General features: G+C 49.4%; 1 protein-coding gene across 2 annotated transcripts; it reads left to right on the forward strand.

Moving 5' to 3' along the window:
• The first annotated feature begins 11,763 nt into the window (after window positions 1–11,763).
• On the forward strand, window positions 11,764–99,168 carry LOC144138563 (protein GPR107-like). 2 transcript variants are annotated; one of them, XM_077670913.1, is made up of 16 exons: window positions 11,764–11,915; window positions 17,041–17,145; window positions 17,921–17,971; window positions 27,320–27,408; window positions 28,303–28,466; window positions 32,309–32,535; window positions 45,796–45,903; window positions 57,084–57,217; window positions 58,511–58,586; window positions 69,295–69,368; window positions 70,623–70,740; window positions 71,617–71,747; window positions 76,222–76,315; window positions 86,817–86,864; window positions 87,849–88,003; window positions 98,203–99,168. In XM_077670913.1, exons 1-16 carry the CDS (start codon window positions 11,820–11,822, stop codon window positions 98,315–98,317), a joined length of 1,785 nt encoding a protein of 594 aa, XP_077527039.1. In that variant the 5' UTR covers window positions 11,764–11,819; the 3' UTR covers window positions 98,318–99,168. The 2 variants fall into 2 exon arrangements, with proteins under 2 accessions (XP_077527039.1, XP_077527048.1); XM_077670922.1 differs by lacking the exon at window positions 98,203–99,168 and having other exon boundaries at window positions 28,303–28,467; window positions 32,307–32,535; window positions 87,849–88,007.
• The last annotated feature ends 45,011 nt before the right edge of the window (window positions 99,169–144,179 follow it).

Here is a 144,179-nt window from a genome sequence, read left to right on the forward strand (position 1 = left end):
AAAGGAAGGCACTCGCCATTGTACCCAAAGGTAAACTCCCTACCGTGCTGTAACCGCGGCTCTACTTCACAAGAATACAGCGTTAAAACCGCCAAACTGCGCTACTCGCAAATTACACGCCTTACGACAGCTGAACGCAACCAAAACATGCACACACAAAAAGAAAACGAACTACAAGGGGTAGAACGACAGTACAGGTAAAACTAAAAATAATTCTTATCTGAGCGATCCCTACGCACCCAGAGAAAAACACGCTAACAACTAAGTGCGCGCCAAACAACACTGACCCGTTCTGTCTAGCACTGCACACTATTCAGCGCAAACACCCCTTTCCACGGCGGCACACACCGACCGTCGCACGGAAGGTGATTCCGTTTCATGCGCCACCAGCTGATTCTACACGAACCCTGGTTCGGCTCGCGGTGTCCTGTGCTCCCGGGAGAGAAGGAACACCCCACCCAGCGGTAACGCGTACGACGATGTCGCACCTGCGTCGCCACACCTGCCTCCGCCTTCCGCGTTCTTGGGCCCGTCGGAATCGCCCTACGCTCAAGACGCCGCGGGCCACCTGCACATTCATGCTTCGAGCACGGAAGCTCAACGATTATGCGCTCAGTTCCGCTGCCCTTACATGACCCCGGCGCTTCCTCTGCCTCCTCTGAGATGAGCATGCTTCCCGCAGCCTCGCTCGAGTTCTGCATTAGCTCATCCACGAGGGGCTCCTCGCGGTCGACCGCGGAATCTACGTCGGCGCATGGGGCGGTGCTACTCTCGACATTTTCCTGCGCGGCCACGGCAACACTGCCCGCCGCAACAGACAGAATTGCTGCAGCTAAGACATCTGTCTCACGAGATTCCACAATCTCATCTGTAGCAGTGGGAACGTTAACCTGTTGCCCAACAACTGGGGTGGCTTCGGCCACCTCCACTACATTCCCACTCTCCTTATCCCGTGGCGCTCGAAGCGCCCACGAGGGAACAAACCGTGAAAACATTGGCGTCCTCTTCGAGTTCACCGATCCTGCGGAGCTTCGCTTTCTCGTAAGCGATCTCCGCTCTCCCTTGGGCTAATTGAGCGCTAAGCTCTTCAGCTGTCCATTTGGACCAGCTACCCACGCCCCTGCTACCCGCCAGTCTTGCTTTTTCGAAAGTGTGGTGCGCATTTTTGAGAGCCAACTCCGCTCTCAACTCCTCAATCTCGAGCACAGTGGCACTAACCTTTCGGTCGGTGCCGCGACATCCCGTTAGCATAGTGGCCATGGTGAACCCGGAGAAAATAAATCAGGGCCCACCTGTGCTCGCTCCGGGCTCGGCCGGGTCGCAGTGTCGCTGATGCAGCAGCTCGTGGACCCGATGCGCCGCTCCCGCCGCTAGGATGGGGCCGTGCTCCCTGGGCCGGAGCCCACGAGGTCTTCAACTGAGGTTCGCCTCGTTCCACCGCGGCTTCCGCCGCCCTGGGCCGGAGCCCACGAGGCCTCCCGCTGAGGTGCCGCCTCGTTGAACCACGGCTTTCGCGCCCTAAGCCAGAGCCCACGAGGCCTCCCGCTGAGGTGTCGCCCCGTTGAACCTCGGCTTACGCCGCCCTGGGCCAGAGCCCACGAGGCCTCCCGCTGAGGTGTCGCCCCGTTGAACCGCGGCTTACGCCACCCTGAGCCGGAGCCCATTAGGCCTCCCGCTGAGGTGTCGCCCCGTTGAACCGCGGCTTACGCCGCCCTGGGCCGGAGCCCACGATGCCTCCCACTGAGGTGTCGCCACGTTGAACCGCGGCTTATGCCGCCCTGGGCCAGAGCCCACGAGGCCTCCCGCTGAGGTGTCGCCCCGTTGAACCGCGGCTTATGCCGCCCTGGGCTGGAGCCCACGAGGCCTCCCGCTGAGGTATCGCCCCGTTGCCGTTGAATCGCTGAGCCGGAACTCACGAGGCCTCCCGCTGAGGTGCCGCCCCGTCGATGCTTGGAGTTGGGCTCGTTGTTGGTCGGAGCCGAACCTTGCGTTGAAGGAGTCTCTCCGCAATGCCCCACCAGCTCCAGCCGATGGTCGTGGTCATCCTGCCGGCTGCGCCAGTTAAATTTCGCCTCTCCATCTTCTTGGCGAACTGATGGAGACGAAATAGTGATGTTCTTTTGATGCGCGAGCCGAGAGGACGATCTCGACTCGCTCCGATGACCGACGACCGATGCTTGGAGCGGGTGAGGGATGAAGACTGCCTTCCTTGCTGGATATTAGGTTTATTTACACTATTTACATTACTCCAACTTTACATCAGGTCAGAGTGACGGTTACATTGTCACTCTGACAGCAGCAGCCTGTTCGGCCGAGATCTATACTGAACTAGATCCCCTCTCGACCGACCCTCGACAAAACCCAACACTCCGGTTTTGATACCAAAAACCCCGCCTCCAAAAAGGGGGCGTTCAAGAAAGAGAGAAAAACCATTCAAACAATTAATAAAAACCATTGATTGGCCACAGGAACCGGCCAATCACACATGTGTCCCCACCTGCGGTCACGTGACCCAACCCTCTCTCTTATGCACTCATAGTGCGTTTCCCACGCACGCTGTTGCACCCGACAAGCAAATACAGGACATCTGCGGCCTAAAGCGGCCACCCCATTACGTTCAGCGGGCGGCATCTGCTCGAAAGCCAAGCCGAGGGCTTGGAGCGATCTTCGCGCGGCTGACCTCCCTCCGCGTCCTCGCCCTGGCGCCTTCTCTGCGCGCGCGCCGGGACAAAGAGGGAGTCGTTGCTAATCCCCTCCCAGACTAAAGGGGCGCCGCCGCCCGCCTGAACAGACCACGGGAAGAGACGCTGCCAGCCCAGGCGACCATCGTCGAGGCGAACGACCCGTCGACGAAGAGCGCCGGGCGCTGGCTTCGCAAATTCTCAGAAACTTACACCGCGCGCCTTTTCGACACTATGAGACACACCGTCATTCAGCTTCCAGTCAGCTTGTCATGCCGAATGACCCAGCCACCTCCGGCGCGACAGAGGTACTCAGGCTAAGCACCCCCCGTCCTTTGACACACAAAAGAACGGGCACAACACACGCTCTTCGCGGCTCCGAACTTGGCGTCCGTGTGGCTACATGAAAGGGACACAGGATCGTAGCTAACAGCGGAGGCGACGCGAATACATGGGCCACCGGCGGCCTTCATTAATTGTATGCGGAGCCCGAACTTAACAGCAAGTTCCAGCTTTCCTGAAAATATGCGCATAACTCTTGCCCCTTTATGTAGCGAAAAATGTGCTTTATGCCACTCCAGTGTTCTTCTGTTGGGTGCTCGTTGAACTGGCTCATGTATGCAGTGGCAAAAGCGATGTCCGGCCTTGTGCCTCCAGCAAGGTAAAGCAGCGCACCGACTGCTTGTCTCTACCTAATCTTTAGGTCTTCTCTCGGCGGGTTCCTGCTGTCTCCTTTTTCGTATTTGCTTCCCGGATCTAATGGAGATGACGCTGGCCTTGCATCTGTCATGCCAAACGTCTCCAAAATATCCTCTGCATAAGCCGTCTGATCAAGAGACAACTTCCTACTTCCTTCTTTCTCCAGTCACATGGAAAGGATGTGACTAGCCTCTCCCGGCTTGGCGTCAAATTTTCAACCCAACCGGATTTTGAAATCAGCGATTTCTGTCTCGCCTTTTGCGATGATGAGGAGGTCATCAACGTAGACTCCCACGATGAGCTCCTTTAATTCCTTGGCTGACATAAACACAGGGATCGGCTTTGGATCTTGTCATCCCTTCCGATATCAGGAGACTGTCCAAAGTGAGATTCCACTCTTTCCCCGACTGTCTTAGCCCATATAAACTCTCCTTCAAAAGGCAGACTTTGCCATCTTCACGGCCTCTTGAAGATTGTGGCTGTTCCATGTAGACGGCCTCTTTCAATGTTCCGTTCAGATATGCTGCAGTGATGTCAACCTGGTGGATTTTCAACTCCCTTTCGACGGCTATCGCCAGCAGCGTTCTGACGGACTTGAGCTTCACTACAGGAGAGAAGGTTTCTTTGAAATCAATTCCCTCCACCTGCGAGTATCCACATGCTACCAAGCGTGCCTTGTACCGCTCCAAGTCACCATTGGCGTCATACTTCTTACGGAATACCCACTTGCATTTCACGACTTGTCTTCCCTTTGGCACAAGCTCCCATGTTTCTGAAGCCTTCAGGCTGTCCAGTTCGCTCTTCATGGCTGCTTTCCACTCTTCCTTGTCTGGAGCAGCCAAAGCTTCCTGAAGCGTCTCTGGGTCTTTCAAACTGTGCCTGGCTACACAGCACCCGGGGCATTCTCTTGAACGTATTTCTTTGTTTGCAAGTCTCTCAGAGCGTCTCGGTGCCAGAGTAGTGCTACCTGTGGCGCTGGACGGCTGTTGCGTAGCTTGCTCGCTTTCGTCTGATGAAACGGCTGCACGGTCGTTTCGGTCATCGCTATCGCTATGGTCAGCACTATCAGCGTCCTGTGGGTCATCTGAGCTTGCTTCAACTTGAAACATTACTGGTTCATCAGTGCTGTCGCAAACCTTAGGGCCGGTGGTCGCAGCTTGTACATGCTTGCATGGGAAGTAATCCTCGTCAAAAGAGACGTCCCTGCTAACGAAGAAGTGGTCTTCTTCGAGATTCCACAGCTTGTAGTCTTTCACCCCTTCTGGCTAGCCGACCAGTACGCACTCCTCTGCTTTCGGATCCAATTTGCCCTTCTTCCGCAGCCTACCTCGCACGCTCCATGCTCTACATCCAAACACCCCGAGGCTGTCCAGCTTCACTTCCCCCCCTGTCCACAAAGCTTCCGGCGACTTTCCTTCAATCGCTTTGGATGGACATTTGTTTCTTACACCTACGGCTTGCAGTGACAACAGCGTCAGCCCAAAGCTCTTTGGGGACACCTGACTCAACGAGGAGGCACCTTGTCATGTCTAGCAATGTTTGATTCATCCTTTCAGCAACTCCATTCTGCTCAGGTGTGCCAGGATGGTTAGTTGGTGATTGATGCCGTGCTCAATCAAGTACTCCTTGAAGTCAGTGCTGGTGTACTCTCCCCCGTTGTCACTACGTAAAACCTTCACTTTTCTGTCGTGAAAGTTTTCCGCCATGCATCTGTACTCCTCGAACCTCTGAAGCACTTCACTTTTCGCCTTCATAGGATACACAACGGTGTACCGTGAGTAGTCATCAGTGAAGGTTACGAAATAACTCGAACCTCCTTTGGATGTCGGCATGATTTTACCGACGACATCTGAATGAATCAGCTCCAATGGCGCTTTGGCCCTTGTTGCTTCTCCCTTCGGGAAGCTGCTTCTTCTCAGCTTTCCTAGGCGACAAACGTCGCAATGATCCTCCATGTGATCTTTGCCGGTTCCGCAGAGGCTACGAACAGCATCCTGATGCAAATGGCCCAGCCGCCGATGCCCGAGAGATGTGTCCTTTGCTTTGGCGAGCCTCGACGACACCTCTGCTTCTTTCATGGTGTACAGCCTCCCTTGGTTCGTTGCAGTAAGGACTACTTCTCCGTTGTCTTTGGAAACGAAGGCTTTGCCGGCAGCAAACGTAACTTGCGACCCTCGCTCCTCAATCCTTCCAACCGATAGGAGGATCCCGTTCAAAGCAGGCACATAGAGGACATCTTCGAGCGTGATGTTTGTCTCACCGCACTGCTCAGACAGCTGAATCTCGACTCTTCCTTTCCCTTCGACTTTGATGGACTCCCTATTTGCGGTCTCCACTGCTGATTCGCATAGCATGAAGTCGGTGACCTTTGACCTTTGGGACGTCATGTGATCAGTAGCATCGCTGTCAAGGTGCCATACACCGGGGTGTGACGCTGCCTCGTCCTTCACACATAAAGCCATATGCGTTGCTATTTTTGTGTGTGGAAGACTTCTCTTCTTTTGCTGGTCCTTCTCTTTATCCGGAAACTGGTCGCACTCCCTCGCTATATGACCGATCTTGCCACAAGTAAAGCATCGCACCTTCTCCTTTTGGACACATGACGTCCGTTGGCGAATCTCGTCGTCTTTCTTATAAGCAGACTGATAGCTCATCTTCTCGTTTTGCTGCTTGCTGTCAGACGTGGAACAAATTCTGCTGACCAGCGCCCTATAGTCTGACTGCCGTCGTTGTCGACGCTCTCTTCATTGCGACGCAGCTTTCTTTTTTCTTCAATGAGCAGCCTCGTCTTCACTACCTTCGTGCTCAGATGCTCTTCGTCCTGCTCCAAATTGAGAATGAACGGTTCGTACGACGCTGGAAGCCCCATAAGCATCACCAAGGCGACTTCTCTGTCGGTGAGTGCATTTCCTGCACTTGACAGTTTTCTGTGCAGCTCCATGAGTCTTCCCAGGTAGCTCTGCATTGATTCTTCTTTCTTCATCCTTACGTTGAAGAAATCACGCATTAGCTGGAGTATATGCAGAAGTCCAAACTTCGAGTGCATCTCCTCAAGCGTCGTCCACGCTTCTCTCGCAGTTTTACTTTCGCCGATGTCATCCAGGTAATTGTCCTCAACGGCGAGGAATAGGAAGGTCAATGCTTTGTTGTCTACCTTCTTCTCTTTATCTGTCATTTCCTCAGAATAACCGGGTTAGATGGCGTCCCAGCATCCCTTCTGCAAGAGAGCGGCTCTTGCCCTTATAGACCAGGTATGGTAGTTGTCCGCCGCCAACTTTGGTAGCCTGAACTCGTCTGATGCTGTCATCTTGACGTTGAACTGAATGCCAAACAGAAATGGTCTTCCTCTAGTTCGGCAAACGCACAACCTCTACTTCTAATACTCTTCTTCTTTTTCACGCCACAACTGCAAAGCACAATGCGATGTCAGTCCCTTCTTCCCGACAGTTTCGTTTCTCCGCAGCCGCGTCGTTCCGTCACTTACTGTGACCGCCGCCTTGTATAAACACCGGCTTGAGTGGCATCAACGGTGAAACAGGTGTCGTATGACGTTTCGTCCTTCTAACGAAAATCACACGCCCTGTTTCACACTCTTCGTGATTAGGCACACACCGTTTGTCACTCACTTCGTCCCGACACTTTCACCACCCCACACGCTTGTCGCTGGGACTTCTTCCGTGGACTGTAGCACGTGAAGCAGAGAAATGGGTGTGGCTTGACTGTTCACGCTTCTTCATGGTCGAAACTTTCGCAGCTCATCACAAAGCAGTTTGTTGCAGTTCTTCGCCAACACTGGTCGATGCACCGTCCTGGGCCCATAACCTGTTAGTTTTTGTGGTGTGTGCCGCATGACCACAATGCGAAGGGCACAGAATGCGGCAGCTTCGCGAGGAGCCGAAAGAAACGACGAGCGGCTGTCAAGCTGCCATCTTCTTTATTGAAACGTAATACGTGCGAGCGCGCGGGAGTAAGACAATACGCTCGTACAAACGAAAAAAAAAAAAAAAAGCCACACAACCGCAGGACGCTGCGCGCACTCTGCGGTGAGTCACGGAGTCTCTTGAGCAGGCATGCGCGCTGCAGTGCACCTGGCACCATCCGGCGGCCGTTTATTACACAACTAACACATTCCGCGTTCATGTATGAGATGTGTTCACTTGAAAACGATTCTTCATAGCAGCTATAAATAAAAAAAATATCCAGCAAGAGTACATGCCAGCACAGTGTAACCGAATATGAGCGACGTCGGATCGCGGCTCATTGTGGCTTACTAAGACTATATTGTCTTCTGAAAAAAAAAAAGGAAATAAAAACAAAACGAAGTTTGTTTTCGTGCTATCTGCTATGTGATGAACTGCCCATGATTAATGATCCTATTTGGCCAAATGACCTGTGAACGTCCACGCGATACTACTCGCTCGCCCGAGTTAGCTTGGTGGTTAGGAAGCGGCGCAGTGACCTGGATGTGTGAACCAGACTGCAGGGGCAGCGATCACCATCCTATTCATCTCGACCTTTCTCCCGGTCGTAGGGATCGCCTTCGAAGACTGTGTCGGGTGGTGGACTGGGACGTCTATCGATCGGCGTCAGCTACGATGCTCTCCAGCCCCTTACCTGACCCGTGTCCCAGGCTCCGTGTGGCTTTGGATGCAGCAACCCGCACTACCTGGGTAGAGGAATCCCGGCCGGCTCCAGACCTGCAACTCTGCCGTCTGTGGGCCGCCCGCCGCCAAGCTGAACTTGCTTCAGTGAGGAACCCAACGTCAATCGACGCTCGGCTGAAGCTTCAATGCCTCACAGCAGCAGCACGTCGACATGAACGACGACTGACGCGCGGCCGCTGGCTAGACTGGTGCGCTTCGCTTGGCCCTTCGTCGTCGAATCTTCAGTCTGGCGAACATTTCGAGCAATGGAACGCGGTCAACGCCCTCCAGATCCAGCGGCTAGTGCACTACTAGCATCTGGGCAAGACCCATCCACTTTCACCTATACAGCCGCAAGTAGCTTCTTTCCCGCTTTTGACACCCCGTCAGCTCCCTTTACTGTGCAAAACTGCTTGCCGAATGGAGCCGGTTCGTTGCCTACGACTGGAGACATAGCAGGGATTGAAGCTCCTTTCGCAATGGCGGAACTCTTGGCCGCCATCGACCATGCCAAGCCCAGAACAGCACCGGGACCGGATGGCGTTCCTTACGAGCTCTTCAAGAACACTGAAGGTACCACCCTCGATGTATTACTTGAGGCTATAAACACAGCTTGGACTACAGCCATCATTCCGGATTCGTGGTGCCAAGCGGAAATTGTTGCAATTCCGAAGCAAGGCAAGACCCCAGACCAAATTTCTAACCTTCGGCCAATATCTCTTACATCGACGAGAGCGCATGCTAGCGACACGCCTTTCGTGGTGGCTGGAGCGGTATTTGTGGTACCACCCTGGTCAAATTGGATTCAGGCCACAATTGGGTGTTGAAGATGGACTCGAGCATTTCTCCTCTATGGTCCTTATAGGAGGTCGCTCTCGTCGGATTCGAACGGTCCTGGCGATGGATATCAAGAAAGCATACGACAACGTCAGCCGCGAAGCTATTGTTGCGTTCCTTGAGCGGCTCAAACTTCCAAGTCGTGTATGCACATTTGTGAACGCCTTTTTTCGGAACCGCACCTTCTCTGTTCGCTTGGCCGGAAAAGCTACAGGCCATTTCACCTCGTATCGGGGGGTTCCACAGGCCTCAGTGCTGGCGCCAATATTATTTAATATCGCGCGCCTTGCTTCCCTTAGCCTGGCAGTTGGCGGGAATTCCGGGCGCAAAGTACATAATGTACGCCGATGACATTACTGTATGGTCTGTGCACCCTGACATCGATGTACAAGAAAGAGCACTACAAACGGCGTTAAACACAACCAACTCCTGGTGCGCCAAGGTAGGGCTTGAACTTTCAAAAGAAAAAACGGCATATATGTCAGTGGCTAATAACAACGGGCGCCGCCGACTTGGGAACCGGCCTGTCCGGTTGTTTATTGACCAGCAACCACCACAAGAAGTTTTAAGTCTACGGGTGCTTGGCCTCGACGTTGCCTCGTCAGGATCTGCGGCTCCATGGGTGAAGGGGGCAAAGGAGAGTGCTGCACACACAATCCACCTGATACGCAGTATAGCAACGAAGGCTGGCGGTTCACGAACTATAGAATTGCTCGCCTCCTTGTGCAGTCTATTTTACAACCCCGACTCTTGCATCAGGCCCAGTTCCACCATCTCACGATGAGGGACTGGGATCGCCTCGAAGCAAGCAACCGAGATGCCATGCGGGCTGTTACTGGTCTGCCCCGAATGACCCCGGTACCAACTCTACAGACCGAGGCCCAGCTCAACACTATCGATGAGCTGGTACATCAACGCCGTTCTGCCCGCACCTGTAAGCTCTCGAACATCGGTGCAGCTGCTGCACTAGATGGGCTTTGTTGTAGCAGATACAACCGTGAAAGGGTCGGAACTCCCTCCATGGCAGCGAACACAGCTGACAGACAACAAACCCATCGGTCGTCTCCGTCGCCCAGTCCCTCGCAAGGCCACGGCACAGGTCTCTGGTCTTCATTGTACAGACACCGACGCAATCATTGCGTATGTAGATGTCAGCGCTAAAAGTGGCATGGTACACACCGCACTGGTTTATCCCCAGCTACCGGAAGTTGACCAAACCTGTTCATATGCCGCCAATCCACTACCACCCGTGTATCTTACTGAATTAGCTGCAATACATGATGGACTGGTCTCATTATTACCTTTTGTCAGGGCGGGGCCGTACTCACGACTAATCATCCGGACTGACTCTACGCAAGCCATACATGACACTCGTCGCGTGGCACAATCGACATCCTTCTCAGATTCCATTCATCGCTTGGCAAGAAGCACGGCGCTGCGGATACGCATCGAATGGGTGCCCCGTTCATCTGTGCCTGGCAATACGGAGGCAGACTCAGCTAGCCGCCCGAGCACAGTCATGCGGCCACTACTACCTTTCCCCGAAGATGCCCGCGGGCACCTGGAACGACAAAAGGAAAATCTTCGGCGCACCACACGAGCACTCATACCACCGTGTGGTTCAAACCTCCCTGGCGACTTAACTCGCCGAGAAAAGGTTGCGCTGCGGAGATTACGCGTTGAGGTGGCCCTTACGCCGTCCGTGACTGCCTACTGGCCATCGGAATACCACGGCCCATACGGATCCACCTGTCCATTCTGCACCACTGCCATTGGGGACGTGAATGTGCAGCACCTGCTCTGGGCCTACCTGGGATTGCATCAAGTTCGCCTGCGCAACCTTCGTGCAACCGGTCTCCACCCTGGCCGCCCTCCTGACCGGCAACGCTGGGTGCATGGACCGTGTCACCGAAAACTTTTGAACTTTATACACGAACTTCAAAACTGACGCTAAAACATCCTCAAGATTCCGCTATTTTCATCACTCACCTAAAAAGTGATCACTCGAAGGAATGACTTGGGTGCAGCTTGTCGGTGTTTCTACTTGGGACCGCATTGTCCGGGACCGTTTTGACCGGGACCATAATCCCTACACCCACTGAGAACGCGAGCGCTGAACTGTCTGCAAACTGCAGTGCATGACCCGTCTTCGTATATACGTATGCACCTTACCGACACGCCTGCTGTCAGCTCCAGCTGAGCCGCTCGATTCGCGGTCGAAATCGATAAGTCTAGGGCTTGGATCAGGCAGATTTCGGAAACGAGTGCCTTGTTTTTTTTCGTCCATCATTGCAGAGATCTGAGAACCCTAACACAACTCCAGGTCCGGGCCGAATGCCTCCGAAATGACTTGTAGGCTTGAAGTCACCTTCGAAACCACACACTCCGTGGCAGCGATCATACCTCAACGAGCAACATGCAGAAAAGACAGAAACGACTTTTAGAATGTGGCTCATGGTGGCCATGCGATACGTGTTTTCGCCCATTCCACGTCCCTGACGACCACGGCCGATTAGCACCGCTGGACAACTCGCGTGTGACTCTGGGCTTCGGCGATCTGCTGCTACCGCTGCACTCGTGCGGTACCCTCGGGCCAGAACGAACAGCGTCGCCGAAGAATCATGATTTTGATTTGTGTTCGAGCAACCCTTGATGCAGAACTTTGTTTACATGTCTTAAACATTTTGTTTGCTATGTGCGTCACCATGGCGTTTTGTAATGCGCGGGCACGCAAAAGCAAGCGAGGTTCCCGTTTCCGGAAAGCGAAATTAAACGCGTTGTTGAGGCTCTAAAAGTTTGAACAAAATTATGTGAGTTTTATTTTTTATGCGTGTTTTTTTATTTTTTAGTGAGCAGTGAAGCACGACATGCTCTGATGAAAGAGCCCTACTCGCTCTGCACTTGGCCGACTTGGCGAACACGCGAGTTCGCCTGGCAACCAGGGTCAGCAGGTGCCAAGATGGCTGGCCGCATATGCTCGTTCGCTGCGCTCGCGTTTTTTCTAATAGGTTTACTGCCCGTCAACGATGCTAGAAACCACCGGCTATCGCTTAAGGTCAGTGTCACGTTTTCTAAACCTCCAGAATCACTGGTGGCGCTATCCGCCTCGCTAGGAGGCTGAAAAAGGTTCACGGCGGGGGTGCCAACAGCCTCGCCTTCACAGTCGCTTTTGCTCATCCCTTGTCAGGTCTGCTGACTGTCATCTTCCTCTCTTGCTCTTGTTGTTGTTCTTATCGGAGCACCTGTAACAGCAGTGTGCGCTGCTGCGTCTCGCAAAGTCTGAAACCTAACGTCCGTTTAATTATTATGTACAGGCCTGTTCTAGTTTCAAAACAAGCTTGTGGATGCGCTGCAGCACCGCGTCCACAAGCTTTCCTGTTCACGCTTGTCATTTATCAGCCCCGTCAGTGAGATCTGAGCAATCCAGTCAACCTCATTCTTAAACCACAATGCGCAGAGAACAATATCTCGAGTAGTAACTATACGTGCCTCGAATACCGACATCGGGGGAAGCAGGTTAAGTGATAAACCAGATTGCGCCGTATGTCATTCGATCGGACATCACGCGCTGTGGGTCCCGTTGGCGGTATGACTCACCAAGCACGCCTTGAAAAATCAATCTGCGTCGTTCTGTTGTCGAAAAGTTTTCGAGAAAGCAAACTCCCTGGCGGCGTCCAGTGACTTATGCGTCCCTGGAAGGTCGCGTCGATTGGCGTCTGCGGCCCGCGTCTCGAAAGCGCCTTCTGTAACCACCGTGCGCCGACAAACTTGCTGCTTGCCTGCCTCACTGCACCGTTGCTTTGTCGGTAAACGCCACTTGCTAGGAATACCACCGTGTGCCGCCTGGCTGGGGCCGCTTTTTACCGTCAGCTCGTGCTGCACATGGCGTTTCGTAGCACATGACGAAACGTGTTAAAAGGTCAGTAATTGTAACAACCGTTCAGTGGCAAGGCACACGTAAGCATCTGCTGAGAAAGTGTCGTTGCCAAGTGCACCGTGTGGGCTTGGGAATCTTTGAAAACAACGTGTTTGGACTAGGAAAAAAAAAAGTGCAGAGAGGGAGAAAAAGCAAGTATACTTACACAAGCATTTTGTGTGTGTGGGGTGCAGTATTAAGAGCAACAGCCTTAATGTCAGGGCATGATTGTGGGTCATAAAGGAGCACCGTATTTCTTCTCTGGACAAGGCCTTGCAACTGAGAATGCAATTTTGTCACTCAAAAAGTTCAGTTCATAGGCCTTGATGGATACCATTTTATTGCTATACATTACAGTTTTCCAAGTTGCATTTTTACGCAGAGTCAGCATGCACTACTAACATTTAAGAACTTGACCTGGCCTCCCCCCCCCCCCCCCCATTTCTGTTTGATACAGTGGCTGCTAATTATGCTAGAGACATTTTCTTTCTTTCTTTTTTTTTTTTTTCAGTCAGCACGTGGAATTTCAGTGGCAGCATTTTGTGGGTTGGCGTCTTCGTTTTTTAGTGTACTTAGAATGAAATTGGGGAGAGAATATGAGGAAACTACATTTTTATTTTATTTTTTCCTTGAAGGCAATTTAATGAGTGCTAGTATTTAAATCAGACGAAGGCAGTAGTGGATATCTTTTTCTACTGACACCTAAGGTTAATTACCCAGGCTGGACAAATTCTGTGGTTAGAGCGCCTGTTACAGACCACCGGCTGGGAAGGGAAAGGCCGGCTGACGTCTTCCTTATGCCTTCCCCCAGGGGGCACCTTGTGGGTACACTTGGTGATGGGAGTGGGGACACCACGGGCACCGAGACCCCACACCCAATTTTTTACCCTTCGTGATGGTGGGGTTTACATAAATTGTGGAAGCCACGAATGGTGGCCTTTGGTGCCTTGGTTGACCATCGAGCAGGCAAGTAGCTCCGCCGAAATTTATGTAATAGTTGCAAAAGGTAGACGAGTGTGAACTGAGAGGTAACTCTATGCACGCAATGATGAGTCAGTTTCCATAAGGCAATCTGATACTGTTTTGAGAGGTCAACATTGTGGTTGCTCTGGCTGATGTTGCCCTGTTGATGCAGCGGTTGGATTTTTGTACCGTTGACATTGGGTACAAAGGTGACATGATGTTGAGTAGTTTTGCACGTTTGGTTAATGAAAGCAGGCATGGCGAAGGGTGTGTGCGAGCCCCATGGGGTGAGGGCCTGCGTCATCACGGATTTAATTGAGGGCAGAGCTGCAGGGGCTTTGTAGGATATGAGAGCCAACAGCAGAATAGTTTTTCTTGTAGGATTAGGATTAGGAAAAACTTTATTTGTGCCTGCAAAACGACTAAGCGCCGCGACGCGGGCCTGGCGTCGTCCTAGGGATTGCCGTTACTAGGCGCAGCGCCAACGCTTCCCGTCACCGGGTCGCCTGGTCTGTGCTTTTCGAGCGCACCCCGGACTTGCTGGACGGCCCAGAGTTGAGTGTCCTTGTCGCTACTGCGTGCAGCGTCCTGGAGCTGCGGCGGATAAGTTCTTGATTGAGCTTCGTTTGGAAACCGGGCACAGTCCCAGAAGATGTGCCACTGGTCTGCCGGACCCACACCACACACTTTACACACGTCCGTCGAATAAAGCTCTGGATGAAACCTGTGCAGCGTCGCCGGGGCGAGGATGGACCCGGTCTGGAGCTGTCGTAGTAGAACTGCTTCCTCCCGGCTCAGGCCCTGGTGGGGGGGTGGCATGACCCGTCGAGCCAGGCGGTAAGCCTTGGTGATCTCGTTGTAGCTCACGAGGCGATCTTTGTTCGCGAACCACCACGGACGGTCGGTCCCAAGGTTCTCGAGGATTTGGCGTCCCGTCTTAGTCATGGAGAGACGTTCCATCTGTGCCGCCAACTGCGCCTCCGTGATTTCTTCCAGGGTATTGTGCACTCCTAGCTGTAGTAAGCGCGCAGTGCTCGTGGTTTCCATAAGGCCCAGTGCCGATTTGTAAGCCTTACGTATGAGTGTATTGATCTTGGCCCGTTCCATGACCTTCCAGTTATGGTACGCGGCCACATACGTAATGTGGCTGATCACGAAGGACTGGACGAGTCTCACGAGGTTGTCCTCCTTCATGCCCGTTCTTCTCGAAGAAATGCGGCGAATGAGGCGAATTGCCTAAAATGAATTTTTGGGGAGACGAAAATGCTGGTAGGGCTGTATCCATTGGCTGAGGCAACAAATAGTTGTGAGCCCTTGTCTCGATGTTGTTTCCTCTTGAAAACGGCTGGGTCAGGGAGTGGTGTTGAGTGAGGTGAGGTACTCTTCAAAGTTGTCCGCATCACAGGCCATTGTTTCCAGTGGCAGCCGGGAAAGGCATATTCAGCATGGTATGGCCGATGGCCGGGAAAGGCAGTCAGTGTTGGCATGCTTGCCACCGCTTTTGTGGGACACAGTGATATTGTGTTCCTGTAGTTGGAGAGCCAAATGTGCTGGCTGGCCTCAAGGATCGTGAAGGTTGACGAGCCAGCAGAGTGAAGGGATGGCTATAAAGATAAGAGCAAAATTGCTGTGGGGCAGAAATGACCGCAAGGCACTTTTGCCTTCTGTGACCGCACAGTGGCCGCACTAGTGTAAAAAATGCTAGCAACAAGTGGACAGGCATGTAGGTTGGTAGGTGGGTGTGTGCGTGCATGCTTGTTTGTTTCTTTTGGGGGGGGGGAGGTTAAGGCTGCAGTGGTTTGAAAATATACATGTACTCAGTATTTGTCTACCTTCAAAAACATCGCTGCAAACTCTCTGTGGCAGTGACGAATCATCCACGTTTGCCTTCAACATCAGTCCTACTTGCCCCCGTTTAAATGATTGACGTCTGCCTCATCTAAATGATTGACAGTTGTGGAAAGCACTAGGTTATGGAACGTTGCTGAAAAAGTCGGGTTGTATGGGGGGGCTTCTGCACAGGCAGTATTTTCTCACAGAGTCCTCGTTTGAGCCCTAGAAAGACTGATTTTCAGCTGCCCAAACCGGCACTTTAACCCTTGTGCAGGTTTTGCTTATTCCACTGTCAGTGTCTGTCGAAGCGGGCAGGTTAGCGCTCTCATTCGCTCCTTGAAAAGTACTGTGAAATAAATTGAGCAGAGGCAAAGCACTAAGAGTAAAGCTGTGCAAGAGGTGTGTTTGGCTTGCTCTGAGCATCTTTTTGAAAGGCACATTGTAGCATTAAAGCTGTTGCAAACAGAATGAAATAGGGTAGATTAAAGATTTGAAATGTATTAGTTGGTTGGAGCATAATTGTGAATTGAGCCCTAGTGCTCTCACCCGCCAAGCAAAAAGTGCAGGTGCCACAAGCTGCAGTAAGGTGACAAAACAACATTTTGTGTTCGATCTTTTGCTAAGATTATATGTTAATCAATGTGCATGGCACATTTTTTTTTTTTCCCACCCTGCTCACAAAAACCGTGGCCTGAAAAACCCTGATGCTCTGGACATTACTAATGAAATTCGTAACATTTATAAGGGAAAAATGCTTTAAAAAAACTTGAAAAAGCTGGAGGAGTTACACAGTGCTTGCTAATAGGGTTGTTACTTTATAAAGGTGGTTGTTACTTTATTTTTCAACCATTATATTTTCTGCCCTGGAAGTTCTGCCAACGTGTTGCCCTCCCCCCCTTCCAGCCATAAACTGCACTTTTTCTGAAATATTTTGTAGGTAAGCTGCACTGTGCAGAAATTAGCTAGTGGTCGAATTTTTTGAATTTGTATTGGTTGAATGAATAAATTTAGGGCCTAAGCAAAAGTCTTGCCATCACTTTTATTGGATTTCGGTTATCTCTTTACTACAGTAATTTTTTTTACCATTTTGTTTCCACGGTTCTTGTTTTTGTGCTGTAATGTTTTCACTGTTAAGTATTTCTAATGTTTTTACTATAAATGCTTCCTTAGCAGTTTGGAAAGTGGGCTTTTAGTGGACCGCAGGGGTCGAGATCCTTGTCTGAGTTGTCCGTCTGCCTAAAGGGAAAGAGCTTCATTAATTGTGGCTGCTCTGTAATAAGGAAAGGGGCACTAAAAGCGTTCCCGTTCTTGCAACCATTTTTTAAGGTTTTTGCAAGTTCAGTTGTGAAATAGCACTGCATGCTGTCTGTTTATCTCGCTTTTCATGGCAAAGGGCATTTCTTTTGGAAATAAATGATGCACACTGCGTTGATCCTTGTTAATTCCCCCCCTTCTCTTCCTTTTGCAGGGCGAGCAGCGGCGGTACTTCAGCGTCACCACTTTTGGCTTCCTGGTCGGCGGGGAGCTCAACATTGAGGTCGAGGCACTGTCCTTTGCGCCGAGCACAAACCGGGTGGGTGCCGTCCTGTGTGTGTTCATTGTGGCTGGTACCTACTCGTAGGGTTCAAAGGACCAGCACTGCTGTCCTGTCAGGCCCTTGCTTGCAACGCGAGACTAGTCTGCTACCCCTAGCAGGAATTCTGTGGGTCAGTTTGTAAGCACTGTTATGTGGCTTGGCATATAAGGAGGCTGCAAACTCGCCTCTCTTGATGGTGTGTGGGCTTCTGGATAGAATGACTGACATTGAGAGGGCAGACGCCTGCAGGAAGGGCCATGCAAACACCTCAGGCGTAATCAGCATGTTGGCTGTGTCACTGGTCGTTGTTGGTACAGTTTTGTACTGTACCACAACGTAGGCATGGCGTTATGTGGTGTGGCGTCCATTTCGGTGTTCCCTACAGAAACAAAGTTTATCCTCCCTTTACCCCCCCCTCACTTGGCATGTGTGCAAGAATATCATTGAGTAAAGCAAGACATGCGGCATGGCATATGGTGCAGTAACCTTTGCACTTCTAAGTTTCTTGAAGTTGAGAACCCGAGTTTCTTGGTTATTGCTGCACTCCTGTACTGCGCCCGTTTCAAAGATTACAAAGGTTGGAAGTGTTGCAGTAACTGTGTTGTGCAACATTCAGTTCAGAGTGAAAAGGTGAGGAAAGAAAAGGCAGCTCATTAATTGCTGTATTCCTGATCGTGTGAATGCCAGCGGTGTTGTCAGTTGTATTGCTCGTGGTTTGTAAGTAAGCACACACATGCACACTAATGTCAGTGTCTTTCTCGTTCTCTATCAGGTTGGATTCAGCCTGACAAGGACACCAACTGACAGCGTCAACCCCTATCCCGTGAGTGTTCCCTTTGCATTTGGGTCCACCTGCCATTGTAGCTGGCTTAGGCTGTGCCTGCGGGTCGCAAGGCCGCAGGGATAGATCTTGACAGCCATGTCTGCATACAGGCCCAGTAGAAAATGCAAAAGTCTGTATTGGGTTTTGGTGCACGCTGAGAGCTCCAGGTTGCCTAGGTTAATCTACGGGCTTCCTCTATGGCCCCAGTTAAAAATTAGATTTCACGTTTCTAGTATAACGCCCACTCTAAATGAACTGCTCTTCCTTGACCAGGGGAGCAGCACATTTTTGTGGGTCTACACAAAACCACTACGTTGTCTTTTTGTGGATGACCATGCTTGAATTTTCTTTTTTTTTTTTTGTTTTTAACTGAAACATTCTTCAAAAGTGTTGACAAGTTGAAACATTGGAGGTTGTGGTTTTATGCATGTCCTGGGTTGTTGCACTGTGAGCTCTGTTTGTACTCGCTCATGTGCTTTTTTTTTTCTGTCTCTTGGACACAAAGGTCACACAAGGGTGACCTTTCAGTCTTTTCCCGTAGTAGATCTTTCTTTGTAGACATGGGCATAAATACGTGATCAAATCCAGCCATGGCGGCCGTTTTTCCGATGGGGGTGAAAAATGAAAATGCCCGTGGGTCACGGTTTCTTTAACTGTTAAAGATTCTTTTAATAGGTCAAAATGATTGTTCTCCACTACGGTATGTAGCTTGGGAGAGTTAAACCCTAGTTTCTATTGTGAGGCAGAGATGATGTGCTTTTTTGTGGTGACTAATAAGGTGCTATTGTTTTGATCATGTACTGGTGGTAAGTCCAGTTTGAAAAAACTCTTACAGCAACGTATTGAGGAATGACCATATAAAAGTTAGATACGAGCAGTCGCCTTAGCCTTGTGCTGATGTTTCAGCGAGGGAGCTTGTTTTCATTGGGGCCTCGTGAAGACAGATTTCCTTGTTAAAATGTCAGCACCAGGCTGAGGCTCCTACTTATGGTCAATGTCTGTCTTATCAGTCACTTTGCAGGAACAAAAGCTCAAAAGTGGATTTATTTAATTGCTGAAAAGGTGGGCAAAGTATTTCAACTAAAGCCAGTAGTTGGACTTCAACTGATGAACTGATACTGCTGGCTAACGTGACACTGTATGAAAAAAATAAAGGATGGAACACATGCTTGTTAGCCTGTGTTGCACCCTTTCTTTTCTTCATCCGTTGTCACCTTCGCTAGTGGTACGAGTTCATTGGTTAGTAACCAACTCGCCAAACTTTATACTTTAATCGTAGGACTTCATTTTCGTAGACAGTGATGGGGTGCATTATCGGAAATAACGATCTAAGTTCAAAATTTGGTTAATTTATGTTGATTTTCTATTGTAATTGTGCTGTTTATAAAGAAACAAAAGGCACATAATTTGAAGCAGTTTGCTTACCATGTGGCTCAAAATAGTATCCAAGCTAGTGGGTTTCATAACTCATGGTACGTAGGTTCGTTGTCTGAGTAAATGCGGTGTGACTGGGCCGTGCACCTTTTTTTATGAAGGCTGAACGGATGCATTCATGGCCAGGTGTGTGGGGAATATGCAGGTCTATTCTTCGCTTTTCTACTTTGGCGCAACATTAGGGAGCGAGTTCTATGCAGGGGTTGGTTATAAAGGTGAAAACATGGTACATATACATTTATATTGTAGTGCAGGTCTTGCAAATAGCACTCAGTAATGCCATTGCATTGTGCAAGGCGAGTGCCTCTTGTAGGACGGGCTCATCTCCAGCAATTTAGGTGCCTTGTTTTGGAACAAGAATTTTAGTTAAATTTTGCTCCTGATACGGCTTTGTTGTGTCGAGGTTCGTCTGTAACAGGAGGGGTGGTTGTCATTGGTGTTGTTTTCTGCCTCTTCCTTCTGGCCCTGGCTTCAGCCCAAGATCTGCTTTGTTCTTGCGTCTCGGTATTCACCTTGTTACTGGTGCCGGTCCCATTGTGTAAGGATGTGTATGCCATGCCACATTTTTCTTGAGAATTGAGCAAGCATGGTAATAAAATTTAAATTCCCGATCCAGAGTGATGCCAAGAAGTTTGGTCGCAAAAGTGCGTGACAGTTGGTTACTGATAGATAATAATCAGGCAAATGGTGATGTTGTTTAGAAGGAATGAGCATTAACGGTGTCTTTGCTACTTATCTATGACAGTTTATTCTTACACCAGTGAATAATGTTCCAAACATTAGCTTCTAGCTCATGCTTGAGTGCGGCTGTGGCCTCACAAGGCGTGTGCAGTTGCGCCATCAACGTATAAGCGAATGAGGCAGATTTCACACATGAACGACAAAAAGTTACAGACGGCGGCAGCATCCCAGCCTGGCGCCATTGTCTGCTCCGGTGCACGCCTCGCGCCTGGAGCAATGACTCGGGGGCTGGGCCGCCACTGTTCTGGCCAGCGCCACTCGCACGTGCAAGTAAAGGTTAGGGTCTGCAAGAACAGGGCTGTGTGCGGGACAAAGCCAGTGGAAACCCAATGCCAAATGGCATTCGCTACTTCGCCAGCATTGATGTCATGACTGCTGGTCTGTCTGATGTCCAAAATATGAAGAAAGGAAACCTCAACTGTGACTCTGGAAAACGAGAGGGAAAAAAAGCTGCTGCCTTGCGGATGTTAGACTTTATTCATGCTGGAAATGGGGCAAGGACGAACTTATTCCCCTTAAGTGTTGTCCTCCGTATGCCTATTGGTGCCTGTGGAAACCAAAGCTGGCCTGAGGTTTCAGGACCTGGTTTTCAACACTCTTTCACTGCCCTCCACTTAGGCACTTTGGCAAAATGTGCATCAGTTCATGCTGATCAGAGGCACACACTAAGGGTTCACTGGTCGTGTGCCAACGTCTGAAAGTCTTAAGCAGGAATTGAACGAGCGCGTCATAAAAGTTTTATGACTTTTTCACTTCAGGGCACATCGCTGTGCACACTGTTTTGTATGATTTGCCGTGTTTATTCTGAGGCTAGTCTTTCAGCTGCAGTCTTTTCTTACTTGCACCTGAAGGTGTCTGCTGAAAAGCAAGTAGGAACACATTGTTCGCCTTTTGTATTTCAATAGAGCATACTTGTGAGATGTTTTCAGTCACTGCTACACTTGTCTTGGCTAAACACGTGGAATTTAGCACCTAGTGCAAAACCCCCTATTTCTATGCACCCCTAATTTTTGTGAATTTTATGATTGAAGGAATTGGTGAAATTATAGGCATGTGGACATTTTATTAAAATTTCCACATGCCTATATTTTTGCCTATTTTAGTAAAAAATTTTACTGCGCAGTGCACTGGTTCTCAAGAAAAAACATGGCCGAGCGCAAATTTTACTGTATGCAGTATACACAGCATCGGTAGCATTGCCAACAACCATACCCCGCCGATCAGTTGTGGTTCTGGCTCATGGGGGCTTCCTGCGGTGTTCAGCAGTCCACAAGAATCCTCTCAGAAGGGGTGGGGTAGGGGTGGGGACTGTAGTAGTTCAGTGGCCACGCCAAGCGAAGTCCGTACGCAGTGCTTTGCTCAAGGTTGGATTTAGGAATGCTTTTATGGGGTAAAAAAAATTCACAGAAGCTTTTAACCAGTACACTTTGGGCAGCGTGGCAAATCTGAGGGTCTTGGTGGGGCACTGATGATCTTCTCTGAAAGACAATCCAAAGCGGGTGAGAATGCGCAGCAGCCATCTTTCAGGTCTTGGTACATCCTTCTGTCTGTTGGCTGCTTCTTTTCTAGTCAGGCAGATGTCTTTGCATTTTTTTGTTTTACACCTCCCATCAGAAGACAAAAAAAAAAAACCCTAAACAAAGCCCTTGGGTCTTCCTTGAAAGGGCACTTGTTGGAAGCTGCTCAGCTCCCATGCACACCTTTCGTAGATCTATCAAAAGTTGTCGTCTTTCGTGGCTGCTGGTTCATCTTCACACTGGTCTCGGGCCTTCCGGCCTTGCCGTTTCTGCACTGTTAAAATGAAGATAACAGCATCCTCTCCATTTGACCTCAGCCACGGCACAAAAAGTGCATGGTTTTTATTGTTCTATTGCAGCTGTAAACCCCGTCACTTATCTCTGCTCATCACATGCAGAGCACAGTGTTCCTCACGTTTAGGCATTGAGTGATTGCGGGTTTGAACGCTTCGAAGCTGCACCAGGGCTACAGTGTACTAGAAGTTGGAGGTGTGTCGTGCGGGGGAAAAACCAATGGAAAGTGCGGGTCCCTTTTGTAATAAAAAAAATTGTATGGAGCGCAGGCGTTCCCCAGAGAACTCCTGTTGCAGCCAGCGCCACCTATAAGTTTTTAAATGAAACTAAACGGGTATTTGACGGGTTTTATAAAACTTTAAATTGTGAAATAAACAAATAAGACTATTTACGGCAATAAATAAGTATTAATTTAACAAACAAAGCTTCTAAAACCAACTGGTAAAGCGGCCCCCAGGGGTGCTGCTTACAACAGGAGTTCCTCAGCAGAAATTTTCATCACAAATGGGACCCCCCGAATCGGCCCCGAACTACACGCCTCTCTCTTCTAGTACACTGTACCAGGGCTGTGAGGTGCGCTGTAATGGAGGGCTCCGGATTAATTTTGACCACCTGGGGATCTTTAATGTGTGTCGAAATCTTGATACACGGGCGTTTTCGCTTTTCAATTCCATCAGAAAAGTGGCCAGGATTGAACCCATGTCCTTGGGCTCCACAGCATAACACCTTGGCCACTGAGCCACTGCGGCGGGTCATGTTTAGGCATTGCTCACACGCCTGTCTGGTCACTGATTTCATTCGGTGGGAGGTCGCTTCAATGGGCAATCATTTGAGGAGTGATTTCAGAGTTTGCAGGGCATTGAATGAATGTCTGACGGGCTTTCATAACCCAGAGGGGGTCCCTCTCTTGGTTCCCTCCATTCAACATACCGTATTTTCCGGTCTGTAAGTCGCACCTTTGTATAAGTCGCACCCCCCTCAAAATGACAGTTTTTCCAAGAAAAACCGTATATAAGTTGCACCGTTGTATAAGACGCACCAGTATATAAGACGCACTTGTTAATTAGGTAAACTCATAGTGAATCAGATCGTTAGAAAGTGCGGCGAAAGTACGTGGTTGTGGTGGCCGCCGCCTATTAACGCATCACCCTGTAAGCAGGGCTAGACACGGGCATATAACATCCAAAGGCTGGACATAACTTCTCAAAAATGGTTTATGGATACACACAGATGACATGTACTTATGGACGGAATTTAGGCAAAACCATCGAAGTCTTTTTCCTCAGACTTGCTAACAAATAATTCAGTATCTTCAGTGGGAGTTCAACCGGTGCATCACTGTCGTCCTCCGACTTTCTGATGTCTTCTTTGCCAACATTGTTACCACTCGCGGACCGGATTAATCCGGCCTTTATCAACCCGGCTACAACTGTTTTTGTAGAAATGGAGTCCCAAGAGTCGGAGACCCATTTGGCCACCTCTCCAAACATTGCGCGTCTCTTGTGTGCTGTCGTAAATCAGCGCAATAAAGGTGTCATGGTGGACGGAAGTGGCGCGACGGGAAGCGGCACGAAAATCAAAACTTATCTCCAAGCTGTCATTTTAAAAATTAGCAGCACGTTTACCTCCTTCAGAGTAACTGTCTGTAATAATTCATGAGCTGCATTTTGTTTTTGCAACCCAGTTTGATGTTACTTTGAATTTATTCTGAACTGTAGTTACTGCGCATGGCCTAAAGTGGGGCGTGGTTGTCGCAGGCCATTGTGATTCTTTTTGACTAGAAAAAGCTGCAAATTCTTTGGTGCAATGTCCCGAAGCGACATATGGGCTATGAGAAATGCCGTACCGGTGGACTTGGGATTGATTTACACCATAGAGCTGTGTCTTGTGGGGACCCTTGTTTCCTTACGCCTCGCCTGCACATGTTTCCGCGAGCTGGGTGCCGCCATTTTGGGTAGCCGGCGCGTCACGTAGGTCGTGTCCTCTTCATGACCCCGCGCGACGCGCCGAACCGGCTTGCCGCGAACGTGCGCGGAGAGCGAGGGGGAAGGAGGACCGGTCGTCGCCTTCTCCCTCGCCGCCCTCTCCTCGAGCGCCGGGGGAGACCTCCTCTCCCCCCGAGCCGACCTGCGGGACGCGCGAATGGTCCGCGGGGTCTGCCGAGAGATTCTGCCCTGATCGGTCGCCTCGGGATGCGTCCCCTGCTCCCGCGGCCGTGATGACGGATATCGAGGTCTGAGCCCAGCGGCTAGAGCGAGCGACAGGAGCCACTGTCTCCCCGCGAGCGATAGTCGTGTTGTCTGGTGTATGCACTGTATCTGCCAGGCAATAAAGCCTTACTTTGGATTGCCGGAGCCTGTCTACCGCATGTGAGTACTCGAACCCGTGCGTGAGTCTTCGGATTCCGCAGGGCTAGTGTACGGCGCGTAGCGTTCTCTAGCAAAGCTAGCCGGGGTCCTCTGCTATCCCGTACGTTAGCCCACAGTCTCAACGTGCGCTGGCCACGCGCGGCCGCCGTGAACCAGATTTATTCCATACATAAGTCGCACCGGTGGATAAGACGCACCAACGAAAATTTCAGAAAAAAACTGCGACTTATACACCGGAAAATACGGTAAGTAGTTTTGATGGTTATCGAGTCAGTCTTCGTGAACCTATTGAGGCTTATTTGCAGTAACAAAGTGATTCCAGTGGAAAATGGTACTTGATTTCACTGTGATGCTGATGAGCTGTTTGCTAGTGAGTACTTAATGGTACTAATAGTACCAGACGTTATATTTCACAGCAGAGAACACTGCTAGAAAAGTTCAGTGAGGATCAGCTCAATGGCCCCTGTAGTCACCCGTAGCTGGAAGACTGCTGAACTTGTTCAGTTAAACTTGGCTGAAGCAGTCGTGTTCCTCGTATTGTGCCAGTTTTGGATGTAACAATGCTCTGAGCGGATTGGCAGGCTTCGACATCGGTAGCAATTAAAGCCCCGCTGGTTTTATTTGCTATTGGTTCCCCCGAAAACATCATGTGCCACTGGTGGCAGGCGGAGCAATGTTCTTGTGCTTTGTCAGTGATGGGGCACCTCGCGGAGAAGTGACCAATAGTGATGTTTCGAAGTTTCGATAAGTTTTGTTTGACACGTACTAGGCACCGCTCTTGCCATTTTTATTTCTGCTTGAAGAACTGACAGAAACGGAGGTTAGCGGACCTGACTTGCCGTCTGCTGGTGTGATAGCATACGCTGCAAGATTCAGCAGCTATATGCAGTGCGCTTGTGTTGCGGGAGTGGTCATGTCTTTAAGCTGCAATATGAATTTTCAGAGGCCATCGGTTATGGCATTGCTTTTTAAAGTGGTTTGCATGACCCTGTGTTCTTTGTGCAAGAGGAAATGTTGCAGACACATGTTCTGGTTGTGCTTGGAATTGAGCTACAAAATACCTCAAAACAGACGAATGGTGGCCTGGGGAACACACATGATTTGCCTGTAGGAGGGAAATTATGCCCCTGACAGTCCCTCCCTTGTATCAAGTGGAGAAATTCCGTGCAATTGAAGAAGTGTTCGACAAGCTATGACTTCTGAAGCGTTTTGGGCACTGGTAAACGTTGCTAAGCATTTGCAAATTCGTGGGGTACCAAAGTATGGTAAGCAGAGTTTGGGTGAGTAACTGAAGGCCACAAGAGATCGTAAAAGCTTTACCTGCCAGAGGATCTGATCAGTGCCAGCTGTTTACTGCGTTGATTGAATAGTGCACTTGCACAATTTTTTTTCTCTGCGTTTACAGTTTATACAGACAGAGTAGGTATAATGCCTGCAGGTACCCTTTTTTTTTTTTTTAATTTCTATGAAAGCCAAGCGTATTCATTTGAGCCTTTCCAAAACATTTTTGTTTGTCGATCCTTGAATGGGAGTGCTTCGGTAAATTTATACCATAAGGGAATTATTTTACCAGTTAATCTGTTTCACTGGTGTGCTAGTATGGCCTTCTTGAATCCTGAGGTTTGAACAAAATCTGCCCTGAAATATGTTCAGAATTGTATGTGAGCAGAGGTGATAAGATAAAGACTGCTCTATTTGGGATTGAGATAGTGTGAAACAGGTTCTTTTGCATCATGTTACAACTGCCTTTCTGGTCGCATGGTTTTTATATTTGCATTTAAAACATGCATTGCCTTCTCAAAATTCTTCCAGGTGTTTGGACGTAACAAGCTCGTAAGTGTCACAAATGAGGCAATTGCTCATTAAAATATGATTAAGGCATTTTTTTAGCCAAGCCAGATCGTTTTGGCCAAGTATGCATTAGGACTGTCAACCAGTGGGCTAACGGTAGTAGTTCAAAAAGGGTGAGAGGTCAGACATGCGTATCAAGGCAGGCGCAGTCGGTGCCTTGTAAGGTGTGAGGGCTGTGATGCTGTCGCTGGTTTCTTTCTCTCTCGGTGGATTCTTTTATTGTGTAAATGCCACTTAAGGGGCAGGGAACTAAATTTGCTGAACTATTCTTCGTATCTGCATTGGACAGGGCAGCTCGTGTAGTTCAGAAGGATGACGAATGGTACCAGTTGGTACTGCATCTTCTTGAATTGTGCAGTGTTACGATGACAAAAAGACAATATGGGGATGGGATGAGGCGCAAACAATGGAGAGAGAGAGAGAGAAAAAACTTTATTTCTGGTCAGATTAAGACCTATGCATCGTACTCTTCCGCCTCATCCTGCTCACTTTTTGTTCTTTTGTTGTCGTAACACCCAGCACAGTTCAAGAATAAGCTTGTGTAGTGCTTGATTCGGACATGCTTTGGAAAGGAGAAGCCTCAGTTTGTTTCTAAAGCCCAGGTGAAGAGATCAGGCACCTGTTGCTGCTGCCTTGCGAACCAGCACAGTATTACTGCTCGGGCTCAACTGTCGTTTGATGCTGTATGAGCCTTCTCAGTTTTGATCTTGGCCTATTCCACAGTTGTGAAATTTTCTTTCTTCAGGCACAGTTCTCATGTCACTCCCGCTGCCCACCAAATGTGGGCTCGGCATCGTGCTTTGTGACAGCCGACGCCACCGAGAAGAAAAACCACAGCATGGGTCCCTCAGCTTCCAGGCGATAAAAGGGTTGGACTACATCCGTAGCTTTCGCCGCTGTCCCTTTAGCCAGTAGTAGAGTGCCACGTCTGTTCCCCTATTTTCTTAATCGCATCCAACATCGGGGTGTAGTGTGGTGGCTGTTTTTCCCCCTTTGCCCCCGCTCGTGGCCTTGGGGATCAGGAGAGCCCAGCACAAGTCTCAGAGCATGGCATTGTTGATGGGGGCAGTAGCTGGCCCTGTGGTTCCTGTTGCCCGGCGTGGTGGGCACTCTCCCTAGTAGCCTCTCTCTGCCTCTTCCAGGATGGCCGGATCGAGGGCTGCCCCCTGGACGAGGTCAAGGAGGACATGTACGTGCTGACCCTCGCCCTGGACACCTCCGGAAATAATGGGTGAGGAAGAGGAGGGGTTTGCGTGGGCGTGCCAACGTATGTTTTGGAAAGAATTATTGGGAGCTGGGCCAGGCCTTTCTTTTTTTCCGTATGTGGGTTGGCTGAATGTTTTCAGACATACATGAATAGAATCGGCTACAAAAAGCAGTGCTTGTGGAAAAAATAAATAAATAAAGATGCGGGCCTTGTGGCTTTTGAAAGATGCGGGCCTGGTGGCTTTTGAATTGACAGCCTTGTGAGATTAATGGGGGTCTTGCTAAATTTTTATTGTCAATTGCCTGAGAAATGGTGGCTGTGAGGAGATGCTAATGTCCACCCCACCCCACTTTTTTTTTTCTGAAATATTCAACTTGAATTTTGTATAAGGTATGGCTGTGGTCACTTTGTCAGATGAGCATCTTCACTGAATTGCAGCATTCAAGGGAGACAAGTATGCTACACTCGAGTACAAGTTAAGTACTCATGCAGTTATTACTCTGCCAAAGCGAGGGACCCGTAACGTCAACGCGCGTGTTTTGAAAGGAGATTGCGCTTAATGTGTGTCATCGCCTGCTTTTTCTCACATGGTTTGTTTGTTGTCGCTGCAGTGTTTATAAGCAGAATAAACAAAGAATTGGCGGAAACAACTCATGTTGTGTTGAAAATATACTTTCAGTAGTGTCGTGTGCAGGAACAGCCGGCCGCAGGGATGAGATGCAGGGGCAACTTATGTTGTCGCTCTTTAAGTTGTACTCGAGTATAGTCCTGTCTAGCGCAAGTTGAGCCAGTCGGAGCAACCTTGAGGTGGAAAGAAGAGGAAAAAAAGAAGCAAAGAGAAATGTGGTGGGTCGTTAGTGAGCGGCCAGAGCCGGCGTGGTGCTGTCATTTCTGTGACAGTGCCCTTGCGTTGTGCAGGGAGCGGCTGGTGGTTCGCTGCAACCGCAACTTCACCGACCTGCCCATCAGCCACCAGGAGAACTGGCGGCCGCAGCCCCGCACCGTGCGGCAGACCAGCGCAGTGCAGCAGCTGTTCCGCGCCCGCCGGGACACTGCTGCCGCCACCACGGGGGAGGCAAAGGGTGAGCAGGGGCTCTCATTGTCGTCGGAGGAGGAGGATATCTGGAGGCCTCCCACTTGTTTGTGGCTGGAGCCAGTCGATGGCGAGTGCATGGGTTACAGGAAAGCTCATGTTTGTCAGTGCTGACAAGGAAGTGGGAACGACTGCTCCTTCTTGTCGCTGTTATTACAATGCCTGATGAGGGTATGCAGAACAGAGCTGTATAACTGGTCTTCAAACTGTTTGAAATTACTCAACCAACAGCACTGTTAGCTTCCGAGGTGTTTAGACGTAAAAATTCCATTTCCTCCGTGTCTATAGGCAGCTGCTGTTTGCTCACCTGTTTATTTTTTTTCCACCACATTCCTGTGCTTGGCAAAACAAAGAAAAAAGATTTACAATAAGGCAAAACATGTAACATAATGCAGTGCAGCTACAAAACAGCAAATGGCATGACGGTATTTTAGCTCTTCCACTCATTCTGAAAGGGAGGTGCTCTTTGATAGGCCAGACTTGAAAGTCTGAACTGAGCTGCTTCCTGGTATGGCCTTATGGGTAATGGCTGAAATGGCCCAAGCAACTCTTCGTGCCTTGCTAGTGCCACCACCACCAGCGCACTGCCAGCAGAGCAGAATTGCCTTGTGCAAAAATAGCTTTCCATCTTGTACATTTAGCTGCAGTCTAGTCCCTGTGTCAGGGGGCCACCAGTTTGATCAAAGTATGTACGGTCATGGGCAAATAAAATGAGAACACAAAAATATGAACCAGAACACACAAATAGTGTGATTTCTTTCCGTGCAAGTGAAATTGTCACGTGGCTTTATTACAGTAACAAAGATTGAAAATTTGCCTTTCCGAATATACTGCTTGTGAGCCATTATTTTGCCTCCACCACCCGTATTCTTTGATTTTGTGTGTTCCGGTTGATATTTTCGTGTTCTAATTTCATTTGTCCATGACTGTACACTTATGGGGATGTGTTATAATAGAGATGTGGTGGATGTCAGATTCTAGACCACAAATTGAATGCAGGTAATTGAGAAGCTGACTGAAAATTGAGCATTTTGGAACACAAATATCCTTGTTATAATGCATACGGAGTTTCTAAACATATCCACGATAGAAATAAAAAAAGGAAAAGGTAATTCAGGCGTCAACTTTTCATAATACATGTTGTTCATGTACTACAGTCGAACCCCACAATTATGAATCCGCTGGGGAAAGCCAAAAAATTCGCTTTTGCAAGAATTTTATTGCCGCAAGAATGAAACATAAATGATAGGAAAATCACTTGCAAACCGCAAAGTTATTTCCAGAAGTCGGTTATACTGTTACTTTGAAAGCCTTACCTTGCAGTAACTTCAAAGCTCAGCTCTCACACTACAACAAGTGCTTCATTGCTAGTTGTGCGTGCCTAAGAACAATCGAATCATGTCGAACGCATCCAAAACATCCTGCGGGTTGGCCTTCTCTGCACGTTTTTCTCCCTGGTCCTCGGCACCGAGTATGTTCGAGCACGCAAGCGAAGTCCTGCTTCTTTTGTTGGCAAACTTTGCCTGACAGTAGCACCTTGTTGTTCCAGTGCTGTCGACAAAACTAAGTGAGCACCTCTTTGTTGACATCCAGAAAGGCCAAGCTGTCACTATTTTGTTTTGCGCGTGTGCGCCATTGAAGAGTGGCGTCCTTGCTTTTCCGAATGGTAGAGCGAGCTCCAAGCGGTTCCAAACTCATCGGCGCTATCCTCCTTTCCGCCACTTGGGCCACTGACCTGGGCAATGATGGCTGCCTTATCTCGTAGTGATAAAAACTTCCGCTTTTGATTGAGAGCAAACATGCTGATTGCCGCAAACACAATGAACGCACGCACGCTGTTCAGCAGTAGCCGGCTAGCGTAGCCCAAGCCAAAGACGTGCCGTGAGTCACCATGTGTCGCCCCTTGGAGGTGTCGCTGCGGGGCTGCCTCTGCGACCGCCTGTTGCACGGTCTTTTATCTAAACAAATATGGTGGCGGCCATGCAGATGCCCTGTGGCAGAAGTTTACGCAATTTGAGTCTGAAAAAAAAATGCATTTGAGCTCTTTTTGGACACTGTTAGCCTCAAATGCACAGATAAAATGTCGACTGGACTTGCAAAGAATTTCGTTAAAGGGGAATTGCTTTCCAAAAAGATTTCATTGCCGTGAGAATAAAATACATGGGCTCCAAGGACGTTCGCCAGGGATCCGGAAATATTTCGTTGCTGCCGCGGGAATTTCGTACTCGCGGGGTTTGATTGTAGTGCTCAATAAGAAAAAATGGTGCAAAAATTATATGAACAAAATATGAGATTATTGCAAGATGCCCAAGGAGTGGAATAAAATCTTAGCAGCCATTATCAAGAACTGATGTCGATCCCCAGACATTTTGGTCTTCAGCCAGTTGCATTCTCTCATGTTGTGGAAAAGTATCCCTTTCTTGGGGTGCCAGAGGCTGGTATGATTAGGCAGCACGCCTCGTGACAAGGGTAGCCAACAACAGGCAGCAACTCCAAGGCCCCTCACTCATGCTGCCCGTCATGAACAGACGTCTTTGGGTCGCACGTTTTACGGGCCAGTAGTGTTTCACATGTTGCTACGTGCTGCTCCAGAGTTGGCACACACTTGCGGGCAAGGTTTGCGTGAGTTAGGCTTTTTTGCAGAGGCAGTGTGCGGTGAAGCTTGGGAAACGTGTGTGTCGTGCGGCAGACCCGGCTATTATACTTTATTCACAAAGTGTGAGCAACCGAAAAAAATGTAACGCTTTGAACCAGAGTTCTTCAATATACACCAGGTGTGAAACTGCTTGAGAAGATAAGATAGGCAGCGACCCAAAGAAATGGATGCTGTGAACGTGGTTTGCTGACGCAAAATAGGAAAAATGGCTTGACCTTGTGCATATTTGATGGTGGTGCAGTAGTATAAATATGCAGCTTCATTGTGTCGGATTTACAAAAAACGCGACTTATGCAAGAGACTAGTCATCTACAGAAACGTGCATGAATGTGGCAGTTTATAGGAAGGTGCAACCTGTAGACTGCAAAATACAGTATTTGTATGTTTGTTTGCTTGCTTGTCTTCCATAATGGCAGGCCTGTATCTTTGTATGATTTTTCGTGGCTTTAGCATTGCTTACTGATTGGTGAGGCTAAGTTGCAACTGGTGCTGCCAGTGCTTTGTGCTCTTCTGTGTTACTTGTTACTCCTCAGAAACCTCTCGTGCTGGTTCGATAGCCTGGTTCCAACTCTGGGGCTAGGCAAGGGGGGGAAATTTGTGACTGATTGTTCAATGTCAGTACAGCTACTTGGTTTATTTGTGTTTACACAGTTTGCACCTGGCAGGGAAGAAATATTACGTTCTCCAGTTTTCCCGCAGGCACACATACTTGCTGTATGCGTTGTTTAGGCACCTTTTACGCATTCGTGCATTGTTTGTCGGGCTCGTTCTTTTAACAGCTTCATTGTGGTGCGGAAGAGTTAGTGTATGAGTGCAAGCTTTGCCGTGATACCCTGAAAGGCACCACTTGAGGCAAAGCCTACAATAATTATTGGTGGTGTTTGAAGTTCCACTGGCTTGTGCACTGTTTGGCAGTGCAGGAGTGCCAGAGCAGTTGTGAAGAGGAGGAGGAGAATCTTTCTCACCCCCTATAAAAGGGTAGTGTCTGAGATGCAATGCTGACAAGAGGGTCACTGTCCTAACACGTGCAACCGTGTAGTGTGACCTTCGATTTGGCTTACAAATGTACTCGCCCTCCTAGTCCTGTCCACCAGCCTCATGGCAAGTGAAGGACGCCGACCCAGTCCTGGGCATCTCGTGTGGTTGGCCCCACTGAATACTTTGCGTTTGCCCAGGGGTGCCTGCCGACTCCGGGCAGTCAAATTCTGGGGCACCAGCCTCTGCTGCTGCTGCACCTGTGGCCGCTGCCGCCGCCACCACCACCACTCCCGAGCCGACCACTTCCAAGGTGGCAGCGCCCGCCACAGTGTCCTCAGGGGTGACCACGGTGGGCCGCTGTGCTAGTGCCAGCATACCTGTGCGCAAGGACTTTGTAGACGGTGTCCCCGTCTACAGTTTCCAGGTGAGCACAGGCCTGCAGTTGTTTCGTTTGTTTTTACAGATGTTTTTTGAGCCCCCACTGGCTAGTCTTGAGGTAGTGCGGAATGTCTGTCCTCACTGACTTTGCTGATCTGAAGGGTATCTAATTTTTGGTTTAGGGGAGTGAAGATAAGCACTACAGGCTCTCTGCTTCAAATTCGTCCAATATTCAGCTTGTCTTGAGAGCACTCAGTGAAACTAAAGTAAAGGGAGTTCACTGGAATTCGAAAGGCCTGAAGAACCTCTTAAGAATTTCTGTGGCGATGCTTTGGAATACGGCTGATGAGTTGATCTCGAAAAGGGTCCTAGAGGTGCCTATGCAAGAGGTAAGGGTTGCGAGAATTGCTGTGTAAGCTTTTGCTTGGCCCCACTTTGGCGAGATTCTGTCCGAAGGATGGCAGAAAAAGGACAGTCATATAACGACAGATTACAACAAGGCTTACTTTGTTCATAGCGTCATATGCAAACACTCACCTTTGTGCGAGCGCTATGCAATGAAAGACTGCTGAAGTCTTATGCTATAAGTCCAGTGCTTCGACATTGCTGGAAATTATCAACCAATATATGTATGTAGGGTTTCTTTTTTATTCTGTATGTATCTGTACAGCTTTTCATTGCCGTACTTACTCACTTATATGCCTGTGCTTTTTTGTTGGCATAGATTCGAGGATTCATATTAAAACACGCTGAGTACCGTATTTACTCGCGTAATCCTCGCACTCGCGTAATCCTCGCACCCCTAATGTGAGCCACCAAAACTTGGATTTTTCGGTTCCTCGCATAATCCTCGCACCCCCAACTTTGCAGCGGCGAAACTTGCCTGCTCGCGAAACCCGCATGGTGCACGCGCTCTCCAACGTGCACCCTCCCCCGCCGCCTCCCGTTCGGCGGAGAGCGCTGTGTATCCAAGGCCATCCAGGCGCCCTAACAACCTGCATGGCTACTCCCTAACAGGCGCCCTAACACGCTACTCACACTGTCCTTGAGCCGGTTTCGCGTGTGCGCAACTAGACGGCGTTCGCGCAGCCCGCTGTCGTGTCTGGTCAGGCCAATGCTACTTTTTCTAGTTTCGGTTCTATTATTGCGCGCCTAGAGGCAGTGGCGGTGGGGAAACACTCCTCCTCTTATTTTTTTTTCTTTCCGCTTCTCTCCGGTGCGACTGGGGGCGCGCATGCGCGATAACGGTCACCGCAGTTGCTGCTTGCGCACGGCGAGCAGCGAGGCCGGCGCGCGTCTCATGTAGTGGGCGATTTCTCGTATGTGCTCGATGTGCTCCCTCGGACATTACGGGGCTGCAGAAGGGACGCCAAGAACACCAGGGTGAATCGTAACGCGAAGACTCTTTGAGTGCTGTTGGCCAAAGGTGAGAACGTCGTTCGTATGCCGTACGTGAAGCTGAGCTGAACGATAGGACTTGTGTCGTGCGTGTGCTGTGCTTGAAGACAGACAACCTTGTCTGCGTTGTATTGGTCATCGGTGTTTCTCGCCGCACGTTGCGTTCGCGCACGTAACGCGAATAAAGTGTTCAAGTGATATTCGAGCTGGCCTTGTTACTGCTCAAGCGGCGTGGCTTCGTGCCGTCGGAGCGAGGCTTGCCCGTTGGAGGCAGCGGGGTGGCGGCGGCGGTTGCCGGGTGGGAAGGGGGGGACACGGGGAGGGGGGAAGGAATCCAACCGTCATGAGAGGGGAGAGCATTACCTCTCCCCCACGCAAGCTGCGCACCCTCGCATTGTTGCCATGGCAATTATAACGCCTTCAAGGCCAACATGGCGGTGGCGTTGCTAGGGCAACAACAACGCAGTAATGTTTCCCCAGGCTCACCAGGGGAGAATATGCCGCATGAGTCGCAATTAGCCCGGACGCTGGGTTGAAGGCTAAGAGTCCGCCTCCTGGTCTGGTGTCGCCGTCGTGGTCCCGTCGTTAAGCAGCAGTCAGTGAGTCACTCGCGTCAGTGGTGGATAGCTCGCTGCCATTTTGAGAACTTTTTGGTCTATTTGTTTTGTGCTTGGTGCCGCTTCACCATGGGCAAGAACGCCAGCTACACTGCCGCTTTCAAATTGAAAGCGATAGAGTACGCGATCGAACACGGCAACCGCGCCTCAGGCAGGCACTTCGGCGTCACCGACTTCAACGTGCGTTACTGGAGTAGGGCACGCACGTGACGACGACGAGATAGGGCGCGCGCCAGAAAGCAAAGGCGGCAATTTCATGATCGCTGACCGACGGGAGACTGTTTACGTTGTAAATAATAAAATAAAAAGAAATAGCTGCTGTTGGCAACACTGAGCTTACATATACAAAAAACGACCGCTACATTTAGCGTGACTGGCAGAAGGCAAATTGGCAACACTGTGCACCGGATTTTTTTTCCCCGCATAATTCTCGCACCCCTATCTTCGCATTGACTTTTCCGAAAAAAAAGTGCGAGGATTATGCGAGTAAATACGGTACTCATTGTAGCTTGAAAGCGCTCACTGGAGACTTCGTTTAAAGATAGAGTATGGTAGCCGATCTAAGCGTGAGTGACAGGCTGCCATTATGATCATGTCCACTCAGTGTTTATTATTAGCGTAGCAATAGGGCATCAGTTGTGCAAGTTTGCTGTGTACCAGTGTACTGGCACCAAGCAGGTTAATTTAAGCATGCTGGTTGCAGAAACCCTCTAAGTTTCATACCGGGCACCCTGGATGAAACAAACATCCTCATTGGAGGGAGTCTCAAGACAAGCCTGAGGTGATGCCTCTAAAAGCTTGACTGCAGGCTTGTTCAACAAGTGTAGCATTGCAAATTCACTTGACAGCACCGAATATTGTGTGTTCTATGAATTGGACAGCTACAGGTAGGGCAGTAACAAAAAAGGCAGCAATGATGACAATGTTGAGTGAACCTGAGCAGGTTCGTTTCTAATCAAAGCCGTTTTAGTTTTGTGGCTGTTGTTGACCCTACCTATATCAGCGGGCCTACGTGCAGCGAAATATTTTTATTTTCTGGCCTTCGGAACTTCAGGGGCCGATGTAGAATTGGGGCGGCCTAGTTGCAAGTAAATATGATATTTCTGTGTCACCACCAGTCTGCATCCCAGCAGGATAACACCAGTTTTAAAAAGATATTGACAAGGATTTTCCCCCATGCGACAGCGACAAGGCCTGGCAAAGCCTTGTACGCTTTAAAGGGACCCTGCAACACTCTTTGAGCAGTGCAAGTAAACCTGCGCGAAGTTTAGATTACACGGCCAGGAATACCCGAGCCAAATATTACACGTGCACGTGAAGCGGTGAGCGCGCAAATTGATGTGAAAGACGCGGAAAAAGCAACCGCTCTCACTTCAGTTGTCCTCATTATGCATGGCCTAAGGGACGTCACATAGGCCATGGCTGCCTGATCGGCTGTCACTGGTCAACTTCGCGGCGAGATTCTCCCATTTCCGTCGTCGTCATCGCTGTGTACGAACCTCTTCTATGCCTGAACCTGTAGGCACAGTTTTGCCGTTTATTTTGTGTTTTGAGTGCGCGCGGAGTTTGAGTGATGAGCTCAATAATTGATTGATTGATTGTAGGGTTTAACGCGCCGACGCAACGCAGGCGATGAGGCGCGCCGTAGTGGAGGGCTCCGGATTAATTTTGACCACCTGGGGATCTTTAACGTGCGCCGAAATCTCGCACACACGGGCGTTTTTGCTTTTCGCCTCCATCAGAAAAGCGGCCGCCGCGGCCGGGAATCGAACCCGTGACCTCGTGCTCAGCAGCGCAACGCCTTAGCCACTGAGCCACCGCGGCGGGTGATGAGCTCAATACTTCCCTTTTCAACTGTGGGCTAACGTACGGGATAGCAGAGGACCCCGGCTAGCTTTGCTAGAGAACGCTACGCGCCGTACACTAGCCCTGCGGAATCCGAAGACTCACGCACGGGTTCGGGTACTCACATGCGGTAGACAGGCTCCGGCAATCCAAAGTAAGGCTTTATTGCCTGGCAGATACAGTGCATACACCAGACAACACGACTATCGCTCGCGGGGAGACAGTGGCTCCTGTCGCTCGCTCAAGCCGCTGGGCTCAGACCTCGATATCCGTCATCACGGTCGCGGGAGCAGGGGAGGCATCCCGAGGCGACCGGTCAGGGCAGAATCTCTCGGCAGAGTCCCCGCGGCACGCTCTCGCGGGCCGCTCGTCAGCTTGGGTGGAGGAGAGGAGGTCTCCTCCGGCGATCGAGAAGAGGGCGGCGAGGGAGAAGGCGACGAACCGGTCGTCCCTCCCCCTCGCCCCCCGCACACGTTCGCGGCGAGCCGGTTTCGGCGCGTCGCGCGGGGTCGTGGAGAACACGACCTACGTGACGCGCCGGCTACCCAAAATGGCGGCTCCCAGCTCGCCCCAGCACGTGTGCGGACAAGGCGTGGGGGCACAAGGATCCCCACAACCCCCCCCTCCTCAAGACCGAGCCCGCCGACGGGCAACCCACCCAAAAAAATAAAGGCGTACGCGGCCGCTTCCTCTGACCTTTTTTTATTCAGAACTTCAGGAGGTTCTCTGAGTCCGCGCTTGAACTGGAAGTGGCGTCGTCGGTCACCTCCATGTCTTCCGGCGTTCCCGCCGCGGCCGCTTCCAGGGTTGCGCAGAGGGCCGGGGGAAGAGGTACGTCCTCTTCGAATAACACCGCCTCGGCCACCCTGGATGTCGTCCTCCGGACCTCCGCCGTGATGGCCGCGGTGAAGGACGGGTCGGTCGCAAGGGCCTCCACCACCGAGTTGATCAGGCTCGGCAGGGCGGCCCTCACGACCTGTTCGGCCAACGCCGGGGCCAAAGTAGCAGGAGGGACCGGGGGGGCCGCTGGCAGTGGAGCAGCCACCACAGGAGCCGGGAACAGGGCAGGAGACGCCGCCGGGCCCGAAGTCGCCGCCGGACCAGGTTGGAGGGGCCCCGGGGGAGCCGCCGGTGCCGCCTTGCAGGGAGCGGAGCTCGAGAGCGGCGGCGGGGCGTGAACTTGATGGAATTTGGACTGTTCGTGGCTGTCCGTCAGGCGTAGACCGCCGCAGCCCGCGCAGTACTGCGCCCCCGGAGACGGTGCCAGGGACGCGCCGCCCGCCGCCGCCGCCGCCGCGGATACCGTCCGCCCCTCGAACATGCCGAGGGAGCGGGACTGCCGTACCCGCGGCCGCCGCTGCCGCTTCCAAGGGCGAGCGGAGAAAAAGCTGACCGGCGGCTCCTTGCCCTCCTGGAACGTCCACGTGGTCACCGTTCTCTTCGTGGGCTTCGGTGCTGGCAGCCCGGACCCCGCCGGAACGCCAGGCTGGGTAGAGGCCCCGGGCAGGAGGGAGGGCCCGGGCTGTGAGGACGGCCTCGAGGAGGAGCCGGGCACGCCCGGGACGCCGGCCGGTCTTGGGGGCTTCGCCGACGACGCGACCGGGCGCCGCTTCTTGGGTGCCGGCCGGTCCGGGCGAGCAGGAGGTTGAGTAGGGGCCATGTCGGTGGGTCGAAGGCGCAGGACGGAATGGCCTACCCCGCGTTCCCACCTTAATTTAACCTCGAGGAAGGGCCGCGTAACAAAACGAGCGTACGCTACCTGGCGGGGGCGCAGAGGCGCCCCACTTCCCGCTGGGGAATCGACTGACCGGAAGTAGGTGAGGGGGTCAAGAAGGTTCCCCCGTTCTCCCTTCTCCCTGTCGTGCAGATGCCCCTTTCCCCCTACCGCTTCGGGGGCAAATGGAGGGCGAGGGCCCTCCGCCGGACCGCGCGAGTAGCGAGGAAAGCGAACCACCCGCGCTCCTCCTCGCGGGGAAGGTGCCAGAGGCAGAGCGCTCTGTTTACCTCGGAGGGGTTGCGGAGGTGGTTACGCGCGCTTGCGCAACCAGTAGCGATGGGTGTTCGGCCGTTGGGCCGCCGCCCCGCGCTTCGGCTGCTTTCGCAGACTGGGAGCTGCCTCCTCATCATTCCAATCGTCGCTGCGCGCAACGAAAGGTTTCAGATCTGCGACGTTGACTGGACCGCCAACTGGTTTCCCTTTCGGATCTACCAGCTGATACACGAGCGGGGTGAGCGCATCCCCGACTCGGTACGGGTCCGACCACTTGGCCGACAGGGAAGCAGAGATGCCCTTGATTGCGTCGCTCAAGACGTGGTTGCGTCTGAGGACCAGGTCACCCACTTTGTAGCGGACCTCCCTGTGTGCCTTGTCGTACTGGGCCTTCTGTCCAGCGCGCGCTTTGCCTAGGTTTCTGCGGGCTAACGAAATCGCCTGCTCCATCCTAGAGCGCAGTTGCGCCGCGTACTCACTCGGGGCCGAGGAAGCGGCGGCCGCCCCCCCCACCAGCCCGCAGAACGGTTTCTAGTGGGTTGGGCAGCTCTCTCCCGAAAGTGAGATATGCGGGCGTGAACCCAGTCGAGCGGTTAACGGTTGTACGCAAAGCGAAGCTCAGCTCGGGCAGATAGGCATCCCAGTCCCGGTGCTGTTCGGCAAACGCCGCTAGCATGTGCTTCACGTTCCGATTCAACCGCTCGGTGGGGTTGGCTTGTGGGTGATACGTCGTCGTCTTTCGGTGCTTAATGCCCAGGGCCGCACAGGCTTCGACGAACACCTTAGCCGTGAAATAGGACGCGTTGTCAGTTATCAACTCGGCGGGGTAGCCAAACCGAGTGAATACTTCCGACAACTTGTCCCATATTGCGCGTGCCGTTAGTTTACGCAGGGGAAACAACTCGCCCCATTTCGTAAAGTGGTCTGTGACGGCTAAGAGATACATATGACCTCTGCTGGACCTCGGAAAGGGGCCCATCACGTCACAGGCCGCGATCTGCCAGGGTTGCTGGCTGTTGATCGACTGCATGAGGCCTGGGGCTTTGCCACCCCTGGGCTTCACGCTTTGGCACACGCGGCATGAGCGGGCAAAGTGGAGAGCGTCCCGTTTCATGCCTGGCCAGGTCACGGAGTTGCACAACTTAAAATAAGTCTTAGGGCCGCACGCGTGACCGGCCACCCGCGAGTCATGGAAATAGCTCAGAGTCGCTCTTCGCAGACTGCGCGGGATAACCATCTTGAAGGGGTCAGAGGCCTCCTCCGATGGTATGTATCGCAGCAGGAGTCCGTCCGCATCAAGCAGATACGTATCCAACGCACCAGCAGCAGTACCAGCTGCATTGTGCTCGGCGCCGACAGCAATACCAGCTGTTACCGGTCGCCCGGTGGCCGCGCCACCTTGCTCCATCTCAGAGCACGGCTCTTCCCTGAGCCCGTCAATGATTGACTGACAAAATGGATCGTTCTGCTGAGCTTCGAGGAGCTCTTCTCTGCTGAACGCAATACCGGATGAGTAGACAGGGGCTACCAGGTATGCGGAATCGCCCGGGTTTTGCTGCAAAACGGCAGCCGTCCCTTCGGGGCTGGTTTCGTTTGAGCGGTCGGCGCAAAAAGCTCCGTGCTCGCACGCGTGCGTTGCTTCGGAAGTATGTGGAGCAGAAACGGGGGCTCGTGACAGAGCGTCCGCCACCACGTTCGTGCTTCCCTTCCGGTAGCGCACAGTGAAGTTGTAGCGCTGCAGCGTCAGAGCCCAGCGCGCCAGGCGGCCAGACGGCTCGCCCAGGCGCTTCAGCCAGGTTAGCGCCATATGGTCCGTCTCCACCACGAACGCAACGCCGTCGACGTACAAGTCGAACTTGCGCAGAGCGAAAACTATCGCGAGACACTCCCTTTCCGTCACGGAGTAGTTTCGCTCTGCGGGTGTCAACGACCGGCTGACAAAGGCGACCGGCCGAAGAACACCTTCATGCTCCTGCAGCAGCACCGCGCCCAAACCGAGATCGCTCGCATCAGACTGAATCACGAACTCTTTGTTCAGGTCGGGCAGCCGCAGCTCGGCTGTGTCAACGAGAGCTTTAATGAGGGTGCGAACGGCCTCCTCCTGCTCCTGACCCCAGCTCCAGCGAGCATTTTTCCTCAACAGTGCGGTCAGAGGCGCTTGCAGAGCCGCGCAATTGGGGATAAACTGCCGGTAGTAGTTTACCATTCCCAAAAAGCGTCTCAACGCCTTAATGTCTGTCGGCGAGGGATACTCGAGCAAAGCTCGGACCTTTTCCTCGCACGGCAAGACGCGACCACTGTCGATGGTGAAGCCCAGCAAAGAGACGCGAGTCTCCGCAATCTGAGCTTTCTTTGGGTTGAGGGTGATACCCGCATCCTGCAACCTAGTGAGAACATCCTCCAGATGTCGGATGTGTTCCTCAAAGGTGCGAGAATACACGACAATGTCGTCGAGGTACGCCATGGCATGTCGCCACTTTGCCTCCCCGAGAACACGATCGATCAACCTCTGAAAGGTAGCTGCAGCTCCAGAACAACCGAAAGGCATTCGAGTGAACTCAAACAGCCCGCGGTGGCAGGTGAACGCAGTTTTGGCTACGTCACCCGCACTCATCTGTACCTGCAGGTACCCGCGACTAGCGTCTAGGATGGTAAAGTATCGAGAACCACCTAGGTTAGCCACGATAGAGTCAATACTCGGCATGGGATAGGCGTCCTTCCGAGTAAGCTCATTCAGCCGGCGATAGTCAACACAAAGACGGAAGGTGCCATCTTTCTTTTCGACTAGCACGACTGGGAACCCCCATGGACTGTCGGAGCGCTGGATTGCACCAGTCTCGAGCAACTCGTCCACTGCGAGGTCGATTGCTCTCCTTTTGGCCTCACTGACCGGCCGAGGATTGCATTTCCAGGGTAGTGCATCACCAGTATCAATCCGATGCTGTACTAAGTTCGTACAACCCGGTTTCTCGGTGAACATGGCGCTGAACCGATTCAACAACGCCAATATGCACGCCTGCTCACGTTCCGACAGATCGGCCGACAGGGGCGGCAAACTGTGGTTCGTGTCGCCAGAAGCGGTAGCGATCATCGGGTTTATAATCGCTTTCTCCGCTCCAGCGTTCGAGCGCTTCGCCTCCGCTTCGCCGAGCAGCGCGGGGCTGCCGGACGGCGCGGGACGCGGGCGGCCTAACATCCCTTTCGGGTGAAGGCCGCGCGCGCGCCGCTCGGGAGGCGCGCGGGGCGCCGCAAGATGCGGTGAGCGCCCGCGCGCGTTCCCGGAAGCTCGAGGCGCTCGGGGGGGTGCCGTCGCGGCGGCGGCTGCGCGGTTGGGAGACATGGCTTCCCTGCCCGCTCGCGCGGCTTCAGGAGCGCAAAGCGTCTCCGACAGCGTTGCGTTGTTGCCGCGCGCGCGCGAGGTATTCGGAGCGGGGGGCGCTTCCGATACATCGGCAAGTTTTGCAAACGGGAGCAGGGCTGCATGAACGCCTTGCCTATACCCGCCGTTGGCAATGTCGATCACAATGCCTGTACGAGCCAGAAAATCACGGCCGAGAATTACAGGCACTGTGAGGCCCGGGAGATGTACGAATCTGTGGCGTCGCACTCGTTTCTCCCATCGGACCACCAACCTCGCCGAGCCGCCTGAGTTGGCTTTCCCGCTCGCTAGGTGGAAAGTGATGTCGCAAGCTCGCAATCGAATAGCTCTCCGATGCAAATGAGCGAGGACATCATCGCCGAACAGCGTAGCAGACGCTCCGCTGTCCAGCAACGCCGCAAACTTTCGACCCGCGATCGTAAGGGCGATGAAAGGCGCTAGTGCGTTGGGGCTTTTCACCCTGCACGCCATCGGGATTAGGGGCTCAGGCTCACCACCTAATGTAGCCATAGCCGTCGGCGACGAAGTGCTCACCGACGGCGGCTGGCGTTTCCCGAATTGCGCTGCCTTTCCGGCGCCGGGCAGGGAGCGGTGCACGCGCGGGCATAGTGGCCCGTTGCGCGGCACTTGTAGCAGACGATGCCGCGATGCGACTGCGCAGCCGGAGGCCGCTGTCCGCGCAACGCTGGCTGGTTCCCTTGGCTTGCCACACGGGCGTAGCGGTTGGGTTCCGAGTGCGCTACTGCTCCCTGACCGTCGCGCTGCGCGTTCGGTCCCCTCGAGCTTTCCACACGGGCGTAGCTGTTGGGTTCCTCATGCGCGTTTTGTCCCCGGCCGTAGCCGTGCCGCGGCATGCCTTGCTGGGCGTCAGAACGCGCCCGCATGGCGTACGAGTACGGGTCGAGCGCGCGCTCCGACACATCGCGCGGCTCTATTTCCGTGCTCTCCGCGTACGCTGCTGTTGCCGCGGCGCGCGGCATGGGCGGTGGGGACGCACCCTGCCATGCGCACCTTGGCTCCAGCGTGGCGTGGGCTGGGGGAGGCGGCCGATAGCTGCGAGCAGCTAGAATATCGGCTTGGATGCGTTTTGCTTCGCTGGCCAGTTCATTGAGGTTGGCAAACTGACTGCCTCGAAGGTACGCTGCAAAAGTTGGGTGGGCTTGTCTCGTCACCCTCTCAACCTTTTCCGCCTCAGACGCCATGGGCTTTGCAAGCAAAAACAGCTCCTGCATTGCCCTGACGTATTCGAGCAGAGACTCATCTCGGTGTTGAGTTCGCATCTCTAGCTCGTTCAACATGCGGCGCTCGTAATCTGGGGGCAGAAATTCGCTACGAAAGAGCGCTTCAAATTCTCCCATCGTACGAGCGTCGCGCCCCACCAGCCGGTACCACCGTGCAGCCTGGGCGGTCAGCGATATAGGCAGAACACGTCCTATAATCACGCTGTCATCCATACCCGACGCCTCCTGATAGCGGTGCAGCGCCTCGAGGTACTCCGTAGCACTCATGCGGTCAGAGTAACCGCCGTACTCGGGTATTCTGAGGCTACCGAGCGAGCTGTTAGGCCTGACGCTCGGTTGTGCGCGCACCGCGTTGATCAGGGCTTGTGCGAGATCGACTGCTGCCGAAGGCAGGGGTGGTTCCTCGCGAGACAACGCTGGCGTAAGGCAGGCGACGTGCGCCCTAGCCGTAACCGCTTGCGAGGTCTGCGTGGTGGGGTACGTTCGTGGCGCAAACGCGTCGGCGAACGATGCGACCGCCGCACCGCTAGAGCCGTGAGGCTCGTACACGGCGGGGTCGGGTGCGCTAGAGCTGCGGCGCAGCTCCTCCTTTGCAAACATATCCGCTGGGCTGTTACGACCAAGGCCCGGAGGGCATGATCTCGTTGCAGCCCGTGGTGACGGCAGGTGGTCGCAAGAAGCGTTCCGCCCGCCGACACCGTGCGGCACGCCGGCAGGAGTGGGATGATAGCTCCCGTGACTCTCCCGCGCGGCGCTTTGGTTGCCTGCTAGGATAGCGCTGCCTGGGCCCCAGAGGGGCCTGGGCGTAGTGGTGGCGGCCGACAGGCGCGGGACTGGGTAATCATCCCTCGCGCTGTCGTAGTGCCTCACGCCGGCAGAAGTGGGATGGCTCCCGTAACTCTCCTGCGCGGCGCGTCGGTTATCGGGGAGATCGGCGCCGCCTCCACAAAGCTCTGGCGTAAGCACGGTGGCGGACAGCAGCGGGTCGACAGTGGCGTCCCGCAAGCCGTTACCACAAGCAATCTCGTCCGACAACCAGCCCTGAACTTCGGAATCAAGCAACGAGAAGCGGGGGTGCCGCCCTGTCATCGCAAAAAACCTTGGTTGGGCGCCAATGTGGGCTAACGTACGGGATAGCAGAGGACCCCGGCTAGCTTTGCTAGAGAACGCTACGCGCCGTACACTAGCCCTGCGGAATCCGAAGACTCACGCACGGGTTCGGGTACTCACATGCGGTAGACAGGCTCCGGCAATCCAAAGTAAGGCTTTATTGCCTGGCAGATACAGTGCATACACCAGACAACACGACTATCGCTCGCGGGGAGACAGTGGCTCCTGTCGCTCGCTCAAGCCGCTGGGCTCAGACCTCGATATCCGTCATCACGGTCGCGGGAGCAGGGGAGGCATCCCGAGGCGACCGGTCAGGGCAGAATCTCTCGGCAGAGTCCCCGCGGCACGCTCTCGCGGGCCGCTCGTCAGCTTGGGTGGAGGAGAGGAGGTCTCCTCCGGCGATCGAGAAGAGGGCGGCGAGGGAGAAGGCGACGAACCGGTCGTCCCTCCCCCTCGCCCCCCGCACACGTTCGCGGCGAGCCGGTTTCGGCGCGTCGCGCGGGGTCGTGGAGAACACGACCTACGTGACGCGCCGGCTACCCAAAATGGCGGCTCCCAGCTCGCCCCAGCACGTGTGCGGACAAGGCGTGGGGGCACAAGGATCCCCACACAACGGGACCACTCGACTACAAATGTTTATGCTTCAAAAACGCCCTACCAACCCGAGCGCGCACTTGCGAGCACGCACCCATGCCTGCTTTTTTGTGGCACCAGAGCGGCAATAGGCCCCTCGGCGTTGCGGAGAAAAGGAGAAAACTACCCGGCATGTGATATATCGAAGGCCGCCGAAGAGAACGCCGTGAGCCGCCCCCCTCTCCGGGAGAGAGCGCGCAGCTTTCGTCGCGTTGCCCGCGGTCGAGTTGAGAGGGAACGATTATGCGCGATTTCTCATCGCGCGTAGTTTCGTTAATTGTGAACGGATTTTCATAATTCTTGCGGGAGGAGATTTCTGGGACAATAGACTTTATCCCAAACTACATTACTTGTAGTCGATGGCAAGTGTTGCAGGGTCCCTTTAAGGGCGCCATGAGGATGAAATGCAAGTTTGGTTTATTAAAAAAGTCTGCTTTGCCCTGATGGCAATGATACCAATTGTATTGCAAACTGCCAACAAATAGTCAAGATATTAAAGAAAACTTGTAAAGCAGTGGCGACTCCCCAGTCATTTTCTGGTTATTTCTCTGTTGCGTCGCAGTATCTTGTTTGTACTGTTGGTGGCTGCCGACCCACTGCCAAGAAACATACCTGGGTAATGACTGCAGTGTGGCCTCAGTTCCGTCTTATCGTATCAGTGGAACACTAAGTACGTGCAGTTAACACACCGAAACTCTGTTTTAGTGCTGGTCCATATTATGTCACTCCTGCTCACATCGCACCACTGCAGTGCAATATTTGAAAGTTTTTCAACATTTCTTTCATTTTTTGGCTAAAAAAAAAAGTGTTTCGTGGCTGGAGTGAAGCTGAGTGAGTGACCAAGGGGTGGTTCTTTCAAATCGCACAAAGTTGTATTTTGTTTTTATGGCCCCTTTCCACCACTGTCTCTACCGTTGTGGTTAGCCTTGTGTCTTTACATCCGGTTGTTCAAGGAAAGCCTTCGGGAAACTGGGGCCAGTGGTGCATTTTGGGAGCAGTAGGGAGCAGCTGGGTGGCACGGTCTAGTAAAGATTCGCCTGCCTTCAACCGTTCCTGGTGTGGAACTTTCATACGCCGCAATGTGTCATTTCAGTTTGGGGTGAACATCGATAAGGAATTCCACGAGGGACTGTACAGCCTCTACTTCCACAATTGCCTGGTCAACCCGCTGGGATTCTCCAACAACTCTGCCAACCTCTCAGTGAGTCTTTTCACTGCTTTTTTTGTGAATGGTGCCTGGAGACGTGGTGTGCGGAGAGCCAAACAACTCCTTTAAGCCATGGTCCATGGCTCATTTACTTCATTTATTAATGTTCTTATAAGGCCTCAACCAGAAATTGTGACGTTAATATGTACAGTGTTTGATATTTCGGTGCACATTAAAGATCCCCAGGAGGTTAAAATTAATCTGGAGCCCTCCACTATGGCGTGCCTCATCACCTGGGTAGCGTCGGCGCATTAAGCTTCACAATAGGCAGTTTTAGAATAGGGGAAACCGGTGTTGGGGGCCCCCAAGAAGTTAGGGGAACGCAAATGCAACCCGCTCGCGCGCGGTGAGTTTTAGATGAGGGGCGACCCCACAGCCTGCAACCGGCTTGCGTTGCTCGGGTCGGCTCAGGTGTCGGGAACTTTAGGCTTAGCACTGTTCCGCATATTTGATCGCCGCTATCTGTGCAACTGCGAATGGCACTCCCTAGCAGAACTTTTCATCACACTATCATTTTCTTTCTCACATGTGGAACTTTATTTCCACTATAATTGCGGTTTGAGCGATTGGTGACCAAGACATCTGCTGTAGCCTGTTTCGATGCTTCCGCGCAGGTAACGCCCAACGTTACTAGATTATTTTCAGTTGTAAAACTGGGCGGCGCTGCCCGGAACCACCACCGATCCTTCTCTCTGTGGCGCTGCAGTCGCAACCGGCTCGGTAGACGGGGCGCTCGCAGGCGGTTTCGCTTATGCTTCTCCCTCGGCGCATGCTTTTCTCGTGCGTGCGCGGGCGCTTGGGTGGGCGCACACATCTGGTAATTATTTACATTCTCGGAAGCAAATAGCTACAATAAACATCAGACACAATGACATTTTTTTCGCCCCTTGTGTGGTTCTTCCGGGTCCTTTTTTTGCCGAAGAGCAGTACTCGCAGTAGCCGGCGCATTCAGTGCCCCGTCTCCGGCGTTTCTTGTTCGCGCGGTCGTTCTCCGTAGTGTTGAATGCGCGATGCCGTTCGAGTGGCACGTTTAGTGATTTGCCAGCGACTGTATTCCATTGATGTGGGCCTCTGCATGTGAGGCTGAGGCATACAATGCCGACCTGCTTCGTTCCCGGGTGTACCAGCAGCAACAATTAAGAGCAACACGGACAGGCACTTCTTCTCGGCTCCCAAAGATGCGACGCTTCGCTCGCTATGTCATAAGGCCATCCCGCGTGCGGATAAGGAGCTTTCGACAAAGTCCAAAGTGTGCGACTGCCATTTTCACGTCAGTTAATTGACTAAGTAATTCTTTCAGTTAGAGATATTTCGCCTTTTGCAGAAATGTCGCTTCTTAGTGACGTTTGGTAAAGCTAACTGTTGTCAGGGCAAAACATGGAAAAGATACTATTCTAAAAAGGACGTCGAGAAAATTAGGAAGTTTCGTCTTCGAGTGGCCTGAATTACTACAGCCACTAAGTGACGTAGCTCCAATGCTGACCTTGCTCCTTTGGCTGGAAACAAAATGAGCGGTTTCATGATTTTTTATAAAATTCGGAAGAGTCAATCAAACTAAGCTTTAACGGAGGCTTATTCTATGCTACCAGCTCGCTGCAGACCGTTCACGCTCGTGGTTGACTGCCAGCGAGCAGCCGACGCAAGCGCGCGCAAACTACGATGCGCTTCGGCTGACCTGTTGAAGAAAGCAAAGCAATCAGCTGTAGCGAACGGCTTTTACGCCCCACATTAGCGATCCTGAGCAGCTACTGGAAAGTACTCTGGCCTAGATGTAGTCTGGACGCGGACAACTTGGCGGGTAGCGGGTAGTCTTTAATATTATCGCGCGCTAACCTCATGAGAAGGCCGAAGAGGCGTTGGGAGAGGCGTTGGGAGAGGCGCCGTTGCACGCGACGAGCAGCGGCCGGGTAGAGCAAAATGCGGCGGTCCCGCCCTCTCGCGGCACGCCGAGAAACGGAGACGCCGGCGATGCACGGCGCATGGGGAGAGTTTTACAACTGAACCTATCTAGTAACGTTGGGTAACGCCATCCATCGGCCGCTCGCCGCCCTTCGCGCCGCCCGGCCCGGTCAGACCACCAAACCTCTGTGGCCGGTCAGCGTAGGCTTAGCATCGCGGCAGATATCTGATTGCCGCTTTTAAAATCAGCACTTATAACAATCCCTAGCACAATTTTTCACCACACTAACATCTACTTTCTCACATGTGGAACTTCTTTTCCGCGATCAGATTGATTGGAAGAGTGGCGACAAGCTGTTGCTACCGTGGTCTGCACCGGTTAGAGCCGCTTAGCGGGCCGAGCGGGCAGGCGCGGCCGGTGTGCGCGCGGACTGTTTCTGAGGGCAGAAAACGCTTCGCAACTGTCTGCTTTATCCATTACTTGCAAACGACGAGTGGAATCTACAAATTCAGCTCAGTGATCGTCGTAGTTGATCGGGTGGATAGGAAAACGAGCCGCAGGTTTCGCTTCAGCCATGGTCACGCGCAGTCTCGCTGGCTGCAAGTGCGACGCAGGTACACAAACTCCAGCTTTGGGGCGCCCGCTATTTCAGCAAAATAGCGTGCGCGCTAAACGCAAACCCAAAACCCCAAGAACAGCTTGGGTTCTGCGCATGCACTGTACAGCGCTCCAAGGCGCTTGGGGGCCCAGAGCGTTGGGGCCCCCTATTCTAAAACTCCCTAATATGTGCAGTGGTTTTAAGATATGATATGTGGCACGAAGGCAAGGCATAAATAGCAGTCACACAAAAATATTGGGGCTTACAGTCTCAGCTGGTTTGATCACATTTCGAGATAGGAAGGCGGTGGTTTTCAGAGGAACAAATTTACCCGGAGATAATTTTTTTTTGTCTTGTTTTTGTATAAAAATCTAAAAATTTAATGTGGCCTAAGCATGCTCAAGCAAAACCTAGATTATGGGAACACCTAAGTGGAATGCTTGAGATGAATTCAGACCAAGTGGGAGTTTTTTGAAGTATGCTAAAATCTCGTACAAGCACTCACTTTCATATATTCTCGTGTGCTCAACCTCTACGGCTGAGAATTTAACCTGTGATATTGTTCGGGCCTGCCACTACTTCACCATGGCAAGCCCATTTTTACCAGGGAGATATTACAGCTTAGTCTTGAGTATGTACAGAATTGTTACGCTCAAAGCCTTCTGAATGACCATTTTTTGCATGCATTCTTAACACGTTCCTGCCCACGCCTATTCAAATTGATAGTGTACTATCAACAATTTCAAGTTCAAATTCTGATGTTTTCCCATTCGAATTTGGCGCTTTCCGAGTGCGCTCCAAGAGCTGGTGCCATCTACTGGGTAGTAGAGACACGTACATCCTCTTTGCCTTTTTTTTTTCTTTTTTTTTTCACGCTCTGCGATTTTTTAAAGCACCACCGGTGTCGTGACGGTGCTCCGATGATAGGGAGGCGGTGCCGACATCGCACACTATGGCGCCGTGGAAACGCCGCATTTTGAGCGATTTGGATGATTCTGCACGCGACTTTTTGAATGACATTAGCAGCGCTGACTCTGAGGAAAACTTTTTGTAATCGGACTTCATCACCAAAAGCGACAGTGCGCCAAACCGGCTCGAAACCTGCTACCCGTGTTCAACACAAGCCCCAGAAAATGCAAAAGTATCGAAACTGTAAATTGTACTACGAACAAAAAAGAGTGGAACAGAAAACTAATGTTTTCTGCGATGCATGTGGGGCCAACGCGTATGCTTCGAAGAGCTGCTTTGCACAGTGGCACAAAACTCACTAGTGCTAACGTTTTTTTTTTTGTAAGTCAAGAAAGTTCGCAGTTAGGCATTTGATATTTGCAGCAGTTTTGCAGTGACAGTATATGTACAAAATGTGTATCTTATGTTTTTTTGTGTGTAATGCAATACCGGCATTTTTGGTCATTCTTTTGCGTTTGTCCCAAAACTTTTCTGTACAGCTTTGTTTTCTTTTCTTTTTTCAAATAAAAAGTCCTGTTTGAAACAAAGAGGACATTTACTATTCTACAATTCGATACCATATACTAATATGTTGCATATTTTTTTCGATTAGGAAAAAAATTGTTTGCCAGAGTACCCAGAATCACTCTTTTCCCTGTAGGCACGAAGGTGTTAAGCTTGTTTCTATTTCTTCTTTTTTTAAGGGAGTACTGGCACCAATTTTCTGTGTTAATATTATTTCACCGTTCGCTTCCTTCACTCAGCGGAATACCCTGCCTGAAATATGATCAGCCTGTGACGCATAGAACATACTTAAATTTGATCTCATTTATTGCGCTGACGCAACAGCACGCGGAATGGCGTGCAGCAAATGGGCATTGGTGTGACATCACTTTGTGGTAAGGAAACGAAGGGGACGGAGCCGCGCACCTGACGTGCGGCAGATACTCGTGACGTCACTTCACACGCGTGGCCCGGCGAGCGGCAGCTAGGCGCTGGTGTGTTCACAAACTGGTGCACGTAGCCAGAGTTACAGGCATAGCCGCTGCCCAGAAAGGCACTCTTGCCAAAAATAAAGTTCCACACACTGGAAAACAGTCAATATATAGCCCAGAATTGCAATAGAAGTCGCCGCCAGGACTTTTATTGACGCCGGTCATCAAATATCCGCCGCGATGGTTGACCTAAACGCCTTCAGGCAGCTTAGCTGCTCAGCTCCGACAGTGGGGTGGTGAAAACAACACCTTAACCGACCTCCGCAGTGTTTTGACGTCCGCACAAAATGGTGAGGTTCTGTCACGGAGCAAGATATAAAGAGGAGCGCCGACTGTGGCCCAGAAAAAATCTTTTGCTCGGGCAGATAATGTCCACGCGCCGCCGGCCGCCCAGCTTTCCCTTTGCTCTCTTCCTCCTCTGTTCGCCCTCTCGTCGCTGTGCCTCTGTACATGGCTCTTCCCTTCTTCACTCTCCCCAGAGGCATCTTTTCTTGCGCAGCGACGTCTGTCTTATGCCTGTCCTACTATGCAGGAGGCATGCGTGCACGCGCGGAATTTAAACACCCGTGCGCGGCCGCAATAGACGGCGCAGATAAGCGCACGCCGCTGCATACATGGCGATCGCTTATTCCCGGAACATTTAGTCTGACATTATGAATATCCACTAAAAATATTGTACTAACCCAGCACATGTAAGACGCAACTGAACGACGACGACTTCAGAAGCACCAAAGAATGATCAAGAGTAATATGGAACGCCACAACATAGTCTAGCGTGATTCTGCTTACGACGAATCGATGCAGCGCAAAGGTTACCGTCTGTTGTTGGCCCGCTCTCCGGCCGCGTGCTTAATTATTTATGCTGCTTCTGCGCACGAACAACGCTTACAAGGGTCACCCGGGGTCTCCATCGGCAAACGGCAATGAGACACATTTCTGTGCCAATGACTGAATTGGACGGCTGCCCTGTTGTATCAACTGTACAAAAACACTGTCAGCTTCATAAAGAACCCAAGAATATCAAACGCATACTTCATTTTAACTCATGCCGCAACTTACTGCCCGATGTTCACTGTCGCTCTACGGTCGTGTTATCTCGTCGATAACACCGCGGTCTCCAAATAAAATGCTGCGATTTGTATGGCTGCAATTTTTTGGCCTACCAGGGTTCCCGGCGTTTTTTTTTTTCGTTAAGCGACTGACCAGCAAAACAACCGGCTCGTTAAACCTTTTCTTTCGGGGAGTTATCGCGAAATGAAGGCTTGTGAAAAGACCGCACTGTCAGGGACTTGATCTTGAGCAGATTGCTACGTCGCGGGCAGTCGCGGGTGATGTTATCGCATTTCTGTTCTTTTCCGATGAGCGTGTAAGTGCCGGCCCGTGTTTGGCCCGGCCCGTGTTGCCGGCCCGACTCTGTTTTGGACGCAAGTTGCAGAACTGCGAGAAAGCTGAGGGAACTTTTATAATCGCCAGTGATCAGAACCAGTTACTCCTTTCGCCTTTTCTAAAACCTGTTAAAACAGAGCCAAATTGGTATTCCCAAATTTACAAAACGGAGCCACATTTTCGGCAAGCACCGCGCAAAAGGTAGTGTTTGTATAGCAGCCATATGTTTGTATGTGGTCTCTATATTTTGTTTTCCCGCCATGGAAACCAATCCTTAACGTATCTTTGCCGTACGGCCACTCAATTCCTTCGGGTCCGGGTTACCCGGAAGGTGCTGTCGAACAAGTTAATCAACTGTGCGAAGGAGGCACGCAATGAACGCGAAGCGGCGCCAAAGCAGGCCCAAAGCAGTCCGTGCCCAAAACTACCGTCGCCGTAGCAGACGACAGAGCTGACGGAATGCGTTCCGCCAACTCGCCCGCCGGCGCACGGGGAACGCCGGCCGCTTAGCCGCCGCCGGCTAAGGCCCCTTTCGCTGCGCCATCTACATTGTGCTCCGCGAGTTATGGACATTAAGAGCCCGCCGGAGAGAGCGAAGTCGGCGCTCCTGTTTATCTTGCTCCGTGGGTTCTGTCATTCTGTCATTTCGTGGTTCTGTCATGCGCGCCCCCTATGGACTCGAAGCGCGGGAAATTAAAACGGACAATTTTCAGACCGTTCAGTGTAATTAATCATCGCGCGCTCAAGTATTTAATGTGCTGTTTCGGGTTCGTCAGGCCATTAAGCACCAATAAAAGCAATAAAAACGGAACAAAATTTTGGTGTTGGTACTCCTGTAAGGAAGGAGGGCTATGGGACCAGGATGCCTGTTGATCTCTCCGTGAGTGCTGGAAGTGCGCCATTTGCCAGTAATGATTAGAGACCGGATTTTAAGCAAATGCCTATTCTTTTCTTTGTGCTCGTACCGCCCCACTGTGATACATGAGCATGAATTAGAGATTAGGAAGGGCTTTATGGTGTTTTTATTTTGCCTATAAATGCCGATGTTGGCATTTGTGCCTAAATGCCTATAAATGCCTATTTTCAGAATTGCCGCCTATATGAACACTATCCAGCCTCAAGTTTCGCTTTCAATAAGATCGTTATTCATGTTACCGGGCAGCTAGAATTGACAGTTCGGAACTCTATTGGGTTTAACATAGTCCTCTAGCTCAACCAACTCCCAGAAAATGACTGCTAGCATCAGTGGAACGGGACGCAGCGACAACAGACACAATTTTGAATCCAAAAATGTGGTGATTGCAATAGCTGCTATTGTTTTCACAATTTTCATAGGGGTTCTTAGGCTACGTTCCGTGTGTTCTTCAAGCAGATTTCTTCGAGCATGTACAGTCGGAATGTTGTTTCTAGAAGCATACTGAAATTCTACTCTATTTTCAACGCAATGGTTGAGCATCGAACACGCCTTTGGACAGTCTCTGTCCATGGGCAGGGCTGTCCAAAGCGCAAAAAATGGAGAGTCCCTGCCCATTTTTTTTTGCGCTCAACTGTCAAAAACATGGAATACCAACTAGGCCAATTGATCACGTTACAATTGATACAAAATCATATTTGTCTTGCTGTTTAGCCAGCCGCATGTCACCAGTTTATTGCGGGAAAGTTCGTTGCCGCTAGCAGGAACTTTAAATTTGCGTTTTCAGACTGAAATACTTCGAGAATTGTCTAATAGTGTTATTCGATTTGAATTTGAATCTAATATCGCTTCATTTGCTTTGATACTCAAAAGTTTTGAATACGTATTCGCACACCCATAGTTAATGGGATTAACATTGGGGCAGATTGCTTTCTGGTAGGGGTGTGCGAATATCAATTTTTTAATTTCGAAGCGAATTCGAATAATAAAAACAAAGTTCGAATCGAATCGAATATTTTTCGAATACGAATACTTATTGTTTTTTGTAAAATTAAAGTTTTCACCATCTAGAGACACAAAAACTGCAACTTTATTGCACAACAAATCACACAAAGTAAAATTAGGAATTACACAATACCATTGCACTCAACAGGTTAAGGTCTGCACTTACTTAAATGTTAACATGGAGAGAGGTTAACTGCTCGACATGTTCGGGGAGCAGTGACAACCTCCTGCTCGTCACGACTCCACCAGATACCGAAAGTAGCCGCTCACTTGAGACATTAGTGGCTGGCATGCCCGAGCCCGCGCACATTGCCGCGTGCTGATACAGTAAAATCTCGATGATACTAATCTTGCGGGACCGCGAAAAATATTCGTATAATCTGAAATTCGTATGAACCAACACAGACCAAAAAATTCAGCGCTGAAAAAAGTTTTCGTTTATTTCTTCTCTTACTTTCGCGTGAAGAAATTCGTGATTTTTTCTGCTTTTTTTAACCCCCATGTCGCAAAGCGGTCCTTTCTGGAGCACGTAAAGCTCCGCGCTCGTCTCCTCACTCGCTGTGCCCAAGCTCGCTACACGCCGCAACAGTCAAGCATGAACCGCATGGTGCGTTTTTGCACGCTATTCGCTCGCCTCGGCTCTTCGAGCGCTGTATTTTCACGCCCGCATCGACGATTTCGCGCCCGCGGTAGCGCCTACCTCGGTCAGAAAATGACGCACGACGGGCGCGGCAGAATGGAGGAGCCTGACTACTTGCGATGAGATCGAGACAGCCGGCTTGGCTCCGCCGGAGACGGTTAGGCTTAGCACCCCGGCAAATATTTTACGGGCGCTTTCTAGCGGCGCGGGTGATGTTTTATAGTACCGTTTTCGCATGCATTATCAGCTCCTTTACCGCACAAGCAACTTCGTGTCTCCCTTGAGCCGCATTTTAAAGAGCGGTTAGAAACGGTCGCTCGAGCGCCCGCGCCACTTCGCGGCTGGAGCCGACGCCATGTTGACGCCGCCGGCCGCGCCGCGCGCACCGTGGGGGTGGTTTCCCGGCGGTGTCAGCGCGCGTTGGGCGTGCGCAGAGCGTTTTCGCGAGCAGAAAACACCGATACAGTCTGCGAAAGCACGTACCGTTCGCCGTGTATATGCTTCGCCACTTAGCTGCTGAGACACGCTCTGAATGTTTTTTTTTTTTTTTTTAATTTTGGGTAGTTCGAATATTTCGAACCATAAAAGTGTCATTCGAATCGAATCGAATACCAAAAAATTCGAATCGAATATTCGAAGTTTCGAATATTCGCACACCCCTACTTTCTGGTCCACTTTTTGATATGTGAACCCTGCAAAGATTTTCGCAACTCTTTATAGATTGAAGGACTGCACCCCAAGAAGCCTTGAGTCAAAGGGAGGGTTGGCCTAGACAGTATGAGCCTCGGTGCCTGCACGAGCCTTGGTGCATAGCCTCTGTGGCTGGACCCTGGTGTTGAGGTATCACTTAGGAATCAAAGTGCACGCTTCTACTCTGGCAAGTTACTGAGTCAAGGAAGCCGCTGCCACAACAGCTGCTTCCTCTTGCATTCAAGCTAACCGGTGCCCAGTTTTAATGGCATGACATGTGAACTGCATGTCAGTGAGGTGTGCCACGGTGCATGTTTTCTTGCCCCTTCATATACAACCTTTATGGATTATGGGGATGATTCATTCTTTTGAAATAATGATTCAGTAACTAAAAATGGGTTTCGTTATGTTTTGTAAAAATTACAATTCTTAGTAATGGCTGATTTGATCCAATAGATTCGCAGACCAGTTGTATATGGGAAATGTTCCCACGTTCTGCATGGGAAATGTTCCCACGTTCTGCCATCTAAGAGAGAGAGAGAGAGAGAGAGAGAGAGAGAGAGAGAGAGAGAGAGAGAGAGAGAGAGAGAGGAGAGAGAGAGAGAGAGAGAGAGAGAGAGAGAGAGAGAAGAGAGAGAGAGAGAGAGAGAGAGAGAGAGAGAGAGAGAGAGAGAGAGAGAGAGAGAGAGAGAGAGAGAGAGAGAGACGATTAAAAGACGATTTTATTTATTCTCTACGGCGCTATTTAACACATAAAATATCCACCGCATGGCATTTTGTATTTTCCTCTCTTCAGAACAGACTTGAGCTTAGTGGCAGCAGTAACTTGAGAGAAACCCAAAATTAAAAAAAAAAAAACAACGTTGAAGCAAGATTTTTTTTTCCCGAATAACAATAATTTCTGTGAATATGCTTTATTTATTGTCCAAGGCGATTTTGTTGTCGGCTTACAAAAAACATTGCATCGCAACGACATGCTATACCAAACCGCACCGGCGTACAAGCTTATGCCGTCCTTTACAGCGCGCAACAGGGCACGTTTCCGAGTGCACGTAGCTTTGTTCAGCTCAACAGCGGCGGGTTCGGTCGCCGCAGATGCCTGCGAGCGGCAATGCAACAGCGCCCCTCTATAGCCCAGCGCTGCCGTTAGAAAATCGTGGCGCCTGGCATGACACACCAGCAGAGCGGCGATTAAACATATCAGATAGGGCGGCGAGGGCAGTGTGAACGCACTCTTAGACCAGCGCTCCTTGGTTCCCGTGGGCGCCCACACGCGGCGCAGCGATGCAGTTCGGCCACCGCTCCCGTGCTCCGTTTACTTCTGCGCGGACCTGTACCTGCTGTGGTATTGTGCTGCTGAACCCAAGAATGCGAGTTGGATTTATGGCCATGGTGGCCACCTTTCTGATGGAGGTGAAAAGCAAAAACACCCATGTGTTTGGATTTCGGCGCACGTTAAACATTCCCAGCTGGTGAAAATTAACCCGGAGTCCTCCACAACTGTGTGCCTCATAGGCCAGGTGTAGTTTTGGCGCATAATGCACCCAAAGCCCGAGTCTGAATCCTCTCTGGTATGTGCAGTAAACTGCTGCCAAGGAAGCTTGCTCCGGTCCTTGCTTATTTCACGCAGCAGGCATCTCTTCTGGCTGCTCACCACCGGCTTGTGCCCTTCGTTTCTTCTGACAGCCGTTCTTTAAGGCAATGGCCAACATTTGTTGCTTGTATGCTCTTCCCCATTATTTTGTGTATTACCGCCCATTTTTGTTTGTCTGTGTTTTGGTTCGTTTCAGTATTTATTTTCCGAAAGCGGGGTCGGGGGAGGAGGGCCATTGGTCTGAGGGCAAAATTCCCCGGCAACGTTTCCTACCCCGCGTAAAGAACAGCTGGTTGCGGCAGGGCACACAGATGGCTGGTGCCGTTGTTTTAAGCAAACTGTGGCTCCTACTACAAGTTTCCGCCAGCCTGCACGAACGCGACCATTTTGGAGGGTTTTGCGTGTTTTTATGTTGCAGCCCGTGTGTTTGCTTGCAGGCTGCCCATTTGTTGCGCATGCCTGGTTGTAATTTCTGTGACGTCCCTGCCTGCCCACCTCACTGCAGGTGTCCATCTCTGAGCGGAATGACGGCAGCTTCCTGTCCGCTGGAGAGATCCCACTGCCACAGGTCTACTTCCTCATGGCCGTCGTGTTCTTTGCCGTCGGCTGCTACTGGATCTACCTGCTGCGCCAGAGGAGGCACGTCTTGTGGGGGCTCGTGGGGGGGACAGGGCCGACAGCATGATCGGTTCCAACTTAGCTCTATTGAGCGCATGACAAGGCCTGCCCAGCTAGGGCCGACAACTTGCGGGTACAGACCGAGGGGGTAATGGGTCGAGATCGTCTCGGGCTAAGGTCAGTAGTCTAAATGCCTTGTGTGGAAAGTTGCCCTGCCCTCATGGTTTACGTTTGCTTGTCTCTTTTAGCATTACGATCAAGTGTGTGATGATACTGTAGGGAATGCGGCCAGACTGGGTAAATGGGCTTAGTTCCTGAACTGGACCTTGTACAGTGTGGCTGCCGAGCACTGCTTGCAGGTATTATCATTTCTCGATGAAAGTTAATGAATGTGCAGTGTGTCATTCAGTTCTTTTTTATTCTGTGCTCTAATATGCAAATATTTTCCGCTAGGGAAATTAGCCCTTAGGGTAATACAAAATTCCCTGTATTGTTTCTGTAACGTATGGCTGCTTGTCAGAAATTACTGCTACACATCGGTAGAGACTGCAGCGGGGGAGCTGTGCAGCACTTGAAGCAGACTTCAAATTGAGCTGTTGTTGCTGATCTAGCAATCGTGTGAACTTAGTATCCAGAAGGATGCAAAAGGAAGAGCACTAAAATATTTGCAGGTGAAAATGAGAAATGTGCTACCGTAATTGCACCTACTGTACCTTTCTGTCCATGTTGCAGAAGAAGAAATTGCAGCTGTACATGACTCTTAGCTGCAAAATCTTGTGGTTGTTAAAAGGTGGAGGGAGTTTAGCGAAACACACTTTAATTGTGCATGGGCGAAATGTGCATGCAATTATTATGCTGGTAAATATAAGTGCAAACCTGGGAGTTTCTTCAAATGAGCTGATGCCTGCTCAATGATTTCATTTTAGGGATGGGTAAGCATACTGTTTGGCATGCACCTTGTGACATAACCGTGGCCAAAAAATCCCTTTTCGCTGTGACCCTGCCTCCCATCACACGGAGATGTCGCTGTACTCATGTCCAGGGCAGTGAGGTTTCACTAGCTCTTGTTGTGTTGCATTGCACTTTGGCAGACAGCTTGAGGGAGGAATTAATGCCCAGCACAGAACGAAACGGGGCATATTGGTCGGCCCTCGGCAAGAAAGGCACTGGTCTCCTCCTTTTTTCTGGGCATTTATTTGTGGGGGAGGAAAGGGGGCTGCACAAACGTCAGTCGAGTGGCGCGTTGCATGCGTGACGTGGGCTGGGAACAGTGGGCGCAGATGTTGGAGCGTTCTTGTTTCCTCCGCTGTGCAGGCAAGAGGCCTACAAGATCCACTTTCTGATGGGTCTCCTTGTCTTTGTCAAGTCCTGCTCCCTGCTTCTGCACGGGGTGAGTTCGCCGATTCCGCTTCACGCGTGCAGGGCCGTTGGTCGAGCTGGGCCTTTCTCATCAAAGGCTCTGGCACCCAACGCCACTTTTGAGGGGGAAAATTTTGGGTTAATTCCCCTCTCGGGAAAGTTGATAACCAAGGTTGCGGTACAGTGGTCTACGGTGACCGGTGATGTGCATGAAAACAGCCACGCACTCCTCCTAGATTGACTTCTTGCATCAATGAAGAGCAAATGACATGATGGTTAAGTAGATAGAGGAGCCAGATGAGGGCTAGGGGAGTATCACCCAGCAGCACGAGAAGTGCAGCTGGGGTCCTCCTGAACTCTTGTGAATTGGGCAGGAGTAAGGGTGTGGGCATGACATTCTGTGACTAAGCCAGTCCTCTGTGCAGAAGAGTATTTTTCAATGGTCACTCATCCCAGGGTGCTGGGCAATGTCTGTCTGCCCTGTTGTCTCCACCGCAATGGCAGAACTGCTGTGTCTGATCATCCCACTGTGCGTGCCCTGTCTGGTACTGCCTGCACCAGGAGCAGTTGCTCAGCCTCTAGTATTCGCAGATGGTGGATAGGTAGCTTGCATGTGTTCTGGATAATTTGCATAAGGACTTCGTATTCTTGCCCGTGGTTTGTATTTTTGTGCTGTTTTTTTGTTAAGCCGTGTACCAACTCACTCAAGCTTTGCTCTTGGATAGTTTGCGTGTGAGAACACCCTTCAGAAAGTAGTTTCCAGAAATGTGGAAGCGACACATTAGTTCTGCATTCATGAACCTGGGACTGATAACTGGAGACACTGTGCTGCATACGGCGACTGCCGTGCGAAGCCAGGTGTGTAATGGTGCTTCTGAGGAAGCGTTTTTCAGTTTTAAGAGGCCATGAAGACAAAATACAAGTTCGTTTTGATTGAAAGTTTTGGTGTTTTACAGTGCCCCCAGTGCTTATCCGGCAGCAAGCGATGCTTTATTTGCTGCGAAGTTGAACAATTTGAGCCAAAATTTTGATCCTCCCGCTGCATCGTGTGTTTCATGACGTCTAGGGTGACTTATCCGGGGCAAGTATTGAAGCGAACATAAGTATGCGGACTAGGGCTGTAGCAAATGGTGAAACGCCTTGTTTGCAGTCAGTCGTCCTAGATGGCGCCACCATACAGCTTGGGAATGCTGTCCTCACTCACTTTGTTTTTGACCAAATTTGTACCTGGCTAATTTTTGTTGCAGTTGAAGTAACCGTTTCGTAAAAAATGGGTCGTGTAACACAATGTCCCTTACGCCAGTTGGCCAGTGCGTGCTGGACTGCTGTGCAGCTATAACCGGCATAGTGTGCGCAATATGCAGTAATGCTTCTATGTCTACGTGTACGTTCGTAACTTCCATTGTTTACCCCACCATTTTTACTGTTATAAAAAGAATGTGCAATAAATTTAAGTGCAAATAGCTCATTCTGTAAGCTCATACTCCCTGTGTAATTTGCGTTGGATTTTGTTGGCTTCAACCAATCGCAACAAGCTGCCCGTAATGCGTCATAACTTCAGTGCAGAAAAGTAGCTAGTGGGTTGCATGGTCATTCTCTTTTTTTTTCTAATTATATAGCTTGTTTAGGTGGTTTGCATTAAAAGTGGTGTCAGTGGTAATCTAACGGGGCAATCTTTTGAATGAACCAAAATTGGATTTCGTCCTCATGGCCCCTTTAAGTGCCTGCTTGCTATGTCTTTTAAGCATCCGCATATTTGCCTACTGCTCTTCTTAATTACAGCAGTGGATGAACAGTGTAGAACAGTCCCCGCACGGGGCACCTTGAGTAATCTTGGTGACGGTGTTGGCGACACCGCGGACCCCGAGCCCCCATACTCTTGCTGTAATCTACCGTGGCTACGAGTTGTAAGGTGAAGGGCAGAAACCACAAACGGTGGCCGTCGGAGCCCAGGTCAAGCTCCGGCGGATGGGCTCCCTGTCTGTTTACCAGGCAGGGAGCTCCGGGACCTCTCAGGCTATCAGGGTAAGGTTTGAGAAGGAAGTACCCCCGTCCCCTGCTTTTTTCAATATCGCATGGCTTTTTCTTTATCCCCCCAATCCAATGATCGGCCCCCTAAAAGGGGCCGCACCGAAGTACTAGCTAAAGGTAAACCAGAACATTTCCACAAATTTCTTGTCATTCACTCTGCAGAAACCACTCCTGTTGCAAAGAAGTCTGTCATTCTGTTGGCAAAGTGCATTGAGTCTGTTGTTGGTTCAGACTATGATGCTAAGAAACTCGCCTCAGGTGATGTACTGGTCGAAGTAAAAAGGAAAAATCAGAGTGAGAACCTACTGAAACAGACGACGTTGGCCAACTTGACTGTCACTGTGACACCACACCGGACCCTCAACTCCTCGCAAGGAGTCATATCAGAGAAAGAACTAGAGTCTGAGACGGAAGCAGATCTTCTTGAGGCGCTCCAACCTCAACATGTAACTGCAGTAAAACGAATCGTGATTCGGAGAGCAAACCAAGAAATTCCGACAAAGCATCTAATCCTAACGTTTGATCGCACAACGCCTCCAGAAAAGGTCAAAGTGGGTTTTCTTAGCTGCAATGTACGACCGTATGTCCCAAATCCGAGGCGCTGCTTTAAGTGCCAACGATACGGTCATGGAACCCAATCATGCAGAGGGAAGTTGACATGTGCCAACTGTGCTGAGACAGGTCACTCCTCAGAAGCTTGTGAAAGCACCACTCAGAAGTGCCCGAATTGCAGCGGACCGCACGCTGCTTATTCGCGTGCGTGTACACAATTCAAGGCCGAAAAGGAAATAATTCACATAAAAGTAAATGAAAACATCACCTATCCAGAAGCGCGCCAAAAGCACAAGCTGCTTTCGGCCACGTCGTACGCAGACGCCGCCCGCCGGGGGTTGGGGCGTCGTTTGGTCAGCACGGCAACACAGTGCAGCCTTCTTGCTGACGTGTTGTTGTCCCAACCCCCAGCTGAGCAGCCACCTGCTGCCTCTACAACACCTGTAGAGGCTGCGGGGGCCCCGTCTCTTGCCGGACTGCCTTCGGTAGTCCAGAGTAGTCAGGAATCGCCCAGTGTGGCGACTCCAACGAATGTGGCGAGTGCGATCGCCGCTGGGAGCTGTGCCGCTCTCACTGTGTCCTCTCCACAGGCCCTAGGGACACCTGAGGGCACGGAGGAGATGGACACGGTAGGGCCTACAGAAGCTCCCATCCTAGCCCCGCCGCCTGCCCCGCCCGCGGCGCTTGCGGCTGGAACCAAAGGCACCCGTAAGGGTGCCAAGTCCAGGGGGCCCGGTCCGCCGGACACCCCCCGAACATCTGATGAGGAAATGGACGTCGGACCGTTCCTGTCTGCATCGCTCCGCAAGGAACGGGCTGCGGCGTCCAAACCAACAGAAAAGCCAAAGAAACCCGCTCCAAGAATACAAGCCCCGATAGACAAAACATGACCCCACACACACATTCCAGTAGCTCTTAAAGGAGCCATGAAGACAAAATACAAGTTGTGTTTATTAGAAAGACTGCTTAGCCCCGATAACAATGATACCAATATCATCGCAATCTTCGAACAAATAACGGAGATATTAAAGAAAACGTGTGAAGCAGTCGCGACCCCCTAGCCAATTTCCCGCAACTTTTCTATGACGTCACGGAACCTTGTTTGTGCGATTGGCGGCCGCCTAACTGACCTGTCACGACGACACATGTCTGGACGTCTGTAATGGGGCCTCTAGTTCCATTTGGCCGCATCACTTGAATGCTAACGTGCCGTTAACGCACTGAAAATCATGTTTTACTGTTGACCCGTATGACGTCATTCTTGCTCATAACACGTCACTGTGGCGCGCAATTTGAAAGTTTTTAAATACGTCTTGCTTTTTTTCGTTAAAAAAACATCTTTTGTGACTGTAATGGAGCTGAGTGAGATACTGAATCCTAGTTCTTTCAAATTAAACGAAGTTGTATTTTCTCTTCATGGCTCCTTTAAGGTACATAATGGGAACAGAAAATATCATCCAGTGGAACTGTAGAGGCCTCCTTAACAATCTTGATGATGTCTACGAAATATTGCATTCCAATCAGCCAAGTGTGATGTGTCTACAAGAAACACATTTAAACTCCAAACACACAAATGTCTTGAATAGTTACATGGTATTTAGGAAGGACAGGGCTGGTGGTGGTACATCTTCAGGTGGTGTGGCCATCATTGCCCGAAAATCATTGGCATGCCACCCTATTCAATTACAGACTGTCCTTGAGGCTATTGCCATTAGAACCATAATTTTCAATAGGCTAATAACAGTGTGCTCCATCTACATCCCTCCTGATTTCCAACTTTCAAGCTCCGATTTCGAGGGCCTTGTAGATCAGCTACCAGAACCTTTCATTCTTATAGGTGACCTCAATGCACACAACACTCTTTGGGGCTCTCACCGCACAGATGCCCGAGGTCGCCTAATCGAAAAATTTCTAATATCTTCAGGAGCATGCCTATTTAACAAAAACAAGCCTACATACCATAATATAGCACACAACACTTATTCACACCTAGACTTGGCCATTGGCTCTGCAGTACTCTTTCCATCACTTGAGTGGGATGTTGGCACTAACCCATACGGTAGTGACCACTTCCCTACCTCACTAACATACATAGATAAAGGCCCTAGCAGTTCCCCTTCCCATTGCAAATTTATAGAAGCAAGAGCAAACTGGAACACATTCACAGAGGCATCTCAACTACACTACACAGACATAACACCCTTACCTGTAGAGAAGGCAACCCAGCTCGTCACGGAGCACATTCTCGACGCCGCCAAAAAGTCAATACCCCAGGCCTCTGGGGTCCCGCGCAACCCGAGAAGGCCCTGGTGGAATGACGACTGCAAGCGTGCGCGGGAGGCCCAGAACAAGGCGTGGGGCATCCTTCGTAGACACCCCACAAGTTTTAACCTTATTTCTTTCAAAAGAGCGAAGGCATTAGGTAAGCGTGTGCGCCGTGAGGCAAAAAGGGAGAGCTGGCGCGCCTTTCTCACATCCATAAATTCATACACGGACACCCACAAGGTATGGTCCCGAATACGTAAACTAAAAGGACAACACACACATAGCCTGCCCCTGGTTAACACCACAGGGGACACTCTGGAAGATCAGGCTAACACACTTGCACAACACTTCCAACACGTCTCTAGTTCTGCGCACTATACAAACACTTTTATGCAACACAAAACATCTGCCGAAAAGAAGCCTATACGCGACAAGAACAAGTCAAAGTCTGGATACAACTGTGAATTTACACTCCATGAGCTGAAGATTGCTCTTGCCACTTGTAAACCTTCTGCTCCAGGTGCAGACAACATTACATACACTATGATTCAACACCTACACGCAGACACCCTTGAGACACTCCTGCACCTATACAACCAAATATGGCTATCGGGGCACCTTCCAAGGGTTTGGAGGGAGGCCATAGTTGTGGCTTTTCTGAAAGAAGGGAAGGACCCTTCTTCTCCCGCAAGCTATAGACCTATTGCCCTGACAAGCTGCCTGTGCAAGCTCTTCGAGAAGATGATTAACCGGAGGCTCATGTACTTTCTTGAGTACAATGGTCTTCTCGAGGGCTGCCAGGCAGGCTTCCGGGCAGGGCGATCCACAAACGATCAATTAGTTGCACTGGAATCTTACATTAAGGATGCCTTTATACACAAACAGTACTGCATGACCGTATTTTTTTTGATATCGAAAAAGCATATGATACGGCATGGCGCTACGGCATCCTTGCAGACTTAAAATCGTATGGTGTAACAGGTAATATGTTGAACACTCTTGATAGTTACCTGTCCAAACGAACATTTCGTGTGAGAGTCGGGTCAGCACTGTCGAGAGTTCACATTCAAGAAAATGGCGTGCCTCAAGGCGGAGTTTTGAGCTGCACGCTTTTTATCGTCAAAATGAATTCGCTTCGGAAAGCATTGCCTCCATCGATCTCCTGTTTAGTATATGTGGATGATGTACAAATATCTTTTAAATCTTGTAACATATCCATATGTGAACGTCAAGTCCAGCTTGGGGTAAAGAAACTCTCTCGCTGGGCAGACGAAAATGGTTTCAAACTTAATCCCACAAAAAGTACCTGTGTCGTATTCTCAAGGAGACGTGGAGTAAGGCCCGATCCTGAAATAAACCTCAATGGTGACCCGATCCCTGTTAAAAAGGAACATAAGTTTTTGGGTGTGGTGATGGATGAAAAACTTACATTCATACCTCACATCAAACAACTCAAACAAAAATGTCTAAAAACAATGAATATTTTGAAAGTCCTGTCTCACCAATCATACGGTGCAGATAAACAACTCCTGCTGCGCCTTTATACCGCTTTGGTAGGGTCTCGTTTGGATTACGGTAGTGTTGTCTACGGGTCGGCCACAAAAACAGCGCTAAAAATGCTCGACCCAGTGCTGCACCTGGGGCTTCGCCTCTCGTGTGGTGCTTTTCGTACAAGCCCTGTCCAAAGCCTGTATGTGGAGTGTGACAAGTGGTGCCTGGAGTACCAGCGAATTTATGTTGATCTTTTATATGCTTCTAAAATATCATCAATCGACAACCATCCTTTTAAACCTGTTTTTATGGATACATCCACGTCACAGCTGTTTTTAAATCGTCCATCTCTGTCTCTACCTTTCTCACTTAGGGTGAGAAGGGAAGCTTCTGAACTGTCAAACTCCTTTTTGGACACATTCAGAACATCTACCATTGACTTTATAGCCCCCTGGCAATCTCGCCCTGTATTGTGTGACCTGTCCTTTACACAATTACAGAAAAGCAGGGTACCACAAATCGCGATTTCACAACATTTTCAGTATCTGCAGCAAAAATACCAGGCTGCCGAATTTTTTAGTGATGCATCGAAAACTTCCACCGCGGTGTCTTGTGCTGCGCACGGACCCAACTTTACGGCCTCTACATCGATGCATGTAAATTCAAGCATTTTCACGGCGGAAGCGTATGGCATTTTTCTTGTTGCTGGTCACATTGTTCAACATCACATTCAAAAATCCATCATCTACACAGATTCACTCAGCGTTGTACGAGCATTATCATCCCAAAGGCGTTCTAAAAATCACGTCATAAATCTAGTTTTTAAGACTTTAATGTCAGCGTATGTCAAAAATCTCGAAGTGATTGTATGTTGGGTACCGGGTCACTGTGGGATTGCGGGAAATGAGACCGCAGACCAAATGGCCGCCGCTGCGGCACACACGAACACAGTGGACATTACAAAAGTACCGTACACCGACCTCAAGCCATACATAAGAGAACACCTTCGCAGAACCTGGCAAGCCGACTGGAGCACACAGACAGACAACAAGTTACACCTAATTAAACCACACCTAGGACCATACACTACTGACTCACACAACAGATTCATTGAAGTTGCACTAGCTAGATTGCGGATAGGCCACACACACGCAACACACTCCCATCTGCTCACTGGTTCTCCAAGACCCTTGTGTAGCAGGTGTGGGGAGGGCCTATCTGTAATTCACATTCTCATTACATGCAGAGCACTCCACAGAACAAGACGCAAATATTTCCCACGACTATACAGACAACACATCCCACTACATCCAGCACTGTTTTTAGCGGATGATCCCATAGTCCCCCTACAACGTACTTTTAGGTTTCTTAGCGAAATCAAATTTTTACAGCTTATTTCCTATCACGCGTAATTCTTGCACGTAGTTTCATGCCCTGCACTATCACACCCTGGCCTTTTACACCAGCCATCCTCATCGTCTCACTGATTTTACTATTTTAATCTCTGCTCTTATTGAGTAGTCTTAGGGATTACATCTTCAACCGTCATACATAACCATAGCTTTGGCGCTCTTTGCCCTAGTTGGCCTTGCGCCATAAACATCCAATCATCATCAGTGTAGAACAGTGTAGAACAGTGTTGCTCCCTCATGGGCTCAACAATGGCTGCGCCAGGTTCCTTTCGGGTTCATGGCGAGATGCCTTGCGCTGTCAAGCTTGATGTGTCTATGTTACCCCCAAGTGGAGCCATGTTAACTTTAAGGGGCAGCCGCTTTGTTGAGTACTGAGTGCATACAGTCTTGCTGGGGCAGGGGGAGATGGCTGTGTTGCCACAGGCGGGCTGACACAGTCCCATCATGTGACAAGAGCCCAATGATTGTGCAGGATTTCAGCGTTTTTCGTCAGTTATACGTAGCTTGCTTTTGTCAGACTGTAGGGTTCGACGAAGGGAAGGCAGCAGTAGCACCGAGAAAGTCGGGACGGAGCTTGCAGACAGCTCCATGAGCCTTGGGTTCCTGTGGAGTGAGCATGGCCCGTTCTTCTTGGTTCCCTCTCTGGAGGCAGTCCAGGTAGCATCAACTGGCAGGACTCATTTGCCTTGGGGCAAAAACAGCTTCTGGTGGGACTTATTTAAAATTATGCTACCCAAAACCGAAACCTGGTCAGGCTTAGCGAGCACTGTCCACTTGATGGCTTGCTTGCTACCAGCCAGAAAAGTATTTGACCAGAGTGACGAAACGTGGGGAGACAGATGTGGGAAGTATGCCGTCAGGTCAGCCTCACAGTTTTCGGTGGTGGGGTGTTTCTGTCAGAGCTTTTTTGCAATATAGTCGGGCAAAGCAGCTTTTGGGAGGTTCCTAAAGAGTGAAGTTTGGAGCTACAGCAGCTGCTAAATCATCGGTCAGTGATGAAGGAGGCCACAGGCTGAGAACCCTGGCTCATGGACCACTGGTGCTGTCCCAACAGCTGCACAGCTGTCGTGTGTGCCCTCCATCTTTTGTCCTATCCATGCACTACCAACAGAATACCTTGGTTGACGTGCAGGAAGGGAGGGAGGGTGCTCTGGACACTGGGCGTGCTGCATGTGCCTGTCAGGGGCACTGTGCTAGCTCTGGACAGGGCTGCCACCTCCCTGTGTGGCCACCACCGGGGTTTGCAGCCGCACAGCTGGGGGGGGGGGGGGGGGGGGGGGGGGAGGAGGAGGGGGAGCGGGATGCTGTAGCCGGGTAGAGCTTAACTTGCTTGGGATTATGGGACACCAGTACAGCCCATCATGACGGATAGCTAACTTGCTTGGGATTACGGGACACCGCTACAGCCCATCGTGACGGGTACAGTGCAGCTCAGGACCAGACTGTATGTTTGGTTCAAGAGCATAAGGGCTGAGTTGCAGAGCCCTCCACCGCTGCACAGCCCTGGACACAGGTGCTGCTGTCTTCTCGCCCTGTCACATTTACACCTGCTGGCTGAGCCTTTATTGCACCTCTTCCATTAAAGTGTATACGTGACCATCTGTTTGTCCTTGCCTATCCTAGAGAGCTTGCTGAATTCCACTTAAAGGGGTACTGACACAAAATTTTGAAGGCGAGATAACTTCGGAGATAGATCGGTGTGATCACACGTACATCTGCAAAATATCAGCGGCAAATACATCCTAGAACATATTTAAAATCAATTTTGAAGTGTGCGACACGCAACCGAGCAGCCAGCGGAGGACCTCGTGCAATCGGCAATCCCTGGATATTTTGTAAATAAACAACGTCCAAACACGTCACGAGTTTGTGTTGGCCACTTCCGCACTGCCAGCGTTTTTCGCCGGCTCGCCACTTCAATTGGGGGTCGGAGCTTCTGCTCTCGAGCAGCGAACGACTCACCCGATTGTTGGTGGCGGAGGCGCCGTGATTTCATTGGCTCACCGGGCAGCTGGCCGGGACCTAAGTTCTGAAGTGATTCCAGGCACTCTGTTTTAATTGCTTTTTATTACACTGGACACGAAAACGCGCCAGGGATACGAAAAGCGCACTGAGTGAGCCGCACGGTTGCTGCGCTGTGGCGCAGGCCTGCGCAGGCCGGTGCAGGTAGCTCGAGCGATAGCTTGTTACCCCTGCACGAAATGGAACCCAAGTCCCAAACATGGCAGCACATATGAGAAAGGCATTAATGATGCGATGGCGGGTTGCATTAAAAATCGTGATCTGCACCGCTAAAAGCGGCAATCAAATATCCGCCGCAGTGCTAAGCCGAACACATCTGTAGGCGGATGGACCTGTAGGCAGACTGGCCGGCTTCCCAGCCACTATCTCGAGCGTCGCGCGTCGTTCTCTAGCCGCGGCAGCAATTTGCACTCGCAGCCCCTACGTCACGTCCACAGTCGCTTTTTAATTAAGCGGCTCACGAGATCAGTACGTGGGGGCCGGCATTCGCAGAAACTGCCGGCGACGCGGATTCGGCAGTGCTACGGCAGCTCTGCTCTGTGATATCCGTCCGACGGTCACAGGGTTAGCTTTGTTTACACAAAATCTCACATTTCGCGGCACCCGCTGAAACCGAAACTGCAACTGGCCGCATTGAAAACTCCTCTAATTAAACAACCGTCGCACGCTGAAGTAAATGAGGTTTCCACACGTGATAAATGGGTCATTAGCTACTTATCGCAACAAAAAATCAAGATGCAAAATTTTTGTGTCAGTGCCCCTTTAAAAACGTGATGGTGCCAAAAGGACTACTCTAACACAAGGGGGTTATCAAGTAGTTCACTCCTGGCTAACGCAGGAGTGAGCTCTGTTCAGGATTCGAGCTTCCCAAACAGTTTACAAGCCCCGGTTTTGCTGATAAAGTGGAAGCAATCATGGGGCTGTTGCCTGGTTGAGTCTCACTCACATGCGCCCCCTTCCCCGCAGATCAACTACCATTTCATCTCGAAGGATGGATCACCCATTGAAGCGTGGGCCGTGCTTTTCTACATCACCCACCTGTGAGTCTGGCGGTCTGTTTCAGGCCGTTCTTGTTGCCCTTCCAGCAGAGAAAAAAAAAAAAAGAGTATGAAGCCTTTATACTGTGTGCCTGACGCAAATCAGTAGTGTTCGTGTATAATTGATTCAAACTAGGTCAGAGTGCAAGCATGGGGATTAGATTTGGCTACTTGTTAGCAGCCTAACCAGGTCTGTAGTAACATCATTAATTGCGGGGCCTTTTTCTTATTTTTTTTTGAGGACACTGGTCTTGAGGATCAAAAATCTGCCAAAAATTCAATTTTCTGTATTAATTTTACTTGTAGTCTCCCCAAAGATCGTACATGCAAAATATAGCCGTACCACAAGTATTTACAGAGCTGGCGCCCTTTGAAGTTGTCAAAATGACCATTTTCACAGATGTTTCCAAACTTCGTGCCTTGTTTTCTCAGGACCAATTTTTCTCCCATGAGGTCAACTGTCGGGTACAATACCTTGGGATATACTGGTCAGATTTGTATCATTTTCACTGCGTTCAAAAGATTATGAACTGAGCAGTGCAATAAAACCACAAAAATATAGAATTTGTTTTTGATAGCACACTTTTTTATGCAGTTCGTTTTTCAAAAACATTGGTAATGGATGACCTGACATTGAATAAGTTTGCAGCAATTGCAAAAACAATGCTAAAATTACTGCTGTGGTATAGTTGCACTCCCTGGTCCTTCTAAAGTACAAAGGGATAAAAAGTATAGGTAGATAATGAAAAAAATTGCTCGAAATGGAATGGCATAACATGTTGCACAACGCTTACACCACACAGACAAAAACTGACTGCATATTTCTGCTCAGGAAGTTAAAATGCACTTAATGTGGCAATCTCAAGCACATAGGTTAAAAAATAACAAGAGCGTCCTCGAGACCAGTCTCCCCCCTTAACTGGAGTATTAATATGCAGAATGAAAGGTTTTATGTATTTTTATAACATGTTTCTGTGCTACCAATGGCAGTAAATAACTTGCTGTTTGCGGCAATTTTTAATAATTTGGCACCAACTGAACAGCCAATGACAACCGCAAGAAAAAAAAAAGTGTGACCCTTTAATGGGGCAAAACCTGCAGGTGGTCATACTCTCGCGTTACCAAGCTTGTGTGGGGTTTGCAGGCTTTAGTTTTTATGTATCTTTGCATGCAGGTGAGTAGGGGTGTGCCAAACAGTGTGCCGCTTCTCGATGAGTGAGCCACGCCTCCCCCATCCCCTCTCTCCTCTCCCTCCAGGCTCAAGGGTGCCCTGCTGTTCATCACGATAGTGCTGATTGGCACGGGCTGGGCCTTCATCAAGCACATCCTCAGCGACAAGGACAAGAAGATCTTCATGATTGTCATTCCACTCCAGGCAGGTGCACTTGCCGTCTCCTGGGCCCCTTGGCCCCACATTCTAACGCTTGCTTCCTCAAGCGAGCGTATTGGTTGGTATGAACACTCGCAACCACCCCTGTTGCATCAGGTTTTGCTTTGTTAACTCGCTCATACAGTCTCTGCCATTAACCTGCTCATACAGTCTATGCCTGTTACAACAGGCCCTCTTAATCTAGAAAAAAAAAAAATGCTTGCTGTATCCAAAGTATGCAGTATCCCCACAGGGAGGGGGGATATAAGTATTAAGTGGTCCTGTGTCCAGTATTCCATATATAAATGCTGCAGACAATTTATTCTTTCTACGCACCTCGAACACCTGTGCACAGCATTCACGCGGAGAAAAGAACTGCCTAACGCTACTTTCGAAGCTTAGCACCGGTGCTTGAAAAAGGGCTAGTGTGTGTGGTCGAGTGCATAGAGCCACCAAGCTGAGACATAACCATATTAAGATGTGTGGGATGGCATGTCTTCAATGCTTCCACTCAAAAGACATTACAGCAGCTGAGTCCCTTTTGGGGTATGCACACGGTCGTTTCTGTAGCGGATGCACACTTGCCGCACCTGCATGTGCTCAAGGTGACTTTCTTGAGTGCCGCCGCTCGCAAGGCTCCATCCAGTTACCAGAGCTGGCGCCTGTACCGTTTTGTCACAGATGCTAAAACGCACTAAAGTCCAGTCATCATTCCTGTCATCATTCATTTTCTTTCCCAAGTGTAACTTTTCTTCTCGAACTGCCGTTTGTGCGCCAGCCCCCTTCTTCTTCTTCTCCCCCCTCCCCCGGGTATTTTTGAGGGGAAGCGGTCGAGCAGTGTGTGACAGCTGCCTGTGCCCCTCCCCCCCTGTGGGTGTGCAGCTGCTGGCCAACGTGGCGCAGATCATCATGGAAGAGAGCGAGGAAGGCGAGTCCCAGCACACCACCTGGCGGGAGGTGTTCATCCTCGTGGACCTGCTCTGCTGCGGAGCCATCCTCTTCCCCGTCGTCTGGTACGCTGTCTTCACCCCTCACTTCACTCTTTCAGTCTGCTCTGGGTTGGCCAGGGCTGTGCGTGGGGAAGCGTTTCGGGCCTACTCCTGCTCCTTTAATTGGCTGTGGCAGTAAGTTTTGTAGCCTAAATATATGGTCCCACCTTCCACACGGGCAGCCGCTTCCCTCCCTCCCTCCGGTATTCTTGGTACTAGCGCCAAAAACGACCCAACTCCACTTCACACGAGATCATGGGAAAATGTCGGTGTGTTGGGTATGGGAATGTGAATTTGAGCACCCCATTACCACTGAACCACTGACTGCTCTTGTAAAACTCGAGAGTGGCTGGGGAAAACAGCGAAGGCCGGTGTTGTTTCTTGATTGCATTGGCCAAAGTGATGAGAGGCGTGTCACAAAAATGGCTGCAGCTTGATCACGCATGGGGTTCAGTGCTGTATTAAGGTTAGCTCGAAAACACACAGTACTGACTGTTGTCAATGGCAGGGTTTGTAGTTGGGAATGTTGTTACATCTTCGAACGAAACAGCACGAAACACGGGACAAAGGGAAGAAAAGACGTACACAAGCAGTTGTTAGTCAGCGCTTGTGTATGTCTTTTCTTCTTTTTGTCCTGTGTTTCATGCTGTTTCGTTCGAAGATGTTGTCTGCACTGTGTGCATGTGTTTGTTTTTCGATTGAGTGACGATTGAGTGAACTTAAGATAGAGTTAACACACCAACTAGCCCAGATCCAACAAGTTCCACATTCATTCAGTGTACATGGGGGTATCAGCTCTAATTTCTCATGCCACAGAAGGGTCAAATTGGGGCTTTAAATATTTTGGAGCAGAACAATCTTAAATGCTGGTTTTTAAGTAATCTCACGTAGCAAAGGACACCTGAGCAAACGTTAAATAGTATGCTCACAGCAGGAGGTAGGCAAGTCACTGGGACCTGAAGATGTGTCGGAAAATACTGAAGTACCTACCACTTTGTACAATATTTTGTTTGTCTTGCTTTGACTTCAAAGTGTCAGGCAAATTCCTCGTAACTAGTCAAATTATTTTAGCTGCCTCATTCGACATGAAGCAAATATTTGATGCCAAGAAAGGTCTGGGTCTTACGTCAACACGGTGCCTTGCAGTCTGGAATGTCTGTGAAATTTTAGGCACTGGGAGAAATCAGGCATTTGTCAGGGGTACTCTTAAAAACTCATCACAGGTCAGGGGAAAATTGGTAAGAGGTTTGAAATACGCAAAACTTCGAAACTTTGAATTCGGTTCCACTTGTGGTGCTGTGTTGCTGTTTGTATATTCTGTTCCCTGCTAATATTTGCAAGTGACAAGAAAATGTGAGTTGCTTTAGCCCTTTGACACAAGCTTTCATCTGGCTTGATGTGTGTGCTGGTGTCAACTTGTCCGTCTAACGCCAAAGCTGCACAGAAAGGAAGCCTCAGGTGCGTGAGCAGATTGAAAACAAAACTTTTTGCACAGAATCAAATTGAATAAAATGAATTAACTGCATCGTTGGACCAGAATTAAACTAGTACATTTAAATTCCACATTTTATAAAAACTGACTTACTAGAAGCCTGACAAAAATCAAGCGCACATTTGCTGCATGGCAGCAGTTTTGTCAATTTTGACAGCCCACAATCCTTGCCCAACACTGTGGGGCACAGCTTTTTCTTGACCTCATTAACTCTTTCGTTACGGCGGAAAAACGGCCGATTTTGAGTGCTTCCACAAAACTATTTTTTTCTCTTGAGCTAGTGGACACATTTAGCCTTGCTTTGCATGTAATTGTAGCTTATAGGTTGCTCTTACAGATACATACTACCAGCAGTTTTGTGAAAGGTACAATTACTTACAGTTTATTAGTCAAATAATCAGAAAAAAATGCACAAAAGAGTTTGCACGCAACGTATAGAGGCGATTGTAATGAGCCTAAAAATTATTTTAGGAATTCTAAGATACACAAATTGTTCCTACATTTCTTGGCTATGATTCAATATATATACTGTATATATCAATGCTGTACACCAAGTTTTTTATTTTTGTGGGCCTGTCAAACTAGCGGAACTGACAACTGTGCCACTCCTCGAAGCCACTCGAGTGTAAGTTGGTCATGCATCCAAGCACACTTTTTTGTGTTCTGACACAAAATCCTGTTCACTTTAGTGGTAAAAAAAAAAAAAAAAAAAATCCAGCGCTCTTGAGAAGTGTCGCGCATCGCTCTGTAGCGGTAATCTGACGCGAGTGCCAGGCTGTCATGAAGGTGATAACGCGATATGACATGGCGCATTTGGCAAAATATCCCTACCGTACGTTGTCCAGACTCTACACATCAATGTGTAAAGCCGCAGTCGTCAGATAGGAAGCCCGCTTTGTTTATAAATACAGCCCAAATACAGTGGACGCCATTTTTCACACAACTCGCCACTACCGCAGGTTCAAATTTCACTCTTGGCGCGGTCTCTGCACGCGAAATATCAACAAAACATAATAAAATCAAAAAATGAGTTGTCAATAAATACGCCAGATGACGTTAGTTGTCCGACAGGCGCCGTTTTTAGCCTTCGCGGGACGTTTGAAATCATCGGACACCGGCGTCCGATGAGTCCTATGGCGCCGTACTTAAAGAGTTAAGTCATTAGAAGTGCTCTCAGTGCCTCATGCTTAAGCTGGGGTAAAAAAAAAACTATCGAAGAAGGGAAAGAAGAAAAAGCTGCAGGAGCAGCTTCCCAAACCCACTGATAAAGGGCGCAGTGGTCTCGCAGCGGCAGGCTCTTCTCCTTCTCGAAAGGGGAGGGAGCCTCTTGCCAGGGGAAGGAGCCTCTCGCCACTGACGTTTAGCCGCCGGTTCCTTTGCGCGAAACATATAATTTGTGCAGCGACGGCGCTGCTCGGGCGAGCCTCTTGACGTTTGAGCCGGCACAAGAGAACCATAGTTTCGCTGTTTCAGCAGATTTCACACGGGGTGTGACTGGGTGTAATTTTTTTAAAACCCTTTCAGGCATGACCTCGTGGCGTGGTGGTATCGTCCACTCTTGGTGCTTGCTCGTGGGTCCCTTTCTCAGTACTAACAATGCAGGAATTTCATATTTAAAACACACTTGCATCGCAAACCTCCCTGCTAACACGCACAAGAATATCGATATTTACTCGTGTAATGAAGCCTCCCCCCACTTTTCTTCTTGAGAACTTACTTTTTTTGTCGCTTTGAATAGAAAATGTAGCGTGAATATGCTTTTATCTCAGCATGGTTGATGATGCCGTAGACGATCGCACCAACTTGATATCACGCTAGAGTACGCGCAGAAATGCTAAAAACGCATTATAACAAAAAAGAAATCTCAACGGTAGCCGGAGACGTGAGCGCGAATGCCGTGGCTCACAATTTAAAAATTGCGCGCTTGCGTAGCACCACCTGCTGAACGCAGGTTGCTGAACCTGCTGCTCTTGCGTCATGAAAATGTTGAGGCGTGTGAACAAAGCACAAAACATACTCCGCACTCCTTCCCTGCTCTTTGCTCTACCGGCTGGTTCTGGCGGCGTGTGAACAAAGCACTAAATGTACTCCGCACTTCTCTGCTCTTGCTGTTCTGCGGTTACGCTCCGTGGTTTTGTTGTTCAGCTGTGTTGCGACCTTTTTTTGTGCTCCTGGCGCGCTCTGTACGATGGGCTAGTATGTAAGCTACACAGCCGGTTTTAAACTGAAGGTGGTGGAGCATGCGTTGATGCACATGGAAACCGCGTGGCTGGGCAGCATTTCAGTGTTGACCCAGTGCGTGCGAGACGTTTTTGGGCGATGAACAGGGATCCCCGTGTGTTTCGCGGCCCCAAAGAAAAGAAGTTTCCCGGTGTGGGAAAAAAAAGTTTTGGAGTGCCTTGACAGCGCGAAAGATAGTGCACTGCGGTCCGACAATGAATGTGAAGCCGGAAGGGACTTGAGTGAGGACAGCTCCGTGGCAAGTAGGGGGCCACTAGCATGTTGGAAATAAAAAAGACCTACATGTTTTTACAAAAATGGTAAGGCTCTGATAGCGCTTCTCTTAGCAGCTTTATTGTATGAAATTTCAACTTTTAAATATCTGTTGAAATTTTTTCCCGCGTAATGAACCCTCCCTCGAAATTCATGCCGAATTTTCGGGAAAAAAAAGTGGGTTCATTACGCGAGTAAATACGGTATGTGTTTTGCAGGGGTTTTTATGCCGAATATTAACATATAAAAAGAGTTGAGATAAAAATTCCCCCCAAATGCATGATAGCAAACCTGCACAGTCCACAAAGCTAGTACTGCGGCGTCAGTGCCTTCTTGTCCAGAGAACACTGTCTAGGAGCACAAAGCTAAAAAAGTTGCTGTCATCTTTTCAGCCAAATGTGCTCCCGCAGTCGAGACAAAATGCAGGTGGTGATGAGAGCCTTGCTTCGGAGCAGCTACCAGGAGGGGGGCCACGTGTTTCGCCCCTTCTGACCTGTGCCCGTTGTCTTGCAGGTCCATCAGGCATCTGCAGGAAGCGTCGCAGACAGACGGCAAGGCAGCCATTAACCTGGAGAAACTCAAGCTCTTCCGGCACTTCTACGTCATGGTAAGATTAATGACTGCCCAGTGGCTGGTGCAGTCTTGCTGGCAGGCAGGGCTGTGAAGTGGAGTTTCAGCAGTTGGAGGAGCAACGATATGTTCCGCTTATCTGCATTATAGCATAGTACCAAACAGTATAGTACCACTTAACATGCTGCCAAACAATGACAAAAAAGGGGAGGCGGGGGTTTGTTACCTACTGACGTTTTTTTGTTTGATATGAAAACAGAATTAATTTCACACACTGCTGGGCATTAAGCCTACTTGTCTCAATGTTTGTAGGAAACATTGGAGACCCTGACAGTAGTGCAGTCACTGGCCAGAGTTCTTCAGTGTATGCCAGTTTTGTGAATCTGCGCTTCAGAATCTGGGCCGTGCAAGCACCCCCGCTTTGGGGTAAAGAGAGAGCAAGTGTAATGGTGTGGTATCTATGGAATGAAAACTGAACTTTGCTAATTATTTACTTTCAGTAACGCAAGTTATTCGATGAAACTTGATTTTCAAATTAGGAAACATCAAATCAGGCAGTGTTTATTAACGTTTCCTTGGCGTTTCCTTCGTGGGTAGCAGAAGCAGCCAGACACATGGCAGGCTAATCCGGTTGCCCCTGTTTGCCACCAGGGTCCAATGTTTGGTACATAGGACCTATGAGGAGTTTTGCAACTCCTATATATATATATTGGATAACTCTGGTCACTGCAGGAGTACATTCACACCAGCAGTCTTGTAGCCAGAGCATTGGTACACAACCACGGCATGCAACACCAGCTTTTGTCGCTGCTTTCTTAATGCCATCCTCAGACAGGCAGGAAGAATGTCAAGCGACAGCCTAGCCATCTAAATCCCTCTTTGTTCCTTTTTTCTTCGGCGCTAACCAGTGTGAATTCCGCCTTGTTTAGCTCCACATTTATTCAGAACATGGAGGTGTGAGGCTCTCCATAGGGCCTATGTTCCAGAAATTGGACCTTGGTTTGCTCCTGCTGTGGGGACAAGCGCAGGCAGACGGGTTAGCCTGTCATCTGTTGGCGGAAAGTTGAAGAGTTGTAGATTCTCGATAAATAGAAATTAATGAACCGGAACTACCACTGGAATGGAACAGCTGCCTTTTGGATGGTTGGATGGTTGTATTAGGGCAATGTGATAAAAAGCTCGTCAGTTGAAACTCAAATTTTCCACCCACCGTTTAAACGGAACCGAAAGCACACTTGAAACTGCAAGCGCAGCACCGTCCCGGTAGGCAGCACCCCCAGTGTCCACCTCTGGGGGTTTGCAGTTTTCTCGCATGCTTTGCACAGTAGCGCTTGCTTGCAGTCAGTCGCGCTGTGCTTGCAGTTGTGTTCAGATAGGCTTAAGCTTTGTAGCCTTTGTTCGGTGTTGCATGCAACATTTGTTGCGAAGTTACTGTCCTATGGTGGTGCAAAAGCAACTGCACAGTATGCTTGCGTTGTAAGGGAACGTGGAGACCATCAACAACTTTGAGAGTTGTTGCTCCATGAAAGCGGTGCTTGTGAATAATCTTGTGAAAAGCTCTTTCACACTCTGCATTGCTATGCGGGAGTGTCAAGACCCCCAACATAACTTTCGCAAGTTTAGCATACTTCAAAGTGCCATCCACTCCTCGCAGATCGGAGACCGCACGCCACTGCTTGTCGATCCGCTCCTGCTTTGTTACTTCAGCGGGTAGTTCTTCCAACTGAAGACGGGAAAACTTTGCCCGATTGTCGTCCAGAGCAGGATTGATACCTTGCCCCTCTTGAACTGGTACAAGCACTGGGAAGCCGTTGACTAGATACTTGATATCAGAAACCTGGCATGTTCAATGGAAGCAAGCCTTGCCACTGCTGCACTCTTCAACAGGTCACACTTCAGTGGAAACTTTAAGATCATGTACCTACTCTGTTGCCGGCACGAAGAATCTTCTGATTCATGTAAAAACTCCTCTCCCGCTTCTTTCTTCAGGCTTTACAAGCTCTGCGTGGTCTGGCTGCCAATTACTAAGTCTTCATCATCCCTTTGGGTGGTTGAAGACTTGTACTCGACGTTGGTCAGCACAGCAAAAAAAAAACGCACACAACGCACCACACGAAGCACACGGGGAAACAAAGAAAAGCAAGCACATTTCGAATAGCCTTCGGCTTTGGCTCTAGATGCAAGCCGATACAGTGTTGCCAGAATGACTTCGTGAAATGGCGAGATGCAGCCAGTAGATTGCATTGTATGGACCAACTTTGCCAAGTTTTCGGCGCGAAACGTAAAAAATCGTAAAAATATAGTTGTCATTACGATAATCGTAGAAATGTGCTGAAAACCCGCCGCGGTGGCTCAGTGGCTAAGGCGTTGCGCTGCTGAGCACGAGGTCGCGGGTTCGATTCCCGGCCGCGGCGGCCGCTTTTCTGATGGAGGCGAAAAGCAAAAACGCCCGTGTGTACGAGATTTCGGCGCACGATAAAGATCCCCAGGTGGTCAAAATTAATCCGGAGCCCTCCACTACGGCGCGCCTCATCGCCTGCGTTGCGTCGGCACGTTAAACCCCACAATCAATCAATCAATCAAATCATCAAGAAATGTGCTGAAAATCTGGCACTTTACGATAAAATCGTAAAACTTGGCAGGTCTGCTACCGGCAAATCGACATCTTATATGTGTTTTGCAGGTGGAATGAGTAAGTGGACTGTAGTATTTTTTCAAATTTCAGTAGTACTTGGAAAAAAAAAATCATTCACTGCTTGCTTTTGGGGAATAACATTTGTGCCCATAGTGTGCCGTTTTGTTGCCTAGATTGCGCATTGCACACTGCTAAACCTCGTCTCTCTGTAAACAAGACTTCTGCTTTTAACAGAACATATTGTTTTTGTAGCCTAGATGCTTGCAGGGCCCAGATTCTGAAGCGAAATTTCACAACTAATGTGGTATATATTAAAGAACTCTGGTTTAGTTCATCTGAAAATTCTTGCTGAAGTTCAGTGTAGTTGAGTGCCCTGTAATTACAGCGCATTAATTTCACATAATTGTGACTCACAGTCTGCTTGAGCTTTGGCTTGCAAAAAGCTTTGTAGATCCTGTATATGCAATTTGCCCTCATCCTGTCTTCCACTGTCTTTGCTGCTTTGTGTAAATCCAACAAGAGGTGGCTTTACATATGCATAAACTGCCCGTGCACCTTCACTAATGGCAAGCGATTAGGGATGGGCGAATATAGATTTTGAGGTTCGAAGCGAATTCGAAGCGAATAGTGATTTGGTCGAATAATTTCGAATCGAATAGTTCGAATAGTACAGATTGCAAATCACAAAGACAAATGAGCAACTTGTGACCTGACTAATGTACATAATTTTTTCTAATAATTAGAACTCACGTAGGCACAGCATTGTGTAAAACTATTACCGGTTGAACATTTATTGCAAAATCTTACACACAGCTTTCCTTTGCTGTATTCACAAGTTTTCATGAAGAAATGCCTGTTGCGCCACATGCTCTAGGTGCAGCAGTTTCCGCCGGCTGCTCATTCACAAGTTTAAGCTCCGCTAAAAAAAGAAGTATTGTAGCCACTAGTATCCTCGGCCGTAGCCAAGCAAAGCGCAAGTGGCTGGCCGCCATTTTGAATAGGCTCGCTTAGTGCGGCGTACTGCCGCACTGAGCGAACCTATTCAAAATGGCGGCATGCCTATTCAAAATGGCGGCCTGTACAAGTCTGCTGGCTTGGTGCCGCTATGTTCGGAGCGGTGTCGTTTCAGTTCCGCTTTTTTTTTTTTAACCTAAAGTGTGCTGGCGGCCGAGAGCTTCGTCGAACCTCTAGGCAAGGCAGCAACTCGCCAGTGCCGGCACTGATAATAGAAATGTCCGCGTTGGTGGGTCTTGAGCCAAGCCTGGGGTAACTCTCGGAAAGCTTGACCGAAAAGCTTGGCTTTTAGCTGCCTATTCGGGAGCATCGAATACAGTTAAACCTCGTTATAACGAGACGGGCTATAACGAAATAATGGATATAACGAGCAAATCGTAATTCCCCTTGAAAGTCCCCATAGAAGCCAATGTATTTAAAACCTCGTTTTAACGAGGTAAAATTTGCCCGTTACGGGATATAACGAACAAATTTCGTCAAGAAATCAAATTTTGAGCTAATTTTACAACAGTGCGCAACGCGGATTTGAGACAGTGCGCGACGCGACAACTGTATTAGCAGTTCAAAACTCCCGCCACGCGCGCGAAGCTGGATGGCGCGCCGTGCGGACGCTGCGCCCGCGCAGCCATTCTCAGCCATTCCCACCCTCCTCTCGCTGCGCACGGCATGCAGGCAATGGGGCCCTTCGATTCTCGGACTCGCCGCGGGCTCCTCGAGAAGCAGTCCGACGTTCGATTTTCCCATGTATCCCTATGGCTTCGGGGAATCCTCGGACTACCCGCGGACTATCCGCGGTGAGTCCGAGAAGAGCCCCAATGCACACGGCGCGCGCGGTTGCGTCGCCTTCTTCTCCCCCCTCCTCCCCTGTTCGTATCGCCGACGTCGCTGCGTAGTGTGTGTGCGTGGGTTTTGGCAGTCTATCGTCGTACTGCCCGCGTGATTCCAACAACGCGAGTGCGACAGGCGGGAAGCGAAAGCGAAAGACTATCACGCTTGAACAGAAGACGGTTATGATAAAAGCCGTCGCGTCGGGCGCGAAGGAAGGTAAGGTGCACTCCGTGGTAAGGTGGCAAGAGACTTTGACGTGTGGACGAGTACGCTGTCCACCATCGGGAGCAATCGAGAGTCCATGGTCAGCGCTGTTGCACGTGGCGTGAAAGGAAGCGCTAAGGACGGTGTCGGTGGCACTATTAGATGCGATGGACGTGCTGCGCCGCTACTTCGGCGCGCACGAGGGTGGCAAAGGTGGCGTGAACATAACGGCCGCTGCTGAGCGAGCCATCGCTCGCATCAGGAAAGTGCATCAACGTCCAATTACGGACTTCTTCGTAGCCAAGTCTGTTTGAAATACGAGTTTTGAACTGCAATAAAGTAGGTTCGTGACTTTTCCTTTTTACCTCCGGAATGTGTTTATTTTACTGACTACCGCCGTGCGGCAAGATGCTATATCGCCCGCTGTTTGTTTTAGGATGGTTTTATGTAACTACAATGCATAATATTTGCAGTAAATATCGGCTACGGCTATAACGAAATATTGGCTATAACGAGCAAATCGCGGCGCCCCTTCAATTTCGTTATAACGAGGTTTAACTGTAATTCGAAAATATTGAATACCTGCATTCGGATCGAAGCGAATAACGAATAGAGAGCTATTCGATCGAATATTCGACAATACCGAATATTCGCCCATCCCTACAAGCGATGTAGTATACCACGTGAACCTGTTCAAATGAGAAGTTCTTTGTTGTTGAGCATTTGCATGCAACGCCAAAACAAAAATGTGGAAAGTTCTGGAGCTGTTCAAACTTCACGTTGATAATGTTTTATGAATTGTTGCTTTAGAGATCTGTCAGATGGAAATGTTTCTAGTGGTGGAGGGGAAACTCGACTGTCTGTCTCCTGTTTATTTTTTTTTAGTTTAGTAAATTTAGTTAATTAAAAGGAAGTAATAACCATGATGCAGTCAAACCGGGTTATATTGAACTCGCAAAAATACACCTATCAGTTCGATGTAGGGAATAATTCAATATAAGCAAGCTAAGGAACTGGGCGTCATAGAAGCACACAGCATTTATAAAACACTTTATTGATGAAACTGCCTTACTTTGCACAAAGTACCGTATAAACCGGATTATAGGTCGACCCGGTATATATGTCGACCCCCTACCTTGAGGTGGGAAAAGTTGACAAAAAAAATAATTCGGCACAGAAGCGCACTCACAATGTCTATATTTATTTTCGATGCCCGTCCGTCACTGCCACTCACTATGCCTGCCGAAGTCACTCGTCCGAGCTCTCAGAGTCGTCCAAGGATGACTGCTTCGCACTGTCATCTTCCATGCCATCAGGCGCGTCGCTGATGGAACACTTCCTGAACGCTCGTGTAACCATGTCGTCGGGCAGCGACTGCCCAGAGAAGGACACCCAGCTTGACACGGTCGCAACCGGCCCGTATAGATCTTTTTGTTGTCGCCGGCTATCCACTCATTGTACAGTTCGCGGAGCCCGTCCGCGCATGGCCTCCGGAGCGATCGTGAGCCAAGTTCCCGGACGAAGTTCCCGGACGAAGCCTGCCACTTTGTTCTGCAACTCGGGGTGCACCGCTTGACGTCCACGGAACGATTGGTTTCGGGGGTTGCACGCGCACAGCTTAGCTTTCTGGCTCCACCAGTACCGCACACTTTTCTCCGAAACGCCTAACTGGCGTGGCGCCGCCATATTCCCATTCTGCTCAGTGACTCAATCGCCGTCAGCTGAAACGCCGCGGCGAACTGGCGTCGACTGCCGCCACTCATCTCGGAACAGAGACGTACAGAAATGTATGCACGCACACACAATAAACGAGTAAAAGACGAAAAACTAGAGAAAAGCCAAATCAAATAAAGGCCTGATAGTGCGAGAGAGCAGTCCGACACGAATGGCGATGGCGACGGACTGCGCTTGCACATTGTTGCCAGACAACGATTTACATTCTGCCAATGACCGCTATATAAGACGAGGGGTGACTTTTGTGCGGATTTTTTTGGAAAAAAACTCGACCTATATTCCGGTTTATACGTAGTCCTGTATCTTCTTCTGCTTGAACAAACTCGCTGCCCGAGACAGTATGCACTTCTCCCCATTGTGTGGATAGTCGGAGCAGCTGAGGCTGGCACCCTTTCACATTTGCGAAGAAGTGCCGGACTAGTGCGAGTGCGCCAATCACTTCGGAGGTTAAAGGGTCGTCGTTGGTTTCCTCGTTGCAGCCGCTTTCACTTGCGCTCGGTACATGTCGGCAGTGTGGTCTTCCAAACTCTCCCGTGGTCGGACACCATCATCCACACTCACAAACTCGCCGACCGTTGACCCAGCAACAGTGTCCGGAAATTCCGACAGCCCGCTCCACACTTTGGCAACACCGGCGGTGACTTTGTTGAACTCATGATTTTCAGTCATCCCTGGCACGCACAAACCGGCAGATTTGAAGCAATTTTGCGCTGTTTCTTTAGTAACACCTGCCCAGAACCTACTTCGACAAAGTGTGCTCGTGGGAATCTCGTGCCTGACGGGGACGTCCGACGTCTCACCAAGTTCGACTCCGATTTACACTTGCCAGCTTCACGGCGAAAAGAAAATCTGGCAGCTTTGTGCTAGCTAGCACCACTAAATACGCTTTTCTTTAGTGACACTAGCGCTAGCCACCAGAGCTACATTTCTGAAAAAGCCCCCAAAGCGCGAATAACGCAAATACAACGAACGAAAAAAAAGCATGGCATGTGGACCGGGCTCATTTTTTTCAAGGGGGGGTGTTGACGGCCGCACCTTCCCGCTGCCAGCCGACCAGCTAACAAAAGAACAACAAGTCACGCTTCGACGGCTTCAAACTAACACAATTCCACACCCCACGTGGCTACACACCATCCACCCCACGTTATACTACCCCCTGTGCAAATACTGCGGCAGCCCAGCTACGCTATACCATATGGTTTGGGCCTGCCAGTCAAACCCAGACCTTGATCCAATCGCTAATGCAACTCACGAGCAGTGGGGGAGTGAGCTTGCCAGCTCAGACCTGAGTAAGCAGCTTTGGCTCGCTGAAAGGGCGAAGACGGCAGGCCGCACCAACGGAGTCCTGGACTGAGGACCCCGACCACGATCCCGCTCGACTTCACTGTTAATAAAGTTTGCTCCTCCTCCTCCTCCTCGCCCTACACAGCGCAATGGCACAGTCTTGACAGGGAGAGCGAGGTGAGGCAGGGGAAAGAGCTGCCCGCTGCCTGTGAAAAGCCGGGCTAGACCACTTTGAGGGGTGTGCCGGCGGAATTTCTCATCCGCCTCAAGGGAAAGCCGACTTGGGGGGGGGGGCACTTCTGTGGTATTCCTCACTCGATATATCGATTGTCGCTGCTGGTATTTTTGTTTGACATAAGCATAGTTTTTACTATATATTCTCATTGTAAATGTACTGTGTCCAGAAATTGTTCGATATAAAGGGTAATTCTATGTTAACAGGTTTGATGTAGTCGGGTTTGACTGTACTAGCTTTAATGCGAACTTTGAACAACCCAGATATCAAGAAAAGCAGATGAAGGCAGTGGTGGCTCGCCAGCCACTCTCTTGCCGGGACATTATGATATCAGAGGGACTTGTTTTGGCGATTGCGCCTGCCCCCCCATAGCCACCGCCAGAAAACATGACTGTGCAACTGTAGCGGTGCCTCTAGTTTTAATTTCATTACACCCCTTGAATGCCAACACGCAGTTAACACGCAGTTAACACGCTGGTAACTCTGTTTTTAGCACACACCCTCCCCCCCCCCCCTTTATGGTGTCACTGCTGATGCTGTGTAGCATAAAATTTGAAAGGTTTTTAACATTCCTCATCTTTTTTTGTTGCCTATACAAATGCCTTTCAAGGTGCGAATAGGGTTGAGTGAGTTGCAAAAGGCTAGTTCATTCATATTAAACAAGGTTCTGGTTTGTCTTCATGGCCCGTTTAACTTGTGCTGAAACCTTGTCACACGAGCGTTTTCGATTTTTGCCTCCATCGGAAAAATTGCCAGCGGGGCCGAACCCACATCTTGAAAATCTGATGCAGTTCCATCAAACTCCCCTCGATGCTACGTATTGAAACTTTGGTTTATGCGACACATGTGTCTGGCTTCATGGGGTGGCTCGCAAGTGCCGCGTATGAATGAATAGGATCGACTAGGCGCCACACACAACTGAATAGCACCAAGCAGATGCCGGCGCAACTCCGTGTGGCAAGCTACGCGGGGTCGACTTGGTGCTACCTTGGTTTGTCCACCGTACTGTTGCTCCATTCTGTCATCCATTTATCATGCATCTGAGCGTTTTCCTTGTTATTGCTGGCCTTTTTGTTATTTCCCACACGTTCTGTGCTCATCCCACTTCACGCTCCATCACCAAACAACTCTTCCTTTCCAAAACCTGACTCCCGAGTCTAGTGTTCACGCAAAGCAGAAAAGTGGGCCATGTAGGAAGCTACGAAACTTTTGCAAAGATGCTGTGGTGTGTTGCACCCACGCGCAGGGAGGTTACAATGTTGGTTCAAAGTGTCACTTGTGGGCATAATGGGCCTAGCGACGGGATAGCAAACTACCCCGGCTAGCTTCGTTAGAGACGTTGAGCGCCAAAGTGGGCTCGTTGGTCCCTTGCGGGCTAAGTGGGGTTCAGGGTGTTCCCCCTACGCCCGGAAATGACCCATCCAAAATGCCCCAGAGAGGTTCGCGGCATCCACGAGGGAGACGCCGCGACGGGTTCGACTCACTGACACAGGCGACGACAGGCTCCAAAGGGCCAGGACGAACCAGGGGGTTTATTGGCCGAGTGGTACAGCGCATAATAACGCCAAGACAGGGTTAAGAACTACACTGTACCGACGCGCCTCAAGGTCGGGCTCGAGGGGTCGCGACGGCTGAGGCGACACAGGGCTGCCGGCGAGGCGGGACTAGCCTACCTCGCGCGTCCGATTGGGGTCAGGGGCCCCGCTCCGGACGGGTGGCGGCGAGGGTGCGATACGAGCCGCGATCCCTCGCGTTCCCTACACTCAATCCTCCATCTCCTTTCCGAGCCAAGAGAGCGATCCCCGAGAGCAAGAGAGCGATCCCCGAGAGCAAGAGAGCCAGCGAGAGAGAGCAGAGAGACCCGCGAAGCGTGCGCGTCGCGGTTTTAAGGCGCTGAGGAGAGGAAGCAGGTTCCCAGGCGAGGAGGAGCGACAGCGGCGGCGGGACAGTCGGTGCCCGCCGGCGCGTTGGCCCGTGAGGTTGACGTCACGTGCGCGGGAAAGCGCGCTCGTTCGAACATCGCGCTCGTGGGAGGAGGAAAGGGGATCAAGCGGATCCCCACACACTTACTTGCAGCTCTGTGCTGTGTGTCTGGCGATGCTCCTTTCATTCGCCTGTGGGGCACCCGTTCTCTGCCATGCATTGAGTTAGTTCATGGGGATATTGTGCAGTGGGAGTCGTTGTGGGAGAGCAGCATGATGACCCACTGGCAGCGTGTGGCTGCCCCATTTCCTCTTCTGTTTCTTCGAAAGTGTGCAGTGAGGGGGCTGAGCGAGGCTGAAAGGTTCATAATTAAATATGATTGGCACTTTTTGCCGCATTTTGTTCACGGTTGTAGCTAAAGTTGAAGTTCCTTGCGACACTGCTTTGGTAGTCTGAGTACTGCGGGTGTAATTCTTGGTGGTTGAAATATACAGCGCCGCAGTTACGTGCCACGCTCGTGCACTCACAAGGCACTCGTATAATAATGGCTCCACTGTAGCTGAATTTGAAATGAACAAGCATGACTTTCATGGCATTGTTTGTGGTTCTCATGAACAGCATTTGCTTGTAAAGGGTGCTTTGACTCAAGTGTGGCCTCTCTCTCTCTGTTCATTTGTGCAGATTGTCTGCTACATCTACTTTACCAGGATTATCGTTTTCCTTCTCAAGGTGAGTGGAAATTTTTGTTTTGCAGTCGCGTACACACATCTTGCTTGGCTCACAATTGCACTGTTTAGCTTAGTAATGGGCGTGGCCATTTTGAGCACTGGTTTTGTAACGCACTGGACTGCAGTGCATTTGAGAAGCTGCGTGCAGCACTGTAGAGGCGACATTGTTTTCACAAATCTGCCCACTGAGCATGCCTAACTTACCGTGAAGGGTGCCTTGAAAAGGAAAGGACATTTGCTTCTCCCCTCTCGGGCCCCCACGCCTATTGTCGCTTTCCGTCACGGCGAGTTAGGCGCCCTTTGTGGGCGGACTTTTTGACAACAATGTAGCCTCCACAGTGCTGCACGCAGTTTCTCAAATGAACTACAGCTGGTTGGCTCAGCATTGCCCGTTTTCCCTGCAGGGCACAATTAAAGGAGCCAGTGGGTCAAGCACTGGTTCACTGCATTCTGTTTGTCACAAAGCCTAAATGCCACAAGCACAACTAACAAAGCGCCTTTTCTCCTCTCATTGGTTTTGTCTCTGTGTGTTGTGATGCTTTTCTTTTTTTCATGTGTAGGCAGCACTGTTGGAGCTGTGTCCATTGCAGTGAATGAGCAGTCGGCATTAGCCAGTGCTTCTCTTGTGGCTCCTCACGCACTGTTCTTCCGCAGTGGCAGTCTTTTTGCGGACACGCACGATGTGGGCTGTTGTGACTTTCACCTACAGGGAGGTGCTGTGTTTCAGAACAGGGAAAGTAGGCGAGACCCCTGTGCTCCACACGTTCTTCCCGTTTGTTTTTCCTTCCCTCGGTGGAGTGCCCGCATCTCCCAGGTGCCTGTAGTGCATGCCTACTTCGTTTGTGTTTGGGTGCCTTCAAGGGCACTGAAAAGATGGAGGACAGGAGGAGCTTCCCATGTAGCTCGGAGGTCGCAGGGTGGGCGGGGGAGAAGTGGTACTACCGTTGCCAGCTCTGTGAAGCAGGGCCCCCACTGACCCCTGCAGATCACGGTGCCCTTCCGGTACGAGTGGCTGGACGAGCTGTTCCGGGAAGGGGCCACGCTCATCTTCTTTGTGCTGACGGGGTACAAGTTCCGGCCCACCCAGTCCAACCCCTACTTCCGCCTCGCCCAGGACGAGGAGGAGGAGATGGAGGAAGTGTGAGTTAAGCGGGGTGCGCTCGCCCCCTCTCTTTCTCTCTTTCTTTTCCTTCGTACTTTTGTAGCCCGCAGCACGTAGATATATTGGCTGGGAGTGAGGCCAACAACTCGGGGCTGTTGCGCAGAATCAAACGTAGCTCCTCGAAGAAATCCCTGTACACCTTTGCCTAAAGTGTCCCAAGTTTCGTGCAAGAGGTTCTATTGGTATTATTTTGCAAAATAAAACACACACTATCATCACCATTATCAGTCTCAGCACTTTCCTGCCCATAGGGAAAGCAGGTTTTGGGTAGTCTAGCAAATTTGTTTTTTTCCCATCGCAAAAAATATGTAGCATATAATTGCAGGGTATACAAATGTAGAAGAGTAAATTTTCTGTGCATCTGATGGAAGCGAAAAGCAAAAATACCCGTGTGTTTCGGCACGTTAAGGTATGGTAAGTTGTAGTTATTACAACATTGTGCAGATAAGCAACCACCCATTCACTTTTCGAACATCTGGAGATAGTGAGCTGAGCCGCGATGCCGGAGGTTTTCACTACGTGTACCTTGTGCTGATAAGCAACTGCCTTCGGCACGGCATTGCGAACGCAAGGCATAAACAAAAATGGGGGGGGGGAAAACGACTTGCATTTTTAACACCTCTCGCTTGCATCCAGGTTTGTTCCCTCTCTGCAGCATCCGTTCTTGTAGGCGTTATGAAATGCAGATACAGTAATACCTCGTTAAGTCGAACTCGGATATCTCGAAAAATCGGCTAAGTCGAAATTTTCTGCGCCACCGAACCATTTCCTATACGTCCTATGTATTTGGTGCCCTTTATTTCGAAGTATTTTTGGGTCAAACTGTGGATATCTCGAAATCTTGACAGAGGGGAACGAAAATTTCGCTGCCGCGTACCATTTCACAAGATTCGCACGATGCTGCCGCGCATAAGCCCCTCGATTTTTTTCTCGTTTAGCCGCGACTATCACAAAGCCGATGTTTTCCATAAACGTGAAGTCTGAGCCTAGAGGCATATCGACTTCGTGGCACGTCATGTGACGGTAGAGACATGCGCAGAGGTACAGCAGGATGTGCGCGTGACAGGAGATCTTACGGACGCCGAAATTGTTGAAATAGCCACAAAAGGACGGCGAAGACGGGGGCGATGATGACGAACCTCCTTGAGAAGTGCCGACATATGCCGAAACGGGGAATTTGCTGCGCTTGCTGCGAAATAAGGTTGAGTGCAGTGGCGGGGAAGATCGGCTAATGCAATGCGTCAACTCCGTCAAGCAGCTAGAGGATTTCTTACTATAGGCCCGAGTGCGGCCGCGAAGCAGACCAGCGTTACGCAGTTCTTTTTTGCTAAGTAAAATTGCAGTGCTACAAAACCCAGCCCGTGAACGTCTCCTGTATGTTGTTTTTCTCTTTAAAACCTTTATGAAAAGCAAGATTGAAAGCTGGTGTTTAAGAGCTGCTAAGTAGTAGCGCCTTTTGTGCAAAGAACTCGATATTTCATGGCAGTTCACGCAACTTTGCTTATCTCGAACATCCGGTTATCTCGAAATATTTCCCGGTTTTTACTACTTCGAGTTAACGAGGTATTACTGTACCTCAAAACGTAAACACAAAGTATTAGTTAAAGCAGAGCTCGCAGTTTGTAAGACCGTGCAGCAGTGTGTATACTATGCAGAAAAAAATAGACGAAATAAAGACTGTACCTCTGTTTTTAAGTGGTGTTTGTTTGGCTGATGAGAAACAATGAATGAAGGGTAGCTTGCGACATGGCTTGATTTGCATATGCCGTATTTATTCGAATCTAGGCTGGCCCCGATTCTAAGCTGACCACCGAAAGTTCGAAGCCACGAAAAAAAAAAAAAAAAAAAAAAAGCCCCGAATGTAGGTCGAAAAAAAAGGCGAGGTCAGCGTTCACAAAAAGAAAACAAGTTTATTGAACATGAAGACACAGTGCTGGAACTCAACAGTTTCTCTTCAAAATCACCGGGCAACTTCTGGGCGATTGAGGTTCGATGACGGAGGCTAAAGCCCAAGCGCTTCATGAATTTCTGTAGCCAGCCCCGACTGGCTTTGAACTGTGCCCGCGGTAAGCCTCGTTCCCTTGAAAGCTCCCTTTCTTTTGCCTGGAGCACTTCCGTCGTTACTGGAAGGGCAGCTGCTCGCTGCGTCCGAACGAAGTCAGCCAATGCCATCTCCATTTCGTGGTGACGGCCTTCTCGTGGTTCGGTGATGCCATCCTCGTCGCGGCGCACACAAATATCCTCTCCCGTTGCTTCCTCCAACGATGGACATTTTTTCATCCACGCCGAAGTCCCGCCCGGCTTGAATGTTCGACAACACCGCGACTAAAACAACTTTTCTTTTAAAAGCGGCACTATAATGGCACCGCTTGTTTGGTGCCATTGCGCTGTCAAAACCAAACGCCACACCGCACGCAGGCCACTATCCGCACAGTTCAAAATGTTGGCATCGCCCCCAGCTATGGCCCCTTAAGTGGCTACTGGCTCGTCTAGTAATGGCTACAATACTTTCTTTTGTGGGTGGCGCTAGTTGCGCGCCACTTCCCTCAATTTCACTTGGAAATTGGCGCGTTTCAAAATCCTCAAATCCAAGCCGACCCTGAAGTTTTATATTCAGTATTTCAAAAAAACTATCGGCTTAGATTCGAACAAATGCGGTGTTTTGTTTATAGTGTGGTACTGCTTATAGTGCGGATTTTAGCATCTCCCACGACATATGTTATAAGCGGTCCACACTATGCTAGTATTTTCATGGCAGAGGCTTGCGGTATGTTTCTTGTTCATCATATCCTCCAAACTAAAATTCCACAGTCAGTAATCTATACAGACCCCCTGAGCGTTGTGCGGGCATTGTCTTGTCAAAAGCCTTCCAAAACCCATGTTGTCAATCTTGTTGTCAACACCATGATATTTGTATATGCACAAAAACTTGAACTGGTCCTGTGCTGGGATCCAGGCCATGCTGGGATCACTGGCGACGAGGTGGTGGATGGAATAGCCACTACCGCTGCACTTACAAATACAGTGGACATAGCAACAGTACCTTACACCAACCTCAAGCCACACATCGGACAACACCTTCAGAAAACCTGGCAGGCACACTGGAGGGAACAGAAAGACAACAAACTACATGTAATAAAAACACACTTGGGACCATACACCGCCAACATGCGCAGACACTCTGAAGTGGACTTGGCTAGGTTACGGACAGGCCAGGGCCTATCTATAGTCCACATTCTAATTGCATGCAAGGCACTTTACACAACACTACGCAAACACTTTCCGGAACTCTACAGACAACAGATTCCACTCCACCCTGCATTCTTTTTAGTGGATGATCTCATGATTCCTGTAACGCACTTTTAAGTTCCTGGCCAATATCAAATTTTTACACCTCATTTCTTATTACGTGTAGTGACTGCCTGGCCCTCTACACCAGCCATCTTCATTGTCTTTAGTTTATTTCAATTTTCATCTTGATTACTGATTGTATTATCTATCTACTTGTCTCTGTTGGTTAGCAAGTGTTTTTTGGCACGCTTTGCCCTAGTGTGCCTTGCACCACAAAAATCCAACCATCATCATCACTTCACTCTTGATGGGCGAAAGTAACTCCCTCTACAGGAAGTCTTCAGGTATATTGTTGCGGTGGCATTGCTAGGCTCATTGAGCGATTTTTCATGGGCTTGTAGCCCATAAAGCTCATACTAATATATACTAGAGGGAAATCTGTCGCTGCAGTCGCGGGCCGTCGTGGGTGCCGCCATTGCAGCTAGCGACGTTCTTGGCCTACTTGGCTTGACTAGCCACAAGGCTTCTTTTTTGTCTCGAAGCCGAAATCCGCAAAAGAGGGTAAGATATGTTTCCTGTTCGTCGTGCACGACGCATCTAAATAATTCGTGACAAACCTTTTTGGAGCACCAATTGTATAATAGCAAAACAAATTTGATTAACCTTCTACAATAATATTGTTGATTTTTTGCAGCCAGAGGCAACTTTTCAGCCTGTTCATGAGCCATGTCGAAAACAAGTGGAATGTGCCGGCCCAGTACATGACAGAACGCTCGCCGAAGCGCGGCTCCCCTAGACAGTTGTGCCAGATTTCCCTCTAGTATATTGCCACGATGACATGCTATACGGGGGCTCACACTTTTAGCAAGCTGCCGCCGCCGCCAAGCGGCTGCACGGCTTTATGAGCGAGGGGATCGGCCTGGTTGCTCTGTGTTTTTCTTCTTCTTCTCTCTTCTGGCCTGCGGCTGCTGGCTGTTCTGATCGCCGCTCTTCAATCATTAAAACCCCCTTCCACCTGGACTCGGCTTTGTGACGTGACAATATATTAGTATGAAACTCTATGTCGTAGCCGTCCGCTATCAGCTGAGCTCATCAAACACGTGTGGAAATCTTGAGAAATTTATAGTGCGTACAAACACATACAGAGGTGTTGAAGCCATGTGAAGAAATGTTGAGTGCTTATCTGTCAGACTAAGTGATGACACACTCATGCAGGATGACCCAGCTCTAATAATTAGGTCTGCCTCAATTACTTCGGTTGCATTTTGCTCTCTCTCTCGCTCGTACTGTGCATGATTCAAACAATGGCTTGCAGCCGCAGCCGTGGCAGGGAGCACACAAACGGCCATCCTGGTAGTTGCTAACATGTAGTCTGTGCTCCCTTAACCGGTTGTTAAGACATCGGTTGTCTGGTGCGATGTATTGCTTCCTGCATGACAGCAGAACGTTACATTGTACACCACCCTGACCACGCATTCCACAGAAAGTGTCCTGCGATTTTTACCCTCAGCCAGGGCTTTGTGGAAGGGGTTAGGCAACTTGCATGGTTGATTCAGCTTGCTGGGTGCAGAGAGAACAACTTTTACTTTCATTGAGAAGAACTGCAAGTTGGGCTTGTTGGTATAGGTTCATGATGTATCATGAAGTGCCTCATCCCGTGGTCTTTCTTGTCCAAGTTTTTTTTTGCACTGTTCCCATCATGAACTTTTACTTTCATCCAATTTTTTTTAGGTAGGTAGTCTTTCTTAGACAGTGCAGTGTGCAGTGCAAATATGAAATCACTGCTACTTTTTTCTTATCTCTATTCTCTGACTGCCATTTTTCATCTATAATATTCTCTAGGGTACTTTCTGCTACACATACCAGAACGGCCGCAGGACACCCAGCTTGCAAGCAAGCATTCTGATTACTCTTTGAAGCTGTTTTGATAGAAAAAGGCCATAATTTTTTAAGAGCATTCTTGAAGCACAGATTAGCAATGCCCCCCTTTCCGCCAGCTTAAAGTAAGCCGAATAATAGGTCAGTAGGCTTTTGTTGCCCAACAAGCATGTTGCTTGGAAAGTGTCAGTTTAACATAGAGGAACTGCAGCACATTTGCTTGTAACTCAATGTGTTAATACTAAAGGACTAAAACAATGTTGGGACAGGGTTAAGGGGAGACACTGCTCTTAAAAAAACTTTTTTAATTTGTAAGTAAATTCTGTGAAACTTGTCAGACTTGCTGCTTTTCCTCCACTGATTTCAAATATGGCATTATTTTTTTGTTGGTCAATTAGGTCCCAAGATAATTATAAGTAATTAACCATTTTTGGAGGAACAATAGACAAAACTGTGTTGGTAAGAAAACTGTAATCTTTACATTTTCCAATACTATGAACACTGGTGAGTGCAATAAGACAATCAGTTTTTTGATGCGTAGCTTGGAACTAATTTTACAGCTCATTAAACCTTGGTGGCAACACTGGCAAGGAGCCATTTTGAGTGCCAACTTCAAACACTGAAGTTTAATGAGCTGTAAAATTAGTTCCCAGCGACGCATCAAAAAACTGATTGTCTTATTGCGCTCACCAGTGTTCATAGTATTGGAAAATGTAAAGATTACAGTTTTCTTACCAACACAGTTTTGTCTATTGTTCCTCCAAAAATTGTTAATTACCTATAATTATCTCGGGACCTAATTGACAAACTAAAAAAATAATGCCATATTTGAAATCAGTGGAGGAAAAGCAGAACCTCTGACAAGTTTCACAGAATTTACTTAAAAATTAAAAGAAATAGTTTTAAGAGGGGTGTCCCCCCTTAAGAGCTTAAAAACTACTAGTGGAGAATTAACAACACTGTTGTCAATAAAAACTAAAAAATTGTCTGCATCTAAAATTTTTTGTTAGAACCTTCGAGATGATCTGCAAGACGTCTGTCAAAGCGGGCTAAAAACAAGTTGCTTAAAACTGGAGCCAAACATGAACCAATACATACCCACTGTTTTCTTTTTCTAAAAAATATAACCATAACACGTGCGGCATTTTGCAAGAACACCTGAACAAAACAATCTGTGTTCTCTTCCACGTATTTACCGTATTTTCCGGTCTATAAGTCGCACCCCCCTCAAAATGACCGTTTTTCCGCAAAAAAACGTATATAAGTCGCACCGGTGTACAAGACGCACTTGTTAATTAGGTAAACTCGTAGTGAATCAGATCGTTAGAAAGTGTGGCGAAAGTTCATGGTTGCGGCGGCCGCCGCCTATGCACGCATCCCCCGGTAAGGAGGGCTAGACATGTGCATATACCGTCCAAATTCTAGACAGAACTAACTTCTCAAAAATTGTTTGATACACACAGATGGCGTGTACCCACAGATGGTGTTTAGGCAAAACAATCAGTCTTCTTCCTGCGGCTCTCTAACAAATAATTCAGCAACTTCAAGTGGGAGTTGCGCCAGCGGATCGCAATCGTCCTGCAACTCTTTGATGTCGTCTCCGCCAACATCGTCACCACTCGCCAACCGGATCACTCCGGCCTTTATGAACCCGGCTACATCTGTTTTTGTAGAAATGGAGTCTCTAGAATCGGAGACACATTTGGCCACCTCTCCAAACATTGCGCGTCTCTTGCGTGCTGTCGTAAATCAGCGCAATAAAAATGTCATGGCGGATGGAAGTGACGCGAATGGAAGCGGTCCGAAAATCGAAACTTATCAGGAAGCTGTCATTTTAAAAATTAGCAGCACGTTTACCTCTTCCAGAGTAACCCTCTGTAATAATGTATAAGCTGCATTTTGTTTTTGCCACTTAGTTTGATCTTACTTTTGAATTTATTCTGAACTGTAGGTAATGCGCATGGCAGGAAGTGGCGCGTGGCTGTCGCAGGCCATTATCATTGTTTTTGACTAGAAAAAGGTGCAAATTGCTGGGTTTAACGTCTCGAAGCGACATATGGGCTATGAGAAATGCCGTAGCAGTGGGCTTCGGATTCATTTAGACCATAGAGCTGTGTCTCTAAACGTGCGCTGGCCATGCGTGGCCACCGCGAACCGAATTTATTCCATACATAAGTCGCACCGGTGGATAAGACGCACCAACGAAAATTTCAGAAAAAAACCGCGACTTATACACCGGTAAATACGGTAAGTAACTCGTCGGTTGAAATTGGGTCAAGTGCCTTTCTCGTGTGTCAGCTTAAAGGGCTGGTGAAGTGGTTTTGAAAGTGGGTAAATGTTTGTTTTTTACAATTAGTATGTTGCATAGTTTATGACTGTAAAAAAATTTTCTTCATATCTCGCTTGGGGACTGAGATATTCGTCGATAAAGTTGACCCGACGCCCCGCCCACCACTCGCGGCTGTGCCGCCGGAAGAGCGAGAAACCGAGAGGCAGCGACCGGAAGTAGCGTCATATTCGGAAGACGGCCAGCGGCGTGCGCCGCCGCTTCGCTGTGTCCCAGTTTTCTCAGCGAAGTTCCGAATTAAGCAGACGTGCAATGTGCCCTTTATTAATCTCAATTGTGTAGAGTTGCTACCGCGTCGATTTTCAACCGTAATGCTGCTGTGTGCTTCCCTAAAGCGACTCCTAGATACCAGAGATTTCCTACCCGAGCGCCTGTGGCTACTACATTGCCTTCACGAGTAGTCGCAGGGCCGGCCGTGTCGTCGGGTGCTCTGTGCTTCATACGCGAAGAGACTGGCTCGAACAAATATGCAGGTACCCCTAGTTCCTGACCTATTATTATAAGGGGATTAAAAAATTCGTGGGACCGCAGCGCTCAGGGCTTCGCGAACTTCTTGCTCGTTTTGCTGATCGACGTTGTTGGCTGTGACGGAAACTGAGCTGAGTAGCTAGATTTTAAGAAGAAATCAAGCAAGCTGAAAGCATGAAGCGTTTTCTGCGCGCGGAAGCGCACCGCACACTCGCCGGTCGTGCATTCCCGTACGGCGCACGAAACGGCTCGCACGCACCACGCATGCCGCGGCAGCGACCGCTCTTCGCTGCCGGCCAGAATCAAGGCCGTCGCCAAAAGCAAGTGAACGTGCGAGAGAGTGGATGAATAGTGTGGTGAAAAATTGTGCTAGGGATTGTCATCCAAGGTGATTTTGAAAGAGGTGATCGAATTTGTATCGCGATGCGGAGCGCCGACCGGTCGCGCAGCGCGTCGTCGGCAGCAACCTGCCCGAGCACGAGATGCGGCGAGAGGCCGACGGATGGCATTACCTGCGCGCAAGATTGAACATAGCACAATAGCACCGATGGCTAGAATGACTATCAACGTGAAAATAAGGTTCGCACGCGAGAAATGAAATGATAGTGCGGTGAAAAACTGTTTTAAGGATAGTCATTCGCGATTGTAGAGGTAGCAGTGACCAAATATCGGTCTCGGTGCTAAGCATGAAGTTCCCAACCTTCGAGGCGATCCGTGCAACCGAAGCTGGCTGGAGCTGTTCGGGAAGGCGTTTTTCTAAAGTTCGTCGGCGACAAGTGTGCTGCGTTTTGGTTCCGCTACCTTTCGGGTGACCACAACAGTTCGGTTCTCCTATTCTAAAACTGCGTTTGTGCAGCACTGACACGTTCCGCTGACCGGCCGCGCAGTGACCCGGCACCAGCACCTCCGCGCGACGCAGCGACCGGCCGCTCGCTAGCTGCTGCTTGTACGCATCGCAGGCCGCTGCACACAGCTTGTTGTACCGCCTGCCCGAATGCAAAAACAAAGTCGCACATGCGAAGAAGGGGATGATGGTGTGTCGAAAAAATGTGCCAGGAGTTGTGATTAGCGCTGGTGGTAAAAGCGGCGAACCAATATCTGCACAACTTCCCTGCACCCGAGAAGCATAAGTCGGCCATGAGTCGTCGGGGGAGAACCTTTCTCAAGCTCGCCGCGAGCGAACTTGTTGCGCTTATACTTCCCTCAGACTCTCATATTCTAAGGAAAGATTGTGTGAACCCTCCATTCACCAGAGGTCCTTCGGGCCCGTATCTGAACGGGAACAGAATGAGATCGATGAGATCTTCAGGCCGAGCAGTCACGGCAGCGCCGGCATTTCCGAATATGACGTCATCTGCAGCCGGCCAATCCTGAAAGGCAGCCGGCGCTCTGACCGCGCCGCCGGGCAGGCGTCGTTTATTTTGACGAAAAAAGATGGTTTGGGTGTATTTACACATAATATAAACACGTTTTTCGAATTCAGCGTCAAGAAAACCATAAAGTAATGCCCCCAACAAATTTTTTTTGAAAAGCTCTTCACCAGCCCTTTAAGTGGCATTCTGCTATGGAATTGCAACCTGAAGAACGAACGCAGGAGAAAACAAGTTATCATACAGCAGCCCGCGTGAGTTTCAGGCCTTTTTTTTCCTGCATCTCTTCAGCTCTGTTTTCAGAGTTTACTTCTCCTTTTCATAGCCAGGGCTTCCCAAGACCTGCTGCCCTGGCTCCGGCCAGATACACAAATGCCACTGTCGCACTTTGCAGAGGTTGTGCTGCCAGCAGATGTGCCTCTATAGCTTGTATTCACTGGTGAGGCACGCATGCAGGCAACCATGTCAGTGAGCCGCCACGGGTTATGTTGGGCTCCGCAGGATGGCGGTACTTGTCCGTGCTAAGCACATGACGTGTGTTGGACGTTCCAAAGTAATGCCTCGACTCCAATGTGAGTGCGATTAATAACATCTCTGTCGACACCACTGCTGAGAATCGGGTTAAAATGGAGCAGAGGACGCATGCCGTTTTTTTTTTTCCCTTCGGCGTGCGGGCGTAGTGGCACGAGCCGCGCCATGTCTGTGGTGCATCGGCCAGGTCCGTGGCCGTTTTTAGTGTTGCCAAGCAAAGAAATTGACAGCTAAACTTTTCAATGAATACCACCTATTGCCTGCTCATTATTACGCCCCCTTCCTTGCCCAGGTTGACCCAGACGGGTCTGACGGAGAATGTCTCCAAGACGCTGCGCAACCGGGACATCCACGACGACAAAGGCACGACGGCCACCAAGCGTGAGAGCAGCCACGAGTACGACTGAGCACCACCACCCACCGGCCAAATTGCAAACGACCGAGCAACGGGGACTTACCCGTCTCGCGCACTCACCCACGTGCTGCCACTTGTGTGAACCAGTCAGGCGTAGCCACTCCCGATACAAATCTTTTCTGTTTCGCTTGATTGTATTTGGATTTCACTTTTTCTATCTTTTCCTGTCATTTTTTCCCCCCCTGCACGGGCTATTCGCGGCAAGTTTGTTGCCGTAGGGCGTTGATTTCTGCATTCATTGTTCTATCCTTTCTCATTCGTTATCATTTGCAGACAGGATAGTGAGTGTGTATGTATGAGTGGCGAAAGCTGTATTTTTATGCAGGTTTTTCTTAGGCGCTGTACACTAGGAATTCACGTTGGATGTTGCAAAGGTGCACCGCCCGCCATCCTTGATGCGCTCGTGCGAATGAATCGGCTTTCGCCTTCTTGTTATATCTTCGCCGATATTGCTGTACTATACAAGTTAGCGGATCGTTTTGAAGCTTGGTACATTCTCTAAGCTCTTTCGGGCACCAGTGTTGGGTGTTCTCTGTGTTCTGTATTCCTCCTTCGTTTAACTTAATGGTGTTATTGTGGCACTCCACGAGGATAATTTATAACGTAACGAAGTGTGGGGTCCTCGGGAACCTCATTTGCTCGGTGCCCCCCCGTGCCTAGCCAGGCCATATGAAGACTCCTGCGCTCACTTTCCCTTAGCTCATGGCCAGATGTGCACCACCTAGTGCCATGTTCTGCCTAGTCGTGGGCACCAGTGCTGGACGGAGGATCTCACACTTCCTATACTATGCTCTCCATCTGTGTTGAATTTATATGCTATTTCAAATAAAGAACACGATTGAATCGGTTGCTGTCCTGTGGCCCTGACTGCCGCATGCATGCTCACGTGACTTTTGCCAGTGCCATACGCTTGGCTGCGGTGGGAGAGCTAGGGGCAGTTGGAGCTACCTTGACATGCATTCCTTGGTACATTGGTGTACCGGGGTGTGGGCTCACAGCAGCACTGGCCCAGGCTTTTTAGGAGTTTTGCTCAAGTTGGTGGCGAGTGCGGCTAGTGGCGGTAGCTCGGCCAACAATGTCCTCGGGGCGTAACCGCTGAGTCTAGCGCGCTGGTTAGCTGCCTCGCTCTAGCTCAGGTTCGCTGTTACTTTTGTGTGTAGAGTTTAATGCTCAACACTTATTCTTTAAATGGGGAGGTGTTATTGCACTGTGTCCGCCCCTGCTGCTGTGCACACCTTTAAGGAAACGCTGAAGTGATGTGTAAACATTGTGGGATTACTAGTGCAAATTGTAGTCTGGAGTCTCTAGGCCATGTTTCGACCACTCTCGCTGCACTTACGCGACTTTATTCAGCAGAAAAATCAGTTCGAAAATACTGTCCTCCTCTCTGCATCCTCTTTGCCAATTTCCTATGACGTTTCGTATGACGTCAAAACGAGATGGCTCGGCTTAACTGTGCTACTGCACGGCTCGCTGACCCTCTGACAGAATCAATCGGCCCAGCGTTTGGTCGCAACCCGTTCGCTCAGTCGGGTGGAACAGCTGCGCCATTTGCGCCATTGAATGCCAAACTTGGTTACCTGCGCCATCCTGCGCCGAACCGACCCTGTTGCACCAAACTCGTTTATCAGCGCCGCCCTGCACTGCAGTGCCTCAATAGGGCCGCAATATACGACCGCCATGATGCCCAGCGCCCGAAAATTTCGCTGAAACATCGTGTTTTCGGTTTCATCAAGGCATTTCTGGTTTCTGTTTCATCAAGGCTATAGCGGCTGTGGTAGTTCGCTTTGGCTTAGCCGTAAGGCTGCTAGCACAACGTGCCATCTTCGCCTTTTCGTAGCATTTCTTTGTGTTGGATTTGTAAGGTTTTGTTTCCCGCTGTCGACCACAATCAATGAAAAATGGCCGAAAGTAAAATGTTTTTCTGACTCGTAGCATACAGATAAAATAATATTCGTATGAAAAATTGTAGTTTATTGGAGGTGAACATCAATTTATTCGCCCATTTTTGGCCATCCTAGCTTTGCTGCCTGCAACTTTCCGTAGCTGCATGTATTGAACCAACAGGGTCTTGGATGCCTTGCCCTCGCTTGTTAATTCGGTTTGCTTTCATTGTGAGGTAATTATTCATTTTTGCCTGTGAACTTTGAGGTCTGCTATGCTTAGCGAAGGATGGTCCAACATTAATGATGTCTTCTAGTACGCTCTAGTTACGTATTCTACTTTGTAAGTTAGTCTACACTCGCAACCCTGTGATGGCCCAAGACAAGGCCATGTTCAGCTTCGCACATGCTGACAACACTGTTCAGCAGAAAAAAATGCAAGCAAACACCTTGTTTTACGGAATGCTGCCGTGAGTTCGCACAAACACTGCCATTTACTGGACACGAAGCAAGGCCTGCTATCTGATCTCGTTAGACTATGCGCGCGACGTTTGACCTTTGAACAATAATAACGCGGTGTGTTGGCTGGGTAGATTACCCCGCATTTTGTAAACCTCCAGATATAGCACAAGAACGGCATTTTTGGTTCACAGTAGGTTCTAGTGCATGGCAGAACGCATGATATAGTGATACATTAAACGTAATTGGCAAGGGACTTGCACATAGGCCTGTAGGGATATGAGGGAGGCATCATAATGCTGTGAAATGGTGTTACATCTGCTCCAAATGCCATTTCTGGCTGCTACAAACCTCCTCCAAAAGGCCCTTCTGGCTGCTCCAGGCCTGCTACAAAAGGCACTTTTGCTTACTCCCAGGACTGCTCCCAAACCCGTGTACCCTGTTCCACCCCTGCTCAGTTGAAACTAAGCCACAACATGTTTGTGCCTGGAAGAACGTGCCTTTAGTTTGTTTGTTTGTAGACTATCAAACCTTAACTCCAAGTCACTCCACACAAGCACACATGCGGCGCTTCGCTGACTGGTACACTAGTAGAAAAATCTAGGGCCAGTTGAAGGTGGGAGAAGAGTCGGCGAAGTTAATGTAGGTACTAAGAAATTAAAATCAACCGAAACTTTTATCTTGGAGTGTAAAACGAAGGTGCAGAAAGAACTTTTTTGCGCTGGGTGAACTAGCACACTGGTCAGCTTTTCCACCTAAGGAATGCAGTCGCTAGAGATGAGATAGTTGTGGAAATTAGGGGGACGCTTGCTGCATGAGTGCTATTCAAGAAATAGTAGTTACCTAAGCTCCTTAGAATGCGAAAACTAAATAAAAATGTAATCTGGCTATACATTATTTTATATTTCCACCCCTGGCAGCGCAGGCTTATGGCTGAGTGGTCTGGAGCACAAAGTATATTGTTTTGCAATTCGCAAGTTTGAATCCCCCGATAGCTCATGCTTTTTTAAGTTGATTTATTTGTTTTGGGGCAATGTTTTCTCTACTGAATTCACCACTTTTGTGCTGTAACGTTCATTGCTCCATGAGCGAGTTCACAGAATGCGTGCAGACTGTCACTGACGCACTGGCGAGTTTTCGTTGGCGTGGTGTTGCCATAAGCACCGACTGCTTGCGGGCACAGTCCTGAACACTCTTCTTACAATACGGCCACTAGCAAGGCAAGCTCCAAGGGTAGGGGAAAAGCGAATCGCATTTGAGTGCCGCCGGTGACGCAGAGGGCGTTCATCCACTGTGTATGCCTTGGCTAGTGATTGTTGCGACGTTCATCCACTGCGTATGCCTCGGCTAGTGATTGTTACGATGTCATGCTGTGCTGGTAAGCTTATTTGATGTATTGTACAGCTGACAACATGGCAGAAGCGTGGTATGCGGGTTATTGAGATATCGAGAATGCCCAGCCAATGATAACGTCTGGTGCCAAGTATGTTTCACAGAACCGAAACCAAAACTGGTTTGAATTCTAATCTTGGACATCGTCCAATAATGTAGCTCCTCGTATGGACGTCACTGCAGTTAGTTGTTCGACCGCCACAAATCACGCATGGTATTTTTTCTTTTTTCAGGCTTTATAAATTAAATACTGCTTTATCGAGCGGATAAATGACGGAGAAGTGTTTGTTTGAGCCAGTCTGCGCAGTGTAAGCAAAAGCAAAAGTTTGACAGGTTCACTTGAAGGAGCACTGACACCAATTTTCGGCGTTAATATTATTGCACAGTTCGCTTCCTTAATTCACTCAACAGAATACCCTGGCTGAAATATGAGCGGCCTGCGACACGAAGAACATAGTTCAATTGGATCTCATTTATCGTGCCGACGGAGCAGCGCGCGGAGCGGCACTCAGCAAATGGACATCAGCGTGACATGACCCCGTGCCCCGTGAAGCCAAAAGAAGTGACGCGACAGCGCTCGTCAAAAACTCGTGACGTCACTTCACGCACGCGGCCCCACGAGTGGCGAGCGGATGCAACGCCATCTCAAGCGGGCGCCGGTGACGTCCGCACAAAGCGGTGAGGTCAGGCCGGGATTCTGTCATATGCGCCGTTCGGGATCAAAGCGCGGGAATTTGAAACAAACGATTTTCAGGCCGTTCAATGTAATTAACTATCGCGCGCTGAAGTATTCGAAGTGCTGTTTCAGGTTCGCCAGACCATGAAGCATCCATAAAAGCAATAAAAGTGTAACATAAAATTTTTGTCTCAGTGCTCCTTTAAGTGTTCATTTAACCCCTTAACCGTTTAGTATAAGTAGGTACAGCTCGTCTTAGCCGAACTGTCCCAAAACCATTTTGGACGAGTTTAGCTCGTCCACTCGAGATAATATGCCCTCTTGAGTATTTTGAACGAGACATGCTCGTTTGAAGGCTATTTAGCGTGTCACTTTGCAGATGGAAGCACTGGGCAGGCTTCGCCTTTTTTAACTGCTGTTTCACATTTCTTTGGGGGGCAACTCGGTAGAGGCAATAAAATGTGTTGCTGGTTTGTTGTCGCGGAAAAGAAGCTTTTTGCCATCGTCCAGCTCTTCAGACGATAATGACTGAGACACTGAAGTTTACTTCGTTTCTGGAAGCGAAAGCGATAGCGATGACTTTGAAATTAGCAGTCCATCAGATTTAGAAGAGTGCTCAGAAGACACTATTGCAAGTGTGTGTCATTGGCGGCGCATCGGCGTGAATTACATCTCCACAAAGCCTCCTCGGTTTCTGTTTTTGGGTGCTTCAATAAGGCATTCAATATAACATCGCCTGAAGGCTTGACTGAGTACATTCGCCAATTTCTCAATGACGATATTATTTCACTATGCTAATTTGACTTGGTATGTGCTTGAACATTTTTTTTCTACATCGAAAACTTGCTTTTTAGAAGGAATTCTAAACTTCACTATGAAACTTCAAAAAAAAAAGCAGTTTGGGCATAGAAATTGCAGGGGTGGAACAGCTGCGCCATTTGCGCCATTGAGCGCCAAACCCGCCTGAATTAAGGGGGACCCGGGTCTTAGAATGGTCGAAAATTGCGAAAAAAATGCATTTTGGGAAAAACACATTTTTGAAGCCTATATACCTTCAAACACCTACTCTAAAAGTTTCACCGCTGAATTTGGTCGGGAAAAATCTTAAAATCGACTTTGTAAACGCAGCGGCAGCCGCAAAACGCCGAGATTCGGGCTAAAAAAGCTTGTACATCGCGCGCGCGCCACCCTCGAAGCAGACTGCCGGCGGCGGCCATCTTGGGCTGCTTTCTTTGTGGGTATTTTGCGGTATCTCAAAATCGCGTCGCGTGAGGAGAACGAACGTTACCGCCGATTTCGCGATGATCGTTTACGAGCCGCTGATTGGCACGAGCACGCGCGCTCGAGGCAAGCTCCCCGTTCCGCGTCTCTGATTGGCCGGCGCGGTTGAGCCGCCATTTTTTTTTTCGCTTTGTTTTTGCAGGCGCGCGTTCGCCGCCGCAGGTGCGTTTTCTCTCCCGTTAGTGCCTGCGATTCTGTCACAACGTCTTTTGATCTCGTGCCGCAATGCTTGGAGACCTTAACCTCAACGAATTACGCGCTGCAAGCGCACGAAAAAACGACGGAACACGCCGTAAACGGCGGTGCCGGGTTCGCCTGTTACGAATCTGGTCCGAGAGGCGCCGCGTGGAAACGTCCGGATTTAGTTATAGCTGTTGTGCTTTGGTCTTATTTCTGCAAAAAAAAAAAGTTGGCAGCACAATATGTTTGTGCTTTTCTTTAGTTTGCATAGACGTTGAAGGAAGAGCAAAGTAGCAGATGCCGTTTGTGAAGTTCAGCAAAAAGTGTAGTTTTCTAGCGCTGTTTGCGAAGGATTTCATTACTTGCATAGAGCTTTTCCGGTTTTTTTGTGGTACGGTCGCATTATTGTTTTTTTTCCTTGAGGAACAGAGTGACACGGTGCTTTTTATTGTGGCTATGCTGTAGCAATAGTTAGAAACTAGAGATGTATTTTTGTATCTTATTTTGCGACATCATGCTCTGCCTTACGGAGTGTTTCCTTATCTGGCTTTTGGCATAGGATGATAAGGCGGGTATCATTTCATTTGCAATAAATAGATCTAGAAGGTGAGGCTGTTTGTATCACTCTGGCATTGATCGCCAAATTAAAGTCCTCCGGCAGCTCTGCAGTTTCTTATTGAGATCACGCTCATCCTTACGGGATGTTTCCTTATCTTACCCTTGAGCTAGGATAACAAGACTGGTATAATTTCATTTGAATTGAATTGATCTAGCAGGTGATGCTATTTGCATCACTGAAGCGTTGATCACCAAAGTGCATATCACTTACAACCTTTCTGTACGTTCAGGACAATCTCTAGTTCTGGGTGGCTGCTGTGCTTTAGTCTCATTGATAGCACAAAAATAACAACACATGGTATTTGAGCCTTTCTGTATTCTGAAAGGAACTGAGAAAAAAAGTGAAAAAGGATACAGTTTCTCGACTTTAACAGTAGAAAATTTAATTTACCTGCACAATTTGTGCGGTATTCATGTAAATTTACGTCAGTCTTTCCAGAGTTATCCTTGTGTTAGTCACGTACTCGGTGTGCTTTTTTTTTTTGTGAAGAACGGAGCTACAAAATGATGCTAATTATATTGTTGGAGCTATGCCGTAGCAAAAGTTACCATGATCTGAAACTTCAAGTGAATTTTTTTCAGTTTCTTTTTTTGCTAGACCATGCTCTGCCTTGGGGGGGGGGGGGGGGGTTGTAATGTTGCTCTTGGGCTAGGATGACAAGACTGGTACCATTGGATTCGTACTGAATTGATCTAGCAGGTGGTGCTATTTTTATTACTCTGTCTATGCGCACCTATTTGCAAAAATGAGTAAAGATTAGACAATATTATACGAATTGTTGATATTAAATGTTCACCTTCTTCATGCATTGCAAAAATCTTCAGAATGAGTAAAAATAGCATAGCTGGCAGAGTAGATAGACCTTTGGCATTATATCCATACAAATCATTACTGAGTTTGATCAAGCAAAATTGCTCTGAACCCCTGTAAGAAATGCCTCAATAAATAAATTTTTAAACATTGTATTTCATGAACAAATAAAGCTTTGTTAAAACCAATTACATGCTTGGAACCAGCACAAAAGCTCATCAACGGGGCTAATTTTATCTATCTGGTACTAAAAATAAAAAAAAAAAAAAATGTCTGGAGACCCACCTCCGCGTGATATGACCGCCATGATGCCCAGCATCTGGAAACTTGGCTGAAACATCGTGTCGTCGGTTTCAACAATGCGTTTATGGTTTCGGTTTCATCAAGACTATGAGCAGCTATCGAACCTGGCTTTGGCTTAGCCATAAGGCAGCAGGCACTACGTGCCATCTGTTTGAAATTTGGTGTTGCATTTGCATGGTTGTGTTTGCCGATGTTGGCTGCTGCGCCACAATCAATGAAAAATGGCCAAAAGTAAAATGTTTTTGTGTCTCACCACAAATAGAATCATATCCGCATGAAAGAATAATAGTTTATTGGAGGTTAACATCAATTTAGTCGCTCATTTTTGGTGATCCTAGCTTTGCTGCCCGCAACTTTGTGCTGTTGCATGTATTGAACAGAGTCTTGGCCGCTTTGCCCTCGCTTGTTAATTCGGTGCCCTTTTGCTTTAAGGTATCTACTCATTTTCGCCCGTGAACTTGAAACGAAAATGAATTTGAAACTTGAAATGAACTCCCTGCTAAACGAGGGGATGCGGTTGCTTTTTGCCCCCCCCCCCGTTTTTCCGTATTGAGAAAAGAACAAATAAACTTCAATTACATTCAATTCAATTCAACTTCGGGGTTAGCTTTGCGTATAGTGGAGGATGGTCTAATATTAATCGGGCCTTCTGACACACTCTAGTTAGGTACGTTGTCTGCGGTGAAAATTTTGTAGACTTTTGTATCCCTGTGACGGGTGAAGAAAAAGCTATGTTCAGCTTTGCACGCACTGAAATCGCTGTTCGATAGAAAAAATGCCTGCAAACACCTTGTTTTACGGAATGCCGCCGTGAGGCCGCATAAACACTGCCGTTTGCTGGACATGAAGCAAGGACTGTTTTCTGATCTCTTTCGACTCTGCGCGTGAGGTTTGGCCTTCGAACGGTAATAATGCAACGCACTTGCTGGGGCCAAAGGTAGATGACTCCGCATTTTGTAAACCTCCAGATATAGTACAAGAACTGCGTTCCTGGTTTGTTCTAGTGCATGGTAGAACGCCCCAGAATAGTAGAGAGATTAGGTACGTGGCAGGGGACTTGCACAGCGACCTGTACGGAGATTAGGGAGGCACCATTATGCTGTGAAATGGTGTTACATCACCTCCAAATGGCAATTCTGGCTGCTCCAAACCTGCTCCAAAAATGCCTTTTTGGCTGCTCCAAGCCTGCTACAAAAGGCACTTTTGCCTGCTCCCAGGACTGCTCGCAAACCCATGGACCCTGTTCCACCCCTGAAATTGTCAAATTAATAAAATGGTTAAGGGGTTAATTAAAGGAACACTGAAGTGATTTGTAAACATAGTGTGACTAGTGCAGATTGAAGTCCAGAGCCCCTATCAACCACTCTGGATGTGTTACTTTACATAAGTTTGTTTACTAGAAACATCCATTCAAAAGTGCTGTTTCCCTTTCTCCATCCTCTGTGCCCTATTAAGTAACATTTCCTGTTACACGATTGGCTTGGCTGTGCGGTTTGCCCAATAAAACCACTGACAAAACCAGTCCAATGATTAATCACCAGGCATTGATCGCGAAGCAAAGACAGACAAGGTTTGTGCCATGATGAATATGGCTCTTTTGTGAATGTATTAAGTTTAGTAAGGTCCATAAAGCCAAAATAACTTCACACTAGTACGTATGCGGCTCATATTTTGGCTTGCAGCGCTTTGATGACGTCACTTCGTAAGGTGCAGATCATCTATGACTGATATGCTTGTGAATGTGAAGGTCAGTTAAGCACAGGAGAAGAGTTGCCAAAGTTAATTTAATAAGAAGGAATTAAACCCAGTTGAAGCTTTTATTTATTTTTTATTAATTAATTAATTATACCTCAAAGGCCCTGCAGTAGGGGTATTACATGAGAGATGGGCATAATTAGCAACAGATTAGCGATTCAACAACGGTCTTGAATAGATGTTGGTCGGTGTGGTGCATGGCGAAGGCATGCAAGTTGTTCCAGTCCCGGGCGGTTGCAACAAAAAAAAGGAGCGAAGATGAGCAGTAGTTTGTGCTGGCGGTGGATAAACGGCTCGGTGATGGTATGTACGGCTGGATAATCGATGAGCAGGCAAGATGGCTGGAACGTTAAAAGGAGCGTGATAAAATTTGGGAAAAAGACAGAGTCTAGATATATGACGACGTGATTCTAGGTTGTTGAGGTGGCCACGAGCTTTAAGTTCAGAAACGCTGGAATTATAGAGTACTCAGAGTAGATGAACCGGGCTGCGCGATTTTGCACAGATTCGAGTAAGTTAGATAGATTAGATTGATGAGGGTCCCACGCTGAGCATGCGTATTCTAATTTAGGACGAACAAATGTGGTATAATCTAACAACTAGGGATCAAGTTTTAAATTCCTACGAAGAAAACCCAGCGCATGATTAGCGGAGGATGCTACGTTGTTAACGTGAGTGGACCAGGTGAGGTTGCTTGAGAATATTACGCCGAGGTATTTATAGGATTCTGCTGTTAAAATCACAAAATGTAAAACCAAGTTAGAAGAAGCACCTTTCTGCGCAGGGTGAACTCGCAGTCTGCGAGACAAGCCCACATTTTCGATCACTTTTCCTTAAGCAACACGATCACTAGGGATCAGCTATTTAAGGAAACTAGGGGGAAGCTTACTGCACAAGTGGCATTTGAGAAATGCTCAGCTTAGCAACTCAGAATGCTGCAATCCAATGAGTAAACAGCAATATATGACATGAAGGGGTAGTCCTCTTGGTGGCCCTGTTCTTCCCGAAGTGTCCTAGTTTCTTCTAGTGGCTGATCTAGTGTGTTGCACGGGCACCTTACTGTGTGGGTTCAAAGCCCAGACAGAGCTTTATTTTGTAGTATTTTTTTATTATTTATCCCCAATGACGCAGAGGGTGCTCAGCCACCCTACACCTTGACTCATCCTTGGTACTTAAGAGTATGATATTAATTAGCCCTGAGTGGTGGTAGCAGGTTTGTCTGGCCCATTGTGCAGCCGAAATTATGGCAGAAGCACAGCTTTCTGGTTCCTAAAACATCATGAATGTGCGACCAAGAATAGTGCCGGAAGCAAAGTGTGTTGTTGCACAGAACTGAAACCAATGTGGACAAATTTCCAAAACCCATAAGAACTACCTTCGGACATTTATGCTTCTTGAAAATGTAACGTTCTTCCTTAAAGGGGCCTTGAAGACAAAATACAAGTTTGTTTTATTCGAAAGATTTGGTGCTGTATAGTGCCCCAGCTCTTGTCTGGCAGCAAACGGTGCTTTATACACAGAGAAGTAAATTTTAGTTCTCCTGCTAAATTGTGTTTCGTGATGTAAGCAATGGCGTATCCATGGCAGGTACTTCAAACGATTGTTAGTGCGGTGACTAGGGCTGCAGGAAATGGCCAAGCGTGTTTTTGTTGCCTCGTTTACCGTTAGTCTTACCAAATGGCACCACTATACTTCTCAGGACCGCTGTCTACACTCGGTTTGTTTTTTGACGGGATTTTTACATGGATAATTTTTGTTATTGTTGATTGTAATCGTTTCGTGAAACATTGGGTATGCTTGACAAACAAAGGCGCAGAAGATAATGTCTCGTCGGCCAGTTGGCCAGTGTGAGATCAGCACGCCGGATAGTTGTGCAGCAATGACTGGCATAGTGCATGCAGTACACACAAGTGCTTCTAAGTTTACGTGTGCATTTGTAACTTACATTGTTTACCACAACATTCTTAGTTCTATAAAAAGAATACGCATTAAATTTAGGTGCAAATAGCTTGTTCTGCAAGCTTGTAAGCCCTGCCTAACTTGTGTTTGCTTTTGCCGGCCTCAGCCAAACGCACAGCTCCCCATAATACGTCACAGGTTCTAGTGGTGGAAATGAACTACAGTAGTGGGTCGCATGGCCATTTTCTTTTCCTAATGATAGAGCTTATTTGAGTGAAGTTTGCGTTCAGTGTTATTGTAACAAGGCAATTTTTTGAATTAACCAAACCTGCATGTTGTCTTCATGGCAAGAAAAAATAACATTGCCACAACCACAAGTGCGTATGCATTAAAGGGGTCATGAAGACAAAATACAAATTTGTTTCGCTTGAAAGAACTAGCCTTTGGTAACTCACTGAGCTTCAGTCCAGCCATAAGCGGCGTCTTTTTTTTTAACCAAAATAATGCGAGAAGTATTGAGAAACTCATATTTCACATTGCAGTGATATAATATGGGCAGGAGTGGCACAATATAGACCAGCACTAAAAATAGAGTTATCAGATTGTTAACTGCACGCTAGCATTTAACTGATTGTGAACAAATGAAAGTAAAGGCCCCACTACTTAGCACATCCGGGATATAATTTTTTTGCTATACTAATATCTGCGTAGACAAAGTTTGCAGTGAACAAAAATATGCCGCGCTTAATAAAGCATTTATAATGCAACATTATGACAATAAGCCTGCTGAACAACTTCATTACCAAGATTTTTTATCATAGTAAATTTTGTTTGCTTAATTACTACGTACCAAAACTATTAAATATGTGGGGGGGGGGGGAGAAACTCATCTTAACTTTCAAAAACTAGTCAGCATTTTGAAAGATGGAGAAAGCAAGCTGCAAGGGCAGGAATGAAAAAAAAAATTTTCGCGCCTTCCCGCGAGGGGAACACTGAGTAAATGCAGAGCATTGGGGCCTCAGTACTGGTTGAAGGCAGTGTTGCTTCCATCGCTTCTTCCGTGATGCTGGAGTATCATACACGAGTAAACGTGGGAGCGAGCGTCAAACAAGGAAGGAAGGAGCAACGCAGTGACTGAAGCACGAGCGACCGCTAGCCGCTTTATATTTGCAGCGCGCGAAGTAGAGGGAGAGCAGTACGGAGGGAGAGCGCGCATGCGCAAGCAGCGCGCGCCCTTCCACGCCCCACCGCGCTGCTATCACGCACCTGTTACGCCGAGACCGCGACGGAGCGAACGGGCTGACTACGACGCATGCGCGCGCCAGCTGCTGTTGAGAGAGAGGAGGGAAGGAGGAGAGGCGCACCTGGTGCGGACGCGGAGCTGTGGACGCCGTCCGACGCAGGAAGAGGCGAGGCTAAGAAATGCTCTGCATTTAAAATCTGCGCCAGGTTAATTTACCCTACCAGTGATCTGGTGATCCAGTGATCCAGCAAGCGCAGTGATCCGTGATTTTCTTATTTCTTTTTGGTACCATGCATTGCCCATACAATTGTGTAGCAGTGCCGATGGCAACCACTCTCACATACGCCGAACGACTAGCAAGACAACTGTACCCACCAGTCAGGCCCCTGAAGAACAGACAACATCCTGAGACAACACCCTGAGACAACATCCTGAGACAACACCCAACACGACTACACGCCATCCATCCTACGTAGGAGTACTCTTTATGATCCTCAACGTAGTCACTGCCAAAGGCTCAGGCACGTCTGGGAATGTCAACTGAACCCAGATCTTCCCCCATCCCTAACCCCTCACGCAAGCAGTGGAAGAGAACGCTGGCCATCTCCTGCCCTGAAACACAGCTTTTGGCGCAAAGGTCGAAGACATCCGGCCGTACCAACTTGGCCTGAAGACCCCGACCACAAAAACGCTCACTTCAACTGTTCATAAAGTTTCTCTCTCTCTCTCTCTCTCTCTCTCTCTCTCTCTCTCTCTCTCTCTCTCTCTCTCTCTCTCTCTCTCTCTCTGTCTTCTCTCACAAAGATTAGACAGATGGTTAAGAAGTACACGTTCGTCGGATTGTGGGTTCAGCTCGGCGAAGTGCACCGTCGCGGTCGAGCTCTGGCTTGATTGAGGCAACGCCCTTCAAGTTTACACTTGCGCGGCGTTCAGCCAATTGCGCATGTTCCGTACTTGACCGAACTATGCCCGCATTCGATGAGAGCAGGAACTCGCTCTCTACGGGCATGACTGCCTCATAGGGATTGTAGCACCAGGATTCAAAGTGCACAAAATGAGCCTCAGCTAGGGTGTTTTGGAACATTATCAATATTTTTTGGAGGGACGTAATAAACGCTTCTGTTTACTTCATAATTTTCAGTAGAAATGAAATAACAGCAAAATGCACAGTTAAAAAATCTGTTGCTATTTGTCAAACTAAAGCAATTAACCTAAGGCAAACATCTAGAGGTTGTTTTATTTACGCTACTTGTTACGCGAAATGATCACCTGGTAGGAGAGGCCCACAGCGCGGCGTAACCCCGCCACACCCTGCACGTCATGAGCACTGCTGGTTGAGGATTTTGTGACCGTGGTGTGATGATTGACAATAATTCAATTCCAAAATCAGATGCACATATCAACATCGGTTGTCTTTAGCGTGCCCCCTCATGTTGCCCACGTTACTTACCCTCAAGAAGGTGTTAGGGCGAAATGAGCTTGCGCAAAATGGGCTACTATAGAGCCTCCCCACCATGGGCCTCGGCTGGGGGGTGCAAAAGGGGCACTTGCCTCCCTCGCCCTTTCCCCTCTCCCCTCGTCGCCCTTGCTCAACGCCACCTAGAGAGGCTCTTCTCTAGGTGGCGTTGCCCTGCTCCACCCAAGGTGATATATGGATTAGGTAAAGGAGACAGGGCTGATGCCGATTCGTACAGGCCTATTACAGTTACCTCAGTGGCATGCAGGCTGGCAATGCAAGCCATAAAAGCGGAACTACAGGTGTGGATAGAGGGGAACGGCATACTGGGAGAACTACAAAATGGTTCAGACGAGACAGACGCTTAGAGGACAATTTATTTGTCCTAACCCAATGCATAGAGGTGTCTGGCTCAGAAGGGACCACTATGGATAGCATTTCTCGATATAAAGGGAACCTACGACAACGTAGATAGAGAACTTCTATGGAGCATACTTGAGCGGGAGGGATTAGGCCAGGACTTTATCTTCGCGATCGCTGCGCCGCCTGCCGCCACTTCTCCGCGGCGCATACGGGATGTCCGCAGTAGAGTTCCTGTATATAGCTCCCTGCGGGAGCTATATACAGGAACTCTAGTCCGCAGCGCAGCTGATGGCGGCCCATGCAGTGTTTTGGTTCTCTTTCACTTCTTTTTGCCTTTCCGCGCCCTAAACATCATGTTATTCTGATGTCTGTAAGCAAATAGTACGTTTAGGGCACTTTAAAAAACAGCTGCGTCCTGATTAGAGTTGTTAGAGTGCTCGAACGCCGGCAAGAGCTAACCGGACGGTACTGCGCGCTTCTTCGCCGCTCTTACGGGCGTCGGCAACGGCAGCGGCATATCACCACTGTTACCTCCGAATATCTCAGGCGCAAGTGAATTCTATTGACGCCTCGTTTAGACCTTATATTGACACAGTGAGAGGTAGGTTTCGTTTTGCATCGCGGACAACGAATTCGGCCTTGTTTTGAATGTATACGTCGTCCAAAAATATCATTCGGGGAGGTGATTACCTAATATACCTATCAATAACTTGCGCGTTTTATAAAAACAGAGGCCACGCGAACATGTTAAGTATATTCCAAGTCTATGGGTCGCTAAATATGTGCCACTCCCGCCTGATAGAACGGACCAAGGGTAGTTAATGAAACCACGGAAAAATAAATGGTCTGCCAAGTCCGGAAGCAATGTAATAGCTCGTGCGAGAATGAAAAAAAAAAAAAAAAAACAGTGCAGCTTCGCAAATCCTAGAGACGTTCGTCTTAGTTTATAAGGTTGCACTCACTAGACCAACTAGATGCGGAATGTACTGATGTTTTCCAAGACAGGGGGAGGAGGAGGAGGGGCGCTTAACTATCGTTGTGTACAAATGCGGAGCGAAATCAAGGAAAGACCGTTTTAGAAAATCACACACAAGCTGCGCGTTCACCTTTATTTTGCTTTTCGACTTTAACGAACAGCGGATCACTCGGCGGACACATTTTTTGAAGTACAGTAAGGAAGTTCACAAGCGATAAAAGGTGTCGTTGGATTAAATAGGGTCCCCTGATTTCACTTTTTACTAAATTCGGCAGGCTCCCTGTTTCATATGATGATGTTTCGAAAAAGCGTTTAGTCACAGCCGCGGATATAAGCGGAGGATTATGTAACCGATGACTGTTTGGGGAAGCTCACCTCGCGACAAGACGACCCAGCCGTAAATTCTTGGTGCTGACTCCCACATGTAATTTTGCATTATCAATATTACTTATTGCGTGGAATGACCGTGATATTTATGCCACATTGGCTTGTTCAGGGTAGTGATCAATATCCGAGATATGAAGCGAACTGGCGGGCTGTCAGGTATGAGTGCTCCGCTAGATTATGAAACCACACGAAACCGATTTACATCGCAGTGTAAAGCCGTAGAATGAGCATCTGAACGAACGCTGCTTACGGAGTTACTGTTAGTAAATTTCAGGGCAGTGTAATTACAATCAGATCCATGCATATATGCCGGTGTCGTAACGCCAGCTTGTGACACACCTGGCGCTTATGCGGACCGAATGTACCACAGTAAGAGCGCGTCACAAGCATTTACACTCTCGTAAATGCACCACGTTTGCGAACAGAGTGACTGCTCCACATAAATATGTATTTCCAACGCATACAAACGGAAAATATCAGTCGCGAACGTGCCTCAAAAGCAACGACGACAGTGGTGAGCGGACCGGCAACTCCCGCGACTGCTTTCGAAACGGGCCGCTAGGGGGATTTCACTGGCGCCCCTACAGGCAGCGTTCGAGGCGTATACAGCTGTTGCAGGGAATTTACAATGAGAGCGAGGTGCAAATTAGCTGGGAGGACCAAAAGTGCACGGAACCGGTAGCCACAAATAGAGGTTTAAAGCAGGGTTGTCCTCTGTCGCCATTGCTGTTCATGCTGTACATGGCTAGACTAGAAAGAAAGCTTGAAGGCAGTAAAATAGGTTTAAATCTGTGTTATAGCCGCAAAGGACAGGAAGTGGAACAACATATCCCGGGACTGATATATGCAGATGACATATACTACTAGCAGATAGCAAACAGTGTCTGCAACAGCTCACAGATATCTGCGGGGAAGAAGCCACTGAACTGGGGTTAGAGTTTAGCACAGCAAAGGCGGGAGTTCTGGTTTTTAATGACGACGCCCGTAATGAATCGGTATTTGTTCAACAAGCAGTAATACCGTGGGTAACGGAATGCAAATATCTGGGCCTATGGATAAACTAAAGTCCCTCGACCGATCGAAGGGACTTTAGGATAAACGAAGGTCAGGCGTATCTAAAAACTCATGAGGTGCATTTAAGAATGCAAGGCAAAAGAAACGCCTCTATCATGAAGCACAGAGCACTGTGGGGATATAACAGATATGAAGTAGTGAGAGGAATCTGGAAGGGAGTAATGGTACCAGCACTCACCTTTTCAAACGCAGTGGTGTGTGTCACATCAGAGATTCAATCAGGGCTAGAAGTAAATCAGAGGGCGGTAGGGATTGGCATTGGGAGCACGCAGTAAAACAAATGAGGCAGTGCAGGGAGACATGGGATGGGCATCCTTCGAAGTGAGAGAAGCACAGAGCAAAATATGTTTTGAAGAACGACTTAGAAATATTGATGACCAGAGGTGGGCGGCCAAAGTGTTACGGTATCTTTACATGAAAAGCGTGGACACACAGTGGAGGAAAAGAACCAGAAGGCTCAGGACAAAGTATATGAAACCTGGAAGTGCAGGGGAAACGACCAAGGCAATAAAAAGGATGTGAAAGAATCAGAGACAACGACCTGGAAAAAGATGATGGACGCGAAGAAGTCCTTAGATATATACAGGATCGGGAAGCAGGAGATCACAAGGGAAAAATTCTTCGAGAATACCAAAGGGAGTGCATTGCTTTTTGAAGCCTGGGCGGGTTGCTTGCGAACAAAAACGCTTATCCGCGAGCCGGTACAGGAAGAAATATGCGCAGGCTGCGGAATGGAGCCACAAACCATGCGACATATTGTAACGGAGTGCAAAAGTATCCGTCCAGTCCTCAGTGAGGGGGCCATCCAGCTTCCGGAGGCCCTTGGCTTTAAGGTTTGCGGAAAAGTGAATTGGACAGCAGTAGAGGTTAGTAAAAGAAGGTTAGAATGTTGGTTGGAAAAGAGCAGAGAAAAATCTGGGAAGACATGCGAACAAAGAAGTGAGACAAGGTCAAAAATTTCGTAAAAGTATTTTCTTTTTATTTTTATATTACTTTTATTTATTTTGTTTGTATTTTTTGGCGAGGTGATTGTACAGTGGCGTTGCGACTGAGGCCGCTGTGCAACGTCACCCCGTTACAAAGGGGAAGCCGCTAATCATCATCATCATCAATATCATAATCATAATGCCTGACTTTATACTGATAACCAGAAACTTTCCAGAATATTCATTGCAACTGCAACTGCATCTAAAAAAAGGTGGGGGGGGGGGAAACTTCTCTCTGTCTTTCGTCAGAGAGAATGCACGTAGACACTACTACACGAGACACAACTTGAAGCCGTCACCGTGAAAGTTGTGCACCTGGAATTTTTCTAACGAAGTTGTCACTTCAGACGAACCGTACGTGTGCATTTCCGGATTAGAGCCTGGGTACTTTCTTAGCCACCCCCTCGCGTAATGGCATGTGCTGAGCCACTGAAGGGCCATGTCAAATGCGTTTGAAAGGCTGGCTTCTCGGCACGTTGAACCTTCGGAACCTGTTCAGAATCTACTGTTTGGAGTCAGAACATATATTTCCGTTTACCGCACAGCTTTGCGATGCCGTAACTACAATTAATCAACGAGGTTTTCGTGAATATTATCATCCGTTCGGACCCAGTGACTCCCTGCCATGTTCAGCACAGATCACCAAGGGCACCATCAGCATCTGTTCTTACATGATAATTAAATTGTACCCTAGCACCCGCCACGGTGGCTCAGTGCACGTGGCTAAGGCGTTGTGTTGCTGATCCCAAGGACGCGGCTTCGATCCCCGGCCGCGGCAGCCGCTTTTCTGATGGAGGCGAAAAGCGAAAACGGCCATGTGTTCGAGATTTCGGCGCACGTTAAAGATCCCCAGGTGGTCAAAATTAATCCGGAGCCGTCCGCTACGGCGCGCCTCATCGCCTAATTGCTTCGGCGCGTTAAACCCCATAATCATTGTATCCATCACGACTTGGCTACAAAGGTTTTCATCGAACGAAATCTGTAACGCTTGCTCCCTCCCCAAAGACCCGATATTTCGTCAGCTGATTGTTTTTTTTTATTCTCACCAATTTTCAGTGCAAACGTTTAAAGCATTGGCTTAACAGCATGCTATAGGTCCACTGTCGCGCTCATTGAAGTGGCTTACGGAAAAACGCACGTTAACTCAGCTGATTAAAAAATTGCCCCTGGAGCTAACCACTTCAGTAAATAAGTATTTCTCTCTCTCTCTCCCACAAACACTGCTAGTTCTTGCCGAGGATTGTATAGCGCACATAAATGAAGTTTTGCTTTAATGACAAGAACGGACATTCATAGTTCTTTTGCCAGTCTGCTAAAATCCGATTGTAATTTCCTTTGCAGGCTCGCTTTGAACCAAACACTAATGAAACCGCGCCGATGGTTAGGAAAAGCTGAAACAGAATGCAGTAGTGAAGTGACCAGCGACAGTCCTCAGCGGATTCTGCCATGTAGCGTTTCATTAGTGGAATTGCTTCTTTCGGCGCAGCATTTATGTACACAAATAAATGACCTGTTCTTTGGAATTCCAGCGTTTTGGATAAAGGTAGAGGGAAAACATGGATGTGATTTGTACACGTATACCCGCACAGTATACATGCTGTAAATGGTGAGGCGGGGGAGGGGTACCAATGTTGAGTAATAATAACATAAAAGCAGGTGTTTTATACAAGAAAAATTTAAATATTCTAATAATTTCCGCAATAATAATAATAAAGTAGCTCACATTTCATCTTACCAGCGTATTTTCCCAGTACTGTCGCTCGGCACCTTATCCCCTGGGCGGTGGGGTGGGGGTGGGGGGGTCTTTTTCTGTGTGCAGCGCATATGATGCCAATTATAATATATTAATAAATTGTTTGTAAATATCGCAAAATGAGCCACTATCATTGCGTAGTTAGCTTCGCCATACTGATATTTGTGCGTTGAGCTACATATACGGCGGCTGGCAGCATATACAAGAGTGCTTTAAACACTCCTTAGCGTATTTGAAACGCAGTTTTTACGAGGCAAATAGGTAAAGGTTTAGAATGATCGAAAGTCTGTCATTTTATGTCTAAGGAAGATGATTCTTTTTTAATATACCGAAGTCTACGTCAACCTCTAGCGCATAACACATGCACAAGTCATTAGCTTATTTGAAGTACTTCGTTCCCTGGATAAGCATTAAAACAACAGCAGCACTAAGTGCTATCCAGGCCTCGCAAAAAAAGGGGCTTGCGAACGTGTACTTGTTCCCGAACGTATCCACGCACAGCAAGCGGTAGCGCGCTTCGCATGCGACCCAGTGCCGGATTAGGAAACTTTGGGGCCCGGGGCTACTGCGCCCTTGGGGCCCTAATGATGATGATGATTATGATGATGATAATGATTCCGCTTTAATAGGCGAAAATTTTCCAAGCCCATGTTATGCTCCCTGATCAGTGATAAATTATACATACTTTTACGCTTTCCTGAAACTAATTCCTTGGCTTGACATCTAGTATTATATAACGGATTTTATCAGGCGTAAAAGTTAGTACGGTTTGATTGCCGGTCCATCACAGATTCACAATTAATCGAACAGCCGTGTCGGCCTGCACATGACATGGTACAGAAGAGTATTTTCTCACAAGAAGCGTATTTTATTAAGCCTGTAAGGTTTTAGTTTTATTGTGAAGTTCTCCACCTGCATATATGGGAGGGCTCAAAGTCCGTGCAGGCAGCTGTCACTCACAGACATCGGCCAAACAGTTAGCCGCCACGGCTTACGGGCCAAAATCCTGTAGGTTAACCGCGCAGACGAGAAAGCACGCGGTGGTTAGAAGACGCGCCACCTTTGAAGGAAGTTGGGAGGAAGGCGGGGCGGGGGGCGCTCTGACGTGATAAGCAGAAAAATGTCTCTTTTTTTTTTGGGCTGAGGAGCTTCGTGCGTCAGTTTGCGCATGGCGATCGAACTTTCAGCGGCGATGAACTCCTGTTGCGCAGCTGTGATGGTCTTGCTAGTCGGCAAGCTGTTACACATTAACGGGTCCTCTTTGGGTTGGAGAGCGTCAGGTGAGCACGAGAGATGGAATCAGACAACAGTTTAATAGGGATAGAATGTCTCTGCTCACCCCAGCGCTGCTGCTCCCGTCGGTGCCGCGCAACAGTTCCAGCAGTCAATAGTTTGTTGTAGATCGGTCGGGTTGTTGTTCGGTCGTAACTGGCAGTAGAAACACGCTGAAGCTTGTCGTCTAGATTCGGGGTCTACGACGAAGGCGAGTGTGGGTGGACCTCTCTTTTTCGAGTCCTCAACACGTCTGCCGCGTCCACTGTTTTCCCGCGCTCCTTTGGGGGTTCCTCTCCTCCTGCCGCCGCGCCCAAGCTGGACCACATCTGCGGGCCGCTCGTTGGTCCGCGCCGTCGAGCGGCTTATTCCAAAGCGAAAAGCGCCCACGGGGACAAACAACTTACCGTCCCCGAGTCGCGGCTGAGGTCCGTTTTCAAGACGGCATCGAAGGGGTCGTACACAGGATGTGTTTTTAAGTGGACACAGCTTTCGTCATCCCGAAAGGAAACAGACGTTGTTGTTGCTTTGTTTGGCGCCCACGCCTGAGCTCTTCATACCGCCTAGGCCTGCTGATTCCCCAGCTCGAAGGGAGCCGATAGGGTCGGGCTGGGCCGGCGGCCTCTGCGTCCGCTCGGAGTGGCGCCTAGAGAATTACGCTACGAATGGAGTCGCGCGGGCATGTAGTTTCCGCAACGCTTGTTGCTCAGACAGCCTGCAGAGGCTACAGCACAGAGGCGCGGGCTGAAGCGGCGGTGAAGCCGAACGACTCCGCGAGTGGCCTGCACAACCTTTGAACATTTAAATAAGGCAGTGGCTATTTTGCCGGAAGCCGGCAGATTAGCCTGGGAGAAAAATTGCCGGCAGTTTCTTCCCATTGGCTGGCCCAGATCACGTGATTATTCTGCCGGCACTTTTCGGCAGGGGCTATTTTGCCGGCTGCCGGCACATTTCTACGGGGGCTATTTTGCCGGCTGCCGGCAGATTAGCCCGGGAGGAAAGTTGCCGGCAATTCCCCGGCAATGCTGCCTCTGGGCGCCAATGCTCCGGCAGCCGGAGATGTCCACCTTTAACGTTGGTGACAATTTTTCGAGCTTTGCCGAGGTACTGAATTACGTCAAGCTATAGAGAGAACGAATCGGCAAGATTGCAGCGGGCATGTCGAACTTTGACTCAGCCCGCCGCGAACTTGGACCATGATTGCCGACAGTGAATGTTCCTTGGTGTTTTCATTGTAGAATCTCAAGCAAAGTCGCACAATAAAGAAATGATCACTCAAAAAAACAAGATTACATGGCTAGAATTCGCCATTGTTTATTTCAATGATGAAAACTTAAAACTTCAGTAAAAACAATATTTCTGCATTGAATCATGCAAAATATGCAGACGTCCAAAAAACATCTTAAACACAATGAGACCGATTAAAAACAGCGACTAATGCGCAATCACTACATTTCCAAACTTTAGCTTTCGGCTTCTTGCTGAGTTGAACACACGGCAAGTGGTACCAGTGTAAGCACCAATCACACATGATGGAGTCATGTGTGTGAAGATCATTTTTACACGTGTTACACTCCCACTGCTGCAATTGTTGTTTATATGTCAGGACACTCTGCACTGCCAACCAAGCATCTTCTGTAAAATAACTTCGCACAGCGTTCACGTCAACGTTTGTATCCAAAATGCTGCAGTGCACGTGTTCGGGCCTCTGTTCAACGTCACTTTCATCGAGCATTTTGCCGTGAATTGCAGCTTTCGCAGCACCCTCACCCACTAGCCATATCAAAATTCGTTTTCTTTTTTCTCGCAAGGAGAGAGACTTGAAAGGTGCTCGCTCCTTGATATGATGCTTTCGCTGTTTCGGCAGCCCGACTACCGTTAATGTGTGGCCTTTTGGCCTCCCACACTGCCGCATTGCTGGTGCAACTTTTATGTTGCCCAAAACAAGAGCACTTGAGGTTCCTGCAGCAGCGGCAGGAGCTTCATCAGGTGCTTGCATAGTGCTATCTTCTGCAGCAGCTTTGTCTTCTTGGTTGCCTTCAGGCAATGGGAGGGGAACAGAGTCCAGTGTGCCAGGTGAGCGGTTTAATTCTGCAGCTTCAGGGAATTCGCACTTTCTTAGCTCTACATCATGATTATTCGTCCAATGGGAAAGGAGGTCTTCCAGAAGCTCGGTTCTCTTCAAAAACTCTGCCATAGAACACTCTGACGCTAAGCTTACGAGTTTTTGTGCGATTGTAGATGCCTTCCTGTACTTCTGGTGGGATGACAAAATTCTTACATCTTGTTGCCTGTCCACTTGCAGGACTTGTCCACTTGCAACATTGCCATGGTTAATGTGCCTTGTTAGTTTCTGACTGTATAGCTTTGCACACCAACGGTCACTGCATGGGTCTGGGTCGTATTTGCTTAGGCCACAACTGTGCCAGAATGCAAAGATGTGCTGACACGGCAGAAGCATCGCAGTCCTGAAACCACAGGAGCAGTCACTCGCAGATGTAGTGTGTGATTTACCATTAGTGATCACCTGTGCCACTTCGCCGCCATCCCATTCCACAGCTGCTTTACTTGCGAGGTGAAGCTGCCTCTCCACATGCTTGTAAGCATAGGGCGTCAGAAACCCACAATGAAGGACATGTGCCTCAACATTGCTTGAAGTTACCTGCCTTTTCTGCAGCATCGTTGCTGCCTTGTGCGCGACCTCTTTCCTTGTGGAGTGCACAAATGAAAAAAATTTCATCACAAAGTTTTTGAGGGAGCTGTACCTGTCGACAATGGTCTTTAGTTTCCAGTGGATGTTCTCTGCGCGATTGTTCGTGAAGTTCATAAAATTACCGCATGACCACTTAATTGCCATTATCCACTCTGCATGAATGTCATGCCAGTTAGAGTTAAAATAGTCCACGACAGCTGGTGGCGACGAGGACTTAAGCGTTCTGTATAAATGGTCGTACAGAAGAGGCCCTAGACATCAACACCAAGCTGCCTGGGGTGCGTAGCAAGAGGGCCACTCCGCACCAGGCCATCTACCAGGAGGTGGCTGCCCTGCTGGAGAACAACGCCAGCCTCCACGTCTTCACGGATGGGTCGGTGCTCCCCCGCACGGGCAATGCGGCAGCCGCCTGCACTGCCCCAACACTTGGCGCCAGCCGGGTGTGCCGCCTGCCCTTCCCTGCCTCGTCCACCACCGCGGAGCTGGCCGGCCTGCACCTGGCTGCGGACCTGCTGCTCGAGCGGGCAGGCCCAGACTGCAAGGCCCTCGTCCTCACGGACTCCCGGCCAGCCCTCCTGCGGCTGCAGTCGGCTGACCAACCGGGCAGCTCCAGTGGGCACGTGGAGCGGTCGCTGGTGGCCAAACTGCATGCGGTGGCGTCCCGTGGCTGCACTGTGCAGCTACACTGGCTGCCGGCCCACATGGGCATCCCGGGCAATGAGGCGGCCGACGCTCTGGCCAAGGGTGCCCACCAGCCAGGTACCCCTGCCTCCCAGGACGTGACGGCGTTTGATGCCCCACGCCAAATCCTGGCCCGAATGGCCCTGACCAGACACCCGGACCCCCGAGTAGTGTCTGGCCAGGCCCCGCCCGTTCTGCCAGGTCGCCTCACCAGGGACGTCCGGAGCCTGCTGCTCCGGATGCGCCTCAACTGTTGCGAGGTGGCGGCCCTGCTGCACCACCAAGGACGACGCGCCTCCCCCGCCTGTGCCGACTGCCCCGAACCCGAGACGCTGGAGCACCTGCTCCTGTCCTGCCCCGAGCACGCAGCACACAGAGCAGTGCTGCAGGCTGCACTCCAGCGTCTCGGACGGCCCAGACAAAACCTGCAGGACCTGCTGTTCCCGACGGGTCCTGCCAGCTCCCGTCGTGAAGTGTTCCGACACCTCCTGGCATTCCTCGAGGCCACTGGACTAACCCAGCGCCTGTAGCTGAGGCTACTCAACGAACACTTGTGCCGCTGTCGCTTATGTAGTGCCCCCCCCCCTCTTTTCTTTTTTTTTTCTTCTCTCTTTCTCTCTCTCTCTCTCTCTCTCTCTCCTTTCTTCCTGTCTTTCTCTCTCACACCTTTTCTATTCCACCCCTAGCCTCCTCCCAAGTCTTTTATCTTCTCTTCCCCTCCCCACCGCACTGGGTTGTATGCAGGTGAGCTCCCTACTGAGCTCAATAATATCCCCAGTGCACTTTCCTTTCCTTTCTTCCATCCAATCACTTCTCTCTCTCTCTCTCTCTACTCCTCCTCACTTTGCGCGTACACCCTTCGTTGGAGCAGGTCAAGAGCAGTCTCTTGCACAGGTCTTGATATTCCAATTTTTTGTACGCTGACTTCTCTTCGAAAAGCTTGAAGGGTGTGAAACGCACATATGTGAAGTGCAGATTGAGGAAGGAGCTCATTCACAACCTGGCGTTCTGTGAGGTCTTTGTCCGCCAAGGTAACCCGTATGGATGCTCAGCTCTTGTTGAGCTCTTTGAATGTGCTGAAAAACCAGCGGAGAGTTTCCTTGTCTTCCATAGCAAAGAGGCCAGCAGCCACAATTTCACTTTGCCCATTGCCGTCTTCGATGATGACTAAAAAGCACGCCATCCTTATCTCCAAGAGTTTCTAAGTGGCATCTATGAATATCACCTCGGGGTATTCATCAAATGATGCTTTCATGGCTTCGTCCTGAAAATATATTGCCCTGAGCTCGTCCTTCTTGTCGACTAGCAGACGAACAGAAGCCCCATACTCATCTCGGAGCATTGAAACTGTTGCCTCCAGGTCATTTCGCGATGTGTGGCTCTTAGCCTTAGTCACAATGTTGTGAAGATCTTTCAGTGTAACCACCTTGTGGCTTTCTTTCTCCAGCTGCTTTCTGACAAGCTTTTTGTTTGCTTCGAGTTCGAGCATCAACTTTGCCTTCTCTTCTAAATCAGGCGGGAGCTTTCGTTGCTGGGGCAAGTGCTTGAACAAATCTTCAGATGTATCGTGATTATGGCCGAGAGAGAGGCTTCTGACCTCTAGGTGTGCGCCAGCCTTGCTAGCCGCTACGTAGATGAAGAATGGACAGTCCTTCTTGAATGTCCTGCATGAAACGCACTTTTTAAAAAAATACAAAAGAACCCTGCAACAAGTTGTCTACCCGATAAAATTAGTGGGTCGTATGCACGGGCAGTGTGGTTGATGTTACTTAATTTCATCACACCAGCCTCGGGCATTTAACAGTCAACTTCACTGCTCAAGAGACATAATAATGACAAGCTGTGCGAAATAAGCGAGGTCTTGAAACATCGCGCAAAAATTAAGCTACATAGCACGAACCAGCACACGCGTCAAAATCATTAATATCTCAGCTCGAGCGAACAAGGTACGCAATAAGCATGATTAGCGCAAATGCTGTCTGAACGCTCTAGGCAAACGCTGGGAGCTTACTTACGAAGACCATCGTTCAGTTGCTTGCGTCGTGAACTTCTTTCCTCCTTGAATGCAGCAGAATTTCACTGTCTGGTACTTCAGTACGTCGGAAATGCCCGCCGCAATCTTGCCGACTCGTTTTTTTGCAGCTTGGATTGTCCGCGCGTCTCTTTTCCATAACTTGACGTAATTCGCTGAACAGTACCGATCAATCTTCTCCTCAACCTCGGCAAAACTGGAAAACTTGTCCCCAACACTGAAGTTGACATCTCCGGTTGCGGCAGCATAGGCGCTTAGGGGAGGCATTGCCGAGGCCATGGCCGGAGGACTGCCTAAACGGCGAAAGCACGTTTCAAGGAGCGAGCACCTTTCAAGTCTCTCTCCTTGCGAGGAAAAAGAAAAAGAATTTTGATATGGCTATTGGGTGAGGGTGCTGCAAAAGCTGCAATTCACAGCAAACTGCTCGATGAAAGTGACGTTGAACAGAGGCCCGAGCACGTGCACTGCGGCATTTTGGATACAAACGCTGACGAGAACGCTGTGCGAAGTTATTTTACAGAAGATGATTGGTTGGCAGTAGAGAGTGTCCTGACATATAAACAACAATTGCAGCAGTGGGAGCTCGTGTAACACATGTAAAAATTATCTTGACACACGTGACTCCTTCATGTGTAATTTGTGCTTGCTTTGATACCACTTGTCGTGAGTGCGTCTCAGCAAGCAGCCGAGAGCTAAGTTTCGCAGTGTATTTGTGAGTTGCTGTTTTTAATCTGTCTGATTGCGTTTGGTGTATGAACGCAAAATCAGATGTTTTTGGACGTCTGCATATTTTGCATGATTCAATGCAGAAATATTGTTTTTACTGAAGTTTTAAAAATTCATCATTGAAATAAACAATGGCGAATTCTAGCCATGCAATCTTGTTTTTTTTTTGAGTGATCATTTCTTTATTGTGCGACTTTGCTTGAGATTCTACAATGAAAACACCAAGGAACATTCAGTGTCGGCAGTCATGGTCCAAGTTCGCGGCGGGCTGAGTCAAAGTTCGACATGCCCGCTGCAATCTTGCCGATTCGTTCTTTCTATAGCTTGACGTAATTCAGTACCTCGGCAAAGCTCGAAAACTTGTCACCAACGTTAAAGTTGACATCTCCGGCTTCCGGAGCATTGGCGCCCAGAGGCAGCATTGCCGGGGAATTGCCGGCAACTTTTCTCCCGGGCTAATCTGCCGGCAGCCAGCAAAATAGCCCCCGTAGAAATGTGCCGGCAGCCGGAAAAATAGCCCCCGTAGAAATGTGCCGGCAGCTGTCAAAATAGCCCCCGCGGAAATGTACCGGCAGCCTGTAAAATAGCCCGGCCGGAAATGTGCCGGCAGCTGGCAAAATAGCCCCTGCGGAAAAGTGCCGGCAGAATAATCACGTGGTCTGCGCCAGCCAATGGGAAGAAACTGCCGGCAATTTTTCTCCCAGGCTAATCTGCCGGCTGCCGGCAAAATAGCCACTGCCTTTAAATAACCATATATACGCTGACCATTGGGCGAGAAATAGCGAGTCAATATCAATCACTCTTATAGCTTTATTGAACGGGTCGTCATCGCAATGAACTTCCTTGTCAAGCGCTATACATTGAAATTTATGGCAGAAACTGTGTATGAGCCCGTAGGGCAGTGCTTAAATTGTCCATAATTACATATAGCGTCCCTCAGGCTTAAATAATTTACAATGTTCTTCAGACATTAATTCATTATTCGCATGCCTGACCCTTTTTTATACCGAAACGTGCGCGCGCCGAAACGTTCGCGTACTTAGATGTCCGTGTACCGAAAAGACTACCGAAACGACCTGTGCCGAAAAAGACCGGAGCCGAGATCGGGGTCTTTTTTATGTGGCTTCTTAATCCCAGTGAACCTGTGTACCCACGACTTTTGTTCCAAGACGTCTTCTCATAAACCTCGGTAAAACAAGGAAGAGGAGTAGGAATAACTACATTAAATTGAAATGGACTCGAAGGTTGTCAACCATAACGTGACCCCCCCCCCCTCCACTCTTTCCCACCTGTCACGAGTTAGTCAGCTTCTGTGTGAAGGTGAGGTTGAAGCTCCGACCTTCCACTTCTAATGCGGGGAGCGACCACACTCAAGATATTTTTTTTTTCATATATCGAGCGGGGCCCCTGACAGCTGGGGGCCCGGGGCTGCAGCCCCCGTAGCCCCCACCTTAATCCGGCCCTGATGCTACCCAGCTGCGGGGGGTGGCATAATTGCGGTCGTTGTAGCAGACGACGCGAATAACCTCACCCTCAGCAGTATAGTGAACTAGAATACTTGGTATTCACTCAGCAGAGCACACGAGACATAGAGTTGCGCTCGAGGCGCCCCTTGGGGCTGAAAGCTGCTCTGCGCAAAAGAAACGCGCACTGACGAAGTAGCGCTTCCGCCGCTACCGGATGAAACCACCGTGGAGGTAAACGCGCGATCAGCTCGGGCCGGACCAACGCGCGCACTCCCGCACGGCAGCGCAATGATTACAAAGCTGCATGCTGAGCGCATACGTTCGAAACCTAGTGGCATCGTTTAACGCAGTCAAATATCAACCGTATGCTCAGGCGACAGGGAAGAGGGACGGAGATTGCGCACAATGGAAAGTTCCGCCGCTACCGGCTGAAACCACCGCGGCGAAGGTAACCACCATGGTAACCACAGAACAGGTAACCTCGCGATCTGCTCGGGCCGGACGAACGTGCAGCACGATGATGATGATGATGATTAAAGGCCTTCCCTTTGAATCGGGGTGACGGCGTGCGCCATCTAGCCTATCTTAGTAGTTTGAATTTAGGTTAAGTCTCCTGCCACGCGCGTGGCACGAGCTGCGCCCCCCTGGCAACAGCTGCTGCCACGCAGAAGTGACGTCAAGCTAAAGTAATCACGTGACTTCCTGTGACGTCACAAAACAAACGTCATATTTACGTCATTTGATCATGCCACTTTTTTGTGTTGACGACGGCAGCCGGGTGTTCGCGTCTTGTGTCCCGATGTTCTCCGCCCGTGGTTCGAATGGCAGGCCTGACGCATCGTTACGTCCTTATCTCCCTGTACAGCGGCTGCCTCGCGGCGCTTTTTTCTTGTTGGGAGGTGTGCTTGTAATTATTTAGATTGGGTATTTTTTATGAACTTGCTGTTGCACGTCTTGGTAAGCCTAACGCATTGTTTTCTGCACGCTGCTTCGCCCCGCTTTTTACATGCTCCTAGAACTGTACTGTTGTCGTTTAATATTTTGTAAGCTTCACGTTGTTTTGCAGTTCGCGTGCTATTTGCTTTACGCGCCTGCATTTGTTGTCTACTTGTGCCTCGCTTCTTCCATGCCAAGCCTTGTGTTCTGATTCTGCAGTGGTGGCTCAATTATAAAACGTAGGGATCAGTATTTTCCATCGCGTCGCGCCGTAGCGAGCGACGTAGTGTCAGCGTGTGCACGAATCGAGTGTCGTCAGGTAGCGCACGGCATCATCGAACGCAATCCGATCTCGCATGTAGCTTCTGCAATTTTTCCCCCGGGGCAGTAGTACTGTCGCCGAGAAATGTATCCTGACTATTCCACAGAAACGATCTGTGCACGTAGCGCTGCAGAATCCGTGCAGGGAGCGCAGTTGCACTTCCGTGGGTGGAGCCCAACTGCCCGTCCAAAGATATATCTATTCAAGATACCACTGAAACCATTCGCTGACTGGCTGGCTTCTTGTGCAAGGAGGCTCAAGCTCCAACTGTGCAAGCATGGGAGAAGTGCAGCCGATAAGATCGCCGTGTGAGCCAAGTTTGGAACTTCTGCTAATAGTCCTTTAAAAGTCTGGTGTGCATAAGGTTAACAAGTGACAATTCAGTTATTGTTCATCTATGCTCAGATTTGTTGCTTAGTACCATTGTGCTTTCAACTTAGGAAGTCTTAATGAAATGATAGGCAAGGCTTAAAATTACTGCTTGGCTCTTATTTCCCTTTCCTTCGCTCCAGTACCTTTCGCCTCCTCTAACCTGATTAGGCAACAGATCTTCCTCCTGCATCTGCTTTGAGTATGTATTTTGATAGGCTCGTTCCTTCTTTACTCTTGTGTTTGGCTTGGTTGGAATTGAACATAACCAGGCACAATACTTTCATTCACTCTCAGCAGGATGGGCTAATGATGATGAGAGCTTATCTCGGAGGCTTGCAGTCTTTGCACAAATTCCAAGTGGCTGTGACATCTATATGCCCATCCCAAGCACTCTGCGGAGTTCAACTTGACACTAATGCTTGTATTCGCAACTGGTGAAGCGTGCTTAAGCGTCTACTGTCAAAGCCTTTGGGGTAGTGAACAGGAAGAGTTTCCAATTGTGAGGGGACGTTTCACATTCTATTGCTTTTTAACTCCGCACTGTGTAAACTGTTTTGGAAAATTGCTCAAGTGAATTTACTTAGTGGTAAGGGGCTTTATAAAATGTCCCAACAATGATGGAAGTCTCGTCAGAAGCCAGCTGCTAGAAAACACATTCACGGGTTGTGTGTTGTGTGCCCATTAGCTGTTTCTTTTTCTTCCACAAAACGGGCACTTAAACAATCCTTTAAGCCAACAGGCGTAAAAAATAGTTCATCAAGTACAACTTCGGGGTAATGGTTGGTGTCGAGCGTGACATTGCCCACTCCCAAGAGTACTTCTTAATTCCTTGTGCAAGAACTGGAGCCAAGGCCACGTGCGTAGATGTGAATGTCTGTCGGTGTTTGTGAAAGTTGCAGTACAGCTGGAAGGTGTATGGATCATGGGTGGCTTTAACAATAAAATGACTGCTGAACGTATTTTTGCTCTGGTATCAATGAGCAGCATGTGAGCATTGATAAGTGCTTCACTGTTGACATTTTTGTTACACAAAAGCAGGCCATGTTAAGCCCCCCTGGCAAATATTCATGAAAAACACTGGACCAAAAAGCTGCCAACACATGGAAACCATGTTGATCACGGCACCTTTCCTAGTACTTCAGTACCGTTTATCAGTGCTGTGTTTTTCCCCCCCAGCTAGTAAACTATCCCAGCGTTGCACCTTAAGCCAGAAATCAAACACTTGCTTGTCAATGACAAGTGATCTGCCAAACTTCCGTGTCTATGCAAAAAGTGAGTAGCTCTACTTTCTCTGCACTGTTTGTGCTGTGAAGTTCCGTTTCTAAACAAAATGCCAGGGTTCTTCTGGAAGATGCACAGCATTAAAACCTCAACAAAAAAGGAATAAGCACGCGATACTTTCTTGCACTACACTAGAGCCCTGCGGGAAAGCCAAACCAGCAAGTGATCTTTTTCTACAAAGCGCTGCAGAGGAGCCAAGAAAAAGATTCCTTTTTGCGGACACCAAAGCTACGCTGGAAAGCCAAAATGTGTGGTGTCTGTTAATGCAGATTAGCTGCAAGATGGGCATGTTCACGCAAAGACTTATGAACCAGGCTGGCGGGGTAACAAAATCATTGAATGAGGTTACAACAAAATGTGTTATGAAAAATGATATAATACTGTTTGCTATAAATAGCAATTAAAGGTATAAAATGGTTCTGACACCAATTAAATGGCCTGTTGGAAATCATTGGCAAAACCTAAAGAGCAACATTTCATACAGCTGCAATTGAGAAATAGTAAAGCGTGGTTGGGGCCTGAATTCAGCAGGCATGCTCCAGCTGAGAATGTATAATTGCAGAGCAAAACAATTATAAAGGCCTAGGGAAAAGGTGAGCTTAGTTGAGTTTACCACCAAGGTATTTGGTAGAGAGAATAGTTACAAAAATAAAGAAGCAACATGGGAAGCTTTATTTTCCCTGATTTAAGTTTATCAGCACTGAGCTTCATGTTCTGCATGTCCCATTGAAGAATGTTACACCTGCATGCACTCGGCACATCACATTTTACGGTATAACACAGTTTACTTCGAACATAGGTAAATAAGAGAATATTGCATAAGCAGTTCATTTATACGTGAAATAGAAACAGCAGGGTTTTTAAAACGAAGCCCGTAAGTGTGCTGAATGAAAGGGACCAATGATGAGTTTATGTTGTCACTAATAACAAATTTCAACGACCTTGTCAGAAACAAACCCCTTCCATGGAGGGACTGTGTGTAATCAAGATTTTTTTGATAAAAGGTTGTAAATGCCCTGTAAATGTATGTCAAAAGGTATTTTAACGCCCTAGTCGTGGCCTGTGAGTCATCGGCGCTTTTTTCTGGTGTTTAGATGATGAAGGGCTGTTGTACGGGATCCACCTTCTCTTCTCACTTTGGTCACCATCTTTCTTAGTCACTGCATTCATGTGCTTGGTCAGGGAGCTAGCAAGCGAGGACGACAGTCGGCACCAACTATCAGCTGAGTTCCTTCAGGCTGGGACAATTGCTGGAGAGGCTAAACAATGTTTTTAAAATCCCTGAGAGCTTTCACTTTTTGTTTTGTTAAAGAACATTTACGCAACCCTTCAACTGTCCGAAATAACAAAAATGACTATTGTGCCCGTTAAATAGTTAATCTACGCACAGTGAACGATGGCACAAAATCTATCAATGCGAACCTACCCTTTGAACCTGCTTAATATTTAGCAGAGACTCACTCCATTCATTAGCTGTTTTATGGCACTGTGGGTGGGCTACTGGTTTCCACCTATGGAGCCTGTGGGCCGCACTAGTTTCCAGTCGTCCTGGCAAATGTTTTTGGAGACTAGCACTACCCTGCAGTGTACGAGCCATGGATTCCTTGGGTTGGCCATGTGAAATTCTAGTGAATCGTTACAAGCCACCAAAGAAAGTGAGCATTTGTTTATCGACCACTGTTTTGTGGCCATGAAAAGTTTCGTTCATTAATTAAAAAGACTAACAAATGAGATCAATTTTATTGCAAACTTCAAACAAATAACTGTTATTACAGAAAATGTGTAAAGCAGCTGGAGCTCCATAGCCACTTTCCAGCTATTTCTCCATGCCATCAGAGAATCTTGTTTGTGCGACTAACAGATACCGACCTATTCCACTGCAAAGAAACATAAGTGGGCGATTGCAGTGGGGCCTCTAGTTCCGTTTGATCATATCACTTGAGTGTTTACGTACAGTTAACATACTGATGACTGTGTTTATAGTGCGTGCACATATAACATCAATGTAGTTTGAAATTGGGATCTTTTGCACCATTTCTTTTTGTTAAATTCGCCCCATGATAGCCTTGACGTTTGCCTATCAATTACATTTGCAGCATGCTCGCTGCTTATACCTGTTTACACAAACAATCCGTAGATGCTTTCACGTTCCAGGCATATCTTAAGATTCTCTTTGACGTTGCTTATTGAGCCTGTGCAGAACCCATAGGTTTTCATATGCTGGAGTGCATGTAGGTGTATTAGACATGATGGCCGGCCAAGCGTATACCCTTCCTATTGCCGTCTCTACAGCCTCTTCTCTGACCCTATCGTCTGGTTGTGTGTCCTGAATTAACTTCCTTTGCATGAGGGACTCAGTCAAGTCTGGCCAACATAGCGTACACCACGGTACAGTGAGACGTGAAAGTTATACCAGTGCAGTGGCTATGAGATGAAGCGTCTAGCTAGTCTACCTTTTGAAGGTCGCAGGTCCTAAACTGTTGTAGAATCATGTATCCTACTACGAAATATTTGGTTTCTACTAGGAAATCTTTTTAAGCGCTGAATATCACGCAATTATGATCCTTGTGGCGCATGCTCACAAGACTTTTCTGCTCATAAAACGTATCGTGGGTGTAAAACAAATTTTAAGCTACAATTTCGCCCACTAGAAAATAAGAACTTCCCGATTTTCGAGTTTTCCTTGCTAATATTTCAGAAGAGGAGATCTACTGTAGTGGTACGTACGTGTGGGGACACCAAAGATTACCTTTCCTATTCTCGGCGCAATTGTCTGTAATTGTAATGCGCACATGTACCTAGTAAAAAACGGTTGCCGCCACTACCCTTCGTCCTCGGCACTGTACATTCTGATTATCTTTTGGCGCTGCTAAGTTGTCTTCATTTCGAGAACACACACCGCGATTTCAGGTCGCCCATTTAAGCATTCTGGACTTGCCGTGGTGCAAACTGTTGATAGCAGATGCCGCCGCGCCGACATGCGTCGGAAGGTTCACAGAATTACGCTCGGACGGTGTCTTTTCTTGTGTGGAACGTAGCTTGTTCGAACGAGGCCAGTCGGCTGTGCGATGTCGTCTCACGTACGCTGAAACTGTACGCAGGTACCATCGGCGTACACCAAGCATAACCAAGCGGTCACAGGTCAACATTACTCGAGAGCGGCTATTTTGCTGCGGTCTGGAAAGGCTGGCTGGGTCCCCACGCAATACATAATCACAAGCAACTTTCTCACGTTTTCAGATAGTGCTTCTAACAATATGAACTCCGGTTTATCTACGTTGTCGGCCCGAGAAAATCGGAGCTTCGTCACGCTTTCGGATACGCGACTCCATGTGCGCGATACGGCAGCTGGCAGCAGCAGCAGCATCGCCGGCTGCTCCCGCAAGAACAAAAATTGTTTGTTTAGAAAAGTTTTAGCAGTTCAATGGTGCGTTATTTTGTACTGCAAATAAAAAAAAGTGTATTTCGGACTACACTACACAAAATAATGACAATTATTAATGTTATGACGTCATTATGACGTCACGCGTGGCAGCAGCCGTTGCCAGGGGGGCGTGGCTGCTGCCACGCGCGTGGCAGGAGACGCTGCCTTGAATTTAAATTTAGTCCCTCAACTCGGATTTCTTTTTAATTCTGCCCTGCCGCTACCCCTGGCTGGGATGTTATTTTATCGACTTCCCTGCTTGTTTTCCACCAATACTCTAGCCGCTGCTTAGTAATAGCAGATTCCTTCAATTCTTTACTCCTTCAATTCTTTACTGGTCACGAAACTTCGGCTCTCGGTTCATATAGGGACCGCGCGCGCCGCTACAGGCGCCACCTCCGCACGAAGGTCATCCAGCCGCCGCGCGTGCGGCGTATTGGCCAGCTCTTGGCGTGCAAACGCTCCCTGCTTTTGGTGTCTGCGCGCTGATTAGCTGTGTTTTTTTTTTCGTAGTAGTTAGCGATGAATAGTCCGGTTATTGTATTAATCACCTGCCTTCAATGGGGATTTATTTTTCGAAGTAAGTTACTAGATGGCGTGGCTACCTCTAGTTTAATTCTTGGATTGTTTACTAGATGGCGGGGAGCGTTGTAATAAAATCCGTTCGCTGTTGGCGCGCGCTCGGAGTCGCCCGATGGATAAGGCTGCAGATGTGCGAGCCCGCACATCTGGCTGGCACTGGCGCGCTAGCGAGTTCTCGTTGGCGTGCTGTTGCCATAAGCACCGACTGCTTGCAGGCAGTGGGCACAGGCCAGAATGAACAGACCCTTGGCCTGGTGCGAACACGCTTTTTACGATACAGGCATGAGGGAGGCAAGCTCCAAATATGGGGGAAAAGCGCATGACATTTGGGCGTCTGCGGGTACGCGGAGGGCGTTCATGCACAGCGTAGGTTTCGGCTTGGAATCGTAGCATTCACTATCTTTATGCATTTTTACAGCTGACAACATGGCAGAAGCGCGGTACGATGATTACTGAGTTATTGAGAATGCCCATCCAACAACGCCAACGGTTGTGTTTTACAGAACCGAAACCGAAACTTGTTTGATTGCTCACCTTGGGCATCGTCCAATCACGGTGCCCGCTCATCCTAACGTCACAGCTTTAGTTGGTGCGGCCGCCGCAAACCGCGCATGGTAGTTTTTCTTCTTTCGCGCTTTGTAAAATAATTAACGATTTGTCAATCGTAAAAACGATGAAAAGTGTGCTAATTTGAGCCAGTCTACACAGTGCAAGCAAAAACGGCAGCTTGACAAATTCATTTCAGTGTCCCTTTAAACACCCTCTATATATTTTGCACCGTGTGTCCTTCCGCTTGCACGCTTTGCAATCCTTGCCAAAACAGAAAGCGAAAAAAGAACAATGAAAATGATTTTATCACACGCAACAAAAAATTTCAATGTTACGAAGGGAAACAAAAGAGCGTGGTCCAGCGTTCAAAAATGTATTTTTTCGCGCTGCGATGTGCAGCACACGGAGGAAACAGAATATTGCCACGTAGCCAAGAACGACGCAAAGCTTTTCTGAACGCAGTGAACTAGCGATCTCCTGCACTACAAAAGACTAGAATGAAACACAAACGTCGAAGAAGCAGTCCGCAGTGTGACGTGAACAGATGAACGTCGATAAAGTGAGTTGCGCGGCGTTTGCTATGCATGCATTACTCTTGGAACGTTATTAATTTCAGATCCATGGAAATGGGATCGAGTACATTGTCGGAGAAACAAAAAATCAAGTTAGCGACAATGTGGAACCCTTTCCATATCAAACAATATTGCCCCACGGGACGTACGACAAAAAGAGCAAACGGGCGCTTTGGTTGAAACTGGAGATAAGAAACCGGAATCGGCCACGCGCGGTTACAAAATAAACAAACGAACCCTAAGGAATAATTCGCGGAAATATGAAAAGTAAAACCACGGACGTCCCAAAGCTTTTTTACACGCGAGCCTGAGCGCAATGTAATACAAGTTTGCAAACATGCAATGAAGCACCGCTACAACCTGACTGATATGACACAAATCCGGCTTTAAGTTAGCCTTGTACAATTCTAGGTCCACGATGCTCTCAAAAGGGTACATTGCTTTTTTCATTCTCACACACAGTGCATTTCCACACACTGTCGCACACTTATAATCGAAGCTGAAATCTCCCGTTGCTTGCCTTGGAATGGCATCCCTCCATTTGTCACACAGCTGCCCGTCGCAAACATTTTCTGTGGTATCATTGTACAAGGAACGACACCCCGGGACGCAACTGATGTTCGACATCGTCGTTGCACTGCTTAAGTTGCATCACAAGAGCGCGATATGCACGTTACATTTTTTCCCCGCACAAAACAAACACAACTCGTCGCGGCTTTGCCGTTCGAGCCAGCGCAACGCCGCCCGAGGAGTGACCTCAGTGAGAGGGTGGCGCCACCGCGCGGCGGCCAAACGCAGCATATGAAGCTCTCCCATTGAGTTACGTAGCAGTTTCGTGACCAGTAAAGCATTGAAGGACTCTGGTAATACCTACTGCTGACCAGTTAATGCTTCCATCAATTGCGAAGCCCAGTGCCTCAGGAAGTAGGGCTTTCTCCCCAATTCTATCCGGCTGTATCTTTTGGCATCCCATTGCTATGTAGGCGATTGTTTCTTTATCCCTGCCACATACCACACATGTCTCATCCTGTGACGAATGTTTGCTCATGTAAGTTCGAGTTCTCAAGCAGCCAGCCCGCGCCTCAAAGAGCAACGCACTACCTTTATTGTTGTCATAAAAGTTCTCTTTCCGGATCTCTTTTTTGCTTGCTTTGTAGATTCCCAGCGATCCCCTTTTTTCCATCCTCTCTTTCCACATGAGCGTCTCTGTTTCCTTCACTTGCTTTTTAACTGCCCCCCCCCTTGTTTATTTGCCGCGGTCAAGGTATACTTAGTCGCCAGCTTTCGCGTCCTCTTCCGCCATTGGGTGTCCACACTTTTAAGGTACACGTAGCTGTGCACTCTGGCTGCCCAGTTCTTCTCATCTAAATGTCTAAGCCGCTCCTCAAAACGTATTTTACTTTGCGCTTCCCTCGCCTCAAATGAAGCCCAACCCATATCGCCTTGTACCGCCTCATTTGTAGTCTTACTGTGAGCTCCCAGTGCTAATCTGCCGACTGCCTTTTGGTTAACCTCCAGTCCCGACAGGATATCGGACTTTAAGCATAATACGGCATTAGAGAACGTGAGCGCCGACACCATTACCCCTTTCCAGATGCCTCGCACTACCTCGTACTTATTGTATCCCCAAAGTGTTCTATGTTTCATTACTGCTGCATTTCGTCTCCCTTTCAGTTTGAGGTGTTCTTCATGGGCATTCAGGTAGCCTTTTCCTCAAGATCCCCAAGTATTTGTACTTATTTACTAATGGTATGGTTTCCTGTTGAATTCTTATTGGTGCTGTATGAGCTTCCTCGTTGAACACCATGACTCCAGATTTCTGTGGGTTAAAATGTAGGCCTAGGTACGTTGCCTCATCCCCACAAATGTCGGCCAGTTTTTGAAGGTCTTCCGCATTATCTGCCAGCAACACTATATCGTCCGCGTGGTACGACAAGTCAAAGCCTAATCCACTCTCCTCCAATCGTCTTTCCATTCCTCTAATGTAAAGTGTGAACAGCAATGGCGAAAGGGGGCACCCCTGTTTTAAACCTCTTCGAATGTACGCGGGCTCTGTGCCTGTACGCCGTTCCCATGTAATATGCGCCTTGTTATCCTCATATATTGCCCTTAGCAGCCCAACAAATTCTGACCCAATCCCAGTTTATGCCACAGTATATGCCACAGCAATCCCCTATGACTCCCTAGCACACTCCCGCACGGCAGCGCCCCTAGCGGCAGCCGGCCGCGTACATCGCTCCCGGCGCACGTCTGGAGCACGCCCTCGGGACACTAGCCAGTATATTCTAGTCACTATAGTTGGGCTGTAAATAGGGAGGGGGGGGGGTGCCCCTATGCCGCGTGGGAACAATTTTTAGTTTTAGTTCGCACGCCTCGTGCCAACAAAAAGAAATTACACCATCTTCCCGTGGGGAACCATGAGGAGGATGCGAACCATCATGGGGGTTCCGTGTAGGTTCCATTATGTTGCCGTTATGTTGTTTAATTTATCGGAACACGAACGGGAACGTACTGTGAACCCCATGTAGAGACAGAGAAATGTAGAGACAGCGAAGAGACCGTCACCCGCGTTACCTGATCGAACACCTCCTGGTTCTCGTCTTTCTTTATTGCGTGCTCACGCTCCTACCCCGCTGCCCGCCCCCTTCGTCCTCTTCTCTGGTTGAACTGCAAGGCCCGTGGCGGTTCCCTCCACAGCTTGTTTGGTAATATTACATGCGACTGCATCTCATTCACTTGCCTTGTCCATGCAGCGTCGTCGGCGTTGTTGTCGTCCGCCCCTCCCCCATTCTCCTCACCGCGCAAGCTGCGCTCTCCGCCGCTCACCCCCTCTCCTCTCCGATGCCCCTCTCTCGCGAGGGGCATTGGATTGGATTCGAATGGATTGGATTGGATTTGGATTGGATTGGATTAAAGTGGATTGTGTTGCGTCATAGCCGCGGCAGACACACTGGCGCCGGCGCATGTGCAGTACTCTCTCTTCCGCGGTCTCCTCTCCTTCGGGCGCGCTGCGCATATAACCGGTGTGCCGCTCTCCGGTGGCCTTTCGGTCGATGGTTGCTCTCCGCTTGCGCTTGAACCCCCCAGTTATCTTCGTGATGTCCTTTTCCCCGGGGCTTCTCCTCCAAGCAGCAGTAGCGCTGAAGATCTGACCCCGGGTATCTCCAACCGACAAACTCAGCTTCCGATGCAAAAACTATACATTTATTTACAGCCCGGCGGGCGGCTCGGAAACAGTGCTCGGGCGGAGCCCAAAGACGACGACCCGCGAGCTGCGGCGTCCCGATGTCGTCTCCTTGTCTTCATCTTCCCTCCACCCGGTCGCTGGGGGCCAGGGAAGAGGGAAAAGCGATCCTTCGTGGGGGTCCAACCCCATGTGGTGGCGATTTGGCGCATCCGGTGCGGGCATGCAGGCGCGACCTTCCTCGGAATGCGCGACGTTTCCAGGCGCCGCGCGACACGTGCGTTTCATTACCGCACCAGTTGGCGTGCCGAAAAGCCCGACACCTCCACCACCACTGTGAAACATAACTTTCGGACTGTTTCACACACAACACACGCACATCACACACCCTTTCCACACGTGTACCGTCACTCTTTCACTTGACGACACACAACCAGCGTGGCCAGTGCCCCATATGACCCTGGCTGTAGGTCACCATGAAAAAAAAAAAAAAACTGCCGCCTCGCTTCCAACCCCCCTTCCTTTTTTTTTCGGCGTCTATGAAGCTGGTGCTACAAGTCGAGACAGCGCGTCGGCGTTTGTATTAAGTGCTCTTTTTTTGTGTTCGATGGTCACATTGAATTTTTGGAGCGCCAATGCCCACCGAGTCAAGCGAGCACTTTGAGGCGACGTCAGAGTCAGGAACTTGAGGGGATTATGGTCTGTGACTACTCTGACCTTTGCCCCGAAGAGCCAGGCCTCCATGCGCTGCAACGCCCAAATTATTGCATAGGCCTCTCGCCCTATGGTAGCCCATTTAGTTTGAGTGGGGCTGAGCTTTTTGCTCAAAAAGGCTATGGGATGCTCCTGGCCCTCGGCATCAACTTGCGACAAACATGCGCCAATCGCGAACTCTGACGCGTCTGTAGCAAGTATCTATTCTTCCCCTACGTTAGGGGCCCTTAATGCAGACGCCTCCGCAAGGCATTGCTTGATCTGCCTGAACGCACTTTCGGCCTTCTCTGCCCACGGTAACGGGTTCGTTATACACGGCGGTTTGTCATCTCCGTGAGAGGCAGCACTACCGCTGAATAGTTTGCGACATAATCCCGGTAATAATTGGCCAAGCCCAGAAAGCTACGCAGTTCACGTTTGGTAGTCGGCCTCGGACAATCCTGCAGTGCAGCAATTCTCTCTGGGTCTGGCGCGTGTCTGCCAGAGCCCACAATGTGCCCTAAATACCTCACCTCCGTCTGTGCGAACTTACACTTGCTTACGTTTGCCGTGAGGCCCGCGGCAGCAATCGAAGTGAGCACTTTATCTAGGTGTTGCAGATGTTCCTCCCACGTCCGGGAGTGCACGGCAACATCATCTATGTATGCACATGCATACTCCCTGTGTGGCGCAAGTAGCTCATTCATCAAACGCTGGAAGGTTGAAGCCGAGTTTCTAAGCCCGTAAGGCATAACTCTCCACGCGTATTGACCCTGATGCGTCACGAATGCGCTGTGCTGCTGCGCCTCCTCATCTAACGGAATCTGCCAATACCCGCGAAGCATGTCTATCACGGTAATGTAGCTAGACCCCGCCACTTCGTACAGCAGCTCTGTGGCCCTTCCCATCGGAAATGCGTCAGGCTGCGTTACGGCGTTGAGCTGGCGGTAGTCAACACACAAGCGCATGCCGCCATCCCTTTTTGTCACGCAAACTATTGGATGCGCACTCTGACTTTGCGTTGGATAGACGAGCCCCCATTCTACCAGTTCCTCCACCTGTCTAGTGACTTCTGACTGAAGCGCTAACGGCACGCGATAGTTGTGTGAACGCTTTGGCTCACAACCTTCTCGAAGCCGAATCTTATGTACGCCTAACTTGCACGTCCCCGGCCTATCAGAAAACACTGATCGGTGTTTGTTGATCAGGTGGCGGAGCTCGTCTACTTGAGATGCGCTTAAGTGGTCAGCGAAAACACTTAACTCCCCCAACTGTGTGCTGCACCGGTTGGGCGCGGTGGGAATTTCACCAAACTCCTTGTCGTACTCAGAGATAACTCCCACTACGTTAACACGAGTTATGTATGGCCGGAGCTTATTGGCGTGCACGGAGCGTCTGCCCCTATCACCCAAGTCCACCAGATAGGTGTAAGGCCGTTCCCTAGACACCACCTTCGCTGGGCCCAGCCATTTTGCAGCCAACTTCCCAACAGTATCGGTCTCCTGCACAAGAACCATGTCTCCCTCATAAAATTGTTTGGGCCTTGCTCTGAGGTTGTAGATTGAAGTGTACTTCTCCTGCGCCACCTGAGATGACACGGTGGCTCGCTCACTCGCCGCCATTAGCCTTTCCTTCAACTGCCTTAGATATTCCTCTGTGGACGTGTTGAGAGAGTCAGGAACTGCCCATTCGCCGGACCACGTTTTCATCAAAAGAGTTAAAGGACCCACCGGCGCTCGTCCATACATTAACTCGAAGGGGCTTTCCTTAGTCGTCGCGTTCGGTACTTCTCGATAGGCCCACAATAGGAATGGAACGTGCCGATCCCAGTCACGGCCGTAAGTTTGCACCAGGTCAAACAACATGCTCTTGAATGTCCCGTTAAACCTCTCCACGAGACCGTTGCTTTCTGGGTGCTCTGGAGTCGAAAAGCGAGGAGTCGCTCCCATCCTAGCCAGAAACTCCCGAGTAAGGCGTGCCGTAAAGTTCGTTCCCTGATCGGAGCATATTGTCTCCGGCACCCCCATGCGAGAGAAGATGCCTAGGAGAGCATCACACGTGGCCTTTGCCGTCAACGAGCGCAGGCACACCACCTCAGGCCACCTAGTGCAATGATCAATCACACAGAGAGCGTAACGATGCCCCCGTGCTGAAGGTGGATCGATAGGGCCAATGCAATCCATGTTGACCACCTGAAATGCTGTATCCGGCCTAGCAATCGGGGCTATCGGAACCCTGTCTCTTACTCTTGGACTCGATTTCACCTGGCACTGATGGCAACTTTGGCAGTACCGCTTCACATCAGCGGAAATCTCTGGCCAAAAGAACGCACCCTTTATCCGTTGGAGAGTTTTCTTATCCCCCAAATGGCCCGCCCACGTGGAGTCGTGCGCTAGGCACAACACTTCTTTACGGCGCTGTTCGGGCAAAACCAGCTGCAAGCATGACCGACCTGCTATTTCGTCCCTGTGAAAGAGTAGCCCCTCTCTTTCAATCATGCCGTGCGTGCGTGCTCTGGATTGCTCCCATGCATCGCGCAAAGTCGGGTCCTCAAGCTGGGCTTTTCTCAGTTGCTCACGTTTACTTTCACCCAGCAGCTCGTTCTCTCCCTCAGGCCCACTCTCAAACGTTCCGTTCTCCTGCACTAGCGCCGCAGCTACCAAACCGTCGGAATCTGCCTCTCCTTCTCGTTCCTCCTCGCCGTCCCCAACAGGAGGCGCAGCCGCTCTTTCTGGCGTTTCTTCCAAAAGTTGCGCGTGAGCATCAGGGTTGATGAGCGCATCGATTCCGGCAGCTAGCTTATCCGTGACCGCGCACAGGATGCCAGCGTCAGGGGTACCATACCCAACATACTCTGGCGTTCCTGTTAACCTGAGAGGCACGTACGCCAAATCTGCGACTACCTGTTCTCCAAAAGCCCCTGTCAACATAATTTTCCCTCCTGTCAGCGGTGTCGGCTCCTTCAAAACGGACCGCCTGATCACACTGATCTCTGCTCCGGAGTCTAGGTGTCCTGTAAATTCACTTGCCCCGCTGCCTAGACCGATCGTTTTTATGGCGGGATATCTTGAGTCCCCCACGTCAACGTTGCTGGCCCTAAGGGTTTCTCCAGCAACTCGGGCAACCAGCCCTTTGTCACCCGCGACTGTGCGAATCAGGTTGGCCTGTTCCGATTTTGCCGTAGGGCAATCACGGGCGAAGTGATCTGGGGCTCTGCAAACGTAACACTCTCTGCGAGGCCTCGTCGGCCCCCCTTTTGTCTTTGCGTCCTCACCGGGCGGCCTCTTAGTGTTCACGAATGGTTTGTAAGCTTTCAGAGGACCCCCAACGCCACCTCCTACACTCGCTCCCCCTTTCACTCTCTGACTTTCCTCGAACTTCTCCGCGAGATCGGCAATGTCGTGAAGTCGAGGTGGTTTCCCATTCTCTTCATTCTGCATAACGAACGCGCATGCTTCAGGGTTCAATGTGCCTCTAAGCCTATCTGCAACAACCAGCTCTCTAAGTTCCTCCACTGAGTTCACCTTGTAGCTGTTCATGTAGTACGTGAAGTAATTGTCTAGGCGTGTAGCAAATTGACCCCACATTTCGTTACCCTTTCTTTTCGACTGAGTGAACAGTCGTCGGTACTCTGCTGAAGATAACCTCAACCCCTTCAACACTGCTTCCTTCAGAAGTTCATAATTCTTACGCTCGTCTGCCGAGAGTCGGGTCAACACCCCTCTAGCCCTCTCGCTCAGGTGGGGAAGAATTAGGCCTGCCCTCCACTGGGGCGGGACCTCATAGGCGTCAAAAGTGGCCTCAGCATCATCAAACCAGCCTGGCACCAATGCTTCTTGTGAAGGCATGGCCACGAGCACCCCTTTTAGCATACTCGTAACCCTCAACCTCCTGTCTTCATCAGTGCTCACCGGTGCCCGCTGAGCACTCGGCGAAGCAGGGACACTGCTTTCACTTCTTAAACGCTCCTTCGCTAATTCCGCCTCAGCGATCTTCAACTTCAACCTGAGGAGCTCCATTTCGTCAGCGACCGACATTACTGCTGACCTTCCGCTCCCACTCGCTGTCTCAACGTTCACCTCCAGCTCCATCTGCCCATCACTCAATGCCTGGCTCTTATCCATTTTCTGGCGGCTGCGCAGACAGTACCCCTTAGATGACATGGTGAGCCACACACCAAGAATCAAATGAGGCACTGACCTGCATAATTCGGTGCTTGTGGTGATGGGCTGGATCCGTCGAGGTGGCTATCCGTATCCACGCGGCGCCGGCCGCGTTCTCTGTCTCGGGGCTGCAGGGGTGATCCGGCTCCTTCCGATGAGGCGTCCGCACACGGCACTAGAAGTCACCGCCTTCTGCCGTGGCCAGCTCACTCACTGCTCCAGCCGTTCCCGTTCAGCAGGCTGCCGCTCTCCGTTGAAAAGTCCGCTGAGCGCCGGTCGAGCAGCTTCTCCACCAGGCTGACGAGCTCGCTGCTCCCGCAGATCCCGTTCAGCAGACCGCGTTTGCTCCGCTTGCTCCGTCCGTCAAGGGCCCGTCTCGCCCGCCGGCTGCCTGAGTCGTCGCTGTTGGAGATCGTGCCGACTGCGCCAGTTATCTTCGTGATGTCCTTTTCCCCGGGGCTTCTCCTCCAAGCAGCAGTAGCGCTGAAGATCTGACCCCGGGTATCTCCAACCGACAAACTCAGCTTCCGATGCAAAAACTATACATTTATTTACAGCCCGGCGGGCGGCTCGGAAACAGTGCTCGGGCGGAGCCCAAAGACGACGACCCGCGAGCTGCGGCGTCCCGATGTCGTCTCCTTGTCTTCATCTTCCCTCCACCCGGTCGCTGGGGGCCAGGGAAGAGGGAAAAGCGATCCTTCGTGGGGGTCCAACGCCATGTGGTGGCGATTTGGCGCATCCGGTGCGGGCATGCAGGCGCGACCTTCCTCGGAATGCGCGACGTTTCCAGGCGCCGCGCGACACGTGCGTTTCATTACCGCACCAGTTGGCGTGCCGAAAAGCCCGACACCCCCCTCAGCGTCGCATCACACCAGGGTTCCCGCGAGGGGAGGTGGGCGTAATTTATTACATTAAGGACATGAGATACCCGTCAGCTTTAGGCCAAACGTTGGGCGTTATGTAATAATAATAATAATAATAATAATAATAATAATAATAATAATAATAATAATAATAATAATAATAATAATAATAATAATAATAATAATAATAATAATAATAATAATAATAATAATAATGTTTATTCAAGCTTTTTTACACGCTAATATCCAGCCCGCATAAGCCCGAGTGGCTTGTGTGCGGGGCTGGACAGTCTCGGCTAATACAAAGAGCCGAAAGAGAAACACCTTGGTGAATAAAACAATTCTAAAAAAAAAGGCACGCAAAAAAGAACAATGACTGTAAGAAATAGGAAAAAAAAGAAAAGAAAAAATACAAGCAAGAAGGAAACACACTGCTTTGCCTGATGACAAACCACTATAAAAGCATAAAGAATAAAAATGTTTGTTTTGGTTCACAAACTGCAATACAAATAAAAGGAGCGCAATCAC

Source organism: Haemaphysalis longicornis, unplaced genomic scaffold, assembly GCF_048455015.1.
Source record: "Haemaphysalis longicornis isolate Haplotype H1 unplaced genomic scaffold, Haemaphysalis longicornis Haplotype H1 scaffold_1, whole genome shotgun sequence".
Lineage (NCBI taxonomy): Eukaryota > Metazoa > Arthropoda > Arachnida > Ixodida > Ixodidae > Haemaphysalis > Haemaphysalis longicornis.

Excerpts from the sequence above, each read along its gene's own strand:
- LOC144138563 (XM_077670913.1), top strand. The coding sequence starts at position 11,820 with ATGGCTGGCCGCATATGCTCGTTCGCTGCGCTCGCGTTTTTTCTAATA. Across the intron at positions 27,409-28,302 it reads GACACCTCCGGAAATAATGG|GGAGCGGCTGGTGGTTCGCT; the intron begins GTGAGGAAGAGG and ends TGCGTTGTGCAG. Across the intron at positions 32,536-45,795 it reads TCCCCGTCTACAGTTTCCAG|TTTGGGGTGAACATCGATAA; the intron begins GTGAGCACAGGC and ends GTGTCATTTCAG.